Raw genomic sequence first — 143,767 nt, forward strand, 5'->3', positions numbered from 1 at the left:
AGGATCATGCCCTGGGCCAAAGGCAGGTGCCAAACCGCTGCGCCACCCAGAGATCCCTAGGTGTTCCTTTTTTAAAGATTTTATTTATTTATTCACGAGAGACGCACTGAGAGAGGCAGAGACATAGGCAGAGGGAGAAGCAGGCTCCCTGTGGGGAACCTCATGTGAGAGTCCATCCCCCACCCCACCCCCTACCTGGGATCAGGCCCTGAGCCAAGGCAGATGCTCAACCCCACTGAGCCACCCAGGCGTTCCCCAAATGTATATATAAACACGGAATGAATCTCAAAAATAAAGTGGAAAAAAAAGTATATCCAATTTTTTAAATTAAATAATATATATCTCACATAAGTGAGTAACTAGAACACGGTACTTGTTTATATTACTTGTATGTGGGCCGGAATGATCTGAAAGAGTGAGAAAGATTGATGACTCAGGAAGGGGCAGACAGAGCCAAAAGAATGAGCTCCTTGAGAAGGTGAGAGGAGACGGGGTGCAGAGTGGAGGGATGGGGCTTCATAATGGATTGTTCTTAAGATATTGTTGGTGATTAGCTAACCTTGAGGCTTGGGATGAGCAAGGGGAGGCAGTAGAAAGGAACTTTCTTCTCTGGGTTAGTTTTTATCCTCTTAAAGAAAATAGATAAGCAGTAAACAAACTGTAAGAGAAAATATAGAAAATAAAAGCCAGCCTGTTACAAGGTTCAGAGTATTGACAGTGAAGCTGCTCCTCCTGCGTTAAAAAAATAACTTTATTTTTTATTTTTTGAAATTTTATTATTCATTCATGAGAGACAGAGAGGCAGAGACATTGAGGGAGAAGCAGGCTTCCTGCTAGGAGCCTGATGTGGGACTTGATCCCAGGACCCCAGGATGAGGACCTGAGCCAAACGCAGAGGTTCAACCACTGAACCACTCAGGTGCCCCCCAAAAATAACTTTAAATTTATCCACAGGCCCCAACTAAAGGCACCATCTGATTTATTCAACTCTTTATGTAATATTAAATATTTGAGCTAAATTAAAATTCTCATCTTGTGGGCAGCCTGGGTGGCTCAGCGGTTTAGCGCCACCATCCGCCCAGGGCCTGATCCTGGGGTCCTGGGATCGAGTCCCACGTTGGGCTCCCTGCATGGAGCCTGCTTCTCCCTCTGCCTGGGTCTCTGCCTCTCTCTCTCTCTCTCTCTCTCTCTGTCTCTCATGAATAAATAAATAAAATCTTTAAAAGAAAATAATCATCTTGTGATCTGAAGTAGTGTAGCCCTGTTGACTGAAATGGAAATTAGGTCCACTAGGTGGTCTAAATTTGCAAAAACTGCTATCCCCCAAAATGCACTGCAGCAGGAGCTCCTGCCCAGGGGAGAAAAGAATGGGATGTTTCTTTTCTTTCTTTAAAAGTAGGCTCCACACCCAGCATGGGGCTTGAACTCATGACCCAGAGATCAAGAGTCATAGGCCCTACCAACTAAATCATCCAGGCACCCAAGAAAGGGGTTTCTGTGAAAAAAATTACAAATCACAGACATGTGTAACCCCCTCCACCACCACCCCCGCTCCCCCCCCCCATACTACTTGTTAATCTCACAGCAGTTTTTAGTATTAATTAGCATTTTAAGTTAAAAACTAATTTGGCTTGGGGCACCTGGGTGGCTCAGTCCCTGAAGCCTCTGCCTTCAGCTCAGGTCACATCCCAGATTCCTAGGATCCAGCCCGCAGGGGGCTCCTTGCTCAGGGAGGCACCTGCTTCTCCCTCTCCCTGGGGCTCCCCCTGCTTGTGTACCAGCTCTCTCTGTCAAATAAATAAATAAATCTTAGACCAAAAAAAAAAAAAAAACAAAACAAAAAACCTCAATTCATCTAATGAAATGTTATTGATCGATCAATTGATTGATTGAAAGTTTTCTTTTTTTCTTTTTCTTTTTTCTTTTTTGGGTTTCTTTTTTTTTTTTAAAGGCCAGTGACCACGTTGCGTCTGTGTAGCCTATTATCACTGTATCCTTTTATCTCCTCCTGTGATCTTGCATCATCATACAGTACATTTTGTCAGTCTGTAATACTGATAAACCCCTATTAGCGGCAGGTTTAACAACGTATCCGTAACCTCCTACAAATGACTTAAACTAGTAAATACAACTGCGTATCACCCAATATGTCAACAGGATAGACTAAGCTGACAGTCGTACGAAGTTGTATCACGTCAACATCTGAAACAATTTCCAACTGCTCTTTCTTATTGTTCCAAATGCAACCGAAGAGCCACTCTGTGGAGCAGGGAGGAAGACTTGGAAAACAAAGTGTGGGAAACTACACACTAGTGGTGGGAAGGTGGGGGGGGTGGGGAGGAAGGAGGAAGGAGGATGCTCTGATAACAAAGAGGAACATATCCCTATTTTTAATTTAACAGAGCATGTATCCCCATTAGTATTACAGGTTGTCCCTCGGAATTTCTGTCTTTGTAGTTCTTTTTCTTTTATTTTTTTAAAATATTCTATTTATTTATTTATGAGACACACACAGAGAGAGAGAGAGAGAGAGAGAGAGAGAGGCAGAGACCCAGGCAGAGGGAGAAGCGGGGAGCCCGACGCAGGACTCGATCCCAGGACCCGGGGTCACGACCTGGGCCCAAGGCAGGTGCTCAACCGCTGGGCCTCCAGGTGCCCCTCTGGTTCATCTTTCCAACGTGGCAAGAGGCTGTTCCCACCAGGGCCCCGCGAGGCCGTCTTTTCGGACCGTCTTGGCCCTCGAGTCCCCGGGGCAGGACCCCCACGACCCGGTGACCTTTCATTGGCTCCATGCTGGAAACGATGCTGTGAACTTACCTTACTTCTTACCAGTAAATTCTGGCGGGTGCGGACGCTTTTCTGGAGACGACGTCGTGACTCTCAAAGATGCTCCGAAGGCTTCGGGACCCCGTTAGCCCAAGCACGCCGCCGTAAGGTAAGCTCCCTTCGGCCACGTGGAAAGGCGCGGCGCGGGCCTCCGGGCTCCGCTCGGCCCCGGGCCGCCCCCCCTCCCCGCCCCCGCCCCCGCCCCCGCCCCCGCCCCCGCCCCGCCCACACCGCGCGGTCCTCCGGGGCGCGGCCTCCAGCAGGGGTCGCTGCGCCGCCGGCACCGCGCCCGTGCGCCCCGCGCGGCCCGCTCTCCCCGCGCCGGCGCTGACGGAAGGGGCGGGGCCTGGGGCGGGGCCTCGGCGGGCGGGGGCGGGGCGTCGGTCCGCGCGGCCCCGGGAGGGACTCGAGAGAGGGCGGCGGCCGTCCGTGGTCCGCGGCGCGCACGCGTGAAGCCGGGGCGCGCCGAGCGCCTCCGCCCTGCGTGCGCTGCTGCCCGGGCTCCGCGGGAGCGGCCCGCGTCCTGCCCCGAGCGCGGCCGGCCTCGGGACGCCCGGCGGACCCGGCGGCTGGGGGGCCGCCCGGCCGCCACGGCTGGCCCCGAACGCGGCCCGGCGCTCGAGGACGCAGGTGCCCAGCTTCCTTTGACCTTGAAGACCCGGGAAGGTGCGCGGCCCGCGGGGGGGGGCGCGGGGGGGCCACGCGGGAGGCCTCCGCGAGGGGCCGGCCCCGCCGCCGTCGGCCCCGCCGCCGTCGGCCCCGCAGCAGCCGCCCGGGCCCTTAGCGCAGGGACAGGCTCGCGGCCGGCAGCGGCGCCCGGCGGGAGCCCCGCGGGTCAAGGGCCGCCTTCCTGCCCTCCGGAGGTCGCGGTGCTTACGTCTCTGGTCTCCCGAGGATCTCGCCGCAGACCTCCGGGCTTGAGCCGTCTTCATCTCCGCTGCCCGGCGCTCGCCGCGGTCGGGGCACTGCCCGTGATGCACGTGCTCTCGGGGCCAAGTCCAGACCTGGACGGCAGGGCCTCCGGACAGCCAGCCTCTTGCCCTGCAGGCCGGCTCCAGCTCGGGGGCATCTTTTCTGGCTTCATTCTGATGCTCCATTTCTCTTGATCTTTTTTTTTTTTTTAATATGTTATTTATTTATTCATGAGAGACACAGAGAGAGGCAGAGACCCAGGCAGAGGGAGAAGCAGGCTCCCAGCGGGGAGCCCGACGTGGGACTCGATCCCGTCCCGGGGTCACGACCTAAGCCGGAGGCAGATGCTCAACTCGACCCCGGGGTCGCGACCTGGATCCCAAGGTCACGACCTGAGCCAAAGGCAGATGCTCACCTCGACCCCAGGGTCACGACCTGGGTTCCGGGGTTATGACCTGAGCTGAAGGCAGAGGTTCAACCGCCGAGCCTCCCCGGCGTCCCCATTTCTCTTGGTCTTTACTTTCATTCCACTGCGGCTAGTTTAGCACTCACCTTGTGCCAGGCACTGTTCTGGGCAGTTGGGATTCAGCAGAGGAAAACATACAGGTGAAGAGTCCTGCCCTTTTGGAGTTTATATCCTATTAGGGGAGACAGTCCAAAAAGAAAAAACAAACAAACAGTAAACTGATAGGTGAGAGTGCTACGGCCGAAAAAAAGTAGAGCGGAGTAAGGGGAGATTGGGAGGGCAAGATGCTCATCAAATAAAATGGGATGTTGGCTCAGTGGTTGAGCGTCTCCCTTCCCCCCAGGCGGTGACCCTCGGGGGTCCCAGGATCAAGTCCCACGTCAGGCTCCCCACATGGAGCCTGACTCTCCCTCTGTGTCTCTGCCTCTCTCTCTGGGTCTCTCATGAATAAATAAATTTTTTAAAAAATAAAATTGGAATGAGCAGACAGCGTTGAGGTGACCTTTGAGTTGAGTTGAGTTGAGGAGTTGAAAATGAGTTCCCTATACAGTTATCTGGGGTAAGCGTCTTCTAGGTGCAGCTGGGACAAAGACCTTACCCATAAACGTTCCTGTTGTATGTGAGGAGCATCAGGAAAGCCAGTGTAGGGGATCCCTGGGTGGCTCAGTGGTTTGGCACCTGCCTTTGGCCCAGGGCGTGATCCTGGAGACCCGGGATTGAGTCCGGCATCAGGCTCCCAGGATGGAGCCTGCTTCTTCCTCTGCCTGTGTCTCTGCCCCTCTTTCTCTCTCTCTTATGTCTATCATTAATAAATAAATAAAATCTTTAAAAAAAAAAAAAAAGAAAAAGGAAAGCCAGTGTGACTGGACCAGAGGGAGCAGAGGTGGAGAGTGGCAAGAGATAAGGTCAGAGAGGGAATGGGGAGACCAGATCACGTAGAGCCCGTAACCTTTTCTCAGTGCTTTTGTAGGAGTGATCCGGTCAGTGTCAATTACTTTTTGAAAGAATCAACTGCTCTGTGGGAAGTAGACTCTAATGGAGCCTTTGTCGTATTACTGTCATCATCTATCATGGTGACCTAAGTCTGTGGTAGCAGTGGAAGTGGTGACAGGTGATGGGATATGGGACAGGTTTTGAAGATAGAGCCAACATAATTGCCTGTCGGTGGATGTGGCTATGAAGGAGAGTCAAGAAAGACTGGAAACTTTTGTTCTTAGCACCTACGAGGGTGGAGTTCTCATTCAACTGAGATGAGGAAGGCTGTATAGCAGGAACAGATTTAGGGTTGGGGACATGTCAGGGGACCAATAAAGCTTGAGGTACCTCTTACACATCCACATGGAGGTATCAGGCATTTGCATATTGTGTCAGGAGTCCCCAGGACCAACCCTAGGCTCATGGATTCGTTAGGAAGATTCAACAGGACTTGGCTCTAGCTCATGGCTGTGATTTATCACAGCAAAAAGATACAAAGCACAGTCAGCAAAGGGAAAAGATGCACAGGACAAAGTGTGCAGGAAACGTCGTGGTCTCCCAAGAGTCCTCTCCCAGTGGACTCCTAGGATGTGCTTCAGTCCCCAGCGACCAGTTGTACTCCCTGGCTTTTGTACGTGCCGAGAGCTGGTTGGGGATGGGGATGGGATGGGGATGGAAGGAGGCCCAGTTCCTGCCCTGAAATATCTATCAGGGAGGCTATTAGACTCTTCCTGGGGTGTTGATTGGCTTTAGTCACATAGGCACTGTCTGCCTAGCATGTACCAAAATTCAAGACTCCCAGAAGGAAAGCAGGTACTCAGCCTAAGAAATTGTACAGTTTAGGTGCAGTGAGCGACTCCTGTCCGTTCTGAGAATGGTGCGCATCCTGAAATCCAAGTTTCCAGATGCCAGCCAAAGACCCACCTTTGCAAGCAGGCCTTTCTAAGGATAATCTCAAGCCTGCTACGTTAACTCTTTTCTGCACAGATAAACATGTCTGGGATTTGGGAGAAAGGTCTGGAATGGGGCTATAGCTTGGGGATTAGTTGGCAGATGGGCAGTATTTAAAGCCACAGAAGTGATTAGCGTCTTGATACGCATTTGTCAAAGCCGATTGATAAAGTGAATGTAGACGAGAAAGAAGCAGGCCAGAAATTGAGCCCAGGGGCCCTCCAACATTAAGGTATCTGGGAGAAGAGACGGAACAGCAGGTAAAGTGGGAGGAAAACCAAGGGCAAGATGTCCTGGAAGCCAAGTGAAGAGGAGGGGAGTGATCCGTTATTTCAGATGCTGCTGAGAAGTCCAACAAGATGAGGACTAACAAGTGACCTTTTGGATTTAGAAAATGAGAGACATCAAGGAGAATAGAGACAGCACTTTCTGAGGAGTTTTGTTGTAAAGAGGAACAAGGAAAGTTGTAGCTGGTATTTAGTGGGATTAAGAGAAGATTGGTTGGTTATTCAGTGAGAGAAATCACAGCAAGCTAATGAGAATGGTCTGTTAGAAACTGAAAATCACAGTTATAACTTGCTGCTTCCCCAAAGTTCTGTCTGCGGCCACCTTTGCCATTAGAACTCTTCTCAGGCATCCCTGCTCCGGGCTTTTAGCCTGTGCTGAATCCAGCCTCCTTTGGACGTCAGCTTTCACTTGGGCCCCTGACAGCCAGTTTACTTGCCCCCATTGCCCTCGAATAGCAGTTCCTTGAGGGCGAGAACTGTAGGTTTTATACGCAGGCCTCGGCTACCTGGCTGCTTGGTGTATGCAGGCAAATGAGTGAAGGAGGGTCGGATGCAGGTTAGGCTGCCCACTTCATTTCTGGAAAATGAATCTGCAAGTATTCACGGGCTTTTATATGTGCCAAGCTGGTTGGGGGATGGGAATGAGGAAGGAGGCCCAGCTCCTGCCCGGTCACTACCCTTAGTTTGGGAGATGAGAATAGTGCAAAAGACACATAACATTGGTGCAACAGAACTTTGGAAAAGGGCAGTGGAGGGCTGGGAGGGGTTAGTGGGTCCTGTGTGAAGCCCGGAAGACAGAGAAGCTGTGCTGAAAGGACAGATACTTTTTTTTTTTTCCAGTAATAGAATCCTTTCTTCAAATGGACTATAAGGAACCCCAGTATTTGCCAGCACTGCTATTCTAGTGCAGGAGGGGGTTGAGGCCTGGTGAGCCCTCTCCTCCAACACTCCCCCCTCTGTGGTAGAACCTTGGTTCTCAGACTGCCCCGTGGCCCTGGGTGCCCACTGCTACAGATGGTCATCATCTCCAGCAAAAATTAGGTTAACGTGTTTTCTCAATTTTATGTTCATGAATTTTATCTGAACTTCAGCCTGTACCAACGTTTGCCTGCTAGAGAGTGAAGCAGATCACAAAGAGGGAGTAGCTAATAAACGGAAATAATGCAGGGCTTGACATTTTGGTTATGTTAATTCTTTCCATGTGAGTATGATTTTAAATAGTTATTTTGTGCCAGTAAAAGTTTCCTCGCGTAGGTAAATGTGATGTGTTTGTGATACATACAAAGAGCAATATGATGATATCGGGGCATTCCTCACAAAAGGTAACAGTGTGGTATAAAGGCAGGACTTGGGGAGGGAAGTGAGGGGTTCCAGAGACTGCCCTAGGATGGGACAGGACTTCCCCCTCCCAAGGTGTCTCCTCTTAGGACTTCTACGTCAGGGCAACGGTTCCTTCCACTCCTCTGCTGCTGAAACTGCCCGTTCTCTCTGGTATTGGCAGTTGGTGAAAGTTGGTTTTTGTTCAAGAGAAAAAGAGACCTAAATTTCATGGTGCAGCAGAAGGAACAGAAGACTGGCAGACAGTTCAGCACGGTGCTGAAGAGCCCTGCCTTAGCCAGGGAGCCTGGGGTTGAATCCACTTAGTATTTGTGTGACCCTGTAACTGAGAAGAGCTGGTTGGAAGGAATAAGTGAATTAACAGGCAGGACCTGACCCATAGTAAACAATGAGCGTTAAGACGACTTGTCATTGGATCCTGGCTGTTCGTATGACTTAGCAGATTGTTAAATTGCTCCAAGTCTCATTTGTGGCCCTCTGTAAAGTGAGGGCCCTGTACAAAGTCCTCCCTGGAGAGGCTGCCCCTTTCATCTCTGTAGATACTTAAGGCTCTGGGAGTGTTGTTAGTTGGGGGGGAATGTGCAGCCAGGTTCTCCCAGGCATACATATGGCCTTTGGCATTATACCTGATAGCAAAACACAATTTGCTGAAGTCCTTAGACCAGTGTTTTCAAACTTTTTTTTATTGCTATCTACATACACATTTTCCATGGTGACCCAGGGTATATGTGTATATACTTAATATATGTGTATGTGGTTTTTTTTTAAGATTTTATTTATTTATTCAAGAAAGATACAGAGAGGGAGGCAGAGACATAGGCAGAGGGAGAAGGAGGCTCCCTGCAGGGCGCCCAATGCGGCACTTGATCCCAGGACCCCAGGACCACGACCTGAGCCAAAAGCAGATGCTTAACGACTGAGCTACCTACATGCCCCTGATGTACTGTAATATTTTCTATACTTTGCAGTTTTAGTTTAGTTTTTTTTTTTTTTTAAGATGTATTTGTTTGACAGGGAAAATGTGAGAGAGCATAAGCAGAGGGAGAGGGGGAAAGCAGACTCCCCACTAAGGAGGGAGCCCAGCACAGGGACTTGATTCCAGGACCCCAGGATCATGACCTGAGCTGAAGGCAGTTGCTTAACCAACTGAGACACTCTGGTGCCTTTAGTTTTAGTTCTAAAAAAGTAAAAATTTTAATGGCATATGACCCAAAGTTTTAAAAACACCTAAAGATAGGCAAATTATCATCCTTAATGCCAGCCTTTACCTTCCGTGTTACAAGAGCATCTTATTAACCAGACTGGTCTAGGCCCAACAGTAAGTGGTGATTTCAGCCAGGGCTGTCTTGGCCCATAACTTGGACATCAGCTGGATAAATTCTAATGAGTCTAGAACTTAGGACCAACACAGAATTTCTGAGGCTGATAGTAGAGAGCTCTGACCACTTATGGTTAACCTTCCTATGTATTTTGGGAGGGTGGGAAGGTATGAAAGGCTCTGCTTATGAGAGAATTACTTAAAATTTTACACTGTGAAGAACATATGTTAAAATGTTAACAATGGTTGTTATAGAATGGATTTCGGTGGTTTGAATTTTCTTTATATCTTTTTCAAATTTTCTACCATGAAAATGTGTTTCACAAATAATCATTGAAATCTTCTTTCTCTTAGTTATGATGAGAAGAGTAGCAACTGCTACTTTATTTATTTATTTTTTAAGATTCTTTTACTCGGGATCCCTGGGTGGCTTAGCACTTTAGCGCCGCCTTCAGCCCAGGGTGTGATCGTGGAGTCCCGGGATTGAGTCCCACATCAGGCTCCCTGCATGGAGCCTGCTTCTCCCTCTGCCTGTGTCTCTGCCTCTCTCTTGGTCTCTCGTAAATAAAATCTGAAAGAAAGAAAGAAAAGAGAGAGAGAGAGAGAGAAAAAGAAGAAAGAAAGAAAGAAAGAAAGAAAGAAAGAAAGAAAGAAAGAAAGAAAGAAAGAAAGAAAGAAAGAAGAAAGAAAGAAAGAAAAAAGAAAGAAAGAAAGAAAGAAAGAAAGAGAAAGAAAGAGGAGAGAGAGAAGAAAGAAAGAAAGAAAGAAAAGAAAAGGAGGGATCCCTGGGTGGCGCAGCGGTTTGGCGCCTGCCTTTGGCCCAGGGCGCGATCCTGGAGACCCGGGATCGAATCCCACGTCAGGCTCCCGGTGCATGGAGCCTGCTTCTCCCTCTGCCTGTGTCTCTGCCTGTCTCTCTCTCTCTCTCTTTCTCTGTGTGTGACTATCATAAATTAAAAAAAAAAAAAAAAGAAAAGGAAAGGAAGAAAGAAAAAGAAAGAGAAGAGAGAAAGGGAAAGGGAAGATTCTATTTACTTAGTTGAGAGAGTGCATGCACACGTGGTGGAGAGAGAAGCAGAGGGAGCAGCAGACTCCCTACTGAGCAGGAAGCCCAGTGAGGCTGGATCCCAGGATCCTGGGATCATGACCTGAGTTGAAGGCAGATGCTTAGCCACCTGAGCCACCCAGGCACCTCAGCAATTACTACTTTAAAAAAAATTTACCTGGCAAAACATCCACCATTAGGCCACAGGGTTTTTTTGTTTTTTTTGGCGGGGTGGGCGTGGTTCTTAAGATTTTATTTAAGTTATCTCTACACCCAGTGTGGGGCTTGAACCCACAACCCCAAGGTCAAGAGTCACATGCTCCACCAACTAAGCCAGCTAGGCGCCCCTTAATTTTTGATTGTCGTGATCCATGAAATACAAAGTCTAGGAACTACTGAAATATTCTGTTTTCTTCCTTTATCCCTGCTTCTATAAAATTTAAGGTTTTTTTTTTCTATGCGCAGTTATTATTCATTCTCTATTAGAGTATGTATAAAAATTATTTCTCTTTAAGGTGCTTCAAATAGTTTCCAGTCAGTACGTTAGAGTACTCTGGATTTCATGGCATTTAAAAATTATTTCAAGTTATAGTTGTGTTAAAAAAACAACCCTTAAGTTGTGCCTGCTTTATTTCTCAGTTAAACGCAGATTGGGGTCCCAAGAGCAGTGAGATACACAGAGTTGAGCTTGTCTTGTCTGCCTTGTTCATGCCAACAAAAATAAGGCCCCAAATGTTAACAAATATAACTTGGAAGTAGCTAGCTATGTGCTTTTGAGTGGGCTTACGGGTAATTGCTATTGTCAGCTTTGTAATGAATGGAAAGTAGGAAGGAAAAATCATTGAAGCCATCATCAAAGAAATCTGTCTGAAAGTATAGCCTTGGCACCATGGAAAGTCATTCACAGACTCAAGGTATGAAGATACTGACCATATGGCAGCCGTTCTCAAATTACTAAATCGTGGTCTCTAAAGCCATCTTGATGTACTTGGGAAGGTTTGCTACCAGTCATAAGATGGTTTCTGCCACCTTTGAGGTAACATAGGAATTGACTACTCTGGCACGTCAGCACCTCAATGCCTCAGGAAACAATTACCTAGTTTGTGGGTCTCCTGGCCCCTTCTCTGCTAGCTAATGCCTCTGTTAAACAGTAGGAGGAAGATGGAAAAGGAGGTAAAATCCAGATCTGTCCAATCTGCTCATTGCTAGCTCTGATTTGCTGGGCTTTGGGGTTGAAATTAAAAGATTCTCGCTGGGTTTTGCGAAGTTGTGACTTGGTGTCCTTCCTTGTCAAAGTCAATATTGTGAGGAAGTAAAGTATGTCAACAAACAAGTCTTTCTCTCCGTGAGATCTTTTTTTTTTTTTTTTTTTTAGAACTATTGTTAGGGACGCCTGGGTGGCTCAGCAGTTAAGCGTCTGCCTTTGGCTCAGGGCCTGATCCTGGTGTCCCGGGATCGAGTCCCACGTCGGGCTTCCTGCATGGAGCCTGCTTCTCCCTCTGCCTGTGTCTCTGCCTCTCTCTGTCTCTCTGTGTCTCTCATGAATAAATAAATTAAAAATCTTAAAAAAAAAAAAGAACTATTGTTAATATTTTTCAGTAACAATCAGTATCCAAGCTAATTTGGTGGCTGGAGAAGAGGAGAACCAGTGTTTTCATACATATTAGCATCTAGTTCCACCTTTAGGGCCACCCTGTGAGGTGAGCACAGCCGGCAGACTCACCATGGCATATAGTTCACAGCCCTGCGTCCATGCAGACCAATATGGTCTTTTGTAGGGGAGAATAAGTATAGTACTGACAAAGTGTTCATGGTATGTATGGTTTATGTTGTCAGAATTCCAAGACACTTCGCTTGTGAAATAAAACTGAATTATTGTCTGTTTCAGGTTATATGCACCATGGCTATGACTAGTGTCCGATTGCCTGCCAGCGTTTTGAGAAAGCCAGATGCCTGGATTGGACTCTGGGGAGCGCTACAAGGGACACCTCCATATAAACTCTGTGCTTCCTGGAATCGATACTTATATTTTTCTAGTACCCAGTTAAACACATCAAATTGTAAAACATTTTTCCATAACGTTTTCTCACTGAGACTCCCAGGGCTTTTAATATCTCCAGAATATATTTTTCCATTTTCCATAAGACTTAAAAGTAATATAAGCTCTAAAAAATCCACTAAGAAGACTCAGCAAAAGGCCGAAGAGGAAGAGGACTCTGATGAAGAGAGTGATCGTGAGATGAGTGAGCGGGAAGAGGAGCTCGAGGATGACCCCAGTGTGGTCAAAGACTATAAAGACCTGGAAAAAGTAGTGCAGTCTTTCCGGTATGATGTTATCCTAAAGACAGGCCTAGATGTTGGAAGAAAGTAAGTATGATGTGCATTTTATTACAGAATCCTTAGTCTTTTTGTCATTTTAATGCAGTATTTCTGATCACTCAGCCCATATTATGGTGAGGAGCAGCCACAGATATGAGCGGACCTTCCAGGTCACCTGTTTTCAGTTATTTCCTTCTACAGATGAAAACTCTCCGCAGGAAGTCAGGTGATTGCCTGCACATCCCATGTGCCATATTTCCCTGATTCTAAGACACAGTCAACTCTAAGATGAACCACCAATTTAATACCAGCTTCTTGAGGAAAGTAATGACCATGTTAGAGGTAGATAGCGACAGAAAACCACGCCTGGGTTTCACAAATGCCACTGTGTAAAAAGGTACCTTTTAGAAGCAACAGAAGCAGTGTGATGTGGTGGTAAAGAATGCAGGCTCTACAGCTAGACCCCTTGTGCCCCGAGTGAGCGTGGGCAACTTCCTTGAATTTCCTAAACTTCAGTTTCCTCATCTGTAAAATGTAAAATAGCACTTTAGAAGTTGGTGCTCCTCTGTCTAAAGCATTTAGTAGATGGAACTAGAGGATATAATGCTAAGTGAAATAAGTCAGAGAAAGACAAATCAATGATTTCACTCCTATGTGGAATTTAAGAAACAAAACAAGATTATAAAGGAAGGGAGGGGAAAAAGAAGACAAAAATCAGAGAGGGAGACAAACCATAAGAGATTCTTAGTCATAGGAAACAAACTGCGGGTCCCTGGAGGGGGATGGGGAGCGGCTGGGCATTAAGGAGGACACGTGATGAGCACTGGGTGTTACGTGCAACTGGTGAATCACCAACCTCTATCTCTGAAACTAATAATACACTATGTTAATTAAATTGGATTTAAATTTCAAAAATAATAAAGCATTTTAACAGGACCTTATACATAGTAGGTACTTGATACATGTTAGCTATTATGAAGAAAATGCTATGTGTGTTCATACATAGTGCATGAAGACAAATGGAACTTTCAAGATTTCTTGAGTATTCTTGTTCTCTCTGCTAGGCTAATTATATAAGAATAGTGACCCTCATTGTTCATTCATTTAGCAGTCATTGTGTGCATACTGCATGCAAGGTAAGAATCATGGTATAGATAATATATTCAGAAAGATTTCCATGTGTAATTTATACCTTTATGACCTAATTTAATGGCATAGTTTAATTTTTTGAATCCATGAAGCTTAAGGACTCATAAAGGTAACTGAGCCTGTAAGCATCCTTGTTGGGATTTACCGAATGTTCTCTAAAATCTGGCAAACTTGTAAGGGTCGGGGGGCTCTCTCTTCCCCAGAGAAGTAGCTGCTGCTGTTATTATTAAGCAGAACCCCAGATGTTAATCACCTGGAATCAGAACAGCAAGGGAAATGCGTACTGATTTTTGTCAGCATCCTCTCCTGGTCTAGTTGCCCTAGCGATTACATTAAGATCAGCAGCTGCTGGATTGGAATTTCCCCAACCTCAGACTAGCAGAGGATTTTTTAATGGCCTCACCGTACGTGTGGTGCCTGGTTTTTCTCTCAGAGCCCAGAGCCCTTTGGTGGTCATGAATCACGGGAGCCCTCGCTTTGCCTGGGGCGCCGCAGGAGTCAGGTGGAGTACCCCAGGCCCTGACAAAGCTTACCTGCCTGATGATACCAGCAGATCTTTGCAGCGGTTCAGCATCTCTTCAGAAGCACACCGAGCATGGAGATTTTGTGGACAGGCTGGTCACTGTCAGAATAAGCATTAATGGCAGGTGTTTTTCTCAAGCTTGTGTAATTGTTCTGAATATATTTCTATTTCAAAGCATTTGACTCTTTTTTTTTTTTTTTTTTTTAAGCAAAGTGGAAGATGCATTCTACAAAGGTGAACTCAGGCTGAATGGGGAAAAATTATGGAAGAAAAGCAGAACGGTGAGCCATTATGACAGCCAGATATTTTTGTCCGTTGCTGTGCCAGTACTCAGTGCCACCCGAGTTTCCCCTCAGGCTGCTTACGTGGGGGCATCAGTGGCTCCTTGTGTGTATCTGTGTTACCCCCTCGGCAACTCCCCATGGGCCTGATCAAGCCGGTGAGAATCACCAGCCAACTTCAGTCACACAAACCACTTGCTCTTTTGCAGCTTTAATGACTTGAAGATAAAGCTTTCCCTTTTTCTTTAAAATTATAAGATAGGCCACTATCACAACTGGTAAAAATCCATCTAACTTCCAAGTCATTAGCCCCATGAAATGCTATTAATGAGACTGAAAAGAAACAGTTGGTCCATGTAGAAGTTTCTGGACTGCTGTTACCTGAGCAGATGTGTGATTCTATTTGGTTCAGCAGTCCCCGCCGCCGCCGTCCCCACCCCCGCATTTGCTATGTGCCCTGCTCTGTGTGCCGAGCAGCTATCAAAAAAGAGATTCCCCATTTTCTGACAGGCCCATAGTAAGACTGTTGTTAAGCGAAAGAAAGCAGATACAAGAAAATGTATTTCCAGTATCCAGTGTTGTTACAATAAATCATATATATATGTATCATATGTATGTATATATGCATATATACACTGTTAAAATTACATGTTTTGTCAAATAAGTTGCATATATACATGCATCTAGTATTTATCTTTGGGGCATTTTATGGGTTATATTTCCTTCATTCTTTGTGTTTTCTGAATTTTTTACAAGTATAGATCACTTTTATAATTGGAAAAATAATGATAGTAAAAGTTAACAAAGCACAATAAAAAAGCATATGACAGAGACTCTTAGAAAGTTTGGAAGACACAGACACAGGAGGCATTAGCAGACACAGTCTCTTAGCGTCTAGGGAACAAATGTTCCAGGGAAGTTAGACACACTTGTGGAGATTGCTTTTAAGCTTGTTTCATATTTCACAACAACCCTGGAGCTGGAGGGCTTGAACTACATCCTTTTGCCCTGGGACAGGGGGGGATGTGAGCCGGTGGCCACAGATCCCGGGGAGCACCGAGCCTTTTCAGAGCCCTCGATCTCTGGGATCACAGATTTTTCGGGCTAAACGGACAGGAGGGGGTGGGGAACCCGCCAGTTCCTGGCTCACGGTGGAGTCCAAGGTCCACGATCTGGGGTGGCACCTGAGCTAGCAGGTTCGGCTTGCCAGTCATTGCTCCCGGGAGCTGCAGGAAATCAGGCACTGATTTCCACACCTGCCTCTGGAGATCAGGCTCTTCTCCTCTGCCCAGAAGTGCTTTTTCCGAGTTGCAGCCCTGCCCCCTCTCCTCAGGCGAGGTGTTCCTAAGACGAACCCTGCTCTCCATGCACCATACCTCTGTGCCGGGGCCTCATTTACAAACACCACGAGTCTATTTTTCGCCCTCTGCTTTGAGATATTGTTAACTACAGTCTAATTGCTCCTGCTTCATTCTGCCTTGGGTGTTCCGTTGTCTCGGCTGCCTTCCAGATTTCTCCTGAGGGTCAGCAGAGGAAGGGGCCAGTGTTAACACTCGACTGCCTTGTTACTAGGAGGCCTGTAGCCATAGTAACTGCAGCTAAGGGGAGATTTGAAATGTAGATATTTGGAACAGCCCGTAATCCCAGCCAGTTTTGCTTTGTGTCTGCTGTGCCGTCTCCCACAGCAGAAAGGACAGGCCCTTGCAGGGAATAAAGGACGCCTCCCCTTCCGTGGCCTGCTGCACGGGCTGTGCCTCGCTGCTGGCGCTACAGGGTCAGGCAGTTTTCTGATGCCCCAGCTCTAACCCCCCTCCTGTAGCAGAGCAGAGCTTCTCTGTAAGCTGTGAACCAGGTGCTGGGTCTCTGCTGACTTAGACAAAGGGTATGTAGAGCCCGAGTGTGGGGACTGAAGCTTCCTACACTCTTCTCTCCCTGGGATTGACTGGGTAGAGGAGAAACATTCCTTTCCTGTTCTCTGCCTTAGAAGTAAGCTACCAAAGGGATCTGCTGCTCAGCTACACGCTAGCCTGCTTTTTTAAGGGACAGATATTACACAGTCCATCTGTGAAGGGGTATACAAGAAGGGTTCCCTTTTCTCTGTGTATCCTTTTATATTTTGTATCACAAGCATTTGTTACTTATTAAAAAGTGAATTTTAATGAAATAAAGTCATGCTGATGGGTGGCCCTGGTGGCTCAGCGGTTTAGTGGTTTAGTGCCGCCTTTAGCCCAGGGCGTGATCCTGGAGACCCGGCATCGAGTCCCACGTCGGGCTCCCTGCATGGAGCCTGCTTCTCCCTCTGCCTGTGTCTCTGCCTCTCTCTCTCTCTCTCTCTGTGTCTCTCATGAATAAATAAATAAAATCTTAAAAATAAAGTCATGCTGAAAAATATAAAGCAGAGTTCTCAAGCCTTGTATTTCTGTATATCTGGACATCGATTGTAAATGTCCACACACGTTGGGCCAAATGGTCATTTTTGTTGTTGTTGAACTCTTAAGAACTACAGGAGGACAGCGCCCCTAGATGATGCCTGGGTCAGCCCATGCCTCAGACCCTGGGGGAGAAGCAGTCTGCATGCCTCCTAGTGGAGTGAGCCTTTTTGCTTCTCAGCCCAGAGGGAGAAGGTTAACGTTTTTTTTGTTTTGTTTTGTTTTGTTTTGTTTTGTTTTTTAAGTTAACGGTTTATAATCAGCTGCTACGTGAGTTTCATATCTGGCTGCTCTAAGCTGCCTGGGTTGACCAGTATGGCATTGTGGCAAACGTGTGTATTCCCATGTTGTGAACGACTGAGTATTGAGCCCTTGAATGGGTGACAGAACGAGTATGAGAACGAGCTTGCCCTGGTGAGGTCGGGATGTTTTTTAACAGCATGAGTTTAGGATTGCCTCAGAGAGTATTAATTAGAAAATAAGGTAAAAATGGCACCATACTTCTTAAACAGAAACCCTCCAGTAGGCTTTTTAAATGGCCTTGTGCGCCCACTTAGGGTCTTTGGCCCACACATGGGGTTGCTGCCCGCCTCCTTGGAAGCAGTGTTGAGTGGTCTGAGATGGCCCCAGTCATTCCTGGCTTGTGTTCTAGTAGAAGCTGTGTATGGCACCTCCATCCATTTAGCTCCTTCCTGAGTCACTGGGCAGATCCCCTAGAATCCTGAGGTGTCAGGACTAGGTCTCCACCATGGGCTGTCCCTGTCAGTACTGGTCTGACTGCCCTAGGACATGTCCCACACTGCTCAGCCCAAGGCTCCTATCTGGGCAAGAATGGGTTTGACTAGCCCTTTGAACCCACTAAGTAAGTCAGCATCCAATTTGATCCTCTTTTCTGTGACATTCCACCTTTGTGAATTAAGTCCTGTCTACTTAATGATGTGGCATCTCTGGGGTTAATCAGTCCTGGAAGAGAAGTTTCTTTACCATTTCTCTAAGAGATACAGCCAAGCGTTATTCCACAGGGACTAATTTTCAACAGACTGCCCCATCCCCAATTATGTAGCTCATCTGGGATGAAATCAATGAAAAGTCATACTGGAAATGGTTGTCTCAGTGCTGGTAATCATTACTATGCACATACTCTAGATTGTGCCCTGTTTGTCTCTTGTCATTGTTACCAAAACAAATGCCTCCGTGTGTTTCCTTCAATCACCCCGTAGCGGTATTTGAGCCACACCTCACAGGAGCTGCCCATATAGCAGCCAGCTGTCTAGGTCTGATGGAAAGTCACTCAGTCATGCTACTGGGCAAGGGTGTTGGAGGCATCCTGAGTGAGGCCCTTTCACCTGGAGGCACTAGGGAGAAGGGACGCCTTCAGAGGAGTCACTGCCTTTTCTCACTTGCTCCTCTGGGTAATGATGGTCCCCTGATAAAAAAAATAAAAGTAAAAGTGTTTGCAGGCCATCTGGTGTGCTCAGTCAGTGAAGCATGCGACTCTTGATCTCAGGGCCATGAGTTTGAGTCCCACGTTGGGTGTAGAGATTACTAAAAAAATAAACTTAGGGCAGCCTGGGTGGCTCAGTGGTTTAGCACCGCCTTCAGCCCAGGGCCTGAACCCGGAGACCCGGGATCGAGCCCCACGTCAGGCTCCCTGCGTGGAGCCTGCTTCTCCCTCTGCCTGTGTTTCTGCCCCCCCCTCATGAATAAATAAATAAAATCTTTTTTTTTTTTATTTTTATTTATTTATGATAGAGAAAGAGAGGCAGAGACACAGGCAGACTCCATGCACCGGGAGCCCGACGTGGGATTCGATCCCGGGTCTCCAGGATCGCGCCCTGGGCCAAAGGCAGGCGCTAAACCGCTGTGCCACCCAGAGATCCCAATAAATAAAATCTTAAAAAAAAAAATAGACTTAAGTATATTTGCATTGGCCTGCATTTCCCAAGATGCAATAAAGGCTGACTTTTCTTTTAATTTTCAGGTGAAAGTGGGAGATACATTGGATCTTCTAATTGGAGAGGATAAAGAAGCTGAAACAGAGACAGTCATGAGAGTTCTCCTGAAAAAAGTGTTGGAGGAGAAAACGGAAAGTGAAAAGTACAGAGTGGTCCTACGCCGGTGGAAAAAGTTAAAGTTGCCTAAAAAGAGTATGTCTAAATAAATGGATTGTTTTTTACAGATAAGGCTGCTTTCTAGTGATGGGAGAAAGGGCCGGCTTCAAGAGGACATTTTTATGAAAATAAAGTTCTCTTACCTTCTCTGGAATCTGCTGAGCTGTTTTAGGGAAATTGGGATCCATAGCTTGGAGACACTGCCCATGGCCTGGATTCTTCTCCAGGGCTTGATTTGTGCTCATTTTGACCTCGTTTTGGCCTCGTGAGCGTGAATGAGATGTGTGCTGAATGAACTAGCCCCAGAGAGGGTTTTAATGACTAGCCTGCTGTTTCCCACATTAACTACCTCGGGAGTCTGTGTAAAATAAACTGGCCTTGTGTTTGTGCTTTCATTTCAGTTTTATCCCTGTTGATCAGCTTCCCTGGGTTCGGGCTTCTTAAGGCAAAACCAAGCAAAGTCAGGGTCACCCACTGGAAGACTCCTTTCTCCACCAGCCCTTCTGAATTACCAGCACGTGAGCTTTAGTTCCCTTCAGTTTGTCTTCGAAGTATGGATAAGTAAAGTTGTTCCAACTCATTCCAAGTGGGTTAGTTAGGGCCCATTTAAAATTAATTGCTGAAAGCATTGTTAAAAGAAGGAAGGAGGGATCCCTGGGTGGCGCAGCGGTTTGGTGCCTGCCTTTGGCCCAGGGCCCGATCCTGGAGACCCGGGATCGAATCCCACGTCGGGCTCCTGGTGCATGGAGCCTGCTTCTCCCTCTGCCTGTGTCTCTGCCTCTCTCTCTCTCTGTGTGACTATCATAAATAAATAAATAATTTAAAAAAATTAAAAAAAAAAAAGAAGGAAGGAATATATGACACAGGCCTTCCATAGCCCACAAAACCTGAAATATTTACTATCTGACCTTTTACGGAAAAGAATGCGATGACCGCTCCCCCTTGCCCCAGTTTAGGGTAATAAGCTAAGAGTTTAATTTTCAGGTGAAAGATTTTAGTAGTCGGTTGCAGGGGAAACAGATTTTATCAGTGAAGAGAACAAAGAGAGACCAATTCTAATTCTCAAAGTGTTTGTTATTAAAAAAAAAAAAATGAGGGGGACAAAGCCTAAAAAAATACAGTATTAGGGGATCCCTGGGTGGCTCAGCAGTTTAGCATCTGCCTTCAGCCCAGGGCGTGATCCTGGAGACCTGGGATCGAGTCCCATGTCAGGCTCCCTGCATGGAGCCTGCTTCTCCCTGTGCCTGTGTCTCTGCCTCCCTCTCTCTCTCTCTCTCTCTCATAAATAAATAAAATCTTTTTTTTTTTTTTAAGTAAAGGGCACATCATCTAAGAAAAGGGCTTCTGCAGAAATAAATTGGTTTGTAGGAACAGTCTCTAGCACGAGAAGGGTCAGCTCAAATAGAGACCTGTTAGATAGATGGTGTCATGGAAGAAAGACCAGCAGTATCCGGGTCCTTTTATTTGCCTTCTGGGAATTCTTGCGAATTCAGGTTAACTGACAGTGAAGGGAAACTTGTGTGGCCCAGAGCACCGGGATGTCTGGACCCGTGAGTCTGGAAGTCTTTAACACCTTGGATTTCAGAAGACTCCAGAATATCGATTTTTATTTGAAAGCTTAAGTAAGCGCTCAGGAAGAAATACTACATACAGTGCAGAGCAACAGAGGGAATTTTTCTGTTTTACCGCTTGTTAATTGGGCTTTACCAGTAAAAACAATATGTTTTGTTTTAACGTGAGTCAGTTATGAATTATAATTTAGGAGATTCACGTCCTTCCTTTTTCTCATTTCCTTTGCCTCTCTGTCCCTGTCTCCCACTCTCTCCTACCCTCCCTCCCTCTGTCCCTCTTTTCTCTTGACTTCTCTTCGGAAATTTCCAGAAAACCGCGAAGTCCTGTGTGGTGAGGGGCAGCAGGACCTCGTGAGGGGTCAGGGCTCCTGGTTTTCAGGCTCCGTGTTGCCATTAGGAAGTTGGGTTACCTTGGTGACGGTTTGACCTCAATCTCTCGGAGCTTCAACTTCCTCGTTGGTCAAATGGGGACAAGGGTCCTAATTGCCTTACCTTGTCAAGCATTCAGAGGAAGGACAAAATCAAAATGCGTTGTGTGAGGTAAGAGGAGTCCTTGCTAGCTACGAAGCAGGAAAAGCCACTTGAAAGGCTTCTCGAAAGTCTCTGGGTAATCTGTACCTCCGCCCGCTGCTTGCAGTGTTTGGTGGCTCACTCCAAGGCCTCTCTAAGAAATCAAACTAAGGAAAAACACATCTAATGGAGAATGTTGGTTTGGTGACAGCCCGTGCAAAAACACGTCTCCTAGTTGTCTACAGTGCAAGGGACTCGGTACACATTTATGAAATAGAAACAAAAGCAATTCCTGAAGATTCATGGAACTCTCCCAAATCACTCATTACCTGACCCGAATGACAGTGTCTTTGTAATGTCACCGTGGCGAGGCCTCCTCGGTGGAAATCAAAATTTGAGAAGATTATGATGAAAAGATTTAAGACATACATATTTCTAATGCAGTGGTCCTCAACCAGGGGTGACTTCATGCCCCCTCTCCCCAACCCCGGGGGACATTTGGCCATGTCCAGAGACATTTTGGTCGTCACAAGGGACAGGGAGACGGGCATGGAATGGGAAGGGACCAGTGGTGCCTCTGAACCCCCGCACTGGCCAGGACGCCCCCACCACAGAGCTCTCTGACCCCGGATGTCAGGAGGGACGAAGCTGAGACATCCTGCTCTAAGGCAATGACGAGGTGTTGTTTTTTGTTTTTTGTTTTTTTTCAAGTTCTATTTTGGTAGAGGCTGATCTGGTCCTTCTACCAGTGATGATGGTTAATTCTTTGAAAGAACTAGCTCCCCTCAAGGAAATCCGATGCTAATTGCCTTTCTCTGCCAAACAGCACTTACTGCCTTCCCTGGAAAAATATATAGAAAAATATATAGAAAAAAAAATATATAACGGTTGCCAGGCAACCGTTCCATTACCTTCTTTTTAACGTTCTGTAGAGAAAAGTAGACATCTGGGGGATATATCTTAAGTCAGAGTTTATTTGGTCAGCAAGACTGGGAGATGGAAACCTAACTAGCACTTTCTAAGAAGCTGGAAAGAAATCTAAGATTTCCGGCACATCTAAGATTCCTGCTGGGGTGCTGGCTACAGTCTGTGAGCCTTCTGAAGGGTGCAGGGGATGTCAGGCAAGTAGAAGGACACTCTCCTGTCATCCTGCCTTATCTTGGTCACCCATATTTTGGCTTTCAAAAAGCTACTGTCACGTTTCAGCCAGCTCACCGACAGTCCCCGGGGAGCCCACTCCGGAGAGCAGAAAGCACATCCCCCAGGCTGCTTTCAGCGAGTCGCACAGGGAGCCCGAAATCCCCCACGGTAGGATTTTTCACCTTGGAAGTCGCAATCGCCACAACTCAGCATTTTATTTTCCCCTTGGAGAGTCATTTGTTAAACATTTACCAGCACACCAGGGGGCGGGGCCGGTAGGGATACACACCCGTTAGGTTTTCCACTGGGAAATGCCCGGGCACAGTAACCCACCCGCCACGTTATTTTTTCTCCTCTTCTGTTCTGTGGTTCTGTGTCCTCCTCCCATACTTGGGCCAGCCGTGCCAACGCATCTCACGTGTGTCTTTCTGTCTGCATGCGTTCTTAAAAAATGTGTTCCATGCACATTTTTTTTTTTAAGATTTTATTTGGAAAAAAAAAAATTTATTTATTTGGGCGCCCTAGTGTTCAGTGGTTTAGCACTGCCTTCAGCCCAGGGCCTGATCCTGGAGACCTGGGATTGAGTCCCACATCGGGCTCCCTGCATGGAGCCTGCTCCTGTCTCTGCCTCTCTCTCAATCTCTGTCTCTCGTGAATAAATAAATAAAATCAAAAAAAAAAAAAAGATTGTATTTATTTTTTTTTAAGATTTACTTATTTATTTACTTATTCATGAGAGACACAGGCAGAGGGAGAAGCAGGCCCCATGCAGGGAGCCCAATGTGGGATTCGATCCCGGGACTCCAGGATCACGCCCCGGGAGGAAGGCAGCGCTAAACCGCTGAGCCACCCGGGCTGCCCTGTGCACATGTTTTATTTTTTATTTATTTTATTTATTTTATTTTATTTTATTTTATTTTAATTTTATTTTATTTGTGTGTGTGTGTGTGTGTGTGTGTGTGTGTGTGTGTGTGCACATGTTTTAAATGTCATGCCTTGGGCAGCCCCGGTGATCCTGGAGACCCAGGATCGCGTCCCATGTCGGGCTCCCTGCCTGGGGCCTGCTTCTCCCTCTGCCCCTCTCTGTGTCTCTCATTAATAAAAAAATAAAATCTTTTTAAAAAATTAAAAAAAAATACATGTCATGCCTGGCGTGACTATAGAGCTCATTTTGCATCTTGATTTTTTCACTCAGTGGTTAAGACCCACGGACGGCACATCTAAGCGGTGGCTTCTCGCTGCTGCGGAAGGCCTGCGCGTCCCCCACGCCGGGCCTGCCCGCGCCCCGGGCGACCTGCTCCCTTCGCCCGGATGCCCGTGCTGCTCTGGCTCTGGGACAGCGGCAACACACGGAAGGGCCTGGGGACGGAGCCTCGTCCAGCCCCAGCAGCAGCCAGCTCGCTTGCTTTGGCCAGTCGAACAGGTGCGGGGATCCGGCTCCAAGCCTCTTGGCCTGCTGCTTCGGCCTTTGGTAGCTGCTGCTACGGGACCATCTAGCGCCCGGAATTTCCCTGAAGGTCCTGAAACGGGATGCAGCTTTCTGAGACTGCCCCTGTCCTGTTCCTCCCAAAGGCCGGCTTGTTTGTAAAGGGCTCTTCTTTTGTTGTCCATCATTGGCCAACAGACCAGGCACATCAAAAGCAGGCTGGTGAAAGTGGGATTTCGCAAGGTCTTAGGGACAGGGATCCCTCACGGTGCACTGGACTCTGCGATAGAGATGTCAATTGTACCCAACGGGCCTTCTATCTTGGGACTTTATGTTTTGGGGGAGAGAGAGAGAGAGAGAGAGAGGTGGGGCGAGCCTTAAGCACACTCCACCGCCAGCAGGGAGCCTGGCACGGGGCTTGATCTCATGCCCCTGGGATCATGACCTGAGCCAAAGCCAAGAGTGGAATGCTTAACTGACTGAACCACCCCAGCGTCCCTCCTGGGACTTGATTCTTTTTTTTTTTTTTTTAAGATTTTATTTATTTATTCATGATAGGCAGAGAGAGAGAGAGAGAGAGAGAGAGGCAGTCTCCATGCAGGGAGCCGGATGTGGGACTCGATCCCGGGTCTCCAGGATCACACCCTGGGCTGCAGGCAGCACTAAACCACTGAGCCACCCAGGGACCCATGGGACTTTATTCTTGAAGCTGGTGAGGCCCTCCCCAAAGGCAGATAGGTGAAGCCCCAGAAAGTGCAGTCGGGGTGGATGAGCAAGTGTCCAAGGCAGGCAAGTGCTGTTTAGCAGCCTGGACCGCTGTACCCCTTCCTAGAGCCCCGCTCCCAGGGTTACTGTTAGATGCCTCCCTCCCCACACAACACATACCGTTTTGTTTAGGGTTGTAGGGAAGACCCTTGCCCTCTAGATTCCTCAAGGAGAGGCCACGATGACAGCAGCGGTGCCACCTTCAAGCCGCATGGCCAATGTCAGCCTGAAGAGAAGAGGCCGGTCACCGGGGGCCCTGCCCACCAGAGGCCCAAGCCCCCCGTGCCCGGGCCGTGCCCGTGCTGAGCCTTCTGCTCTGAACCAAGGAGACGTGGGCTCCACACCGCGTGTCAGGAGCAGCAGGAGGGGGCACCGGGGACCCACGCTGCGGGGCTCTGCGGACAGCACGCCCAGCCTCTCCCGGTCTGCTTCGGTCTGGAATTCGGCTTCCAGGGAGGGACAGTGGTGTTGAGGGGTTGGCCACCAGAACCTTCTGTCCAAGCCCTCTTCACTACCGACGGATGAGCTTGGGCTTGCTGAGTCAGGGAACGGGGCCCAGGAGCTACCCGGGCTGGCACAGGCATTTTTGCGGAGCCAATGAGCTTCCTTTGGAGGCAGAGAGCCGCTTACCGTAGCCTGTTCTGGATCCTGCATCGAAAGGTCTCCCAGGCCATTGGCTCCCGCGGGCAGGTCCAGAAGCTCGGGCCGGCCAGTCAGCAAAACCCCAAGCTTTCTAGGCAGAAAGACGGAGGAATTCACCGCAGCCAGCCACCCACGAGGCAGCCCTGAAACCAGGAGCACGGACTCTGCGGTCAGCCTGGCCCCTGCCAGCTGGGACCTGGAGCAAGGCACTCCACCCCTAGGAGCACCCCCAGATGTAAAGTGAGGGGTACAAACCGGGTTTCTGTGATAATTAACGCACGTCCAGTCCCTAGCACATTCCTAAGGCATCTCCCGGCTCAGAAAATGGGGATCTTACAAAGACCTGAGCTCCCTGTAATTTAAGGGCCCACTGTCACTTCTGACTACACGGCTGTCACACTCTAGGAGCTTCTGGGTGAGCTGTGGCATTATATGCCCTCAGCCTCTGGCAAGGACGCAGTTCACCCTCTGGACTACAAACTTGATTTAGAAGAACGAATGACTTCCTACTCCTTAAATAAAACCAATGTGGGACGCCTGGGTGGCTCAGCGGTTGAGCACCTGCCTTTGGCCCAGGGTGTGATCCTGGGGTCCAGGGATCGGTCCCGCATCTGGCTTCTGGCATGGAGCCTGCTTCTCCCTCTGCCTCCCTCTATGTGTCTCTCATGAATAAGTAAATAAAAATGTTAAATATATATATATATATATATATATATATATATATATATATATAAATAAATTGATTACTTAAAAATAAAATACAATCAATGAACAGGCTTCCCCCTGCAGAAACGCTCAGGCAAAGCCACCACGTTTGGCCGGTGCTCCTCAGCCATGATGCATTAGCGTTTGTAAACCTGCTTCTTCCCACTGACCTGAAAAGCTAAGATCTAGTTTGTTGCTAGTTAAGAAGCAGTTTTATTTGACCACAACGGGAATCCATTTATTTCAGCCCAGATCTATTTCGAATAATCAGAAAAGCGCTAAGCCTTCAGTTTTGTGATTTACTCAGCCTATTTTGTGAAGTCACGAGTGTGGCCGTGGACCAGCAGGACCAGCAGCACCTGGCAACTTACTAGAAATGCCAATTCTTGGGCCCCATCCAGGCCTCCTGAAGCCGACTCTGGGGATAGGGCCACTGGTCTGACTTAACAGGGGCTCCGGTGGTCCTGACCCTAGCGGATGCTGATGGAGTCTTACCCAGGTCCCCTTCACCAGAGCATCCACTCCCTAGCTGCTGAGGGCCAGCTAACCGCTCACAGCAGCCCTTCTGGGGCTCAGCCCTTGGCCATCCGGCCAGGAGAGCTGCCCTTTTCCCTGGGGAAGACCTCTGACGAGGCCTGGGCCTCACCTGGGCCTGGGCCTCACCTGGGCCTAATTCTGCCAAACAACCCATATTTTAGAACTTTCCAGTATGGGGAATGGAGCTAAACTGCAGTGGAGACCCTCACCCTAGCTCCTGGCCTTCCTGGCCCTGCTGCACCCCCTGCCCCCCTTCTCCTGTGAGCAAGCCTACAACCTCTCTGTCTCAGGCTCTGCCCCTAGGGAATCTGATCCATGGCAGTTGCTTTCACAAACTCTTCCCACATTTGCTATTACCAGAACATGGCTACCACAACCGCCAGGGAGCTCACACACGGCAATTCTAAAACCAGCACACCCATACCTAACTAAGGTCCGACAAGTTGGAGCTTAGAGGGTGTGGGTACTAAGGGACACCACTGACTTGCGCGTGGCTGTGGCTCTGACTCTGTGAGTCACGGCTCAGGGGACGTTCAGCTCTTGGGATGGCGTGGGGTGTAGAACCAGGCAGGTCTAACCCTGACACGGCAATTTGCCAGCTGTGCGGACTTGAGCGGGAGACTACCTGTGGGCGTCCTTACCCCAAAACAAGGAATAAAGGTTCCAAGCCACGGAGGTTAGAGGAGAACCTGATAGATGGTCTATTCACCACTCAAGGCCGAACCGTACTTTTCTTAATAGGGACAATTATGGGACTTACCTCACAGGGTTTCGGGGACGATTACAAGGTAGAGCTCTCAGCAGTGTGGCCGGCGCCCGGTCGCTACTCCAAGAACGTGGGGTGCCATTCCGGCCACTGGGCGGGGAGTGTTCATCCCTTTCCCACCATTGGTGGTGATGGGGGGTTACACTGACTTAGCAGCTCCCTCTGGAGTCCAGGGCACCTCCCCATTCCAGCGATCATTCTAACTAATTTAGTGTGTGGTACTTGTCTCCAAGAACTAGATTTTAGAAGTAAGCTCACGTATGTTGAAATTCTCGGTGACGTACCCACAGCCAGAATTAAAGAACTGAGTCTTCCCTCCAGTCTTGCTCAAACTTGTTCCTCCAGCCCCTGACCAGCCCCCACCTGCTGACGAGGCTTACACACTGAGGTGTCAGGATTCACAACTAAGCAAAGGGTCACTGGGGAAAGTGTTCCAGTCACAAGCCGCAAGTTTATGTCTTTGGGACCGTTGGCCAAAAACAATGTTTCTCTGCCAGCTGGAGATATTTTTACTACGAGTGTCAAGTAATTTATAATTAGCCAAAGGGAAGAAGAAAAAACATGCATCCTTTTGTTATCGGCTAATAATATGTTAGCTTTGAGGAACTAAATCCCATTTGATCCCAAGTGAGGAGGGAAAAAAAAAATGAGTGAAATGAAGCTCTGCTCGCTTGGCAGAGGGCTGGCCTGGCACCTAACCAGGAAAGGTATGAAAAGGTCAAATGCACCTCCCACTCCGTGGCCAGGAAGTGGTTTGTGTAGAAAAGGGCTAGGATTTATTTGGCGACTTCTCAGTCATTCAGCTGTGGCCAACTGAAATCCTGTGAGCGGTGCCCCGACACCCAGGGTGTGGAAGCCTGAGAGGCCGAGACGCACCCCCCCCCCCGACCCCCCACATTCACATCCTCCCCTGGGAGGCGCTGAGGCGGCCACAGGGAAAGACACGTAGACCAGCGCAGGTTCCGAGAGCCCTGGGCCCTAAGAAAACAAGAGGTTACGAAGACCGTCTTTTTTTCTATTTTTATAACATTTTATATAACTCATAAAACAGTGCTTGTATAAAAATTCACACAAAGTTGCTAGAGAGCATACAATTTCCAAAAATGTCCTGGGTTTGTTTTGTTTTGTTTTTTTGTTACATTCAGTTTCCTAAGGATGCACTCAAATCAATGGTAAGATGCAGACATTATGCGGTATTTCATTATCTTTGGTAAAACTATGCTCATTATTTTGTCTCCTCACAGTATTAACTCTGATATCCACTTTGTGCAGGGTCTGCTTTCACTGGGATGTCAGAAGAACATTAAGGCTGGATCTACACGAGGCAAGTATTTCCAAATGGCATTAACAGCCCCTCGCCCCCCCCCCACTTCCTACTGCTAGCCACACGGCCGGGCAGGGGGAGAGATCGCAAGGACCTCCAAACGGGGGTCTCAGGACCCCACTGCAATCAGACAAGAAGCAAACATTTGGGGGGGGAGGTGGAAACTGAGGCCATCTCTGGAGGAACCCCAGGGGCCACGCTGCGGCGAGGTCAGGCCAGTGACTTACCATTTAAACGGCGGCGAAGCCTTTCACCGCTAAGTAGATCCCATTGGTTGGTTGATGATTGCTGCCGACGGTTACCCCCTCCACCCAAACTTAAAAAAAAAAGGAAGATCTGGGGCCAACGCTGAAGGGGGAGGGGCACACTAACGCCCATGACACTAGACACAACTTTATTCCCTGTCAAACATTTGTTGTCATGTAGACACAGCCAAAGTGAACTGAAGCAGGATTAGAACACTCAGTACATTCATGACTACCTTCATACATTCTTTTAAGACTTACTAACGGAGAAAACGAGGGTCACTACCACCTATTGTGACTTGCTATTTTACTTAACATCAGAATGTGTCTGTGCTAATTCTTTAGTCCTCTGGATACAAAGGGGAAAAAAAAATAATCCAAAAACAAGCAAGTAAAACCCAGAGTTTAGATGGGGAGGAGGATGGGGTTTACCGACACATTTTATGGAAAATAGTAAATTTTGAAAACAAAAGTTAAGTATCTTGTACTTCTATTGCTTCACATAAAAAACTGCCCTGGAGCCCACCTGTATGGCTGGAGAACTGAGGACACCATACAGACGGACGCAGGAGCTGCAGGTGTTTCCTGATGAGACGGTCCAGAGGGACAGGAAACAACTCCCAGAGTGTGTCCACCTCTCTTCACTGAAAGGGACTCTAAGATTTGGGCCCGGGGTGGTGGGGGTGGGGGGTAGGTGTGGGGGAGTAGGTGGGGTGAGAGGTGGGTTGGGGAGGGGGAGGCAAGGGGCAGAGGTGGGGGGAAGCCCTACACAGGGAAGGTATTAAGGAAACCACCAAAATGCAGTTTCCAAAAACTGAACATGCTCTAGGTTGTGAAGAAACACATTTCATTCCTAGAACTTGTTGATTTCTCTGACGTGGGGAGATAGGACTTTTTATTATTAATAAATGATTGTGCTTCTGAAGTTGTAGGGTCATAGTCCACCCTCTAGAAAGCGGGGCAATTTTCACATGGCTTGGAATCCTCTCGGACACATCCTAGAGACCAGGACAAATTCCACGGCACTCTCCAACCACGACAGGGCTGGCGGGCGAGAGTGCCACTGCCGTCTTTGGGTAGGGCGTGTGCACGCACGCGCAAGTGTGTGTTGGAGAGACTAAGGCATAGAGAAAGGCCCAAGTGGGGGGAGGGGGGGAGTTTCCTGGCTGCTCTAGTCCCTTCTTTCCAGGCACAAAGAGGCTGAGCTCCTTATTCATGTAGGTCCCCTTCGTCCCACTTAAGTTTTTTAGTAAGAAGAAATGTGCGTGCACATGTGGGTGGGGGTGGGTGTGTGTGTGAGAGAGAGTCATTAAGTCCCTGTGCATTTCTAAAATTTCAATAATTTAGGTCTGCAGTTTCAACAGATATAATCTGTAAATGACATTTAAAAGCAAATTTACTAAAGTCAGATTGGCAACTTTACATTGCTCAAAATCCTGTCATTAAAAAAAGAAAGAAAGAAAGAAAGAAAAAGGCCCTCTGGGTGCAGGCAAAATTCACAGATTGTTTCTATTATTTCTGCATTTTAAGGTAGCAAAACATTAAGCCACTAGGTTATTAAATCTGCAACATTCCACAAGGATTTCAGGATGACCCTGTGTGGTTCAGTTCATATTCTAAGTTTCTGGTATGAAGTGTTCAGTTTGAGTTACACGGTTTCCTTTCCCTCTTAGGGAGCTGGACCCCAAGGTCAGGTAGGTAAAAAATACTGTTTCTCAGGACTTGACCTGCTGGGGAATTTGCTGACGGGATGTCCTGGAGAGTACGCCACTGGCCTGGAGCAGTCTGACCTTCCCCAGCAATGAGGAAAGAAGAGAGGTCTGACTCCGAGGCCACGGGACCGGCCAGATGTAGGGCAGCAGAGCTTTGGGGGGGGGGGGGTGTTGTGAGGGGACAGCTGAGTGGACCCTGGGAAGGGACAGGGGAGCCCCATTTGAATGACCTGTGACCTTCCAATGCCAGGTATCCCCAAGAGGGCCCAAGGCCTGGGCTTGCCCTGAGGAACAAGGATGTGCTATTGACGGGAGGGGCCGACACTGAGGCGTGGTGAAGCCACCAGACAGCTCCCAGAACCCGGGTGTTGCACAAATACACACACGGAAAGTAAACAGCTCTGGAGAGCCCAGAGGGGCCCCTCCTTCAATCAAACAAGAAGCCAAATATTCACACACACACTATTTTTCAAGGAAATGTGTCCGCCCCGCCAAACAGCATCCTTGTGTAGAGAGGGAAGGGGGCAGTGGAAGGACACAGCTCAGAATGACATCGTGTACGTGTTTCCACGTCTATCTACATTCATGTCATCATCATCATCATCATCATCCAGTGTTCTCGTCTACAGAGAGTGAGCACAACATTCTACCGACATGGCAACTAGGAATAGGCCAGGTCGCGTGAGTGGGCCCCTTCCTCAGCACCGCAGCGGAAGGGAGAATGCAACCATGGTGGGAAAGGACGTCACACTATTCCATCCCCTCTACTGCCATCCAAGGGGCATCTGGACTCTTCCAAAGTCGGATGTAAAAGACAAGGTCAGTAAAATCGGTCTCTATGCCACCCGGAGCTATTATTAGCCATCATGCAGGAACATGGCATTTCTAAAAATTTCATAAATCTGAAACCATCTTTAAAAAAAAAAAAGAATCCCAGCAACTGAAGTCATCTTACAGTACTTCATCTCCAATATTTAAGAGATAATTTTTCTAAGTAAAGCGCCCCCCAAAGAGCCCACTGATTTCTTTTCTCCCCTTAAAAAGGGTTTCTTTTTAATTAAAAAAAAAAATTTTTTTTAATAAAAATGGAAGATGTAAAATGTGGGAAGAAGAACGGGAGAGAGGAGAGCTGCTGAATATGCATTTGAAATCGCAGGGGGCGGGGGGACGCCGCCAAGGGGAGAACCCTACTCCTGAGGCCCCTCTACTCTCTGGGCTCAGCGCCCTCCCCGGCTGCGGCTGCCCCGCGGGGACACAGGACAGGAGTCGGGAGGGGGAGAGACCAAGCGCAGGGCCTCGCTCGCTTGTGGCTGGGTGGTGTTCACGTGTGCAAATGGACTAAGCCGCTCCCCACGGACATAAGGTGCGCATCTGTGGACACCGTCCTCGTGCTCTAAAAGAACCGCCAGGTCCCCGAGGGTGGGGATGGGCCCCCCCCCCACCGGTCACTTCTCCACTTTCTTGGCTTTCTTGAGGATGTCGCATTTCTTCCTGTTGGGGCGGCGGCACCGCTCGTCGATGCTCGGGATGCACTCGTAGTGCCACACCTCCTCCATCTTCTCCACCGGGTACACGGCCTCCACGTAGTGGCGGATGAGCCGCAGGCGCGTGGGGTCCAGCTGCTTCTTGTTGCAGGCGCCCGAGTGGTTGTACTGCAGCCGCAGGTTCTCGGCAGTGAAGAGTTCGGGGAAGAGCCTGACCAGGAGCCGTGCGGCGAAGTTGCCCACGGAGAGGCTCTGCTGCACGATCTCGCGCACCTCCTTGTCCGACAGCAGGTACGGCGAAGGCACCGGGAAGTCGGGCGAGGGAACCACCAGCTCGTCCAGGGGGATCTTGCAGAAGTCCTTGCTGCTTCTCTCGGGGGGCAGCGGGGGCCCCTCGAACTCCTCTCGGAACCTCTCGGGGTTGACTGCATAGCTCGCCAGGTCCCTGCACTCGGGGCCCGGCACGTGCACCTTGCGCTGCTGCTGGTAGGAGCGCCGCTGCTCCGTGTCCCGGCGCCGGCAGCGCTCGTCCAGCTTGCCCACGAACTCCAGTGTCCAGACGCGGTCGTTCTTGGCGCGCGGGTACAGCAGCTGCACGTAGTGGCGGATGAGCTTGATGCGGGACGGGTCCAGCTGCTTCTTGCCCAGGGAGCCGCTGCAGTTGTACTGCTTGCGCAGGTTCTCATGCGTGAAGAGCTCGGGGAAGAGGTGCACCAGCAGGCGCGAAGCGAAGTTGCCGATGGACAGGCTGCTCTCGTAGATGCTGCGCAGCTGCTCCTTGCTGAGCAGGCGCTCGGCACCCGGCACCTCGAAGTCGGGCTGCGGGATCTCCAGTTTGTCGAAGTCGATGGGCACCAGCCAGATCTTCTTGGACCGCCGGCCGGGCCGCTCACCCTCGAAGCTGTCCTCCACCTTGACCACGGAGATGTCGTCGGGCAGGCTGGAGGAGTCGTAGCAGTCGTCGCGGGCCACCTCGCCCTCGCTGCCGCCGTCCAGCGCCAGGCCCTCGAGTTCATCGTTGAGGCGCTGGGCGCACTGCTGCAGCCAGGCGTCCTCCTCCTGCATGTCGGGGAAGTAGATCTCCGTGTAGTTGCGGATGATCTGCAGCCGCTGCGGGTCCAGCTCCTGCTTGCCGCCGTCCCCGTAGCAGCTGAACTGCTCGCCCAGCTTGCGGTGGTCGAAGAGCTCGGGGAAGAGCCGGTGCAGAAGGAACACGGCGAACTCGCCGGGCGACGAGGCTTCGTCCAGGAACTCGGTGAGGTCCTGCGTGTCCACCACATGGTCCGAGGCGATGGTGCTGCTCCGCTCCAGGGACAGGGCCTCCTCCTGGTCCTTGCTGTCCAGGAAATGGCCCGCGTCCACCTGCTCGGCCTCGAAGAAGCCGGCGACCTGGCCGCCGGGCTGGCTGTCCTCCATTTCCCGCTGGGCCCAGAAGCGGCTGAAGAAGTCGTTGAGCTGCGGCAGGCACTCGGCCTGCCACACGGCCGTGTCCTTCACCGACGGGTAGTAGACCTCCACGTAGTTGCGGATGAGCTGCAGGTGCAGCGACTCCAGCTTGCGCTTGGCCGCGAAGCCGCACGCACTGCAGCCGCGGGAGAAGTCCACGTCGCTGAAGAGCTCCGGGAAGAGCTGCACCAGCAGGCGGCAGGCCAGGTCGCCGCCCGACAGGCTCTGGTCCACGATCTGCTTGAGCTCCGCCGCCGTGAGCTGGTACTCGGGGGGCGGCTGGAACTTGGCCACCATCTCGCTGGGGCTCACCTGCTTCTTGATGCGGCTCACTTCCAGCGACAGCAGGTCCACCTTGCTGTGCAGCTGGGACATGTTGGAAGAGAGCGTGTTGAGCATATAGAACATCTTCTGGATCAGAAAGTAGATGTTGGGGTCCCCATCGCTGGCCGCCGCCACCCCGCCGCCGCCGCCCCCACAGTCCCGCTTCTGGGGCTCGTTCAGGAGCCGCAGCGGGGACGGGCTGTTGCTGGCGTTCGCCTTTTCGAAGAGCTCGTAGGTGCTGAGCCCATCCCCAGCCGGGGGGTTCTTCTTCTCCATGATCTTGTGCGAGATGCCGTACAGAGGCTTCTTGTAGGACGGGGCGGTCGCGTCGTTGCAGGGCTCCTCGTCGCCGGGCCACCCCATGCCCAGGGCCTTGCCCCTGCCCGCCGGCTCCCCGTTGCCCTGGCAGGGCGAGCTGTTCTCCCGGTTGCGCATGCCCGCGAGGAGCGCCTGCAAAACAAATGGGGTGTTAGGCCGCATGTCAGGCCGCCCTGAGGTCCTACCCGGCCAGGGCCCAGGCCCAGAGCGGGGGGCCCCCGCCTGCAAGCGTGCAGCCTCGGCCCCAGCTCCCTCTGCAGCGCCAGTGCTGCATAGCCCATAGCGACACTGCCCCCCCAGTTCGCCCCTGGGGTTCCTGGGGACCCGAAGGCTTCAGCTTCCTGTGGCTTCTCCAACCTGGGCTCCGCGGCTGGCTCTCAGGTGGGGACCGTGAGCCCTGCCTGCAGCAGCTCCGGAAAGGACAGCTCCAGAGGTGCCCAGCGGGGAGCACAGGCCAACCCCTGCGCTGCCCGCAGGGACACCTGCGATTGGAACACGGCTGGCCGGGATCGTCCCAGAGCCCGCGCAGCTGTGGAGCGCATGAGGCAACCGGGTCCCCGGGCTTCTAGGTGGCTGTCTGCAGCTGGTCCGGCAGCCACTCTCCAGGGGAGCCCCAGCGTCTTAGGGCAGCCACTGTAGGTAATGAATTAGTGCCTCTCCTGTGCCTCTCCAGGGGTCCTGGCCAGGTACTAGCCAGCCTTGCTCAGCAAAGGATGGTGAGAAAACTAAACTCCACAAAACTGAGTTCGGGGACTACTTCCTCAGCTCACCCCAGCACCGCAGGCGCACTCTGCAAGTCCAGTCCTGCTGGACTCCCAGGGCACCCCCAAAATCCCCTTTAAAGACCTCAAAGCTTGAGTCCAAGCTCCAGCACCAGCTAGCAAATCACCTTGGCCCTTTGAGAACCCAGAGTTCTCATTGCTTTCACCAGTAGTTTCCCCTGTTGCCAGCCCCCCCCACCGAACATTTTAAGAGGCTTATTTACGTATATATGGAAAAGTGCTGTTCCACACACGCCCAAAGGCAACTCAATGGAGAAAAGATAATCTTTTCAACAAATGATGCTGAAAAATTAGATATTTATATGCAAAAACAAACAAAAACTTCCATCATAAGCATACCATATAAAGAAATTAACCCAAAATGTATTGTGGACAGGGGCATCTGGGTGGTTAAGCCTCTGCCTTTGGCTCAGGTCATGATCCTGGGGTCCTAGAATCGAGCCCTGAATCAGGCTCCCTGACCAGCGGGGAAGTCTGCTTCTCTCTCTCCCTCTGTACTCCCACCTCACACGTGCTCTCTGTCCTTCTCTCTCAAATAAGCAAAATCTTTATTAAAAAAATTTTTTTTTAAGATTTTGTTTATTTATTCATGACCGACAGGGAGAGAGAGAGAGGCAGAGACACAGGCAGAGGGAAAAGCAGGTTCCACACAAGAAGCCCGATGTGGGATTTGATCCTGGGACTCTGCAATCACGCCCTGAGCCAAAGGCAGACACTCAACTGCTGAGCCACCCAGGCGTCCCTAAAAAAATTTTTTTAAACCAGAATACAGGGCAGCCCCGGTGGCGCAGCGGTTTGGCACCGCCTGCAGCCCAGGGGATGATCCTGGAGACCCGGGATCGAGTCCCACGTCGGGCTCCCTGCATGGAGCCTGCTTCTCCCTCTGCCTGTGTCTCTGCCTCTCTCTCTCTCTCTGTGTGTGTGTGTGTGTGTGTGTTGCCCATGAATAAATAAATAAAATCTTAAAAAAAAGCCTTAAATAAATAAATAAATAAATAAATAAATAAATAAATAAATAAACCAGAATACATAAAGAACTCTCACACTCAATATTGACATACAACCCAATTAATGACTTCAATAAACACTTCAAAGGACATATATAAGTAGCAAATAAACATATAAAGATTATTAAGATATTAATAAGTTGCATGCAAATTAAAACCCACTGGGAGATCCCTTATCATCCCTACCAGAATGGAGACAAACAAAAAGACAACACCCAGTGTCGGAGATGTGAAGGAACTAAAAGTCTCATACACTGCTGGTGGGGACATAAAATTGTATGACCACTTTGGAAAACAGCTGGTAGTTTCTTAAAAAGTTAAATATACACGGACCACATAATCTGGTATTCCATTCCTAGATATTCATTTACCAAGCAAACAGAAAACACATGATCATACAAAGACCTGTACACAAATGCTCCCGGTAGCCCTATCTGTAAACACCCAAAAGCTGGAAACCCAGAATTTTATCAATACACAGATAAACAAACAGTGTTACATTCATGTAATGGAATACTACTCAGCAGTAGAACTGATACAGTACTCACGAGGACTCTAAAAATAATTACGCTAAAGGAAGCCAAACAAAAGAGGCCATACTGCAGGATTCCGTTCATGTAAAATTTTAGAAAATAAAAACCTACCAATACTGTGGGAAAGCAGATTATGGTTTCCTGAGGGTGGAGGAAGGACGTAAAGGAGCCTATGGAAACTTAATTGTAGTTCGTGATTCATGTTTATTATCTTGATCATGGTGATGGGCTCACACGTCAGAACTTATCAAATGCTACACTTTAAACATCGTGCCATTCACTGCATTTCAGTCCTAACTTAATAAGACAGCTTAGTAAAGCTGCTTTTGACAGATGTTAAACTTGACCCAAAAACTTATTGGAAGGTGTTTCTGAGGCTTTAAGAAGAGCTAACTGGCGAGCAGCGGTGGGTGCAGGGGAATGACCACACAGGCCTGAAGCACAAAGTGTTTGCTTTCACGGACAGGTGTGTGTGCCGGGCAACTGCAAAATTGATAAAGAACAAAGTGCATCCTTTGGATGTTTCCACACCCAGGGAAAAATGTGGTTGGAAAAAAGGTGGCCAAGGCGAGTGCTTCTGAAACCCTAATATACCTATGAATCTCAACTGGAATCTTGCTACAATGCAGATTCTGGTCCCTAGGCCTGCGTTTATTTCTTCTTCTTTTTTTAATTTTATTAATTTTTTTAGTAATCTGAACAACCAACACTCGGGGCTCGAAGTCCCGACCCTGAGATCAACAGTTGCATGCTCTTCTGATTGAGCAGGCAGGCGTCCCTGGGCCTGCCTTTCTAAAGAGCTCTCTGGCACTGTGGGTCCTCTCTGAGTAGCCAAGGCCTGGAAGACAGTGTCTGCTCTCACTCTGTCTCATCCAGGCAGATTCAATGTCATGTCTAAGTCTTCGGGGAACTAATGCCAGCACAAAACAGTACATGACGTGTTTTTCTCTTGTGGCCTAAAAAGGGTAGGGAGAAGAGACAGTCCCAAGAGGCTAGATTTATAATGGCAGGTGAGCAAGACAGTGGTGCCAAGGTCCATCTTGGAAGGCCTGCCTTTCTAAAGAGCTCCCCTCCATACGCAGGTCTAGATGAAAACAGAGACCGAGGCCACATAAACATGTAGGACTTTGATCTCTCTCAACCACCCACATGTTCTATTTCACTTTGTATTTTAAATTAATGAACTACTTCCTGGTCCCTCTTTTTTTTTTCCCCAGTCTTTTAGATAATGGAATAATCTGACTCACAGAGACAGGCTGATTTTTCTCCTGCCTCTCTGTTGATAACAACCATGCAAAAAAGAAAAGCTACTTTACTCTGTAAGAACCTGAAGATAGAGGAATTTTAATTATGCCATGGAGCTGGCCAATACTTTCCTTAGGGTTTGTTTGTATAAGCAAATGAGGGTTCAGAGGCACCTGGCCCTCCTACATCCCTCCTCCTTCTCAAGGACAGAGGACCAGGGGCCTGCTGGGGGCAGGGGGGCGGCGCGAGAATACCCGTGAAAGGCCTGCCCTGCGGCTGAGCCTCTCCCTCCTGGGGTCTCCTCACCCCACTGCCTGCAACCTCATCGCACTGTGTGACTGCTGACGTGATGGGAGCAGGCCATTCCCGAGCCCTTCCCCACCCAGCACCTCGCGAAGTGCCTGGGACACAGAATTGCTCGGGAACGTTTGTCAGCCACATGCACGGATGGCTAAAGCAGGCCAAGGTGTTCTATCATTCTCACATCTAAGAAAAGGGAGCTGTTCGGATAGGCCACGAGCCTTATGAAGAACACGTCTGTAGAGAAGCATAAAAGTGTGGGTGAGATCTCAGCTCTGGAGGTCCTCCGTGACCTGGGCCAAATCAAATGATTTTTTTGTGCCTCGGCTTCTAGACACTCAGGCGTAAAGGACAGGAGGTCTCCCGGGGTAGTTATGAAGACGCAATGAGATCAAGTACGGAAAGCCCTGTCTGAATCAGAGTAAGTGCTTAATAAATATTCACTGTTAAAATATAATTATTACTAAGCAATGCTACTCCTGAGCCAGAGCAGAGATAACACACAGGGCCTTTGATTAAACTAGTTGTAAAGAAAAAATAAATAAATAAAAATAAACTAGTTGTAAAGATTACCCTCAGTCAGTACACAAAAGGACTTGCCTACCAGTACAAGGCATCAGGGTAAATCACTCATAGAAGGCACTTCTCGGGGATCTGTTTGCCCCAAAGGCTGGGGGGTGGGGACGAGTACTGGACACTGAATGAAGGTGGGGTTTTAAGCTCTTTACATATCTTTTGTCCTGCCTTTCTGGCAGAAGACAGAGGATTATGAGGGGAGGAAGACACACACACACACACCAGAAATCTGGAGAAAGGGAGGGATGGAGATAAAAATCTTCACCCCAAACATAGTATGTCTGGAACGATGGATGGATCGTGACCCATTTGTTGGTTCATAACCAGGAGAAGAAAGAAAGAAGGAAAAAGGCAGGGAGGAGGAAAAAAAAAAAGAACAGAATTGAAAATACCAGGGTGCACGGCATATAGTAAGAAAACGAGGGAAAGTTCTATTTCGTTTCTGTCTGTGTATTTACGTACAAACCCACGTATGTGAGCTGTATTCCTCTATCAGAATCTGTGACTGTGGGGTCACAAAAGCAGGGCCCTGATAGTTCAAAGTGCCTTGCTTGCTAATTCCCATAGGCCGTAAATTAAATGTGAGCAACTTAATCACCATTAAGTTCAATTACACCAAAGTAATTTTGAAAGTCCTGTGGCTCGTGAGATTACCATGAGGTTTTACCAATATAGAGGAATTTGAGTTTCTAACGGCAATCGCTAAAAAAAAAAATCATAAATACATTATGAGTCGTTTTAGAAAAAGGGTCTTTGCTTTACAAGTGATCCCACTAATACATTTAAAATGAGATTCTGGGGACACCCGGGTGGCTCAGCGGTTGAGCACCTGCCTTCAGCTCAGGGCGTGATTCCAGGATCTGGGATCGAGTCCCACATCAGGCTCCTTGCGGGAAGCCTGCTTCTCCCTCTGCCTGTGTCTCTGCCTCTCTCTGTGTGTCTCTCATGAATAAATAAATAAAATCTTTAAAAATAAGTGAATAAATAAAATAAGATTCTGTGCAGAGGTCACCAGAAACATCCAATGCAGCAAAAGTGCCACATTCTAGACAGAGGTCTGCCCCAATTAATATCCAGTAAGGAGAATAAGTACAGGGAAAATGTTCTGGGTGAATGGTCGAAATGCCAATAACAAAGAGAAGTCACCGCTCTCCCCCACGTTCCTACAGCAGGCAGAAGGCCAAAGTGTATCAGAACTGGAAATCCCCTCTAAAACTCTCACTGTTCAGGATCATTAATAAAAATATTTCAGTTTCTACTAAGTATGTTAGAAACACTGCCATCAACTAGAAACATTGTTGGCTAACTTGCTTGAATAAAATATTAAGTTAGAGTCCCAGTAGAGGGCAACATTCCTCACTCCCAGAGACCTTAGATACACAATTCCACACAAAACACAACGGAAGCACCAAAGAGAAGGTTCTTAGATATCCCGACGCTGGTGTCCTGTCAACTCAGTGTTCCAATTAATTCCGCAAACGCTGCCAAGGCGACAACGGGCTGGCTGCATTTGCTGCTGATGATAAAATCTCTGCTCAGCTGTCTAGGAGTATCAAGAAATCTTTAAATCTGTGCTACTTGGCACTGGGTATCTGGCTGACACCATTCCCAATTCTCCGAGGCTCATCTTCCAGCCATATGGGAACTCTGCAGCAGAGCTCAGGCTCTGCGGTGCCAGCATCTCTCCTGGGTTGGGCCAGGGCATTTCATTCTACTGCTAGCACCCACCCTCAGGCTCAAGAGGGGATGATGCCCAAATTCCCTCTGCTGGGGAATATGGACAAAAAGAGAGCTTGTTGGGCTCCAAGTGAGGGTAAAGAGGCCACTTAGGGGAGATTCCATGCGTCCCTGCCCAGCTACATCCCAGGGACTGGGTCACCAGGGAGATGCTCCAAGCATTAAACATCTTGCCTCGTGACTCCAAATCCAAGCAGTCACCGAATTCAGCTCGACAAATGAGGAGTGGCTAAATGGTGCCCAGAGAGTTGGCAAACTGGAACACCAAGAAAGCAGCACGTCTTCCAGAGAGTACGTCTTCCAGAGAGTACGCAGTAGAGGATTCATGTGGCATCAAGGGCCAACCAAGTGAATGGGCTCCGGAGGGGTGGGGGGGGGTGGCATACCTCTGCTCCCCGCCCCAGCTCCCACATGAATGAATAATCAAGGCAGAGGTGGTGCTTACCTTTTTCACTTTCAAGAGAATTTTTCTCTTCACCATTACCATCATCAAACGACCAGACACAGTTAGCAATAAGGCCTGGAAAGCTCTCTACCTGCCAGAGCCAGGAAACAAATAGTACGAAGTGCCCAACATCTGGCAGGCACTATGCAAGGCTCCGGGGACACGGAGGACAAGCCAGACAGTCCCTGACCTCATGGCATTTACCCTGTGGGTCATCCTTATACTGTTAACAGATGAAGAAATTGCCCTGGTGCCTGAAGAAATACAAATCTGGGAGATAAAGCAATTACACTGGAGAAGAGACAGGCCAGGAGTGGAGCAAACGGTCAGGCCAGACACCTTCAGGGACTTCTCCCCACATTTTACAAACACCGCGCAGCCCTGGGGGCCACCAGCATGGGGTGGAACTGCCCAGTCTGAAACCAAGCAGGCTCGCGAGCACTAACTTTTCTGAGCCCGAGAAAATGGGAATGGCACAGCACCTCTCTGCTGCGGTTGTTACAGAAATTATTTTGAATCTCCAGCTGGTAGCAGAGCCACTGACGCTTAGGAGGTATTCAGTATGTTTGCACTGAATGAGTGAGATGACATTTCCATTCTCCAGTTGGAAAAACAAAACACAGTGACACTCTAGAATTAAAAACAAACAATGAAATGAAAAACCCCAGGAGAACAAAGCTAACTCCTGCCTGGCGTGCAGCTCTTGACGATTGCCCCCACTTCCGTGAACAAAAAGATGATTACCAATAAAAATGTTGGCTACTCACCTCCCACATCTGCTCTATTTGGCCATGAAGCCTTTTCCAGTGGAGGTGCCAAGTAAGTCTTTATACAGCCTTTTGTTTAGTTTTTTGAGGGAGGTTTTAGGTTTCTTCGAAGTATTGTGCTAAACGTCACTCTGAACAAGTCGTCAGCACTGACAGGAATCTGAATGTGATGTACCTTTGGCATCAAGGTGCACTCAAATCCTACCCTCCTCCCTTCATCCTCTTCCCTTTTCCTCGGGCTCGGGGGAGAAGATGGAAGGTGGTCTATGTCCTGACGTGGCTGGGGTTCGGAATCAAGGGCGCCAAGCCTGGGGCGTCCTAAGGGGTGTCAGATGGTCTCCCTTGGCAATTCCATGCCATTTTGGTTCTGGTAAGTGTGGAGGGAGGCAGGTGAATGCTGACACAAGGGGGAGGGGGAGGCTGGAGATGGGGACTGCGAGGCAGTTCTGAAGGCTGAGCTGGGGCAGGCCCTGTGCTGGGCTCCCTCACACACAAGAAACCAATGTGAGGTAACTATGGACTCTTCGTACAGGCTGGACCAGAGGAGGTGGGGCTCGCCTCCCCAGGCGCAGGGAGTGAGTGATCCCAATCACTCCTGATACTTCGCACCAGGAACAAGGCTGCCCCACTGGATCCTGGCACTTTAATTTCTATGCCTGACTTGTCGCATCTGTCTGTAGAGCTATTACTTCTCTCATCACTGGTTTGTCTTTTGGATTAAACAAGAAATGGTGCCATTTGTCAAGAAGGCACTCGGTCACTGGTCATAAACTTCTCTTCCACTTTTTTGGGTTATCGCTTGTTTCAGCCTCCTGGATCCTCTTGTTTCACTCCGGTAAAAAAGCCACATACATTGCCCCCAACCACCACCTGCATCCTGCCACCTTATATGTAAGAAGGATCAGAGAAGGTTCGGGGGAGAAGGATCAAGGGCTACTCACTGTGAATTAGAACTAGTGCCATTTTGAAAAATCAACATATACTAGAATTTCATAAAACTGATGGGATTGTTCTAAAATCCCAAGGGTTCTGAGGCTATTGATTTACTGACACATCAACTCACACAGACTTTTAAAAGGAAATACTGCCTTGAATTCGCATGACACCTTTCTACAAGGACCTCAAGAATTTCAAAAGGTTTGTACTTACATATATTCTTTTTGCAGAACAGGAAGGAGTGCGTGGATATCCACTTTACCTTACATATAGTAAGGAGAATAAACAAAACTAGTGAAACCCTCAAAATAAAATCCAGACTTAACATGTCTTTTCCAATCCAGAATCTAACAGGTTAGAACTGCCTGCTATATCCAATCTAATGAAAAGTAAACATAAATGCCCAACTAGAATATGTAAATTGGACGAGTGATACTAGAAATATTCAAATACAGTTTGGTTCCCTTTTCTCCAAACGTGTCAGAGTTCCAGGATGATGCCTGAAGTCCCAGCTGAAGCTTGCTGCCTCACCAAACTGAGAGGCCTCTGAAACTTTCCCATCGTTTATGTGATGCTCAGGGAAATCCCTCCACCGTGAACCTCAATTGGGTTCCAGCCCAATGCTTCACATACTGAAGGAGTCAACTAAAATACATATCAGAAGAAGCTTCTCCTTCCCTCTCTGCCCCCAAGAATGTGAGGACACTCCGTCCTCTGTGATGCCATTCCAACAAAACCATACTGAAGGAGAGGATAAAAAGGGGCTCCGTTGTGCAAGGAGACAATGGGAACACCTCAGACGGTCCACAGAGGCCACACTCCAGCCTCTACACGGTCAGAATCCCTTCCTGGGGTGCTTGTTTCTTACTGTGGTGGACTTTTATAAAAATGACAAGAGCTGGGCAGCCTGGGTGGCTCAGCGGTTTAGCACCGCCTTCAGTCCAGGGTGTGATCCTGGAGACCCAGGATCGAGTCCCACATCAGGCTCCCTGTATGGAGCCCGCTTCTCCCTCTGTGTCTCTGCCTCTCTCTCTCTCTGTCTCTTGTCTCTCATGAATAAATAAATAAAATCTTTAAATAAATTAATAAATAAATCAATCATGCTGTAATATAAAACATAAGAAAAAATGGTTACCTGTTTCTCTTTTTTCTTTTAAAGGTTTTATTTGAGAGAGATGAGTGAGATTAAGAGAGAACACGAGCTGCGGGGGGGGGCGGGGGGGGGGCGGGGAGCTGAGCAGGAGCCCAACATAGGGCTCGATCCCAGGACCCTGAGATCATGACCTGAGCCGAAGGCAGACATCTAACCCACTGAACCACCCAGGTGCCCTGGTTACATGTTTTTCAAACAAGCTATTCTACTAACCATCTTAGAGCTCTCATTCTACCAGTATGCATCTCACTCCGCCGTCAGGAGTCTGAGATTTCATCTGCAATCAACATTCACTGCACTGAAACCTGCTGTCCACACATAAAACTGTCCCCAGAGTCACAAGTCACACAGCAAGCGGCCAGAGTCAAGGGTGGGATATCTACAATTAATTTACTTAAAATGCTCATATAGTTATAAAAAATTTCAACTTTTTTTTCCCTAGGTGGGCATTACTGATTTTTTAAAATGTACTGTTGGAATATGAGTCATGGTTGTTTTGTTTTGTTTTTATTTTATTTATTTATTTTATTTATTTATTCGTAAGAAATACAGAGAGAGAGGCAGAGACACAAGCAGAGGGAGAAGCAGGCTCCATGCAGGAAGCCCGATGTGGGACTCGATCCCGGGACTGCAGGATCACGACCTGACCCCAAAGCAGATACTCAACCACTGAGCCACCCAGGCGTCCCTGAGTCATAGTCATAGTTGTAAGTCAAAACAACCAAAATGTCTTATCAACTGACGAATGGATGAACAAAATGTGGCATATTTATGATGGAGTATTATTTGGCCATAAAAAAGAAATGAAGAATTCATCCAGATGATCCTTGAAAATGTTATGCTGAACCTTGAAAATGTTATGCTAAGTGAAAGACATAAAAGGCCACATATTCTATGATTCCACTTGTATGGAACGTCCAGAATAGACAAATCCAGAGGGATAACGTAGACTAGTACTCGCCAGGCACTGAAGGAGAGGAATGGGGAGCGACTGCTACTGGGTACAGGGGTTCTCTGCAAGGTGATGAAAATATTCTAAAACATTATTATAGTAATAGTTGTAAAACTCTGTGAATATACACAAAAAAACCCACTGAATTACACAACTTAAATTAGTGAATTGCATCGTATGTGAGTTATATCTCAATAATTCAATAATTGAGGGGGTGGCACCCAGGTGGTGCAGTCAGTTGGGGGTCCAACTCCTGGTTTTGGCTCAGGCTATGATCCTAGGGTTATGAGACTGAGCCAGACATCAGGCTCTGGAGTCTGGGAATCCCTCTTCCTCTGCGCCTCTCCATCCCTGCTCACTCACTCTCTCAAATAAATAAATAAAATAGATCTTTTAAGGGGGAAGAAAAAAAAAAAGCTGGGGAAAAAAACCTCAAATAAATAAAGGTATCACTCAATGATCCATAATATAGAATGTTGGCTGATGCTCATTATAATATAAACATGCATATTTAAATCCTGGTGAGAATCTTAATCTCATTTTGCTTATTATAGGAAATGATAGTTTTACTTATTGAAGACTCACTCACTAAATCTCTAAAGTCCATGTACTTCCAATTATTTGGATTTGCCCTAGCATCTAATAGATTTTTGTTTTTAAGATTTTATTTATTTTTTCATGAGAGACACAGAAAGAGAAGCAGAGACCCAGGCAGAGGGAAAAACAGGCTCCTTGCAGGGAGCCTGATGTGGGACTTGATCCCGGGACTCTAAGATCACACCCTGACCCAAAGGCAGATGCTCCAACTGCTGAGCCACCCAGGTGTCCCTAATAGTTTTAATTCTTTAAAACAAACCAGTAACAACCCAAAGAGTCCCAAGGCTGATGCTCCATGGTGTTCTGGCTAATGATAATGAGATTGAAAATGTGGGCTCTCTTGGACAGTCAGACAGCAGTTGAATTCCTCTCTGGGTCTTTCAAAGAGCCTGTGAATCTATGTTGGAGAGCTTGGGAAAAATGTCCTTCTAAGAGTTTAAGGTGTAGACTGCTGGTCCATGGGGAGGTGCAGAGGTGAAGCATCCTAGGCCAGAACCCCGATACCCCAAGGCTGCCTCTCTCTCCTTGGTCTTAACTGTTCTGTGTATGTGTCTTGTCGCCCTGGACTGCTGGTTGCTAGAGGGGGCCACCATGTCCAGTTCTGTTGTCTTTTTCTCTCTTAGAATTTAGCCAAGTTCAGGGTGGTGCAGTTGGTTAAGTGTCCAACTTCCGGTTTCAGCTCAGGCTCATGAGATCGGGACCTGCATGAGGCTCCATGCTCAGCTTAGGATTCTCTCTCCCCTTTCCTCTATCCTTCCTGCTCGTGCATGCAAGCGCACATGCTCTCTCTCTCAAATAAATAAATCGTTTTCTTTTTTAAAAAAGAAATTTAGTCAAGTTCAATGTAACCAGCAGGTGACGAGAAAAATAAAGTGAATTCATACATAAAATTATAGGCTAGGGAGTAACAGGTATGTTACAAAAGAATTCTGCTGGGCAGCCCGGGTGGCTCAGCGGTTTAGCACCGCCTTCAGTCCAGGGCATGATCCTGGAGACCTGGGATCGAGTCCCACATGGGGCTGCAGCCTGCTTCTCCCTCTGCCTGTGTCTCTGCCTCTCTCTCTCTCTGTTTCTCATGAATAAATAAATAAAATCTTTAAAGAAAAAAAAAGAATCTGTTTACAAAAAGATTCACTGAACAAGTTCTCCTAATATAAAAGATGGGCTTGATTCAGGAAAAGACCTCCCAACCCTCAACTTTTCCAGGAATCTGTGTACAGTGTGTACTACGTAAAATGCAGTAGGCTTTTCTTAACACTCCTTCCTAGCAAGTGGAGCAAAGCAAAACAAAGAAATCAAAAGAAGATTACACTTTGCAGACTCCCCTAGCCCCATAATGAATCCAGACATATATAAGAATTCTAGCTAGAAAAGACACCTTCTAGAAATTTAAGCCAAGGATGGGACAGCTGAAATGAAAGCTTTCTCGTGCCCAAGGGTTTAGCAGTCGCCTAGATGCCCACAAGTAGAGAGAGAGAGACAGAGAGAGAGAGACGAGAGAGAGAGAGAGAGAGAGAGAGCATCTGAGGGTCAGAGCCCAAGCAAACGGCGGAAGGGGCTGGGCCCTCACCTCGGGAATCAGCCGCCGCCTCTTCACGCTGGGGACAGAGTCAGGCTGGCCATCGCCACCCGGCTGCTTTCGCTTGCTGGAATCCTGGAGGGCAGTGAAGACGCTGTCCAGAGGGTGCTTCTCGGAAGACCTGGAACTCACTGAGCAGTCCAGGGCAGCATCTTCGGCCTCTGTCTCCACTTTCACAGTGTTATTTTTTAGAACTGTGGCAGAGAAGAAATAGGGCTCAGTGGGAAAGACCACTGGGCCGCTCGGAGATTAGCAGGGTTCCCGGACTGCGCCCTGTGACACTATCACTCAGAAAATAGAGTCTAGTCACATTACAACTGCACTTTCCAACCTAGCGATGTTTATCTTACCGTGTTAGTGCTAGACAGTAAAACGACCTTGCAAGAACTTTTTGGTTTTAAGGTCTTTTTTGGGGGAAAGACAGGAGATGGAGAGAAAGAAACAAATACCATCTTTTAAATGATACTTTAAAAAAAGTAACTCTGGAAAGATACATAAGACATTTACAGCAGGTAAGTACGGGCAGAGGGGGATGGGAAGCAAGCGTGAGAGGAGGCTTTCTATTGATTTTTCACTCCGTAACTTTTTGTATTTTTGAACCATATCATGTATGACCTAATAAAAAATATTAAATTAAAATCACTTTTTAAAAAGAAGCTTTTTTTTTTTTACCTTCTTCTACATCTTCACTGAATTCAGTTGAGTTCATCTTCTATTCCACTAAATGAAAAGACAAAGACAAAGTCTTGATTTATTGCTTGATTTATTTCTTAATTTTCCATACCCATAAGAAATTCCCTTCCCCTCCCAACCCTGGCTCTGGGTAATGGAAGGTTAAGCTGATACTGTTCCCTCACATCATGGAAAACTGCATCCTCTCAGTGTTTGCCTGCAGTCGCTCAGAAGCAGCCAGGCCTCCCGAACACCCTCTGGGGGGACTTCTCCGAAACTTCACGCAGAATGCGTCTTAAAGCATCAACAGACTCACTCCCAGACCGAGGGGGGAATGTTATTTGAGAAAATCAAGTCTTACAAAAGACCCAAGTTCGGGTGATCTCCTGTGGGTCCCTGCTTTCTAAATTCCAGCCACAGAATGAAAAGGCTGGCTGAGGATGTAGGCCGAGGCTCCTCTGGACACAAGCGGGTCATGAGACTCCAGGTGTTCCAGAAAGACCCACGCCGCCCCTGATGGCAGCCAACAGTCACATGGCTACTGAGGACTGGAAGTGTGGCCAGCCCAAATGCAGATGTGCTGTAAGTATAAAAGTACACTCTGGATTTCAAAGATGTAGCAGAACAAAAAAAAAAAAAAAAAGGAAAATATCTGATCATTTTTTATGCTGATTATATGTTGAAACGATGTCAGATTTATTGGGCTAAATAAAACTTTATTATTAAAATTAATTTCACCTTTTCTTGTAATGTAGCTACTGGTGATTTTAAAATTACATAAGTGGCTTACATTCTATTTTTATTGGATGGTACTGGTCTAGCCCTTCCTTCCAAAGCAACAAGAAGAGTCAGTGTGGGTTTTTAAAACTCTCGAGCTCCACATAATCTGGTCCAAACCCTTCTTCTTACCGATGAGGGAATGAGACAGGAACGGGGCAGGGGCGCCACAAGAGAGCGAGGGGCACTGTAGAGGTTCCAGGGTCCAGTGCAGAGGCAGCCCTGACTCCCACTCCCACTGCCCCAGCCAGAATGGAATGGACACCATGATCACAAGTGGCATTAAGTCTCTGAGATTCCCCAAATTACGTAACAGCATCCATAAATAGTATAAGGAGTAAATGAGGTAGTGACGTTGGAAAACACGGACAGCCTGCACTATCGCCACTGAGTTGCGGTCCCACGACTGATTAAGCTGCCTACAGATACTAAGTTCCCATTTTGCGTAAGCATCAGAGGAGGGCAGGACTAAGAAGTATCTTTTAAGAAATTTCTAGAAGGAAGAAGGATGCTATCTACAAAGTCCAGTAAACTATTTACCAAATACCCAAAAAATGGTGTGTGGTCCCTTGTTCTAGATGGATGAATGAGGGGGTGGGGTGCAAGAGACAGTGACCGAGTCTAGGTGATCTATGCACGCAATAACAACTTCAAAATTCACTAACAGCAACACACATATAGTGCTTATGATGCGACGTGCTATCCTCAGAATGTCACAATGACTTTATGACAGGCATCGCTACAGGACTGATTTTCAGAGACACAAGTAAGAAAATGTAAGATTTATTTGAAAGTGCGATTACACTGAAAATAATTCCTATTTACCAAATTATCTGCTATCTGAAAAACGTAACACACAAGATGATGTTGAGAGAAAACAGTAAGTCTAAGATTCAAGGGCCTGAGAGCTATTTTACCAACAGTGAATCTCAGCAAATACAATTTCCATTAAATTCAAGGAAAAAAACTTGACATCTTCCCCCAGGGCAGGGATGGGGTGGGGTATCTATGGGGGGGGGCACAGGCAGGTAGGCAAAGTGTAGTCTGCAGACAGGAAGGTGGCCAATGCCAGGGAGAAGTTCAAGTGTCCGGAGCCGCAGCCCAGACAGGAGGCTTCCCAAGGGAATGCACTTAGGGCCTCGCCTGCCTGCCAACCGCCCTTGGAAACCCTGCCACACGGCCCAGAACCCACTCCCTGAAATCAAGAGCAGAGGTGAGACGCAGCAGAGCAGATGGGCAGGACCGAGTGCGGCTTCTCAGACAGGGTTCGGCGTACAAAACAAATTACTCCCTGGGGAGACGTGGTGGGAAAGGGAGGAGAAGGCGGACGGCTTATTTGGGGGAAAGAAAGGGTCAAGGTGAAAGAAACCACAAAGACTCGGCTAAGCAGACAGCATTAAAAGGACAAGCAAATCCTGGAGGAAAACAAGTGTCGATGAAAAAACCACAGCACGAGAACCAGAGTGCTGAGCAAGGCCAGCGTGGCCATCTAGTCTACCCCACTGCGTCTTCCCAGCGAGCAGCATGGAGCTGGGGCTGGGGCTGCGGGGGTGGCAGGAAGGGTATTCTCCAACCCACACCACGGAACACAGCACCTGCCTTCTGGCCGTCCCGTGTCAGAAACTGGTGAAGGAAGAGCACACATCTGAGCCACCCGTGGGTGGGCAGAAAGCCAGAAGGGGAGCTGGCAAGGCTCCCAGTGGCCGGCTTCCTGGGCAATCAAGACACCCAGAGGGCAACTGCTTTGGGGCCGGAGTCACCTTAGACCAGTGACCGATGCTAGGTTAGCCCAGAGGTAACCCAGACCACACGGCACGGGGACCCCTTCCCACCCAGCCAGCAAAAGTAGCCCAGCTCCTCGGCAAGCTGGGGAACCTCCCACTGGCTAAGCCTGAAGAACTCACAATGCATCGTGCGGCGGGGACAGGAGCGAGGGTCCTCGGTGACACCAGCTGCTCACAAACCATAAGCCAGACACGTCGGCCACTTCACGGACGCTGCCCTCTCACCCAGAGCTATTTTAATCCCAATTTTACCAATAGAGAAACCAAGGGCATACCCCTTAAATACAGACAATGCTTATGTGTCAACTATACCCCAATGAAAACAGAAAAAGTTATTTTTAAATTATCATTTTGGGGGCCCCTGGGTGGCTCAGTGGTTGAGCATCTGCCTTGGGCTCAGGTCGTGACCTCAGGGTCCTGGGATTGGGTCCCGCGTGGGACCCACGGGGAGCCTGCTTCTTCCTCTGCCTGTGTCTCTGCCTCTCTCATGAATAAGGAAAATCTTAATAAAAAATAAACAAAATATCATTTTGATTATGAAAATATACTATTCGAATATCGAAGGGGCAGAGGGGACACAAGGCAGGTGACTTGTCCAGTGTCACCAAGCTGCTAAGTGGCAGGAGGAGGGTTCAAAAAGAGTCTACGTGCATCTCCACTCAGCCACCTGCAGTGGAAATCACGAATCCTCCTCCTTCTGTTAAGGGTCTTCTGATGAGGGATCCCTGGGGGGCTCGGCGGTTTGGCGCCTGCCTAGGGCCTGATCCTGGAGACACCGGATCGAGTCCCATGTCGGGCTCCCTGCAGGGAGCCTGCTTCTCTCCCTCTCTCTGCCTATGTCTCTGCCTCTCTGTGTGTCTCTCATTAATAAATAAATAAAATCTTTTTTTCTTTTTTTAAAGGCTCTTCTGATGGGCACTGGCGCCCGTTTCCAACCGTGGATCCCTCTGCCCAGCAGCAGTGGAACACCCGGACCTGCCTTCGCTCGCAGGCGGCTACCTGGAAAACCAGCCCGTCCCATGCAGCGCACAGGCTGTACCCCACCGTACAGAAGGGGTGCTCCGGGAGGGGGGTGTGGGCACTTCCCGGCATCCCGGAGCAGGCACAGTGGCCGTGTTGGCGTCCTGCTGGGTGGATTGGAGAGGGCCGCACACCGCTACCTCCGCACGTGGCCACCTGCCCAGACGATGGTGACAAGGCTGCTCAGGCCGCGTGGACGCCGGGCCTGCCGCAGGAGTTCCGTTTCTCCCGTAAGCAGGTACGCAGGAGTCGCCAGCCAGCACGGCCGCTGGGACTGTGATCCGCCCGGCCTGCGGGGCGCTGTCGCCGGCACACCCTCTCCTTTCCAGGATGCTCTTATTTCTCTCGCCACGTCTCACAAACTGCAGCCTTAACGACGCATCTGCACGTCCTGGAGAATCAGCTTTCACCCCCAGCGGGTGGCTGTCCCCTGCCGCAAAAACCCCTGGCCAAACCCAAAGGGACAAGTGTCAGTGGGCCCCGTGCAGCCAGCTGCCACCTGTGGCTAAAATACCACAGGTTCTAAGACATCCATGACCTCTTGGGGGGGAAACTCTCAAACGGAGCCAGTCTCCAGGGGTTAATTTAATTATTGAAAATGTTCATTTCTTTCTCTCTTTTTTAAACCAAGCAGCCTAGGAAGCCTCAGGCTAAGTGACTGTCATGGGTACAGAAAGGTTTCAATGTTGGACATCTTGGAAGAGTGTGTGTGATTTTATTAAAATGCCTAAGAGCCTCTGCTCTCCTGCCCGGAGCCAGACGGGCAGTGTTCGACTTTGGGGGGCGGGGGTGGGGGGCATGACCCCGGCAGAGAAGCCTCCCGTTCACAAGAAGCACAAAAAGGGAGGGTAATTCCCCAAACGTTGAGAAATAACAACACACAAAAAAATAATAAATAAATAAATAACAAGACGCTTTAGCCACTGGAATATCAAATTACAAAGGCAAAGTTGCTCAGATTGGCCACATGGATGCACTACACGGGCAGGGCCTCTGCAGCTCCTGGGGGGGTGGGGACGGGGACAAGGGGGTCTGCGAGGACAGGCGGGGGTCTGGGGGGCAACGAGCGGGAACCAGTGCCCCTGGGACAGAACGATTCCAGGAGATGCCACAGAGAAATGCAAACGGGGAGAAGGTTCACAAATTACAGGTCATCGATGCCCATTTGGGGAGCTCACCTTAAGAAGGGAAGACACTTGAAGTCCTTTTTTTTCCCCCTCCCTCCCTTTGGACTGGAGAACCGAAGGCACCAGAAACAAAATCCCGAAGTACAAAAGGACATGCGGCTTAAAAGCCCACTGTCCCCGGGTCCCCGGGAGCCTCTGGGCAAGCGCGGCAGGTGCTGGGGTGCTGGGGTGCTCGGGGCCGCGGTCCTGCCGCAGGGGGGCCGGTCGGTGCCCGCACCTGGGCCGCAGCCGCAGCCTTGACGCCACGGACATTGGACATTTTGAAAATCAGCTTGGTCTTTTTTTTTTTTTTTCTTTTCGGAGAGCCAGTTTACGAGTATATTCAAGACCCTTGGAAGGGTTCCGTGAGATGAGAACTGTTTTTATACCCACTGCGCTCTCGCTGCCCCTTTCCTCTCCCGCGGAGGAGAGCTTTCCAGAGGCTACAGGACATGGTATTTTGCAAAAGACTGACCTCCGAGGCCGACAGGCAAATTCAGCTGACTTCTATCAGGTCCGATATTAAAGAGAGTTGCCAAGCATGTAAACAGCACAGGGGCGCCTGGCTCGCTCAGTCATCCGAGCCTGTGACTCTTGATCTCGGGGTTGTGAGTTCAAGTCCCACATCAGGTGTAGAGATGACTTTAAAAATAAATTTTTTTTTAAGATTTTATCTTTATGAGAGACACACAGAGAGAGAGAGAGAGAGAGAGAGAGAGGCAGAGACACAGGCAGAGGGAGAAGCAGGCGTGGAGCCGGATGTGGGACTCAATGCCCGGTCTCCAGGATCACACCCCTGGGCTGAAGGCAGGTGCTAAACCGCTGAGCCACCTGGGCTGCCCAAAATAAAATCTTAAAAAAAAAAAAAAAAAAAAATCTCAATACCAATCCTTTCACTAAGTTTTTTTTTGGAGGGGAAGAATAGTTACCTTTCATTAAAATATTAATGTTACTTTTCATAAATTAATATAGTTATCTTTCATAAAATATTAATCCATTAAAATAACATTTTATTATTAACACTACCTTTTAATATTATGGCTGTTTTTAAATGATTTTTTTAAAGATTTTATTTATTCATGAGAGAGAGAGAGAGAGAGAGGCAGAGACATAGGCAGAGGGAGAAGCAGGCTCCATGCAGGGAGCCTGATGTGGGACTTGATCCCAGAACTCCAGGATGATACCCTGGGCCAAAGGAAGGCGCTAAACTGCTGAGCCACCCAGGGGTCCCTGTTTTTAAATGATTTAACAAATATTTAAACACTTCTCCATTTTAATTTCTTTAAAAAAATTTTTTTAAAGACTTTCATTTATTCATTTATAGAGAGAGAGAGAGAGAAAGCATGCAAGCAGGGGGGAGACACAGAGAGAGAGAGAGAATCCCAAGGAGACTCAACACTAAGCACGGAGCCCGACATGGGGCTCAATGCCACGACCCCGAGATCACGACCTGAGTGAAAACCATGACTCGGATGCCCAACCGACTGAGCCACCCAGGCGCCCCTCCATTTTACTTCCAGCACAGTAAATATTGACAGATATAACCCATATAGGCCAAGGCTCTTGGGGTCTTCAGTGATTTTTTTCAGCATATAAAGAGATGCTGGAACTGGAAGGTTTAGGATCCTGTTCCTTGTTTTTCCACTTAATGTATCATGGAAACTCCTCTATCACTGCTTTTTCTAGTTCGAACTAGAAACTTCGAACTAGTTTCTAGAAACTAGAAACTGCTTCCCCCCCGGAAGCAGACTGGGCGACAAGGACCCAGAGTGAGTAGCTTCTCTGGGAGGGGATGGTGAGGGCCATGGTAGTGTGCTTCCGTGGGGAAGGAGCGCCCTGTGTACAGGCAGGGCTGAGGGCACTAGAGGGGCGGCCCCCTGTGCCCATCGGGGCCAGCTCCCGGGGTGCAGGCGCACTATGCCATTCCCTGGGACCCCTCTCCCTGCTGCCCTGCACGCTCAGAGGAGAACCCATACTTTACACTGTGTAGAAGATGCCGCGTGGAAAGAACTTTACAGTAAACTAACTTCTCTAACAATCCTATGAGGAAGGGACTCCTGTTGGTCTCATTTTACACGTTTGGAAACTGAGGCACGCTTTTAGAGACAAAAAGGACCTTGGAGACGATCTCGTTTCCCACGTCTGGGATCCCAGGCTCAGGAAGGCTGGGGACATGCTCAAGCCTCCCTGCCCGGGGCTCCGGGGAGCACACCCCGCACTGTGTGCCAGCGGGGGCACTGTCCTCTGCAGGGGACGACGGACCGCACAGCTTCTTTACAGGGACTGATCGCAAGCAATCCAAGTAGAGACAGAGGGCCTGGGTAAGGAAGACGGGACTCTGGGAACGTCTGTCAGAGGGGAGGATGGGTGAACACTGTAAGATAAAAGTAACAGGAAGGAAAGAGCACTCAGAACCCCAAGGTTCGGAGATACTACATTAGGGTTTCCATAACAACCATAACTCACTCAAATCTAGTAAACACGGGCCGCCTGCCACAGCTGTGCAGCCCACCAATGCTCACCGTTTTGCGACCTGGATACAAATAATTTCCAGCTCTGACATATACTTACCAGACTTTTCTCTTTTGCGGGGTGGGTAGAGGAGAGAAATAACATTAAAGCAAATTCTAGGGGGGGAAAGAATCTACTTTGAAAAGAACTTTGTAAGGGAGGCCTGGGTGGCTTTGCCGTTGAGCATCTGCCTTTGGCCCAGGGCGTGACCCCAGGGTCCCAGGATCGAGTCCCACCTCGGGCTCCTGTATGGAGCCTGCTTCTCCCTCTGCCTGTGTCTCTGCCTCTCTCTCTCTCTGTGTGTGTCTCATGAATAGGTGAATTAAATCTTTTTTTAAAAAAGAAAAGAAAAAACTTTGTCAATGTTTAGCTGGGCAAATCTTGATCTTTCTCATCACCTTCTGCTTATAAGGGCCTATACCCAAATCCTTCTGTCACCTGCGGAGTCTCAGGCACCTGGAAGTTCGGATGTGCAGCGACCACACTGAGGAAGGCAGAGGATCTCAGGCCAAGCGCAGGCAGGAATGAGTGTTAGCCTGAGGGTGGAAATCCTGGTGCAGAAGCCCTCCACAGCCATCAGCTGTTATTATTTACTGATAAACACAAAAGTTGCAGAGAAAGAGGGAGAGACAACAAACTGAATGTGACCTGGAATGAGATTCCCCACGGATCACCATTGTTATTTCCACTATACAAAGTTAGGAAGTCAACTTCCACACATTTTCTCAACACACGAATTCGACACCTCAATTGACAGAAGAGCTGAGCGTTAAATTATGTGTAAAGATTCAAAATCAATTGTTCATTACAGGGCCAACCCAGTCAATAATAACATACTTCAAAGTTCACTGGGGATATGTCAACTGCGTAATTAAAAACTGCCATAAAGCAGCTGGAAGGAAATTTGCCAAAATGTTAATCACCTCCAATTAGGAGATTATGGATGATTTTTTTCGTAATATTTCCTTCTATTTTCCAAATGTTCTACAGTGGGCATCCAGCTCTTTGAAAGTGAAAAAGAAGCTTTCAAAAGTGAAAAAATAAGAAGTATTACAATATGAAAACAGCACAGGGCCAGGCTATATTCTAACTTAGGCCTACAAACAACTAGATGCTAGTTATGTAAGATCAAATCATTTTAACTTTTAAACATTTAAAATGCTGATAATCTAAGAAATGAGAGAACTGACAAGTCAGGAAAAACCTTTCATAACTGTCTCTGAATTATTGCCTCTGAAGGTAGAAAATGCTCCTCTGTGTAGGGAGGAGAGATCAGGAAAAAGTCTCAGCTCATAAACCTGGGTGTGAATAAGAAGGTGAAGAGATCAGTTCTGAACCATAAGGAAATGTCATTTCCTAGCGGGTACATTATAGGCTCTGAGATTTGCCCGATACTTGAAGGGTCTTCAAAATAAGGCCAGTTTTATGGGAAGAAAAAAAAAAAAAAAAACGCAACAAGACCAGAAAACCAGAGCACGGTCTTGTGAACAGGGGTGGAAGGCCGGGCCACTGGAGGGTTTGTGGCGGGCTGGGGAAACCAGTGGACCGGCCGGAAGCTCAGCAAGTTCGCCAGGGCAGGGGCCTCCCTTTCGGGGTTTCTGTGCTCTGCATGACAACTGTTAAACGTGGCCCTTTCTTCAGCCTGTTCTCTGGTGTCCGAGAGATGTTCTGACCCGCCTCTGGGACCCTCCTCCCGACTCCTCAAAACTGGCCCCAACTGGGCAAGCAGAGGCCTGCTCTGAGGGGCCTGGCTGCAGGGACGAGCAGCGCGACGTAGCGGGGAGAGGGCAGGTCGGGAGGTCTGCAGAGCTGAGGAGCGGCTGAGCCAGAGAAGGGAAGGTGTGCGGAGGGCACTGGTTCGGGTGGGTAGTAAGGACCTGACTTGGGGAATCCCTGCACACAAGCCGCAGCAGGGAGAGCGGGGGTGACCTGGGGTGGGGACTCCTTGCCAAAGCCCCACTGCCTTTACAGGGGCACGGTCTCCTCCCTGAGTGTCCCACAGGTGTGCAAAGGACGACGCGCCCCCGTGCTGCTCGGCCGGGGCTGGGAGCGGCCAGGGGTCCTCTCCAGCACGTCCCTCCCAGAGAATCCGCGCCCGTGGGAGCGGGGAGGCGCCAGGGCTTGTGGCCGGCCAGGGCTCGCACGGGACAGCAGCGGCCCAGAAATGGGAAGTACTTGGGCTTCCTGAAACCTCGAGGTTCAGGGCGCAGCCGGCTGACCCAGGACTCCGGCCCTCTCACTCGGAAACGGCCGCCGAACGTAGCGCGGGCCACCGGGCCGAGGTGTGGTCCGGGAAGACCAGGCCCCTGCGGCCCCACCTCGCATCCGCCGCACGAGAAGGGAGGCCAACTCTCCGCATCGGAAGGGCGGCTGGAGAACGTGAGGCCCAGAAGAGCCCTGGGCTGGGAGCCGGAGACCCCGCAGCCGGTGGCTCAACAGTATCGCCTCACACAAAGGCTAAAGCCGAGGAAATACGCTCGGATCCGTTTCGAGGTATCACGCGGAAGACATACTCAGGCCTTAAAAAGTTTATGATCTAACAGAAACTCACCTCATCCCTTTCACAGCCGTCACAACTGATCTGACTTTGTGACACCCGTCATAGTGATTTTATTTATTTTTTAAGTGTATGTATTTTTTTTTAAGATTTCATTTCTTTATTCCTGAGAGACACAGAGACAGAGAGGCAGAGATAGGCAGAGGGAGAAGCAGGCTCCCTGTGGGAAGCCTGACGCGGGATTCGATCTCGGGACCCTGGGATCACACCCTGAGCCAAAGGCAGATGCTAAACTGCTGAGCCACCCAGGGATCCCCCAAGTGTATGTATTTGAGAGAGAGAGAGCGAGCGAGAGGGAGCAGAGCAAGCGAGAACATGAGCGGGGGGTGGGGGCAGAGGGAGCGGGAGAAGCAGACTCCCCGCACTGCAGGGAGCCCCAGGTGGGGGCTGGATCCCAGGATCCTGGGATCAATGACCTGAGCCAAAGGTCACTGACTGAGCCACCCAAGCGCCCCTGTCAAATGACTTTAAAAATTAAGCACAGGAAAGGAGGACAACAGCTCACATTCCGCAGTGCTGGCTCCTCGGTCTGTTTTACATATTAACCCACGGAATCCTCACAAGAGCCCTCTGATTTTGCAGGTGGAGAAGCAGGGAGAGCAGCGGAGAAGGCATTAGAGAAAGCAAAAAGAGGGAAGGGAGCAGGGTGGACTCAGGCTCCTCATTGGAGCCTTCCAGAAAGAGCCGGACCAAGTGGGGCAGGACCATCCCACACTCTGCCTCCTGCCTTCCCACTGAGCGCCGGTTTGCAGGCTGGGCTCTGATGCTGAGCCAGCCACCTGGCCAGATGGGCCCTTGGACCACCAGAGTAGGGACAAGTGCAGCTGATCCCGAAGAAAAGGGAATTCCCTACTGAACTCTAGGGTTAGAAAGATTCGGGTTAAAACCCTGGCTCCGCCTCTGTTCAGCTTATTAACACCGGGGACAAGTTGCTTACCAGGCCCTGGTTCTTTCTTCTGTAAAATGGAGCTCAACACACTACCCTACCCAGAGAATTTTTGCAGAAACTACAAAGGAGAAAATGACTGGCACATTGCATTTAGTGAATGTTATCCGATATAAACCTTTAAAAAAAAAAAAAAAGATTTTCAGAGTCATCTTAACAGTGGATATTTTTTAAAGCTGCAAAATTAATATGGCTCAAAGCTTTTAAAAGTTTAGTAACTTAAAAGTTTAGTAATTTTCCTTTTAAACGAAAGGCACAGAAAAACTAACTGGAAGGGGATGAAATCAAAACGCTCTCCCTAAGGACAGAAGGAATGTTCCCATGCCATCTGCTCTTGCGGGGCTCGGGTCTCTGCGTTTACAGGACCGGCTGGGAGTCCTGGGGCTCTCAGAACCCGGCCCTCTTGGCAGTGGCATCCTGCCCCTGGGACTTGCAGGACATGTTTGCAATTTGTTTTTATTTTTAGACACATCTGCAAATGCAGTCTGAAAAATACCAGTCCTCGCAAAAACCAGGGCAATTTTCCCCCGAGTGTTCTAAAGCTGTAATTGTTGCTGCCTTCCTTAGAGCACAACCACGTCTTCCAGCATGCCTGCCTGCGGTCCGGCCTGAGGGTGACTGCGCGTGACGCCCTCCTCGGCTAGGCCATGGCTAGGCCGTTACCGTCAGCACCTTCGTGGGGCCCAGGAGGGGCCCCTTCCTCAGACATCAACCTGTAAGAGGCGCCAGACTTACAGCTTTAACCTTGGCACCCAGAAGCCGGGGCTCAAGGAGGAAAAGAGGGCCAGCACACCCCAGCAGTCACCCATGTGACTGACTGTACAGTGGTGACTAATTTTCCTAGGAGGTACAAGCTGAGTTTCCTCTGTACTTCCCACTTTTTCGAGTGCATGGTCTTGTGACCACATGAGCTAATTAGAGGTGGGGCAGAGTCTGGTGTAAATACCCCCCCCCAAGCCCAAGCCTCCGGCCTTCCATTCACCAGCTTCCATGCTCAAACCCACGGCCCCTGGCCGGCTCCACTGGAGGAGCAGGTGACTCTCCAGCTCCGGGGTGTGAGCTTGAGCCCCACGTTGGGTGGAGACATGAGTCCTATAAATAAAAACTTAAAAATTAACCAATAAGTAATTCATTCAAATTGAGCAATCAGTGCCCTTATAGATACTGATGCAACTGCGTTTCACTGCCCACTGATACTGAAAAGGAGAGGAGCGGGGCCACTGGTAGAGAACAAAAAACTAAGAGGGTTGACTTCAAAACCCGTGTTTCGGGATCCCTGTTTCGGGATCCCTGGGTGGCGCAGCGGTTTGGCGCCTGCCTTTGGCCTGGGGCGTGATCCTGGAGACCCGGGATCGAATCCCATGTCGGGCTCCTGGTGCATGGAGCCTGCTTCTCCCTCTGCCTGTGTCTCTGCCTCTCTCTCTCTCTCTCTCTCTGTGTGTGACTATCATAAATAAATAAAAATTAAAAAAAAAAAAAAAAACCCGTGTTTCAAGCTGGATTGAAAATGAGGGGTGGGCAGGTTACCAGGTGAGCTGCTGAGAAAAACTCAGCGCTAAAACAATCATTCGGGGGCGGCTGGGGCTCAGTCAGTTAAACGTCTGCCTTCGGCCCAGGTCTTGATCCCAGGGTCCTGGGACTGAGCCCCATGTCAGGCCAGGAGTCTGCTTCTCCCTCTCCCTCTCCCTGCCACTCCCCCTGCTTGTGCGCTCTCTCTCAGTCAAATAAATAAATAAAATCTTTTTAAAAATTAGTTAAGTAAAACAAAAGTAAAAGGTCCGATCACTTAGTGACTAACACGCCAGGCATGAACCACCACTCCAAGTAAAATAGCACCTCTCCTGTTTGACATATGGAAGGCCCGATGCCAGCACGGAGCACTCTTAGCATGGCATGTGGGGGTCATGTGTGGCAGCTAGTTCCAGAAACCACATGAGCTCTGAGCTGAAATAATGTTGCAAGAAATACTGGGGAGGGGGGGGGCAAGAACAACTGTCCAATCTGAAGGGGGAAAGAAACAACAAGACCAAAGTGATGCTCACAAAGCACATAAAATACCCCATTTGGGGGGGGGGCGTGTGTTTTTACGTGACATTAAATCTTATTAAGGGGCACCTGGGTGGTTCAGTTGGTTAAGCATCTGCCTTTGGCTCAAGTCATGAACCCAGGGCCCCGGGATCGAGTCCCGCATCGCATCTGGCTCTCTGCTCAGCGAGGTGCCTACTTCTCCTTCTCCCTCTTCCTCTGTGCTTTCTCTCTCAAATCAATAAAATCTTTAAAAAACAAAAATATTGGGGCACATGGGTGGCTCAGCTGGTTGGGCATCTTCCTTCAGCTTGGGTCATGATTCCAGGGTCCTGGGATCGTCCCACATTGGGCTCTCTGCTCAGTGGGGAGTCTGCTTCTCCATCTGCCTCTCCCCCTGCTTGTGTTCTCTCCTTTTCAAATAAATAAATAAAATCATATATATATATATATATCATACAGTAAGATTTCCTCTCTGGGGGGAGGGGTGCACAGTTCTGTGAAAGATAACCACATATATACATCCCTGTAACCACCAGCAAGGGGAGGATACAAAGTCCCATCAACCAGAAGATGAATTCTACAAATAATTCCTCAAACTTCCTTTAGCCGGCAAGGAGCACAATGAATAATAAGGGGAGCAACTATAATTCACCACCTGTCATCACAATCAGGTGCCAGGAAAAAAAAAAAATGCTATACCCCAACCTCCCATACACTAAACACCAAGTTATTTTTGCTGGTTGGCTAGCAACCTTCTTGTGTTTCTCCATTATAAAATTCTGAGGTATTTAAAAGACACATCCCCAGATTTTTCATCTGGTGTCAATTCAATTCATAAAAGCTTCTTGTTTCCTTCCTCATTGCTTCAGGGGCTTTTTTTTTTTTTTTTTTTTGTCAGTTCTAAAAAGCGGCAGGTGGGACGTGCTGCAGAGATTACATTTTCACCTAATCAAATCTGTCAGGGTTGATTCTAATTTTTCTCTTCGTAATTATTACACACTCTGCAATTCCTCCGCTCACGCAAAGGATGCTTAGGAACCTGGAAGTGACCAAAAGGGGGACGGTATTAATAAACGGGGCAACGCGGTACACCCATCAACAGGTTATTGGGATGATCATCCTGTCTACTAGGTCCTAACTGGTCCCTCTTCTTTGCTGTAACTAAAGGGAAGGACATAAAACTTTTGTGTTACATTACTTCATGGAGGGAATAGGTGTCTCCAGCAAAATAAATAAATATAGATAGATAGATAAATAAAATAAAATAATAAATAAATTAATTAATTGATAATAAAAACACCCAACATTCAGTGGTGGAGTTTTTGCGTGACCGATATTAAAAGCTCTGGTTTGACCCGTGAATCTCATTTCAAGGGCCACGCGGACCCCCGGGGACCCCCTGGCCGGGATGGGCTGCTCCCGCCCAGCCCCCTCGTGGAACCCGAGAGGCTCTCCACTCCTTGGGCAAGTGTTCCCTGAGCACCTCCTGCACCACCAGGCACCGGGCTGGTGGCTGGGGATGCAACGCGGGGAGGACGCAGGAGTGTGCAGGCGCCTCTGCAGGGAGGGCGGGCGGGCCTGGCGGGGTCCTCTAGGGTGATATGAAACCGTGAGCTAGGGACGGATGATTAACCAAAACAGAACAAAAACCGAGGGGGTGGGGGTGCGGACAACAAACGAACCTCCTCCTTTCCTCTCTCAGACACCCAAGCCGGCCCGAGAGCTCACTCCCTTGCAGCCTCAGTTTCCCCGGCGCGGTGGCCCGTCACAAGTCCCCTTGGGAAGTTGAACATCAGCAGCCGCGCCCCGTGCACCTCGCCCGGCAGCCGGTGCGGGATGGGGGGGGGGCCGCCGCCCTCTCAGCCCCGTAAAACACCTCGTTAAATAAAACAACAGAGCCCACGCCGCGGCCCCCCAAGGCCCCCCCGGGGAGGCTGCAGCCCAGCTCGCGGCAAGGCGAGGGCAAAGCCTGCGTGGGAAACCGCGTCTGCAGCGAGAGGGGAACGGGGCGGCGAGCGGCGGCGGCGGGCGCCCGGGCTACAGCCCCGCGGGGCCGGGAAGGCCTCGCGCCAGGCCGGGTGCGCACACCCAGGGCGCCGGGCCCGCCTCCAGCTCCCGGGCAGCGGGAAGCGCGAACCGCGCCGTGGACGGCCCGGGCGGGGGGGGGGGGGGGCTGCGCCCCCTGGCGGCGGGGCCCGTGCCCGCCCGCTCCCGGCCGCCGCCGCCGCCGCCGCCGCCGCCGCCGGCCCAGCTCCATTTGCAGACTCGGGAGGCAGCGTCCCTGCGAACGGGGGCTCCTCCGGCCGCCGGCTCCCCGCTCGGCGGCGCCCTCCAGTCCCCGCCCCCTGCGCCCGCCCCGACACCCCCTCGCACACGCCGAGCCGCGAGCCCCGCCGCAGCCCGGCCGAGCCCAGCGCCGGCTCCCCGAGCCTTCCGGCCGCCGCGGCCGCTCCATCGCGGCGCCGGGCGGGGGTGCGGGGCCCGCGCACGGCGCGAGTGGGGCGGCGGCGGCGGCGGCGGCGGCGGCTCGGACCGTTCCACTCCGCGCCCCCCCGCCCGCGCGGCGCGCGCTGCCCGAACGCCATGGAGCCGCCGCGCTCCGCGCTCCGCGCTCCGAGCGGGCACAAAGGGGCGCGCGGCACAATGGGCGCGGCGAGCCCGTGGGGCTCCGGCGGCGCGGCCCGGCCCGGCCCGCGCGGGGGGTGGGGGGCGCCGCTCCCGGCGGGCGCGCTCCGGGCGGCCCCCTGCGCGCCCCCCGCCCTGCCCGGGCTCCGGCCGCCGCCGCGGCCCCCGCGCCCGCCCGCGCCCGCCCGCGCCCGCCCGCGCCCCCCGCCCCCGCCCCGGCCCCGGCCCCGGCCCCGGCCCCGGCACGGGCGCCGCAGCCCCGGCCCGCGCCGCACTCACCTGGGGCGCGAGTTGTGCACTTCGCCGAGCGGGCCCGCGCCGCGTCCGGGCGCCACGTGGGGGTGGGGGCGCGGGGCCGGGGCGGGGGGCCGGGGCGGCGCGGCCCGGGGAGGCGCTGGGGGCGGCGGGAGGGCGCCGTGTATTTTCCCCCTTTGTGTGTGTCCGTGCGCTGCGCTCTCGCGTGACGTGACGGGACTCCGTGTGTCATTTCCGCACAAGGACACAGGAGCCCCCGCTGCAGTGGAACCACAACCCCTCCGCCCCCACCCCGCCCGCCCCTCCCCGCCCCCTCAGCGGGAAACACGCGGGACCGGCGGCGGCGGCGGCGGGGGGGGGGCTGGGGCTGGGGCTGGGGCTGGGGCGCGCGCCCCGGGGGCCCGGGCGGCCCCGCGCGCTCGTCGGGCGCCGCTGCACGTGGGCCCGCGCGGGGCGGGGGCGGGGGCGGGGCGGGCGGGCGGGGGCCGCGGACCCACGGCGCGCCCCGGGGCAGCGCCGCCGGCAACGTGCCTGCGCGCCGCGTGGCCGCCCCCCGCGAGCCATGGCTCCCAGCGCGGTGGCTCAGCCCCGAGGAGTTGGACCTGAAAAGCCTCTTTTTCCACTTTTTTTTTTTTTTTTTTTTTTTTTTTGCCCCTCCGCGGGACGGCGACTGTGCGAGGCGTCTCCTCCCCTCGCGCCCGCGTCCCTGCCCGCTGGGTGGCAGCCCGGCCGTGGCCCTCCCCTCCCCTCCGCTCCCCTCCCCTCCCCTCCCCTCCGCTCCCCTCCCCTCCGGGCGGGGGTTCCCGCGCCGCGATGCGCACAAAGACCTGGGGGCGCCGGGACCCCGCACCCCACCCCCTCCGGGGGGCCCGGCCCGGCCCGCCTGCAGCCCGGCGGGGGCGCGGGAGGGCGACCCCGGCGCGGGGAGACGCCGGCCCTGGCCACTCCCCCGGGCAGGGGGGCCGCCCCCTGGGGGCGAGCCCGAGCCGAGCGGAGCCGAGCCGAGCCTCGCAGCCCCAAAGTTTCGGGGTGTTTGAGGCGCTCGCAGCCCCGAGCACGGAGCGGCCCGCGGGGTGTCCGCGGACACGAGCCGCCCCCCCCCCCCCGCTCGCTGGGCTGGGCCCGAGCCTCGCCTCCTGCTCCGGGCGCCGCGGGTCGCAAGTCGACCGACCCGAAACCTACCCCTCGGGCATTCTCTGAAGTCCCGGGGACTTGCAAGGGGTGTGGCGTGTGAAGGTCAGGGAAGCCCGATCCAGCAGTTGAAACCGCGTTTACGTGTTAGGCAAACAATGAGGATGTAGGTGTTTGTTGTGCGTGTGTGGTTTTTTTTTTTTTTCCTTAACTCTTTTAATTTGCCGGTCGGAGTAAAAAATATAAAAAGAAAAATGCAAATGGTCCCATCTGCTGCTCACAGCTGACTGGCTGCAAGGGAGGACCATGTGGCCCAGCCCCGCGCGGTCACCGAAGGTAGTAGAATGGATTTTAAAAGAAGGCAGACGCCGGCTCGGTGCAGCCCGGTGGCGGGGACGCCCTGAATGCCGCAGGCTTCGGGATTACCGACTCCTCCTCCCGACCACTCCCGTTGGGGATTCGGTCATTATGCAAGTTTCCTCCCTTCGGGGTTGGAATCAAAAGGCGCGCGGTTCTCTGAGACCTTGGAGGAACTCCGTGGAACCTTCTGGAGCTGCATGTGGATAGCCCCATTCGGAGAGGAGTCAGCACTAATTGCTATGCAAAGTTAGCAAGCCTCCGGGAGTAACCGAGCTCTGCATCCAGGGGGTGCTTTTATGAAAGAATCTATACGTGCTCAGTGTCATTCAAAACAGGATGATGAAAAGAATGGGGCCGAGATAGCAGCCCTTCAAATTCAAAAGACTTGAGAAGCCCTATCTACATTTAAAATAGGGCGGGGGGGGGGGAGGAAGGGAGGAGGACCGCTTGGGGGTGAATGGTTAATTTATACATTCCCAGAGGACGGAATGGAGGCGCTTCGATGTCTGCCGGGAACTTGACTTTTTTGCACTCGCACATTAAATAACACGTATGATCCACTGCCTCGCTTGACTCGCTTAACAGATACAGCAGTTTTAGTCTCACCTTCAGTGTAATGTGACAGTTATAATTAGAATTTAAAGAGTATAAATTGCATTTCATTAGTTCAGTTTTCTGGGATTTCCCAGTTGAAGAAGTTAGGAAGACGTGAGAGCAGCGTTTAAACTCACTTTGCATTTTTAAACCGCTCCGAAGCAGTGGTTTAAAGATGTAAAATGACCTCGTTACATTTTTACAAAGGGGATTAGATGAGATATGTGTTGGGAAGGGCTGTGTCTTTGGCCAGCCCTTCCCGGTAACAAGTGAGGTGTTTAAAGATAAATAATAAAACAGTAGAAATAAAATAATAGAAACCAACAGTTCTTTTGTGCATATTTGAAACCAAGGATTTTTTTTTTTCAGATGCAGTAATTGTCTTAATAAATAGCATCCAAGGCGAGCAGAGGGCTTACCTTATGGCTGGCTTTTTAAAGCATCTCTCTTAGGAAAGGACAAAGTGACCTTGAGTGTGATTGTAAATTACATACCTTAATTTGCATAACTCCGCCGCTCTACTTAACAAAGTAAACTGTTCATTCCAAATGAGTTATTACCTGAAATGGATATCATTGCCATCTAGGAAAGGAAATCGCCCACCTTCAAAGGGTTTTGTAGGTTCTTTGTCCTGTTTTGTTTCCTATGGGAAAATCGTACATGAAGGTGAAAACAGCAGCTGCACTGGAATAGTTGTATCACACTTACTTTGGAGGCTTTAAAAAATAATAGGTCTAAAAAAATTAATAGGTCTGAAAGTGCGAGCAGATGAAAGTGATGCCTTCTGAAAAAATAAGAATGAACATGGAGTAAGATGGGGAGAAGAATGAGGCATGAAAAACCATTCCTGCCCAACACGACCCTAAGAAGTCAGTAGGGGTGACGGTTCCTGGTTGGTGGGGATGTGTATAAAGACCTGAAAAGAAAAAGACCTGAATTTTAGATATCTGCCTGATTGGAAATTTCTTAATTATAAATGCATTTTTCAAGTTTTCAAATTAGAGTTGCTGCAGTTGATCTAATGAGCTCATTTCCAATTTTACCTGAGTCAAATGCAGCAGGGGGAATCGGCTACTTGGCCATATAAGGATTCACATAAAACAGTGTAACAACTCAAAAGGAAAATTATTGCACAGCATTTAATGAAGAATGGGATATATATAATGTAAATATATATATTTGAGAGTGGCAGACAGATAGGCATTAGGTTTCAGATATCTTTTAACTGCTATTCTAAAGGTTTCTATCATCGCTAAAATATATTTATAGTTGCCAAGACAATATTTAGTAGGGCTTTCTTTTTTCTTCCTCGGTAGTTAAGTCTTAAAACAACGCAACAGATTTCACTGTTACTTGTGAGACATTTCCACTTTATTTCTTGCCTGCTGGATGTATGATTTTGCCAACTCTTCCGCTTCAAACACAAGTAGCTGACAGATCCAGTTCCATGAATACTGACAACAGAAAAGTAAGAAGGATAAAAAGTGGGACCACGTATTAACTTTTATTAAATAGAATTTATGGAAAGACACACCTTGAAAAATAACTTGCAAAACTGGCTTTTCTTCGGGGGAAATTAGGCTCTGGGAGTTCAGCTTAACCCCTAGTGTGCTGGGGAAGAGGGAAAACTACCCTCCGTGGAATCCAGGGCCGGTAAAGGACCCCAATATGGGGGGAGAGGGGGGAGCTTAAGTTTTGAATGAAAAAAGCTGCAGAGAATTCGTGCTGGGCAGTTCTTCTTCTGTATTGAAGGACTATTTAATAATTCATAGCAGGTTTGAGATTTTAAGCACCCAACATAGCCATTAAGATCTGATTTTGGTTGAATTTCTGGCTTGCACAGTAGGATTCTGCAAAAAGAAATGTTAGGAAGAGCGAAAATTGCTGTAATCCCGCTCTCGATTTCAAGCCCTTGAGAAAACGAATGCCAATCTGAACTACAGCTCATTCTCAACCCAGAGCGCTGGCTGGAGGCGGTGCAGCCACCAGGGCCCGCACACCCAGAGGGGCGCCCAAGGGCCTGCAGTCAGGAGTCCCCACGACGATCACACAGCTGCGACAGGCAGGAAGCAGGGAGCCAGAGGAGGCTGCTTTCCCAGCCTATCAGAGTCCATCGAAGAAAAAGAAGAAAAAGGAGACAAAAACTATTCTAGTGCCCATTTTCAAGAAATTATTTCATGCTCTGGGTCAAGACTCCTTAAATGAAATGGTGTATATACATAGATACACACACATATTTGGTCTTATTTGACCTAAAATGTTTTCTGTACAATGAAACACCTCATAGAAATGAACCCGAAATCCAGTGAGTCTACTTCTAGGAATCCAACCTGGAGAAATACCCAACCAAAGCTACATCTACAAGGATGTTCATTGCAGGATCATTCTTGGCACAGACACACACACACACAAAAAAAGAGAGAATTTGAAAAATTGTTAAATAAATGACATGCTATGACATACTGTGTAGGCTTGTAGAAAGAAAAGCACTCTTTTTTTATGGATACAGAAGCGTAGTCTATGCCGTATTATTGAAAAAGGAAAATTGGAGATCTGTTTGAAAGAGGGCTTGGGCGGCCTCCATTTTGACCCCAAACTTTCCAGAAGGTTCTTTTTTCTAGTTTGTCTCTTAGCTCAGGGGGAAGACCCTGAGGGCAGAGCATCCCTTGCTGGGAACCAGAACTATGCCCTGAAGCCATAAGGACCGCCCAGAGCCTACAGAGAATTGACTCCAGGACAAGGATCCATTTGACTTTCACTGCCTGCCTGCAGGTGCCCGCCCACCTCTGCCCCACATTTCCCGTATATAAACCTTATATAAGGAGTTCTGGCCCCTTGAAGACAGTCTTGGAGAGGCTAGTCCACTTTCTTCCTGCTTTTGGCCTCATTGAAATAAATTATTTTCTTGTTCAGGGCCCCTGGCTGGCCCAGCGGGAAGACCATGCAACTCCTGATGCTGGGTCATGAGTTTGGACCCCATGTTGGGTGTAGAGATTGCTTTAAAAAAATTAAAAAATAATCTTTTCTTTTTACACCACCACTTGTTTCTCTGCCTTTGGGTTTTGTCAGTGGCAACTGGCTCAGCCTGGCCTGTTTGGGACCCTGGAGCCAATGCTCTCACATCCCGGTGTGCCAGGCTACATATGTATTATATATATTAAATATATATATATATATATTTCAGTGTAATTGAAAAGATCTGGAAAACATGGGGAGCCCCGGTTTCCCCTGAGGTGCAGGATGGTGGGGAGAAAAGAGGGATGTTTGCTTGTTCGCATTATACCTTTGTGTAATGTTGGATTTTGGATTTTATCATCCCCCCCACCCCCCCACCCCGCATCCATTGCTTTTACAGCCCTTTACCACCTCCCGCAGATTAAAGCCTGAGTCGTCACCATGGCCTACAGGGCAAAAGTCACCCTGGAGTAGCTAAAAGTCCTGCAGAGCTGGTGTGAGAGTCTGGATTTACTCCTGTCACCGGGGTCCCCTTTATCTACATGTTCTTATGACATAGAGAAAAAAACAAGTGAGATCTTAATAATAATGCTCCAATAAATAGGGCATTTGGCTACAGAATCCATGGCTCCCTTTCCCCAAGCTTCTGAATTGTCAATCCAGTATTTTTTTTTTTTTAAGATTTTATTTAGGGGCACCTGGGTGGCTCAGTGGTGGAGTGTCTGCCTTTGGCTCAGGGCATGATCTTGGGGTCCTGGGATTGAGTCCCGCACCGGGTTCCCTGCATGGAGCCTGCTTCTCCCTCTGCCTGTGTCTCTGCCTCTCTGTGTCTCTCATGAATAAATAAGTAAAAATTTTAAAAAAGATGTTATTTATTTATTAGAGAGAGAGAGAACGAGTTGGGGGAAGGACAAAGGGAGAGGGGGAAGCAGACTCCTCATTGAGCAGGGAGCCCAACAGGAGACCCAGGGCTGGATCCCAGGACCCTGGGATCATGACCTGAGCCGAAGGCAGATATTTAACTGAGCCACCCAGGCGCGCTCAACCCAGTATTTTAGAGAAGTAACTGTGAATATATCTAAGGATTTCCCTAGAATCATGGCACATTAAGGTCTGAGAAATAATAAATGCCAACTTCTTGATTATACCAATAAGGAAGCTGAGGCAAAAAAGGAGAGGTGGCTTGCCCAAGGCACGTTGGTTTCTGGAACCATGTTTTTGGGTTCCTCTTTCTGACTCCTACCAAAGGCCAAACAGATCAAAAAAAAAAAAAAAAAAAAATCAGAGGTCACAAAAAAGTGAAATATCCAAGGTTTGTGCTTCATGGAGTATATTTATTCAGAACAGCAACCCCTGCTTCCAGCCTCATCCTTCCATTAGCAACTTGGATCTCTTCCTTGAGGGGCCTCGCCAATCCCAGGTCCGGGCAAGAGGCCCCTGCTCTCTCCTTCCACAGTGCCTTTTCTTGCCCTGTCATAGCAGCTGACTCTGATCTCCACTCCCAAATCCATGTGTTGAAGTCCTAACCCCCAATATACCTCAGAAAGTGACTGGATTCCGAGAGAGAATCTCAGAGAGGTAGCTAATGTTAGACGAGATCACATGGGTATGCCCAGGTCCAGGGACTGGTCTTCTCAAAAGCAGAGGGAGAGTCACCAGCCATGCACATGGAGGAAAGGCCATGAGGGGACAGGAAGGGAAGGTGGCAATCTGTTAGCCAGAGAGGGGCCTCAGGAGAAACCCAACCCTGCTGGTACCCTCATCTTGGACTTCCGGCATCCAGGATTATGAGAAACAAAGGTCTGTGGTTTGGGCCTCTGGGTCTGTGATGGTTTGTTAGGTAGGGCAGCCTGAGCTAATAGGGACACCTGCGCACAGAGAGCTGTAAGTGCCTTTCTGTGAATCCTGGAGGGCAAGGAGGGCAAGACCATGGAGGGCAAGGAGGGCAAGACCATGTCCCAACACCCTGTCTCCTGGCATCTGGCTCTGTGCCTGGGCCAGTGGATTCTCAACACAAGGATCTGCTAAAGTAATGAATTGCTGTTAGAGACCATGTTCCATTCCTCATCCTTTCTTTTTTCTTTCTTTCTTTTTTTTTTTTTTTTTAAAGATTTGATTTATTTATTTGAGAGAGAGAGAACCACGAGCAGGGGCAGGGGCAGAGGGAAAGGGAAGAGCAGACTCCCTGCTGGGCAGGGAGCCGGGATGATGTGAGGCTCCATCCCACAAGTCCAGGATCCTGACCTGAGCTGAAGACAGATGCTTAACTGCGCCACTAAGTCATTCCTTTTTTTTTTTTTTTTTTTTTGCCCACCACATCCTTTTTTTAATAGACGAAGAAACAAAGGGTCAAGCATTAGGAACAGGATGAGTCCTACAGGGTCTATATGAATGGTGCCTCCTGGAAATGTTGCTGAACCTTCTATGGTGTTCTAAGGCAAGCAGCTGATTCACAGTAGGATCTCCACCGCAGGTCTGAACCCAGCCCCCAGCCCCAACCCAGAGCTCCGTGAGGCTCACGGTCATACAGTTCTTCCCATCGTTGCCTCGGTCTGCTCAGGCCGCCACAGCAAAATACCACGCACTAGCGGCCCTCGATGACACAAGTTTATTTTCACCCATTTCTGGAAGCCGGAAGCCTGCGATCGGAGTGCCAGCCTGGCTGGGCTCTGGGGACAGCTGTCTTCCCGGTTTGCAGATGGCTAGCTACCTTCCCGCTGTGTCCTCACCCGGTGGACAAGCAAAGAGCAAACTCCCTGGGTAGCTGTTCTTAGAAGCGCAGGGGTCCTCTCACGAGGGCCCCACCCTTAGGACCTCATCTCAGCCTCATCACCTCCCAAGGGCCCCATCTTCAAACAGCATTACACTGGGGGTTAGGGCTCCAGCATAGGACAGAGGGACACAGTTAGTTCATAGCAATAGGAGTGGAATAGGTATATCACCTCCTCCCAACTCTTCCTAGGTTTTTTTGTTTGTTTGTTTGTTTTAAGATTTCATCTATTTATTCAGGAGAGAGAAAGAAACAGAAACACGGGCCCAGGGAGAAGCAGGCTCCCTGCAGGACTCGATCCCAGGACCCCAAGATTACGACCTGAGCCGAAGGCAGACGCTCAACCACTGAGCCACCCAGGCACCCCAATTCTTCCCATCTTTTTTTTTTAATTTTATTTATTTATTCATGAGACAGACACATACACACACACACAGAGGCAGAGACACAGGCAGAGGGAGAAGCAGGCTCCACACAGGGAGCCTGATGCGGGACTCGATCCCGGGTCTCCAGGATCACACCCTGTGCTGAAGGCGGCGCCAAACCGCTGGGCCACCCGGGCTGCCCAATTCTTCCCATCTTTAAACAGATTAAAAAAAAAAAAACGTCCAGAGAGATTACATGGTTTGTAACTCATTTTTTCATGTAACAAATAATTATTGCAGACCTAGGCTGCGCCAGGCTCTCGGTGCAACTGGCACAACCTGCATTACATCCTTTTTTTTTTTTTAATTTTTATTTATTTATGATAGTCACATGAGAGAGAGAGAGAGGCAGAGACACAGGCAGAGGGAGAAGCAGGCTCCATGCACCGGGAGCCCGATGTGGGATTCGATCCCGGGTCTCCAGGATCGCGCCCTGAGCCAAAGGCAGGCGCCAAACCACTGCACCACCCAGGGATCCCCCTGCATTACATCCTAAGTGCTAATTCTTCTGCTGTTTTCCAATTAAGACTAGTCATCTCCCAGTTGAATGACACAAACCAAAAATAGTGCTGAGTAGCTTAGAATTTAATCTTTTCCTTTCAGAAAATTCCATTCCACTCTAAGACACGTAGGAGTGCTAGGGCACCCCCTTCCTGCTCAGGCTGGGCATTTCTACCTCCTCTGCTGGTGCTTTTTTTTTTTTTTTTTTTTTTTTTTTAAGATCTTATTTAGGGATCCCTGGGTGGCCCAGTGGTTTGGCGCCTGCCTTTGGCCCAGGGCGCGATCCTGGAGTCCCAGGATCGAGTCCCACGTCGGGCTCCCAGCGTGGAGCCTGCTTCTCCCTCCTCCTGTGTCTCTGCACCTCTCTGTCTCTCTCTATGTCTATCATAAATAAATAAATCTTAAAAAAAATTTTTTTAAAAATAATAAATAAATAAATACAGATCTTACAGAGACACAGGCAGAGAGAGAAGCAGGCTCCACACAGGGAGCCGGACGTGGGACTTGATCCCAGGGCCTCCTTGATCATACCCTGGGCCGAAGGCAGGCGCTAAACCACTGAGCCACCCAGGGATCCCCCTGCTGGTGCTTTTGAGGCTTCTATAGTCCCTGGCAGTGCCTGTTCTTCCTTCAAAGCTTCCTCTACTGTGTTTTCACCACCCTCTTCCCTGCCAGAGGTAGTAGCACCCAGGTCTATGCTCCCACCTAGGCCTCATTCGCAGACAGCCCTTATCTCAGCCTAACTGGTCGTACTTGGTTGTACTGTTATTCACGCCTTCCATGCCACGCTTGTACTGGACTCCACGCTGCTTCAGAATGTGTGTCACACCTTCCGTGGCCTTCCACAGTAGCTATCGCAGGTGGCTCTTCCCGGCTGTGACCCTTACACAGGCACTGGATATTCCGGCCGACTGGACTAGGGGTGAAGGCTCGAAATGTGAGTTCAAGGCTGCATGGGGATGATGACGCCAGGCCTTCCTGGGGGCCCCAGACCTGCTCAAGAGGAGGACTCTGAAGTGCATGATGACAAAGCCACACAACCGAATCTTCGCTTTTAAAAAGTATACAGAGGGGGCGCCTGGGTGGTTCAGTGGTTGAGGGTCTGCCTTTGGCCCAGGGTGTGATCCCAGGGGCCCAGGATCAAGTCCCGCATCGGGCTCCCTGCGTGGAGCCTGCTTCTCCCTCTGCCTGTGTCTCTGCCCCCGCCCCCCCGGGTCTCTCATGAATAAATAAATAAAATCCTAAAACAAAACAAAACCGAAAAACCCAGCAGTGCAAGTGTTCTGGTGAGTAACCCTTGGTGGCCGTGTAGGGACAAGGCAGGGCCTGGGGGGCCTCTGACAAATTCGAGGCTTCGGCCCCCAGCGAAGGCAGGCAGCTGCCTGGTGCCACTCAGGACTGCACCCAGGAGGCCAAATGCGCCAAGGATTTTAGAGAAACCCCAAACCTGGGACTTCATGTGACGTTGCCCAGATGCTTGATGTGAATGACTGAAATCCTTGGTCGAGCCAAGTGGGATCCAGCCCACAGGCCTCCAGCCCGTGGCCGTGGCTCAGGGGCATCTCCTCGGGCCGGGCCTGCCCCCAGCCACCTTCTGGAAAGCTCCCCCAGCCCCGCTCCTGCCTGCCGCCCCTGCCCCGGAGCCTTCTGCTTCCACCCCAGATATTTTGCCCATGGCTCATATCATCCCCTTGCGGGGGCTCCTGACTTGGGGAACAAAACCTTGGGGGCGATTTCAGCTTTCTGTTCCATCTCCTGCCTGCCCCGAGACGACAAACCCAGATGGGAACTTCTGCTGGGAGGCGGGGAAGAGAAAGGGGGGAGACAATAGGAGAATAAAAACAGAGATTAATCTCTCAAAAATACGGTCTTGCTCAATATTCTGATTTGAGGTTATCTATAAAGCGGTTTCAGAATTTCTGTGCCTTCTAAGGAAGCGCTAGGAAGGTCTCCTAGGAAGGAAATCCCAATTCAGCCAATTAGATTCCATTTTTTCACAGTAAAATATCAGTATCGAACAGTGTCTTATTTTATTTTTTTAACGATCAATATATAACTGACCACATTTCTTTCTTTCTTTAAGATTTATTTATTTAGGGATCCCTGGGTGGTGCAGCGGTTTAGCGCCTGCCTTTGGCTCAGGGCGCGATCCTGGAGACCTGGGGTCGAATCCCACGTCGGGCTCCCGGTGCATGGAGCCTGTTTCTCCCTCTGCCTATGTCTCTGCCTCTCCCTCTCTCTCTCATGTGACTATCATAAATAAATAAAAATTAAAAAAAAAGATTTATTTATTTATTTATTCATTCATTCATTCATTCATTCATGGGAGACACAGAGACAGAGAGGCAGAGACACAGGCAGAGGGAGAAGCAGGTCCCACACAGGGGGCCTGACGTGGGACTCGATCCCGGGTCTCCAGGATCACACCCTGGGCCAAAGGCAGATGCTCAACTGCTGGGCCACCCAGGCATCCCCAGTGTCTTCTTTATAATACTATAATTAACATTTACTAGTATAGTACCTTGTTTTCCTGATTCTGCCATTGGCAATTTCTGAACTCAATAATATATTTTTTTAAAGATTTTATTTATTTATCCATGAGTGACACACACAGAGCGAGAGGCAGAGACACAGGCAGAGGGAGAAGCAGGCTCCATGCAGGGAGCCCGACGTGGGACTCGATCCCGGGTCTCCAGGATCAGGCCCTGGGCCGAAAGCGGTGCAAAACTGCTGAGCACCCTGGGCTGCCCAATAATAACTTTTTTGAAAAAAAAAAAAAAAGTAGTATCTTGAAGGTTTAGCCATTGAATTAATGTAAACACCCGAGACTAGTTATTACTGAGCTGTCGTTGGTTTAAAGGACTAACGATATTACTGAGCCATTACTGGCTTAAAAGACTAAAGCAATACAACCCTTGTTCTCTGGGAAGATGATAAATTTGGGGGCAGAAAGTTCAGACTCAAATCACCTTTGTTTCATCATTTTCTTGGGTGGTAGGAGAGAGATGCTGGTCTCACTGTGATACTGATTTGAGTGGGCAGGAGTGGGGCAGGAATATTAGAAATACGCCAGATGAAAATCCTTCACGTAAACGAACTTATTACCCTCCTGACCTATAGAATCAGCACGGAGCAAAGAGGAATCATTGCCCTCTGGAACTCGCATGTGTGAATTTGAGGGGAAAGGGACCAGAGGAATCCGATAAGCTACATTACCTGCTTCCCTCTTCTCACAGTAGAAATCAGAGAGGCGTGAGGTTACTTTTCTTTAATAAAATTAAAAACAGGTTTGTTTTTTTTTTTGTTTTTTTTTTTAAAGAAGGAAAGTATTAGCACCAGTAGAAATGTAGAAATAAGTGGCATATGCATGGTGGCAGGGAAACTCATAACAAGTTTTGGGACAGATAGGGCACTTATGTTGTGATTCTCTAAGACTCAAACATTTGGTGTTTCCTGAATCCTCTTTCCGGAGATACTGAAGTTTTCAAACGGTATCTATCACAAAATATGTTGCATCCAAGTTGATACCCAATGGTTTAATAACATTTAAAATGTTAAGAAATTAAGACACACCAGAGGTACAGCTTCTGTGGCCATGCAAAATCTCTGTATGATGCTTGTTGCAACCCCAGCTTTGAGCAAGTAAACTTTGTACTTGTGGCAACTGCCATTTATTCGGCCTTGACATTAGGTAAGTAAATTATTTCAGTGCCAAAGGGATCTCTCGTCTAGGCTGGAGTAAGTGAATGTGTTTTCCCAATGGCTACGTTCCCAGAGAATTTTTGCAGGGACAGAATTTGGCTGATATCGATTGTGGAGAGAGGTAGGGGAGGCCATTTAGTACCTAAATTAGGGTTGCGCACCCATGCAGTTGGCAGGAGGTGAGAACTCTTTGGAAGGTGGCCCGACTGGTTTCAATGTGACAAAAGCATTCAAAATTCGACAGATGTTTATTGAACACCTACACCTGCAAAGCTTTGAGTCCTCTGGGGAATTAAAAAATGGATAAGTCAAGCCCCTGCCCTCACAGAGATTTCAGTCTACCCTACGAATCGACGGGGGGACCCTGAGAACTATAATACAGAGCGGCCCAGAGGGAGACTCCGGGGATGGATGGGTGAGGAGGAGCAGGCCCAGGAAGGTTCCCTGAAGGACAGGCTGGCCAGAGAGGCTGCAGGACAGCGGAGGGTGATTGTGACCCAGGTGGGCCCAAGAGAGAGAAGCGTGGGCAGCAGCGCAGCAGGGCACGGCAGGCCGGATTTGGGAAACTAGAAATAGCCTTTTTGAGCAAAACACAGAGAGCTGGAAGTTCGAGTCCAGGCAGAGATAACCGGGGAGGCCTGAACCACAGGTAGCGGGCAGGTGGAGGCCTGCGCTGGTGCGCGCCACCAACCTTCGGGGGCCCTACGTCCAGCTCGGTGCCGGACAGTTTCATCGATGACACACATGACCTCTGGCAGCCACAGGCCAAGAAGAGCCTGATCTCCAGCAGCTAGCTCCGCTGCTCTGGGCGGTGTCCGGCTCTGACTTGGGGCTAGTGACCCAGCCGAAGGATGCCAGGAAGAGTGCCGGGGACACAAACAGAAACAACCGGTAAGGGACCACCACCCCTTTACCGTCTTGCACCTCCATGCAGATTTTTTAAAATCAATTTTTAAAAATATTTTATTTATTTATTCATGAGAGACACACACACAGAGAGGCAGAGACACAGGCAGAGAGAGAAGCAGGCTCCATGCAGGGAGCCCGGTGAGGGACTCCATCCCAGGACCCCTGGATCATGCCCTGAACCAAGGGCAGATGCTCAACCACTCAGTCCACCCAGGCATCCCCTCCACGCAGATTCTGAGAAGCCCAGTTTGTGTTTTCAGGGGGCACATCTATAATACTGGAACAGGGCCACATGTTCCTATAAGGAAAGGCTGCCCACCCCCTGCCCCAACCTGAGAAATTTAACAAAGACATAACCAAAGTAAGTTCTGAACCTGTTGGGTAACTAAGAGATCATCGACAAAAGGCAACCATAAATTTAAATTTTCATGGCACACGTATAATAGGGTTAATATTCTCCAGATGAAAATTTCTCCCTTTGCAGGTCTGCTTTTTTTTTTTTCCCTGCTTGAATTTCAATTAGTCTCAACCTAATAAAGGCTTTTTATAGCCAACCAGAAACACTTGCGGTAATCAAAGGCTTTAAAGAACATAGTGCTACTATGCTGTAAGCATTCAGGGGATCCTTCATAAGCACAGTAAAACCCCGTGATAATGCACTCAGCAAAAGCATAATTTTAGATATAGCACAGAATTGGCAACTGGCTCCTATTCTGGGCTGAGCGAGCGCCCGTTTGAGAACAGGACAGGGATAAGAGTCAGGGGTGGGGGTTAAAGTTCTATGCGGGGGTGGGGGTGGGGTGGGGTGGGGAATATAGGGGTCTTGGAGTGGACGCCAAGGTCATGAAGGTGAAGGAAAGGCATGCAGACTTGTTTCAGAAAAAGAGATAGGTGAAGAGTGAGTCTCTGGTCCTCAGTATTCCCCAAGGTAAATCTCTGAATCTGGTCAACTACCTGGGACCTTTCTGGAATCCCTGATGCTACCCTGCGGCCTCTGGACTCAGAATTGTCCCCAACTATGTTTAAATTGGAGCCAACCACCACCACCAGGTGGCACCAAATCACAGCTTTGTCTGGATGAATTTAGCTATGGCAGCTGGACTCCCAGAATTCTTCATCAGCTAGCTCCACACTGGTCATTTTGTTGTTAACCTCACAAAACCCTGTGACCTTACTTTCACATTTTTGAATTCTTTGGCTCTCACTTATCCAATTACAGTAGGGTTTTACTGAGTTAATTCATGATAACCAATAATCAGGGCAGGTACTCTCTACAGATCAAAGGAGACGACGTTAGACATTGTGCTGGTGTTTTACATACATTAGCTAATTTAATCCCCTCAGCAACCTATGACATTTGAGTAATATGAAACCACCACACCTATGGGCCAAAAGTTGTCAACTCTGGACATCTTCACATAGTTTAATCTGATAGTTATTATTAAAGTATTCCTTGAGTGCTGAGTTCTATATATACCTCATAGCTTGAACTTATTAACTGCATTATTTTTTTTATTTTTATTTTTTATTTATTTTTAATTTTTTTTAAATTTTATTTATTTATGATAGTCACACAGAAAGAGAGAGGCAGAGACATAGGCAGAGGGAGAAGCAGGCTCCATGCACCGGGAGCCGGACGTGGGATTCGATCCCGGGTCTCCAGGATCACGCCCTGGGCTAAAGTCAGGCGCTAAACCGCTGCGCCACCCAGGGATCCCAACTGCATTATTATTTTTTTTTTAAAGATTTTATTTATTTATGAGAAACACACACGCACACACAGAGGCAGAGACACAGGTAGAGAGAGAAGCAGGCTCCACACAGGGAGCCCGATGCAGGACTCGATCCAAGGTCTTCAGGATCACACCCTGGGCTGGAGGCAGTGCTAAACCACTGAGCCACCCAGGCTGCCCTATTAACTGCATTATTAAAGAATTTCAATAAGTTTATATTCCTGATCTATCAATTTCTGAAATGTGTGGCTAAAATCTTTTAACTATAAGATTTATCCATTTTTCCCAGAATGTTTAAAAAGTTGTTTCTTTGTATATTTTGAGGGTGTATTGTTAGGTGCATACATGTTTTTGATGTTCATAGTTTCTTGCTTTATTCCTTTAATCAGCATATAACATCCTTCTTTGTCTCTTTTTTTTTCCCTAATATTCTAAATTGGCAGCTATTAATATTTTTTTCTCTTTTTTCTTTTGGTTCATATTTTTTTCCATCTCTTATTTCAAACTTTTTGTGTCTTTTAAATTTCTCTTTAGACAATTTATTATTGGATTTTACTTTTTAACCTAATCTGAGTGTTTCTGTTTTTAAGATTTATTTATCTATTTGAGAGAGGGAGAAAGAGAGTGTGCAAACACAAGCAGGGGTGGGGGCAGAGAGGAAGGAGAGAGAATCCCTAAGCAGACTCTCTGCTGAGTGTGGAGCCTGACACAGGGCTGGATCCCAGGACACTGAGGTCACAACCTGCGCTGAAATCAAGAGTTGGACACCTAATCGACTGAACCACCCAGGTGCCCCCCTAGGTCTCTTTTTTAATTAGTCAATTTCATTAAAAAAAATTAATTCTAGTGTAGTTAACGTACAGTGTTTGGTCAATTTAATTAATGTATATTTTTTATAATTCATTGCAATATAAGTACTTATTTCTGCCATTTTATTTTTAAAAGATTTTATTTATTTATTTATTCTTGAGAGACAGAGAGAGAGAGAGAGAGGCAGAGACAGAGGCAGAGGGAGAAGCAGGCCCCATGCAGGAAGCCCAATGCAGGACTTGATCCCAGGTCTCCAGGATCATGCCCTGGGCTGAAGGCAGATGTCCATCTGCTGGGCCACCCAGGCTCCCCTATTTCTGCCATTTTATTCTACATTTTTCATTTACTACACATCTTATACTTGTTCCCCTCCCTTTTTTTTTATTTAAAGATCTTTATTTATTTATTCATGAGAGACAGAGAGAGGCAGAGACATAAGCAGAGGGAGAAGCCAGGCTCCATGCCGGGAACCTGATGTGGGACTCAGTCCTGGACCTCCAGGATCATGCCCTGGGTGAAGGCAGATGCTCAACCACTGAGCCATCCAGGCATCCCTATTTCTCCCTTTCTGTATTTTTTTTAGAGCCGGAGGGAGAGACAGAGGGAAAGGAAAGGAGAGAGAGAGAGAGAGAGAGAGAGAGAGAGAGAGAGAATCTTAGGTAGGCTCCGTGCCCAGCACAGAGTCTGATGTGGGGCTCAGTCTCACAGCCCTGAGATCATGTCCTGAGCCAAAATCAAGAGTCAGACACTGAACTGCCTGAGCCACCCAACTGTCTCCTCTTTCTGTATTTTTTAAAAATCAAGGTATAAATACCTTAATATTATTGGTGTCAACATAATGATTAGATTTTTTTTTTTTTAAGATTTTTTTTGGGGATGCCCGGGTGGCTCAGTGGTTGAGCATCTGACTTCGGCTCAAGGCGTGATCCTAAAGTCCTGGGATCGAGCCCTAAAGTCATCGGGCTCCTTGTGAGGAGCCTATTTCTCCCTCTGCCTATGTCTCTATCTCTCTTTGTGTCTCTCATGAATAAATGAATAAAATCTTTAAAAGAAAAAAAAAAGATTTTAAGTAATTTGTACATCCAACATGGGGCTTGAACTCACACCCCTGAGATCAAGAGTCACATGCTCTTCCGATTGAGCCAGCCAGGCGTCCTGTGATTAGATATTTATGTGTACAGTTGATCCTTGGAGAATGCTGGGGGTAGGGGCACTACCCATCACAGTTGAAAATCCATGTATAACTTTTGACTCCCCCAAAACTTAACTATTAATAGCCTCCTGCTGACTAGGAGCCTTACTGGTAACATAAACACCTGATTAGCACATACTTTATATGTTACATGTATTATATACTGTATTCTTACAATAAAGTAAGCTAGAGAAAAGAAAATCGTAACAAAAACACTAGTACTGTATTTATGGGAAGAGATCTGCATATAAGTGGACGCACACAGTTCAAATCCGTGTTGTTCAGGGGACAACTGTATTGCAAGCTGATCGCCACTGTAAGTTTAATTAACATCCGTTACGACACATAGCTACAAAGTTTTTTCTTTCTTGTGATGAGAACTTTTAAGATTTATTCTTCTAGCAATTTCCTGATATGCAATACGATATTATTCACCAGTTTCCATCTTGTGCATTACACCCCCATATTTATTTTTATAACTGGAGGTCTGTACATTTGGACCCTCTTCACCCATCCTGCACCTCCCTTCCCACCCCTCACTCCCCCCCCAGTCCCCCCCACCTCCATCCCACCCCCGGCAACCAGCAGTCTATTTTCTGTATCTAAGAGTTCCAGGTTTTGTTTTTTAACATTCCACATATAAGGGAGGTCATGCAGTATTTGTTTCTCTCCACAGATTTTTATTTTTCTGGCTTAAGTGTTGAGCATTTCAATCTGCCTGGAATCTGTTACTTCAAAGCTCATGTTCTCTTTGTTGCACCACAGCACGAATTAGAATATCAATGGAAACTTAGAAACTTCTCATCTACTCCATTGGATCTAAAACTGGAATATATGTGAGAATTACTTGGAAACTTTTGAGAAATTGTTATTCCTGGACCTCACCTTCAGAGATTCTGGCTCCGGCTGTGTGGGTAAAGCCCTGATGCTAACACAAGCCCCTGGTTTCGATGCAGGTGGTTCACATACTACATTGTGGGAATATTGTTACCATCAGCCCCATAACTTTCCAAATGATAAGCTTTATGCTTGTCTTTGAACTTTAAATATTGCTTTTTAAAGATATACTCCTGTGGGGGGGGAAAGGGGAATAAAGATACACACCCGGGCAGGTTCTAATCATCTTTATCTAGATCTCTTTCACCTTATATTGTCTTATATGCCTAATAAAGTCTCTAGACCTACTTATTTAAAAACAATTTTATTTAAATCCTAGTATAGTTAATACACAGTTTAATATTAGTTTCAGGTATGGGACGCCTGGGTGGCTCAGCGATTGAGTGTCTGCCTTTGGCTGGAGGGGGGGGGGTGTGTGATCCCGGAGTCCCTGGATGAGTCCCATGTCGTGCTCCCTGCATGGAGCCTGCTTCTCCCTCTGCCTGTGTCTCTGTCTCTCTTTCTCTGTCTCTCATGAATAAATAAACAAAATCTTAAAAAAGAATTAGTTTCAGGTGTAAAATATAGGGATTCAATGCTTCCATACAACACCCTGTGCTCCTCACAAGTGCACTCCGCAGTCCTCATCACCTATTTAACCCACACCCCCACTCACCTCCCTTCTGGTAACCATGTTTGTTCTCTATGCTAAGAGCATGTTTCTTGAGGTACCCAAGTGGCTCAGTTGGTTAAGCACCTGCCTTTGGCTCAAGTCGTGGTCCTGGGGTCGAGCCCCATGTCAGGCTCCCCACTCAGTGTAGAATCTGCTTCTCTCTCCCCCTTCCTCTGTCCCCCACCCCAAGCTCATGCTCTCTTGAATAAATAAAATATTTTTTTGAAAATTTTATTTTATTCATCCATGAGAGAGAGAAGCAGGCTTCGTGCAGGGAGCCCGATGTGGGACTCAATCCTGGGTCTCCAGGGTCACGCCCTGGGCCAAAGGTGGTGCTAAACCACTGGGCCACCAGGGCTGCCCAAATAAATAAAATCTTAAAAAAGAAATCTGTTTCTTGATTTGTCTTGCTCTTCTTGCTCTTTGCTCATTTGTTTCTTAAAATCCATGAGTGAAATCGTATGGTATTTGTCTTTGATTCATTTTGCTTAGCATAATACTCTCTGGCTGCATCCATATTGTTGCAAATCGCAAGATTTCATTCTTTTTCATGGCTGAATAATATTCCATTGTAAAATATACATTTTTTTAAAGATTTATTTATTTATTTATGATAGAGAGAGAGAGAGAGAGAGAGAGAGAGAGAGAGAGAGGCAGAGACACAGGCAGAGGGAGAAGCAGGATCCATGCCTGGAGCCTGATGCGGGACTTGATCCCAGGACTCCAGGATCACGCCCTGGGCCAAAGGCAGGCGCCAAACCGCTAATCGACCCAGGGATCCCCAATATACATCTTCTTTATCCATTCAGCAATCAATGGATACTTGGGCAGTTGCCATAATATGGCTGTTGTAGATAATGCTACTATAAACATAACGGTGCATGTACCCCTTTGAATTAGTATTTTTGTATTCTCTGGGTAAATACTCAGTAGGGCAATTGGATTGTAGGGTCATTCTATTTTTAATTTTTCGTGACAACTCCAGACTATTTTTCAGAGTGGCTGCACCAGTTTGCCTTTCCACTAATAGTGTAAGAGGTTTCTGTTTTCTCCACATCATCACCAACACCTGTTGTTCCTTGTGCTGTTGATTTTAGCCACTCTGACAGCTGTGAGGTGGTATCTCATTGTAGTTTTGATTTGCATTTCCCTGATGATAAGTGATGTTTAACATCTTTTCTTGTGTCTGTTGGCCATCTGTATTTCTTTGTCTAGACTTACTTTCATAATCTGTATTCTTCTAATTAGAATTTGCAATCCACTGCTCCTTTACTATCTCTCTACTTGACTTGCTGTGTCATCATTATAAAAACATACATATTTCCTTTATTGACCACTGACTGTCAACCTCTGTAATGGATGCAGTCATAGGGCATTTGGGCAATCAGCCATTTTACTAATAAGCACGACTGTCTTCGTTTTTTTAAGAAAGCAAGAAGAAACTTGGGGGAATTTGCCTGATATCCCATCCAATGGAGAAGATAGTACTTGAACCCAGATCTGGTATTCGAAGGCCCATTGCCTTCGAAGAGTATCTGATCCCAAGAAGCCCACATTATAGTGAGGAAGAAACAAATAACCTCACTCTGGTCATTTTTGTAGCAAAGACAGTTTTCTGCACCCAGTAACACTTAATGATCAGGGGGAAAAAAAGCATAAATTAATCCTGGTCTCTTCTCTCTCTCTCTTTTTTTTTTTTTTTGGTCTCTTCTCTCTTATGAATGATTTCCAAGTCAGGGGAATCACAATCTGGTAAAACAAAAAAGAAGCAAAGAGGACTGTTTGGGAAAACACAATTTTGGAGACAAAGCAGAAAGAGCCTATGTCACACACAGTGAGCTTCTTCGTCTGAACAGCTACTGTTGCAGGTCATCGAAGTGACAGGTCCCATTATGTGAAAATGTCCATCACAAGCTAGGAGTACTTTCATTTTGCACTCTTTAATTTTCATTTTTCTGATTAATTCAATACAAATTTTAAGCATACAAAAATGTAAAATGTACTATTGGTACCATTTTCTACTTCCTGTACTCAGTTTTATAATGCCAATGTTAAACATAATAGAGCAAGCAACTATATGTAATTGTAGAAATTATTGCTAGGAATTTGTATATGAAATACACACCTTTTACTGCCTCTAGTTGGCATTGTTAACTAGGTTATAAATAGTACAGTTGACACACTGCAAACAGAAAGCGCTTTTTGATGGGCACATACTATGAATGGAAGAAGTGTTCAAACACAATGTTTAAGTTGGAAAGCTTTCATTAGAACTAGCCAAGGGGGAAAATGGTTTATTTCCTAATCATAGCCTTGTTTAAGAATCCAATCATATAGAAAGATTTATGGTAAAGCTTTCTAAAAACAGATATTTATGCTACTACTTAGGTAAACAAGTGATACATCCAGTCTATAAACATATTTTAATAGTGTTGATGGGCACTTTTAAGAAAATTGAGCTGTTCCCTTTGGATTAAATAATTTCTTACTGTGTATATATGGAGAGGCAGAGGAAGTAATAGGACTAAGAAAAAGACCGGAGAGCCATTTATATCTATACCACTCGAAGATAAAGCTCATACTAGGGCATTTTGCTGAAATCATCTACTAGAATTTGAAATTTTAAAAACTATTTGAAAAGCTCTAACCATTGAGACAGAGTAAAAAGATGCCATTCATTTTGACTGACCATAAAAATTAAATTAATAGGATGGTATTTTTGCTGATGTTTTATTTTGCTTAAGGGCAGAAAATTCAACACTCACTATGAGGGCTGTTTCAATCATTACAAGGTGTAGGTACAAAGACTAGTGATGCCTTTAGCAAATGACAAATCTAACATTTGCAGACATATTTTTATGGACTGTAATAATTCTGTTTTCTAAAGTTTTATTTTGTTTTGTTGTGGCGGTAAAGCAACTATGACACAAAATTTTGATGTGGAACAGTATACTCATCCAGATGACAGGAAAGGTGAGGGGGCCAGGGACAAAATTTTCTTCCTACACATTTGTTTTTAGGCATCTATATTTGCCTTAGTGCCTTGATACCATGGTGATAGCTTAGCAACAGTTGGATACAAATTAAAGTAATCTGTCATGCCAGCTTCTGGTCATAAAAAGTTGGTAGGTAAAAAAAAAAAAAAAAAAAGTTGGTAGAGTACTGGGAAGAAAAATATAGATGCTTAGGTGTTAATAGTTTAGTCAAAAAGAGATTTGCTCTCTCTACTGCCTGCTCTTATCTATCTTTCCATTATATATATAAAGAGATGAGAACCAAAAAAAAAAAAAATCCAAACAAACCCCAGTGTTATAACTGGTAAGACAAAATTTAAATCTTTATTTTTTATAGAAGGGTCACAGCCCCTCTCTCTTTAAGTTTTTATTTATTCATTTGACAGAGAGAGCGCACACATGCACGCAAGAGAGCACAAGCAAAGGGAGCAGCAGAGAAAGAGGGAGAAGCAGATTCCCCCACTGGGATCATGACCTGAGCTGGAGGCAGAGGCTCAACCACTGAGCCACCCAGGCGTCCAGGTTCTGGTATTTTAATAGCGGCTGCCTGGTGTGCTGTGTTAGGGATCCTGAGGTTCTGTAGGTAAAACGGCTGTGAATACTTATCCGGGTGGGAGGGAGACTAGGGGTAAAAGACTTGCTAAGTGGAATGTAGGATGTGCAAGGAAAGGAGGGTGAGCCCAAAGCACCCAATAGAAATTACATTTATTTTAAGTCTTACATTTTATGTATTTAAAGTAAGCTCTGTGACCAACTTGGGGTTTGAACTCACGACCCTGAGATCAAGAGTTGTATGTTTACCAACTGAGCTGGTTGGTGCCTCTTAAGTCTTACTTTTTTTTTTTTTTAAGATTTTATTTATTTATTCATGAGAGAGAGAGAGAGAGAGAGAGAGAGAGAGAGAGAAAGAGGCAGAGACACAGGCAGAGGGAGAAGCAGGCTCCATGCTGGGAGCCCAATGCGGGACTTGATCCCGGGACTCCAGGATCATGTGCTAAGCCGAAGGCAGACGCTTAACCACTGAGCCACCCAGGCATCCCAAGTCTTACATTTTATATTAAAATAAACGCAAAGCTTACATTTAATTCCATTATATATATATATATACACATATATATGTATATATATAAAATTAATTCTATAATATATATATATTATAGAGGGGTCACAGACCCTAAGTTTTTATTTATTCATTTGACAGAGTGCACACATGCATGCATATATAAATATATATATATATATTTTTTTTGCATGCCATGAAAGTTTAAAAAATCATTTGTAATAAATTACCTAACTTTAACTTTGAGGGGGAAAAATATGTTCTTCGTTAATGTGCATGTACATTCTGTGGCTTCCCACAGCACCTGGCTGTCTGCTGAGCATCCTCGGGAGTCTCTGCACCCTATTTAGTAAAGCCCATCTAGAAGACTGAGAGAAATAAAAATGTTTAAATTTGTGCATGATAATGTAAGATTCAGAGAAGGTAAGTAACTTGCCTATCAACGGCAGAGCTGGGATCTGAAGACTCTAAAGGCCAATTTCTTTTTTTTTTTCTTTTTTAAGATTTTATTTATTTATTCATGAGAGACACACACACAGAGGGGTTGAGACTCAGGCAGAGAGAGAAGCAGGCTCCTAGCAGGGAGCCCGATACGGGACTTGATCACTGGACTCCAGGATCACGCCCTGGGCCGAAGGCAGGCGTCAACCACGGAGCCACCCAGGCGTCCCTAAAGGCCAATTTCTTAACAAAGATTCTATCCTCCAAGACAAGTACCAGGATTCCCTGAGTCGAAGGCAGACCCTTACCTGACCGAGTCACTCAAGGTGCCCCAACACTTCCCCATTTAAAACTTAATATAAAGCTCCAGTAATCAAGACAGTGTGGTACTGCCTTAAGGAAAGACACAGAGATCAAGGAACAGAACTGAGAGTCCAGAAATAAACCCTTGTACTTATGGTCAACTGATTTTTTCTACGAAGTTGCCAAGGCAATTTAAATGGGGAAAGAATAGTCTTTTCAACAAAAGGTTTCTCTAGAACTGGATATCCACATACAAAAAATATTTAATTGAACTCAGTGGTTTTCAATGGGGGTGATTTTGGCCCCACAAGGGGAGAGTACATTTGGCAATGTCCAGAGACAATTTTGGTTGTCCCAACTGAGGGCAGGGGTGCTATTGACATTTACTGGGCAGAAGCTAGACATGCTGCCCAATATCCAACAAGGCACAGGGCAGACCTCCACGATAAATGATCCAGCCCAGTGTGTCAATGGTGCCGAGGATCAGAAACCCTGATTTTCCGCACACCATACACAAAAATTAATTGAAAATTAATTATAGACCTAAACTTAAGAGCTAAAACTATACAACTTTTAGAAAAGAATACTGGAAACAATCTTTGTGACTGTGAATTAAGCAATGATTCCTTAGATATGACACCAAAAACATGATCTATAAAAAAAGGTTGATAAATTGGACTTACCACAATCAAAGACGTTTGTGCTTCAAAAGTTACCATTATGAAAATGAAGTTAAGGCATAGACTGGGAGTAAATATCTGCAGACTGTATATTTGATAAAGAACTTGTACCCAGAATATATCAAGAATGCTTATAACTAGGGCACCTGGGTGGCTCAGTCGGTTGAGTGTCCAACTCTTCATTTTGGCTCAGCTCATGATCTCAGTGTTGTGGGATCAAGCTCCACATTGGGCTCTGTGCTCAGTGGGAAGTCTGTTTGAAAATCCTCTCCCTTTACCTCCCTCCCTGCTTGTGTACTCTCTTTCTCTCTCTCTAAAATAAATAAATCTTAAAAAAATAAAAAATAGCTTATAACTCAATAACAGGACAATAACCCAATTAAGAAATGGGCAAAATGTTTGAACAGACATTTCACCAAAGAAGAAACATAATGGCTAATATGCTCATGGGACGATGCTTAACATTATTAGTCATTAGGGAAATGCAAATAAAAATCGCAATGAGATACTATCTCATTTCTACTAGGATAGCTATAATAAATATTAGACAAGAAAGGATTGGTAAAGATGTGAAGAAATCGGAATCTACAGGTGTTGCTGGTAGAGATATAAAATCATACAACTACTTGGGAAATAGTTTGGCAATCTTTTTTTTTTTTTTAACAGACACTTTGACTTTTTTTTTTTTTTTTTTTATTCATGAGAGGCACACACAGAGAGAGAGAGAGGCAGAGATACAGGCAGAGGGAGAAGCAAGCTCCATGCACGGAGCCCAACATGGGACTCGATCCTAGTCTCTAGGATCACGACCTGGGCTGAAGGCAGGCGCCAAACCGCTGAGCCACCCGGGGCTGCCCTAGTTTGGCAATTTCTAAAATGTTAAACGTAAATTTACCATAAGTTTTACTTTTGGGAATCTACTTAAGAGAAATGAAAACATGTCCACACAAAGACTTGTTTTTGAATATTCATAGCAGCATAATTCATAATAGGTAAAAAGTAGTAACAACCCAAATGCCAATCAACCAGTAAATAGATAAACAAATGTGGCATATCCCTATAATGCAACACTATTTAGCAATAAAAAGGAATGATGATTAATGTTACAACATGAATAAATCTCAAAAACATTATGCTGATAGAAATGAGATGTAAAAAAATATAATTCCACTTATACAAAATGTCCAGAGAAGGCAAATCTACAGACAGAGAGTAGATTAGCGGCTGTTCAGGGGTTGACTGCAAATGGGCACAAGGGATCTTTAACACTGAATTGTGGTGATGCTTTCACAACTTTGGAAATTTACTAAAGATCTTTCAATTGTATAATTAAAGTAGGTGAATTTTATGGTATGTAAATTATACTTCAATTAAGCTGCTTTAAAAAAAGAATGCAATTAAAGCAGTTCCAATCTTCAGAAAAAGCAGGAAAAAGGATAAAAGAAAAGAAGCATAAAACAGGCAGCAGTTAGAAAGTTCACAATAAATTGATCATATTCTAGGTACAGAAGTTTAGGTTACTATGCAGTTCATGATATATTTATGGTGGCGGAAATCATCAATATGCCTATAAAGTGAGAAATCATGCAAACAGTAAAATTACAATGATTACTTTAAGGGAGGGAAGGTTGCAAGGGTAGCTTAATTCTTTGAGAATGATGTTTTCTAGGCTAAAAAAAAAAAAAAAAAAAAAAGACCCAAGTGAAACAAGATAATAACAAAACACAGTAAGCTCATACTGTTACAACATGAATGATCCAAGTCAGATTATTTTGTTTCCCTTTGAACAAACCCTAGGAGTTTCCTTCTCCCAAGTCTTCTGTAGGGTAAGGAAATTTTCTCCTTCTTCCCTTCTAGAGTCTTTGGCTGGCCTAAATATTAAATTGGCATAAGACAGATTAACAGGAGAAAAGCAAATTTAATTACAGATGTACAGGAGTCCTTAAAAATATGAAACTCAAATAAGTGACCAAAGCAAGCAGGCTTTATACCGTTTAGACAAAAACCCCCACTAAATTTGGGAAGAATTGACAAGACAAAGAGGTTTGGGCTTTGGGGTAGTTAGTGAAGAAGTAACAAGATTTGTTTATATAGCCTTCTCAGCCCTAAATCCTATCTCTTGTGATAAGGATGTCTCTCTTCCTCCTGGTACAGGAAGGGTACCTTTCACATGGGAGATTTATTTCCTGTTTTCAGGAGGACAAAGAAGGGTCAGTGGGTCCTTCTACACTGGCTGTTTCTCAAATATCTTTTTTTTTTTTTTTTTTTTTTTTTTAAGTAATCTCTATACTCAATACTCAACATGGGGCTTGAACTCAGAACCCTGAGATCAAGAGTTGCATGCTCTTCCGACTGAGCCAGCCAGGTGCTCCTCAAGTATCTTTAATTCAAAACAACCAATATGCCAAAGGGGCACAGTTTTGAGCGGCCTATTTTATTCCCCTTCACTTTGAAGAAGCAAAGGTGGCTTCTCATCTCCTGCAAAATCCTTTCTCTGTGGTCTTTGCCGAGAGCAGAAGGTATGACTATTAACTGAGGCTCTTTCCTTCCCTAGGAGGTTGCAAACTTCAGTGGGAAGGAAGAGTCATCATTTTGCCAGTAATGGGAACTACCATTACTGAAACTGAAAAAAATTGTTCAAGTTGCAGAATTTTATTTTTTTTCTATTTTTAAAAAGACTTGTTTATTAGAGAAAGAGAAAGAGAGAGCACAAGCAGGAGGAGTGGTGGATGGAGGGACAGGGAGAAGCAGCTTCCCTGCTGAGTAAAGAGCCCATTGTGGGGCTCGATCCCAGGACCCTGGGATCATGACCTGAGCCAAAGGCAGATACTTGGCCAACTGAGCCACCCAGGCACCTCTCAAGTTGTAGAATTTTAAAGGAATTTGTTACACAGTTTTTTGTTTTGTTTTTGTTCCACAGTTTTAACCTGCTACTATGGAGAAGCCACAGGGGCATTATTTTTCCAAGTTCAAAGACTTTCTTAGTAGCAGGTTAGAATGTTTTCTTTTGGAGTATTTACCACATACCTTGAGAAACCAAATAGAAATCCAGCTGCCTTGTTTAGAATTTAAGCTATCTATTAATAATGGTTATGAAAACTGCAGCATCATGGAAAAATATTTATATGTTATGTGAAAACAGCAGGACCCAAAGTTGAATTTATACTATGATTAGAACGATGCAAAAAAAAAAAAAAAGATATGCATGGTAAAAAAGGCTGAAAGAAATATAAATGAAATGGTGAGATGATTATGGTAGCATGATGAGATTGTGAATGATTAATTTTTTTCTATTTTCCAAAAATTTAAAAAAGTGGTTATTTGATAGTTTCTTTTTTTATTTTATTTTATTTATTTATGATAGTCACAGAGAGAGAGAGAGAGGCAGAGACACAGGCAGAGGGAGAAGCAGGCTCCATGCACCGGGAGCCCGACGTGGGATTCAATCCCGGGTCTCCAGGATCGCGCCCTGGCCAAAGGCAGGCGCCAAACCGCTGCGCCACCCAGGGATCCCTAAAAAAGTGGTTATTGATGTGAATGTGTTCAAGCCCCACGCCGTGTGTAGAACTTACTTAAAAAAAATTTTTTTTTTAATGTGTTCAAGAAGTGAAATTTAAGTTACCCCAACAGTCAAGGCAGAGCTGAGCCCACTTGTTTGCTCATAGAATGCACAGCGATAGGTACACGATAGATCAGTCCCGGAAATGAGCAGATCAAGTTGAGAAAAAGCTGATGTAGCTTTTCCAGGAAGATGCTTGGTGTCTAAAAAAAAAGGACAAAAGCCTGAGAAACTTTTTCTTTCTTTTTTTTTTTTTTTTTTTTTTTTTTTAAAGATTTTATTTATTTATGCATGAGAGACACACAGAGAGAGAGAGAGAGGCAGAGACACAGGCAGAGGGAGAAGCAGGCTCCATGCAGGGAGCCCGATGTGGGACTCGATCCCCGGTCTCCAGGATCAGGCCCTGGGCCAAAGGCAGGCACCAAACCGCTAAGCCACCGGGCTGCCCGAAACTTTTTCTTTCTACAGAAAAGAAAGAAATATGAACATTCTTCCACCAGGGGAGCTGAAAACTTAGTACTTCAGAGCCCAAGGGCAGGTGGGGTGAGCTAGGGAAAGACCAGGATCCCACCAGCAGTTCTGGCCCTTCTGGGGACTCTCCCCAAATGAGACTTGTTTTTCAGTCCTTTAGAAGTATGCTATCTCCTTAATGGAGAGGCAAAACCCATTCTGAAAGAATAAAACAGTTCACACTTGAGATCAGGACTGAAGGTAGGGAAGAAAAGGAGGCAAATGGTTATTTTGTTAGATTGATTTATGCTTTTTAAAGAAAGTGCAAATAGCTTTATAATTACTAAACCGTGATTAACAATAATGGAAACTATTAATTATAATGGGATGACAATTATGTCCTCCCAGTAAAATGAATGGAAGAACCAGTCCAATTCATTTCTGCCCTTTTGTGCTTTAACAAAGGTGTGGCAGGTCTTCTCTACCTAGAGAGGCAGTCAGTACAGATTATAAAGATAAATCCTGCAGCTTCTATTGGTCAGAAAGGTGATCTTAACTATAGGATTTCAAAGTGGGAAGACAAAATGAAGTGGCTGGAAAGGATCTTCCTGAAGCTAAGAACTCTACGAAGGAGATTGACAATGGTTTTCTATAAAGCAAGGTTCTCTTTATCAATGATGAACTTGCTGATTAGCTAGTCTTTTTTTTTTTTTTTTTTTTTATTTTTTTTATTTATGATAGTCACAGAGAGAGAGAGAGGCAGAGACACAGGCAGAGGGAGAAGCAGGCTCCATGCACCGGGAGCCTGACGTGGGATTCGATCCAGGGTCTCCAGGATCGCGCCCTGGGCCAAAGTTAGCTAGTCTTAAAAAAGAAAAAAAAGGAGAAATATCCTTTAGCTGCGATTTTGTTGATTACACATAATTTCCCCAAACTTGCTTGCCCAAAGAGGGCCATGGTCACAGCACATGGTCAGGCTTTGAAAAAAGATCATCACGGATTATTCCAACTACTTTCTGGTCACTGGAGTGCAATGTGTTGTGGATACGGGACCTAAAGACAGTCTCTTCTGAGAGCATTTTGTACTAATGTATATGTCTTTTACCCCAACTTGTTGATGTCACCCACATCCTGGGTCAGAGCGATAATACTGTCATGGGTAAAATAAAGTCTCAAACATTGGAGAATGAGACCTGGACTAGGCAAACAATGACACTGATCATTTATTTTTAGGTGTGCCTAGATAACCACACTGTGTGAGCCAGAAAACATGATGAGGATTTAGTGTTATCAAGCAAAACTTACAAAAAAGTTTAATGATAGTTATAAACTGTATCTTCTTTCAAAGTAATTGTGAATGGCAAACAGCTCGCTATCTCATGGATACCTTATTGATACTGTTTTTTTTTTTTTTCTTTTTATGCCAGGAAACAGGTTTTCTAAGTTGGGGAATTTAAGAAAAGAAAATTTAGTGGAGGACCCTGGTGGCTCAGCAGTTAAGCATGTGTGTCCAGCTCAGGTCCTCATCCAGGAGTTCTGAGATCGAGTCCCACATCAGGCTTCCTCCGTGGAGCCTGCTTCTTCCTCCACCTATGTTTCTGCCTCTCTCTCTTTGTCTCTCATGAATAAATAAGTAAAATCTTAAAAAAAAAAAAGAAAAGAAAACTTAGTGGGGGCACTGCTTTTAAGTTTCTGGGGAAACAGAATGGAAATATTTTTTAGTTTATTTTTTAAAGATTTTATTTTATTTTAAAGATTTTATTTATTTATTTATTTATTATTATCATTCATTTACTCATGAGAGACACAGAGGCAGAGACATAGGCTGAGGGAGAAGCAGGCTCCCCGCGGGGAGTCTGATGGGGAACTCAATCCCAGGATCACAACCTGAGCCAAAAGTAGATGTTCAACTACTGAGCCACCCAGGTGCCCCTAGAATGGAAATGTTTAGAAAAGAATGGCTCCAAGGGTACAACTAAGAGATGTGTCAGGTGTGAAGGAGGACAGTGGGAGCAGAGGGGGAGGGCCTGCAGAGAGGTGGGTAGGGGCTGAGGGGGAGTGACTACCACTGCTCCTGAAGGAGGCAGGCTGTGTGGGGAGTCTGCATGCAGGGATGGAGCTCTTGAACTTCACAGAAAGGCCACCATCCGTTGGAAGGCCATCTCAGGGTTGTGTGGCCAGAGACCCGATAGATCTGTTCCACGAGCATTCCTGGAGTGTCCAAGGCACTGGCGCTGGTCTAGGTCAGGGGGACCTGGTAATGAATGGGTTTCCAAGGGTTAAAGAGTCAGTAGACTGAGAGAAGAGGTGTTGGTGAAGCTGAGAAGAAAAAAAAGTGGAGGTAGAAAAGATAGACAACTTGAAGGGAGGAATTCCATTGTAGGGACTGGGAGGATGGAACACATACAGCCAGCAGAGCAGATGCAGAAGATTTGGGCATGGGGGCACAAAGGAGACAGGAGGCTACGGGCTCCGGATCTTTGAAAGGAGGAAAGAGAAGCAGAGGAAGAGAGAGGGGGAGCTACCTGGAGAGATTCTGTGGTGGGGAGATGGGGAGTGAGGGCAGGTCAGGTGGTCGGAGATGGTCTCCTGGGCCTGCTTCTGCATCTCTAAAGGCCAGGGCTGAGCCCGGGTGGCTCAGCGGTTTAGCACCGTCTTCAGCCCAGGGCCTGATCCTGGGGTCCCGGAATTGAGTCCCACGTCGGGCTCCCTGCCATGGAGCCTGCTTCTCCTGCTGCCTGTGTCTCTGCTTCTCTCTCTCTCTCTCTCTGTGTCTCTCATGAATAAATAAATAAAATCTTAAAAAAAAATAAAAATAATAAAGGCCAGGGCTTACCTCCCAGAGCATGGCTGTGGGCCTGGAACAAGACAGCATGCACTTGGCATGCAATATTGCAGCCTTTACACACTTAACGAAGACAAGACTGACAGGGAGGAGAGTGTAGGTGGTTTCAGGAGCCTGAAGTGATGAGGTCTGGAGGGGCCAACTTGCAAGCTGGGGTCATCAGGCGGAAGGGAGCAGCGATGGCTAGTGAATGCTTTCCTCTGGCAAGAAACTGGGGGGTGGGAGAGGGGGTGGAGGGAGCATTCTGAGACCAGGGTCTTACCTAGTCAGCAGTGATGTCCCTGGCTACAGCCAGGTGGTAGGCCACGAGGTGTGATGAGGCATGCCTCGGTGCCCCAAATTTCTCCCTAAATTATCTGAAATTATAAGGACATAAGAGTTAACAAACAAATATCAGGGGCATGAAGAAAGGCTCTCACTATTTAAAACTGGAGAGTGGGGCAGCCCGGGTGGCTCAGCGGTTTAGTGCCGCCTTCAGCCCAGGGTGTGATCCTGGAGACCCGGGATCAGGTCCCATGTCGGGCTCCCTGCATGGAGCCTGCTTCTCCCTCTGCCTGTCTGTGCCTCTCTCTCTGTCTCTCTGTCTCTCTCCCTCCCCTCTGTGTCCCTCATGAATAAATAAATAAAATCTTAAAATATAAAATAAAATAAAATAAAATAAATAAAACTGGAGAGTGAACTGGCCAACTTGTTAGGTCTAACTAAAGCCTGCCAGCAGGCTGGCAAGTGGGAGCTCTGCTGAGCAGGGAAGCCGGAAAGCCGGAGGCAGGGTCGTCACTCAACACTGAGGGTGAGACACCTGAGCCAGGCTAGGAAAGGTCCCCGAGAAAGCAGAAAAGCAGGTGCTGACACAGAGGAGTCCAGGATTACAGGCCGCACAAAAGAGAGCTAGGAACACCTAGGCCTAGACTGGAGACTTTGTGATCCAGAGTCAGAAATGGCAGAGTTTTAGAAAAGAAGACAAAGCTGGAAGGGACTTCAGACATTCTCTCATTTATTTAACAGATGAGGAGATGGAGGCTCAGAGGGGAGTGACCTGCTCCAGGTCACACAGCAAACCAGCTGCTAAACCAGAATTCGAAGCAGCCTAGGACCCTGCCTTATAGTACTCCTCCATCTGCTTCATAAAACCTACAGCCTGGGGTGAGTTCCTGCACAGCTAGAGAACACAAGGCACGACTCCTCCTTTGCGGAAGTTAATGATTAAAACCCAGTCTGATCTCAAGCATCTAACCAAAGTTACTAATTAAGCCAATGTCTGTGAGAAAAGACCATTTCAAACAGAAAAGTGTTCTCTTAAGCTAAATCTACAGGCCTTCAAATTGTCGTGGTATAAACTGTACAATCATAATATTTAAAGTATATTAAAAATATTTCATAATACAATACCTTAAACCTCTGAAGCTCACGTTTTCTCTTCATTGAATGCCACATGCTGGGTCCTGATAAAATGGTTTCGTAACTTTGGGGGGAAGGAATTTAACTAAAATAACTTCACTTAGTGTTTGAGTGAAGGGGGTAATAAAATCTGTTTGCTGTGTTCACTGTCTCCAGATAGGGCTGTAATTACACCACATAAGGAAGAAAGGTAGCTGAGTCTCAATCTAGATCATTTATGTAAACTCAGCCTTCTTGTCAACGGTGTTCTCATATTGCATGCATGCAAACCACAAAAATCATCTCCTATGAACCACAGAGAGACAGTGTCTGATTGCAGGCCTGTGAGATTGCTTATATTCTTTCTGTAATTGGATGTCTGTGGTTCAAGATCAAAATTTGACATTCTGAATTAAAAAAAAAAAAATCACCAGTTTATTCCCCAGAACAACAGTTTTGCACGTGACACTCGTAAAAGTTAAAGGTATTCTCTACACCAAAGTATGACAAATTAATGCATTGGACTTGAAAAGAAGCATCTTGTTTGGCTTAAAAAAAAAAAAAAGTTTGGTTCTTTGAAATGTGTTTGAAAAACATTCGTCTTCTAGAAAGAAAAACAAGCTATTCCTACTACAACCAAGTTAACATTTGATAACATTTTAATCTCCTACTTCAAATATTTGGCATTATTTTTTCAGCAATTTTTCCTAAAAAAAAAAATCTTACAAAAAACGATGAAGCGCAAAGTATATTCATACTGTACCTATAAATACAGACATAATTGCAAAACAAAGCACAATTTTTTCCCGTAATCATCAAAAGTACCCTCCATTATGACAAATTGGTCACTAGTTTTTGATTTGACAGTCCTCCCCGGCTGGCACTGATGTGTTCCTCTTGACACCTGCAGCTTCCAGCATGCTCTGTCCTCTCTAGAAGGAAAACCACAGGCCACCGCCCTGGCGCCATCCCTGGCTCGGTCCAATCAATAAGGACTTATTTCCTGTCCATTTGCTGAGGTCACAGGAGCGAATCTCATTAATTATTTCTGCTACTGCAGCCTCAAGTGTGCTTCTGGCGTGACAAGTGAAAACTGCTTGACCTTTTTTTTCTTCTAATTTTGTTTGTAGCAGTTCCAAAAAGGAGGCAGTATTCTTTTAGCGATGTGATAAGAGGAAGGAAAAAAAATGTATTAGGTTTTTAAAGTCATTAACACATTCCGATATTTCAGTATGAAAGCTCGCTCTCTTTCTCTCTCTCTCTCTCTCTCTCTCTCTCAATCACCTCGTTCCCCAGTTTTTGCAGCTAACGAACAATAGTGTCTTTTTAATTTGGTGTCACGAAAATCTGGTCACAGCAAACACAATGTTTTCTAAAGCAGATCTGGCCTCCGAGGGAGGAAAGCTCTCCAGGGCCTCCAGTGCCTTGTTTCCATGGTAACGACACAGGTCAATAGCTGAAGTCACACCTTTGCCAGCTTTGATTGTTTCTCGCAACTGTTAAGAAACAAATGCACAATAAAAGTCAGTTTTTAAGGTCCCACAATTAAATTGGGGAGGGGAGGTGGAAGACAAAGAAGGGGGGAGACAGTGGAGATTCGTTGTTCCTGCTACGCCCTTCTGAGGTAAAGAGGACACCATTCCCCAGTGATTTTGAGGCACGAACATTCCCTAAGGCTGCTAGGTGTCTGCGCTCCAGAGCAGCACACAATAGGCTCCAATCAGCCTAATTACACCTCCTCCCGACTCCCACCCCTCGATATCTTGAAATGTGCCCTGCTGGGGGATGGCGGTAATGAAGGCAGAGGGCATTTACATCTCTGCCATTTTGAATTCAGCAGCCTAATGGTCTTCCGTGAGGAGGGCTTCATTAACATCCTACTTAGTAACTTTTTTTTTTTTTTTTAATGCTGTATCCTGACACCGTAGGGCCCTATGAAAATTCAAGAAAGACACCTAGTTTAGATCTGCACGCTCCATTTTTAAAACTAAGAGGTTCTGTTTGGGAAGAATGAACTGAAACCCACCTTTGTAAAGAATAAAGTAAACTCTTGCCAACTGGAGTTTATTTCTCATCCCTCTTGTTGACCCCCGGTTAGGACCCACCAAAGAGTTACACGTTGGAGGGGAAAAAGATTTATAACGATTTGGTCAGTCCACCTCCCCTTCCCCCAGATCCATCTTCTCTTTCTCAGTGAACACCTCTGCCTAACTCCCTAAATCAGAAACCCGGGGGTTCCTCCTTCATGCCTCATTTCCAGTCACTCACCATGGCTGTACCAAGTGCGCTCATCCTGGACTGAACTTTCTGGCCCCCAGAGGCTGGGTGGGGTGGAAGGATGAGTTTTAGTCCGTGAGCTGCTTATGATGCAAGTCACTTCTGGGCTGCAGCCAGAATTAAACCATCCAGTGAGTCCCTCCAGAGCTTTCTCCCCTGGCCTACAGACCGGCCATATCTTCCTGAGTGACCACACTGAGTGCCCCAGTCCCTCTCCAACCTGCATGGGAGATGAGGTACACACACCTTTGTTGTCTGAGGCCACGGAGATTGTGACGTGGTCTCTATCCATGTTGACTGCAAGTCCTTGCTGCTCTATCTCTTTTAGAGCTCTCAAATTCATCCTCTGCTCTTCATTGTCACTGCCACTACATTAGTTCAGGCTCTCATCATCCCTTGCCTGGGTTGTTTTCTGCAGCCACCTCCTAAAGAGTCTTCCCACCACCAGTTCTTTGCCCTGGACTCCATCTGTCATGCTGCCAAGGAGAACTTTAGAAAATGCAAATGTGATCTTGCTTAAAACCCTTCACTAACTTCCAATAGCCTTCAAGAAAAAAAAAAAAAAGAGTCCAAGCTCTTTCACGAGGTAGGCCTGGAAGTCCTTTCCTGATCTAGCTGGTAAGAACCCAGCCTGTTTTTACCCTTGTTCCCCCTTTCATCATTATTTAGGGAAACTGCTTGCAGCAATCATCTCCCCTGAGGTGGTTCCCATATTCCCCACTTCCTTCAAACTTCCCAAATTTCACTTGAGCAGAATACCCTTGGCTGGGATGAGAGCCCCTCTTCCTTGGGGCTCCTCGAGTCCCCTGTGCGTATCTGGAGTATAGCATTATTCTACAGTGTCGTACTTCGACTCGCCATTCCTGTATCTATCTCTTCATTAGACTTTTAGTACTGCATCCTGCATGTAACTTAAAGGAATAAAAGAAACAACCTGCTTTATTCCTCTAATTATACAGATGAGAAAACAGAGGACCAGAGTAGTTCAACAGCTCACTCAAGATCACAGGTGGAGGGTGGCACAGTAGTGGTCAGAAGCCAGGGTTTCTAACACCCAGTCCAGCAGTACTTAATTCCTGTACTCTCCCAGAATCTCGCCGCCCCACTGGTATTGCCACACTGCGTATGAACGTCAGGACTATTTCAGCCTAGGATTCCCTGGACTCGTGCCAATCACTGAATGCATGAAGGCACCAAAATAGTGCTGCATATCAGAGGCAGCCAGATTCAAACTCCCATTCTAGCTTTATAATCTTAGAGGAACCATTTAACTGCTTAGGATAATATCAGTCCCTTGTAGGACTGTTGGCGGAGGGGTGGGGGCGGGTGGGGGAGCTACGCAAGACAGCACAGAGTACCTGACAGTGTCTAAAACACTACAAATATTCAGAATGACTTAATTCTTCTTCCTCCTCAGGCCCTTAGAAAGCTGATCCATTCAGAAGATGAAGTCTATTTTAGCTTGATGCATAACAAGCTCAAAGGTAGTTGGAATTGGAGAAAGAAAGAAAGAAAGAAAGAAAGAAAGAAAGAAAGAGGGGGAGGGAGGGAGGAAGAATATGCTATTTGCATTCTTTTTTTTTTTTAAAGACTTTACTTATTTCAGACAGAGAGCGAGAGAGAGCACAAGCTGGGGGAGCAGCAGGCAGAGGGAGAGGGAGAAGTAGATTACCCACTGAGCAGGGATCTCAATGTAGGGCTCGATCCCAGGGCCTTGGGATCATGACCTGAGCTGAAGGCAGATGCCTAACTGACTGAGTCACCCAGGTGTCCCTGTTGTCATTATCTTTAATTACCCCACATCTAAGTTAGACAAGCCAACATTCTGTATTTTAGACTTTTAGGTTGGGACCTATAGGCATGTGTATAATAAATGCATGATGGATTTCAATTTGCAAATATTAACTGAACATCTATTATGTGAAAGGAGTACGATGATCCTTCTCTGCTTCATGGATCAGGAACTAATTAAGGGTATACTGTAAAAAGCAGCAAAACCAAGGGACAAATGTACGGCTAGGGACAGTAAAAGAAATGAGAGATCAACTTTAATTAGAAGAGATTCAAGAAGATCTTATAAAGTAGGTGAGATCTGAGGCATGTCATGAGAATGCTGATAAGTGGTCATGGGGTTGAGGGTAGCAAGGGAATTATATTGAAAGAGAACAGCCTGAGCAAAGGCACAGAGGAGACCAGAATACAGTGTCCAAGGAATAAAGAGATTGGTGTGACAAACCTTAAAGGAGTAGGTATTAGGGGATCCAAGAGGGCTCTGAAAACTACGCTAAGAAATTTGAATTAAGGGGTGCCTGGGTGGCTCAGTAGTTGAGTGTCTGCCTTTGGCTCAGGATGTGGTCCCAGGGTCCTGGGATTGAGTTGTGCATTGGGCTCCCCATAGGGAGCCTGCTTCTCCCTCTGCTTGTATCTCTGCCCCTCTCTCTATGTCTCTCATGAATAAATGAATTAAATCTTAAAAAAAAAAGAAATTCGAATAAAAAAATGTTTGATTATCAAATATTTTAAAAGTACAGAAAAATTCAAAGACTAGTACAGGCAAACTATGGTCCCAGGGCCAACTTGCATGCACCCCCTGTTTTTATAAATCAAGTTTTGTTGGAAGTATCCGTGCCCATTCTGTTCAATATTGTCTATGGCTGCTTTTGTGTTCTAGTGGCAGAGCTGCAGAGGTGAGTAGCTGCCACAGAGGCTGTACTGGGCTGTGGAGTTTAAATTACACTTTAGTTTTTACAGAAAGTCTGCTGACTCCTCGACTAGCACAACGAGTGACCACATAATCTTCTACCAAAAGTCAACAATTGTCAATGTTTTGCTTTTTTGTTTTATCTACCTGCATGTACCTGTTTTCTCAACCATTTGAAAATAAGCTGTGGGCAGTGGTATGATGGTAAATTACCTTTCTAGGGGAGGAAAAAGACTTTGTTAGTAGCACTTGCAGATTTTTGTGGTACAAAAACTCCCCATCATGGATGATTTCAAGCTACCAAGGGTTGTGGAATCACAAAATTCTGAAATATTTAACAATAGGCTCTGAGCTGGTAGGATTTGTCTTGGACACATGTTGGGCTGCAGGATGCTTCACCCTCGTTTTGACATGCAGCTCCTAAGAATATTCTCCTACATAGCCAGAATATTATTTTCATAACTAGGGAAGTTAATCATAATTCTCTATCATTCTGTAATACCCATGTGCAAATTTCCCCAGTTGGCTCTAAAATGTCTTTTTTTTAGTCTTTTATTTTTTTCCCAAATCACGATGAATCCTGGTTCACACATCACATTCATTTGTTATGACACTTTAATATTTTCTCCCCCATGATATTGCCATTTCAAAAGGACCAGACTGTGCTGTGCAATGTTTTACATTCTGCATCTCTCTTTTTTAAAGAGTTCATTTATTAAATAGAGAGAGGCCTCACCCAAGCAGGGGAAGCAGCAGAGGGAGAAGGAGAAGTAGGCTCCCCACTGAGCAGGGCGCATGACTTGGGGCTCAACCCCAGGACCCTGGGATCATGACAAGAGTCAAAGGCAGATGTGTAACAGACTGAGCCGCCCAGGAGTCCATTTTCTCTATTTCTCTGATTGCTTCATTTAGTTTGTTACTTCATAAATTTTATTCAGTAGGCCCAACTGAATGTTTTTTTTTTAAGAATTTTATTTATTCATGAGAGACCCAGAGGGAAAGGCAGAGACATAGGCAGAGGGAGAAGCAGGCTCCCTGTAGGGAGCCTGATGTGGGACTTGATCCCAGGACCCTGGGATCCCAACCTGAGTCAAAGGCAGACACTCAACCACTGAGTCACTCAGGTGTCCCAAAGGCCCAACTGAATATTTGATGGTGACCTGTAAGATACTTAATTCTTATAATGAAGGGTAGTTCAGATCAGGGCAAAAGAGCATCTAGGAGGGTATCACTGAATATTACTCAAGCCCTTGAAAGAGGGCTCAAATCTTCTCTCCTCAGAGTTGTGCTTTGCATAGCTTCCATGAGGAAAATGGCCATTTCATGATTCATCAGTAATTTAATTCTTCATGGAAGGTACTATTCCTCACAGACACCTACATAAATTTCGACCAACAAAACCTAAACTATTGGCTCAAAAGAAATCCTTTAGATATTATTCATAGGCCATAAATAAGACTCATTTTTACTATATATTAGAATAGGCAATGGGTCTATCCTGACCAAACAATCTCATCTTTTCTAAATAAATGTGATAAAAGACATATTAAGTTGGAATTTCTAAACTTGGCTGACCATAAGATTCACCTGGGGAACTTTGCTTTTTAGATCATTCCAATGATTAGCCAGATTTGGGAGTACCTAACTTTCTGGGGTACATATTTTGAGTTACTATGGGTTGAGGGGTGCCAGGGTGGCTCAGTAAGTGTCTGCCTTCAGCTTAGGTCATGATCCCAGGGTCCTGTGGTTGAACAGGAGGGGCGGGGGTGTCTCAGCTCAGCAGGAAGTTTGCTTCTCCTTCTCCCTTAGCCTGCCACTCCCCGTTTGTGCTTTCTCTTTCGCTGCCAAATCAATCCATCCATCCATCAATCAATCTTAAAAAAAAAAAAAATCAAAATAGTTGGGTTGCATTTATACTATTTTGACCACACTTCCAACTGGCAGTCTTGGCAACGATCAAATTCAATTCAGCCACCACGTATTGGGCATGTATATGGCCTAGGTGTATAGCAGGGGTGGGAGATACAGAGACTAACACAGTTGCTGCTTCCCAGGGCCACTTGTTATGAGGGTGCCCTAGGGTTGTAAAACTGAAGGGGGTTGAAAGGAATACTGAGGGACTGGACCTACAACCTTTGTTTTATTTTTTTATTTTTATTATTTAAAGATTTTATTTATTTATTCATGAGAGACACAGAAAGAAAGAGAGAGAGAGAGGCAGAGACACAAGCAGAGGGAGAAGCAGGCTCCATGTGGGGAGCCCGACATGGGACTCGATTCCGGGTCTCCAGGATCAGGCTCTGGGCTGAAGGCGGCACTAAACTGCTGCACCACCCGGGCTGCCCTACAAATTTTGTTTTAATAGTTGCCAGAGATAACACCGCAATTAGAAAAATTCTTTCTGCTTCTACCTTCACCTACATTTTGACTGAGCAAAGCCCAAACTAATGCATAGACAGAACTTATTAGGATATGGCTAGTATGGTATGCCCTCTGGCCTTTATGGCTTGAAAAACATTTTAGCCGCAGGATAAATGACAAAAAAATACAAAAAGGTGAATTACCAGTCTGTATTTTACTTCTCTGATATAGCACTTTAGGGCACTAAAATAATAAAATCTCTAATTAAGTCAACTGAATAATTGTATAAGTGCAGCATCACCTGCAATAAATTAAGTCCAAATCCCTTGCTAGAGGATCCAATTAAAGATATTAACACAGAGATAAAAAGATGCAAAGTACTTAAAGTTAAGTGCATTATTATTTAACATTTATTAAAAGGTGTTATTAAACACCTTTTCAGTGATAAATGTTGTTTTTATGAAACCTTTTGAGAAATCATTATATGCCTGTGAAAACTATTTGGTTAAAAAATTCTCTGAAATATTAAAGATGAGCCCATGCCATGACATCTAAGCAGCTTTAGCAGAAGTGGCAGTCACTTCTCTCTAATGAAACTAAAGAAAAGACTTTAAGGGGGATCCCTGGTGGCTCAGCGGTTTGGTGCCTGCCTTCGGCCCAGAGCATTACCCTGGAGTCCCGGGATCAAGTCCCGCATCGGGCTCCCTGCATGGAGCCTGCTTCTCCCTCTGCCTGTGTTTCTGCCTCTCTCTCTCTCTCTCTCATGAATAAATAAATAAAATCTTAAAAAAAAAGAAAAGAAAAGACTTTAAGACCTAGAAGAAACCCAATCCCAATCTTATCTTCTTACCTCATTTTGTAGGAGAAGATATTGGGATGAGATCGGCTAAGTGATAAGAGCCAACAGCAAACTTGAGAAATAGCCTGGGTTTCATTTCCACACATCCAGAGCTCTTCCCCTCTACAGTGCTGAAGAGAATTGGAGATAACCCCAAGCTTTCTTTTGCCCAAACAGATAGAGTGCTATAGAGAATGGGGATGCTGAAACTCATCTGGAAAAGAGGGTAGACCTTGTTCTGTAGAAACTGTAGAACAGAAAGAGAGTATAATTTAATTGCTGAAAGAGAGTATAATTTAATTGTTGAAAACATCTGGATAAGGATAAAAGGAAACAAATGGAAGCCATGCTTTTATGGAAAGAGACCATACGGTAGAAGTGGATCATGCTTCCCTAACAGGGATTATGAAGCTGGCAGTAACGTAGAACGAGTTTTACTAAAACTCACGTTCTAACACTTGATAAATTCTTGGGGTGCCTGACTGATAATCTTAGGCATCAGAAGACAGAAGAAGCACTTTCTGCTTCAGTATGTCAACATAATTGGGTGTAAAGGTGATAGAAATCTGGTGCACACACGCGCACAAAAAGTAATGCCAACCTAGTATTAGCATCAGTGAAAGAAAGGACCAGCAGGCACAGACCATAAACTGGGAAAGCACATTTAAAAATTAATGAAAAGACTGCCATGATTCCAAGAGATCATAAATAGAAATAGTTCAAGGGTGATGAGCGCCTCTGAGAAACTAAATTTCAACAGTGGTCATGATTAATTATGAAAGAGACCAAAACAAATGGCTACAGAATAAGCTCTCTTGGGGCTCAGATTCGAAAAGGCCCAGGTGTAAAAGGAGAAGCATATCGTCTCCTCCATTGCTGAGCCCCAGCTGAGCACCTGCTCTGCACAAAGCTCCACTGTGGAGAGGGGATGCTACCCTTGATTTGAAAGAGCTGACAAAGGAGAGGTATGAAGCTGTAAAAATTGTGTGGGATTCCATCCATAAGTCTGTACTATCACCAGGATACTTGTCACATATGTTTTCAAAGTGCCAGTCCTCACAGAAAAATGTTCAGCAACAACCTTGTCAGAATCTGCTAAAGACTGATGAGGGTGCACAGGGGAAGGAGATGATGACAAAAAATAAGAGGCATCCAGATGTCAAGGCCGTATGTCAAATAAGAGCAAGTGTGTTCAAAGAGTTGCAAAAGACAATGTATCATTAAGAGAAGACAAAGGAAACAGAACAACTAAAGAATGGGTTAAAAAATTGTAAAGAGAAAAATAAATTCCATGAAGAGGGGCTTCTAAGGATGAAGCATGCATTCAAGCAGCCCGTTACAGGTTGTCAGGGAGGCCATAAGGCAGCTACCAAGCTGCCTTAGTGCTGGCTTCTGGTATTGTTTGCGTTTCAAGACCACCACCACTCCCATTCCAAATACAGTATCATCCTCTAGGACAAATTGCTGTATAGCACCCCACTGAGCCTCCTCCCTGCCGGCAGCTCTCTCACTCATTTTGTCTGATGCTCCTGTTGACACTTCCTTTCTCTCTCTTTCTCCTTGCTCTGGAGACCTAGTTTCCAGTCTAGGTCTTCACAGAGGCATCCACTCACTTCTGTCTTCTTTATGCTTATGGTGCACATAAATGTTCTTCCCAGCCGCTGAAAGATGTAAGACATCTCAAAGATGAGAGATTCAACTACCGAGTGTCTTCAAACACAGGACAAGTGAAAAGGTGAGGACAGAGGTGCATCTGGAACAAAGACCAGTGAATTTATGGACGGTGATGGCATAATTCCAAATAAAATTATCACCTAGATTGGGTCTGTGAGCTCTAGACAAAAGGCAGTGGTGATTGCAGCCCCAGGTCACAATGAGCGAATCATTACAAAATATTCTCATTTTTTCTTGTGATATGACCACTCACTGTTAGCCTCAGAAACAAGACAAAGAGATAAAGATACTCTAAAGATATCTTAAAGATACTCTAAAGATAGAGTATATTTGGGTTTTTAGAATCTTAGTCCTTTGTGGATAAGACAGAGAAATGGAGCTCTGGATTGGAGTATGATAATATGAGTTCAAATATATAAAACAACTACTCCTAGAAAATGTTTGGTAGTGGATTTATTTTGAGCAGAAAAGCGATCTCTAGGACTCAATATTTGGTTTCGTCTTTTCAGTAAATAGTGCTGAAAAAAATGGAGAGCTATATGCAAAAGAATGAAACTGGATCACTTTCTTCTACAATAAATAAAAATAAACTCAAAATGGGTTTAAGACCTAAATGTGAGGGATCCCTGGGTGGCGCAGCGGTTTGGTGCCTGCCTTTGGCCCAGGGCGCGATCCTGGAGACCCGGGATCGAATCCCACATCGGGCTACCGGTGCATGGAGCCTGCTTCTCCCTCTGCCTGTGTCTCTGCCTCCCTCTCTCTCTCTCTCTCTCTCTGTGACTATCATAAATAAATAAAAAATTAAAAAAAAAGACCTAAATGTGAGACATAAAATTGTAAAACTCCTAGAAGAACGCATAGGCAGTAATTTCTTTCACAGTGGCCTTAGTAACATTTTTCTAGATATGTCTCCTCAAACAAGGGAAACAAAAGCAAAACTAAACTACTGGGGTTATGCCAAAATAAAAAGCTTTTGCACAGTGAAGAAAGCCATCAACAAAAACAAAAAGGCAGCCTACTGAATGGGAGAAGGTATTAGTAAATAATACATCCAATAAGGAGTTAATATCAAAATATATAAAGAACTTATACAACTCAACACCAAATAATCTGATTAAAATTGGGCAGAGGACCTGAATAGACATTTTCTAAACAAGGCATCCAGATGGCCAACAGACATGAAAAGATGTTGAACATCACTCATCATCGGGGGATGCAAATCAAAACCACAATGAGACATCACCTTACACCACTAAGAATGGCTACTATCAAAAAGACAGGAAATAACAAGTGTTGGCGAGGATATAGAGAAAAAGGAACCCTCACACACTGTTGGTGGAAATGTTAATTGGTGCACAGTGGTTACTGTGGAAAACAGCAGGAGTGTTCCTCAAAAAATTAGTAATAGAAATACCATATGATCCAATAATTCTACTACTGGGTATCTTTTGAAAACACTAATTTGAAGATATATGCACCCCTGTATTTATTGTAGCATTATTTACAATGGCCAAGGTACAAAAGCAACCCAAGTGTCTACTGATAGAAGCATGGATAAAGAAGATGTGGTACATATATGCACACACACACATACATACATTCACACACAAATATTCCTCAGCCATAAAAACGAATGAGATCTTGCCATTTGGGACAACACAGATGGACCTAGAGGACATTATGCTAAAGTGAAGTAAGTCAGCAGAGAAAGACAAACACCATGTGATTTCACTTAATCTAAAAAAAATGAAACAAATAAGCAAACAGACATCAGGAACAGACCCATAAATTCAGAGAACAAACTGATGGTTGCCTTAGGGGAAGAAGACTGGGGGATGGGCAAAATGGGTGAAGGGGAGTGGGAGATACAGGTTTCCAGTTATGGAATGTTTAATAGAGTAGGTCCAGGATATAAAAGGTACAACATAGGGAATATTGTCAATGGTATCATAATGGTGTTGTATGCTGAGAGATGGTGCCTACACTTGTGGTGAGCGTATCACAACATAGAGATTTGTCAAATCACTATGCTGTACACCTAAAATAATGTAACATTGTGCGTCTAAACTTCAATAAAAAAAGAAAAACAAAACAAACACCCCAACCTGATTTCTTTCCTTTATCACAGTTCTATGGATTACCTGAATGAAGATGGAGAAGAAATACATACTAAATTTTAATTTTCTGATGTCATAGAGCCAAGAGAGAAAGCTAACACATGGATAGCATCAAAATTTTAGTGGTTTTGGGATGCTTGGGTGGCTCAGTGGTTGAGCATCTGCCTTTGGCTCAGGTCATGATCCTGGGGTCCCGGGATTGCTTCCCGCATTGGGTCCCTATAGGGAGCTTCTCCCTCTGCCTATGTCTCTGCCTCTCTCTCTGTGTCTCTCATGAATAAATAAATAAAATCCTTAAAAAAAATCTTAATGGTTTTGACATGTTGAAGAAAGACTGATACTAGTGAGATGAAATATAACAAAGGATAATTGTATAGTTGTGCATTTAGGTTTCAAAAATTAATTGTAAAAGTGTAAGCCTAAATTTGGCAGTGATTCATAAATAAGTGTTGAGAATCTTTGATAACCACATTCTTTACATAAGCCAAGACTGTGATACAGATTAAAAAAGAAAAAAAAAAAGCCCAAACACAAACTCTGACAGCATCAACAGCTGTCCATGTCCAAAACAGAGGCCAGAAAATGGGTCACTGTACTGTTTGATGGTCAGTTTATGTTTAGAAAACTATGTTCAGTCCTGGGTGCCATGGTCATGTGTCAAGAGGGGCATTCAGAATAGACTGGATTTAGTATTAGGATGAAGAAGTATTTGGAAACATGTCATCTAAGAATGTTTAACCTGGAGGAAAGAAGTAAAGGAGGAGATGAAAGCCATCTTCAAATATCTAAAGCGATTAAATGGAAGACAGAGCAGTTCTGTTCCTTTTTCTTTTTCTTTTTTTTTTAAGATTTAATTTATTTCTTTGATAGAGAGAGCACACAAGCAGGGGGAGTGGCAAGCAGAGGGAGAGGGAGAAGCAGAATCCTCACTGAGCAGGGAGCCCGATGAGGGGCTCCATCCCAGGACCCTGGGATCATGACCTGAGCCAAGGGCAGATCCTTAACTGACTGAGCCACCCAGGTGCCCCGGAGCAGTCCTGTTTTATCTGCTTCAGGAGACAGAACAAAGAGCAAAAGGTGAAAGTTCTGGGAAGCAGATTTCAATTACAAATAAGAGAGAGAGTTTTCAAATAACTAGAGTTGTCTAACAACAGAATAATTATTTTTGGCAAGCTCTGAACCCCCTATTTTTGGAAGTCCTCAGCCACTGGATGACCACATCAGAGAAAGTATGAATAAAATTCTTAGCAGATGTGGGAGGTGGAACAGGGCAGCCTCCAAAGTCCCATTCAACTCCAAGATTCTAGCTGTTAGTGCTTCAATTGAAAGGTCTTCCTCTAACATGATAACCATATTATGATAAACAAACAAATTGCAAGCAACATAAAAGCATTCCTTTTTACTTAGAACAAGGAATTATTTCCAAGAGTTTACAGAAAGTAAGTCTACTGGGGTGCCCGGGTAGTTGAGTTGGTGAAGCATCTGCCTTCGGCTCAGGTCATGATCTCAGGGTCCTGGGATCGAGCCCCATGTAGGGCTCCTGGCTCAGCAGAGGGCCTGCTTCACCCTCTCCTTCTACCTCACCCTCTGCCTGCTTGTGTGCTCTCTCTGTGTCAAACAAATAAATAAAATCTTAAAAAAAAAAAAAAAGAAAGAAAGAAAATCTACTGATTTATTTTTATTTTTTAAAAAAAGATTTATTTATTTATTCAGGAGAGACACAGAGTGAGAGGCAGAGACACAGGCAGAGGGAGAAGCAGGCTACCTACAGGGAGCCATGTGGGACTCAATCCCAGGAACCTGGGATCATACCTGAGCCCAAGCCAGACACTCAACCACTGAGCCACCCAGGTGTCTGGAAAAGCTGATTTAACTAAGTATCTTATTTCACCAGAAGGAAAGGAGATGGAAATAGAATTTTTAGTTACTTTCTCAATTACATGAATTCTTGTGCAAAAGCACAAGAACCAGTGTGCGTCCCAATGTGAAAATGGCCATAATAACAATATTAGCAATAACAACAGACAATCTTATAATACTTATGTGTGCCCAGATACATATATCTTCAATCCTTATAACAGCCCTATGAGGTAGGTGCTAACATTATTCTTATTTTACAAAGAAACTTAGACTAGAAAAGTACCTCAAGGTAACGTAGGAGATAAATGCTGGAGTCAAGAATCAAATAGTTCTTGCTCAGGGCGCCTGGGTGGCTCAGCGGTTGAGTGCCTGCCTTCCGCCCAGGGCGTGATCCTGGAGTTCTGGGATCGGGTCCCACATCAGGCTCCCTGCAGGAGCCTGCTTCTCCCTCTGCCTGTGTCTCTGCCTCTGTGACTCTCATGAATAAATAAATAAGATCTTTAAAAAAACAAATAGTTCTTGCTCTTTTTTTTAAATTTTTTTTATTTTAAATTATTTATTTATGATAGTCACACACAGAGAGAAAGAGAGGCAGAGACACAGGCAGAGGGAGAAGCAGGCTCCATGCACCGGGAACCCGACGTGGGATTCGATCCCGGGTCTCCAGGATCGTGCCCTAGGCCAAAGGCAGGCGCCAAACCGCTGCACCACCCAGGGATCCCTAGTTCTTGCTCTTAACCAGCATGGTATAATGCCATTTACTTCACTCTTACATGAATTGGGAAGCATTTCAATTTCATTTGTGAAGAGAACACCTATCTATGTCAATAATGTCCTTTCGAAGCCTGTGCACAAGGGCAAATTTTTTCACTATACATAACAGACTTTTAAAAATACATTAAGTCAAATAACTTTGGATAAAACCATATTTACAGAGATGACAAAATTTTGAAGCCGTCATTATATTAATCCTGCACTTCTATTACAATATATACATTTTTAAAAAACCATAACTAAAAATGCCATATGGCTGCAGAACAAATGTCAATTAGAATTGGAAGTGGAAAATTTCCACATTTCTGCTAAGAAAAAGGCCATAAATACTTTAATTGATTAAGTATATTCTTCAGGTCATACTTTCTTTCTTTTTTTTTTTTTTTTTAAAAAAAACAGGCCCTGAATAAGGCTCAGATAATCATCACATCCACTACTGAGCCACAAAAAGAAACTAACATATTTTTTCTTAAATCCTTAATAATGAAAACTTATATTTTAATTTTTTAATTAATTAATTAATTTATTCATGATAGTCACAGAGAGAGAGAGAGAGAGAGAGAGAGAGAGAGAGAGGCAGAGACACAGGCAGAGGGAGAAGCAGGCTCCATGCACCGGGAGCCCGATGCGGGATTTGATCCCGGGTCTCCAGGATCGCGCCCCGGGCCAAAGGCAGGTGCCAAACCACTGCGCCACCCAGGGATCCCATGAAAACTTATTTCTACCAAAAATCTCAACCAAAGACTCTGACTACAGTCATGGTACTTGGGGGTTTCACACAATCACAGGACATCATTACCTCATGTTATTCTTACTATTCTTTAAATCCAGGGTTGCCTGGGTGGCTCAGTGGCTGAGTACCTGCCTTTGGTTCAGGGTGTGATCCTGGAAACCTGGGATCGAGTCCCACATCGGGCTGCCTGCATGGGGCCTGCTTCTCCCTCTGCCTGTGTCTCTGCCTTTCTCTCTGTGTCTCATGAATAAATAAATAAAATATTCAAAAATAAAATAAAATAAAACGAATCTCAGGGGGCGCCTGGGTGGCTGAGTTGGTTAAGTGTCCACCTCTTGATTTCAGCTCAGGTTATGATCTCAGAGTTGTGAGATTAAGCCTTGCATTGGGCTCTGTGCTGGGCATGGAGCCTGCTCAGGATTCTCTCTCCCTCTTTCTCTGCCCCTCCCAGACCCCAATGCACACACACCCTCTCACAGAAAACACACACACACACACACACACACACACACACACACACACAAATAAAAGCAATCTAGGGTTCATCATGCTACATTTAAATCATTGGATGGGGTGTGGGGTGCCTGGGTGGCTTAGTCAGTTGAGCAGCCGACTTGATTTCAGCTGGGGTCATGATCTTGGGGTTGGGGAATCGATCTCCAAGTGAGGCTCTGCACTCAGTGGGGAGTCTGCTTGGGGATTCTCTCCCTCCCCCTCTGCCCCTCTCCTGGCTGTGCTCTTTCAACAAATTAAATAAACAAACAAACAAACAAATAAATAAATCTAAAAAAAAGGTCATTGGATGAAGGATTAAGAACTTTGATTTGACAAATATAATTTAGCCCATACTTTAACATTTTTCTGTTCTCTTATAAAACATTATTTTTTTCTTTTCTAAGATAACCTGGGAAATTCCTGTAATATGCATGGAGCTTTAAGATGCTTTTTAATAAGTTCTATTTATTATTTTGCAGAATTAAGATCATCCTTTATAATTGTACGAGCATGTATAACACATGACATTTGTTATACTGCTCTCCTTTTCCCTTGCTGAGTCCCAGGACTTGCAGTCCCTGGAGGTGAGAGGTAAGAGAATAGGGGAGCTGTAGGAGGGACAAATGCTACTCCTTCCACAGATGGCAGTCTTTCAAGGGCCTGGAGCAGAAACTCCCAGATGAAGCCACACAGGAACCTTTTAAAATCTAATATGGAAAAAAAAAAATCTAATATGGGATTAGGTGTTCTCCTCCTAAAACTGGTTAATCCATTTCTGCTGTTTTCTAATAATATGAAAAACAATTGTAGAGAGGCAATAAGCAAACATTAGTAGAGAAACTCTGGCCCTGGACATGTGATCCTGGGCAAGGTGACATCTCTAAACCCTCACCTGTAAAATTGCAAAGATCATATTTATACCACGTGAATTATCAAGAAGAACAAATAAGATGATGTATGGCAAATTACTTTGACATCAATAAAATGCTATTCAGGGTGCCTGGATGGCTCAGCTGATTAAGCATCTGCCTTTAGCTCAGGTCCTGATCCTGGGGTCCTGGAACTGAGCCCCATGTTAGGTACCAGCCCAGAATTGCGCTCCCTGCTCAGTGGGGAGTCTGCCTCTGTCTCTCCCTCTGCCTGCCACTCTGCCTACTTGTGCTCTCTAATAAATAAAATCTTGTGTGTGTTTTTTTTTTAAAGCTTTTATTTATTTATTCATAGATAGAGAGAGAGGCAGAGACACAGGCAGAGAGAGAAGCAGGCTCCATGCAGGGAGCCTAATGCGGGACTCGATCCCAGGACTCCAGGGCCAAAAGGCAGATGCCAAACCACTGAACCACCCAGGGATCCCAATAAATAAAATCTTAAAAAAAAATGCTATTCAAATGCAAGACCTGAGGAGGAAGAGAGCATGGAGTTTGTTATAGAATTTAGATGTAATATTTACATAATGTACCTGGCTTTAATTACAAACATTCATAGACTACTTTACATAGATTCATGAAATTGTTTTAAATATTTTAAGTCTGTATTATTAGTGAATTGGAAATATGCTTGTGCTTAAAAAATGAATCTCCAAATCACCCTGACCATTTAAAACTGGATCTATTCTTCCTAAAAGGAAAGAAACAACAACAACAACAACAACAACAACAACAACAACATGATAAAGACAGGTTTGGTCTCATGTTTCTTTCTTTTTTTTTTTTTTAATTTTTTTTATTTATTTATGATAGTCACAGAGAGAGAGAGAGAGGCAGAGACATAGGCAGAGGGAGAAGCAGGCTCCATGCACCGGGAGCCCGATGTGGGATTCGATCCCGGGTCTCCAGGATCGCGCCCTGGGCCAAAGGCAGGCGCTAAACCGCTGCGCCACCCAGGGATCCCTCATGTTTCTTTTTTGTTTTTGTTTTTGTTTTTTTTGGTCTCATGTTTCTTGCCTTCTCCACACATTTCTATTAGGCTCAGTCTTGATGGTGTATGGCCTGGCTGATAGTGAGATTTCAGTCTGGCCATACCACCCTGAGCACACCCCAGTTGCACCCAATCTTGGAAGCCAAGAAGGGTCAAGCCGAGAGAGTACTTTGGTGGGACAGTAAGATTTGTTTCTGAACTGACACCAAGGCCCAGCCTCTTACCGAAGTAAATTTAGGAGTCCACGCTGTGGGCTACTATCCACAAATAGCTTCATAACCAAATAACTCATTTCATACAAATTATCATGTTTGAATATACATATATATATTCCTATTATATATATAGATAACCTGAATATGTACATATGTATAGTTTAGTACACACACATATATACATACATATATATGTATGTATATATGTATTATAGAGGTATTTTCATGTAGTTTTTTTTTAATTTTTATTTATTTATGATAGTCACACAGGGAGAGAGAGAGAGAGGCAGAGACACAAGCAGGCTCCATGCACCGGGAGCCTGACGTGGGATTCGATCCTGGGTCTCCAGGATTGTGCCCTGGGCCAAAGGCAGGCGCCAAACCGCTGCGCCACCCAGGGATCCCTATTTTCATGTAGTTAAAAACATTTTACTAGCACACTAAAAGTTGACCTAAATTGTTGATTCCTTGGCAGAGAATTCAGGCAAAGTCTGTCCTTAAGACAGACAGGTAAACTTAAAGCTCAGGATAGGAGCAGATATACTTGATTTCAAAATGTAATTAAGTGGACCAAAATGTACACTTTATTTATTTTTAAAAGATTTATTTATTTTATTTGAGAGTGAGTGCATGAGCAGGGGTGGAAGAGGATGGTAGAAGGGGAGGGAGAGAAGAGAGAGAATCTCAAGAAGACTCCCCACTGAGCAAGGAGCCTGACATGGGTCTTGATCTCATGACCCTGAGCTCATGACCTGAGCCAAAATCAAGAGTTGGACCCTTAACGAACTGAACAAACCCATGGTTCCCAGATGGACCAAAATGTACGATAAATTTTTTGAAAATTTATTCGTGAGAGACACAGAAAGAGAGGCAGAGACACAGGCAGAGGAAGAAGCGGGATGGGGGACTCAAGCCCAGGACCCCGGGATCACAACCTGGCCAAAGGCAGATGCTCAACTGCTGAGCCACCCAGGCATCTCCCAAAATGTTCAATTTAATTCTTAGTTTATAAATTTTCATTGGCATTTAATAGGCTGGGCATTTGAGGTTCGTAATATGGAATTATATTAAATTGAGGGTTAAACTGCATTAAAAAGTAATCACGTCTTCTGAGGAAAATTTAACTATTTATAAATAATCTCAGATTTACTGATATTCTGATTCAAAAATAATTTTTAGTTTTAGTATTGTATTCCAAAGAGGAACTTAATTCTACATATTTAGGTTCAGAAAGCAAAACACACCATAGGTTGTAGACTGCAGCAATGAGCCAGTCTTTGCCTGTAGCTTTTTGAGGAATTAATCAATAGTAAACTCTGTAATCTCATGACGAATACTATGCTGGTTATTTAATTAAAAAGAATATTGTGGGATGAGAGAAATCCAAGAGTCCTGGGGATTATTTGAGGAATACATAAACTATATGAGTTCATATCTTACTTACACATTACTTAAATCCTCCTCATGCCTCAATTTTTCATCTGCTTTAATATTTGGATGCTGATACCTGGGGATCACTTGCTTCAAAACTACTATCACTACCACTGCTATCCACATGACCCTAGATTCCTAACATCCTAACATGTATCCTGATACAACATGAATTTAAAAACACATTTATGACTTCCATCACTAGAGTGCAGGTCCAACAACAGAAAAATTCTATCTACTGAGGGTTATGACAACGACATATCTGCCAGGCAGGTTACATCAGACCAGGGGCAAATGCAGGAATCAGAAGAAGTTACTCTGTGTGCCACATAAATATAATCATACCTGCTTGATTAACATCTCTTTCAGCTGTAGATCTCTATGTTACGTTGTTATGGAAAGTGCATTTGTTAACATAGATCCTTGCCTCCTTCAAGAATGGTAATGAGAACTCATTTTAAATGGTTATATCCATAAAGCTTCCTTAGAAGAGTGAAGAATACTTGCCAGTTAAAAAAAAAAAATCCCAATAATTACTGCACTGGTTCAGCAAACAAAAATCCTAAGACAGTCACTTACCAGGCAATCACTATTTCTGAGACCAGAACTATGTTGGATTATAGAGTGATGCATACCATTTCCTGGATGTTTGTAAAACCAGAGCCTGCATATGAATTCTCTCTTACTTTATTGGTAGTGTGTCTTTTTTGGAGGAGGAGGGCATTTGACTATTTTAATGGGTAACTCTGGAAATCAGATTCTCTCCGTTCCCCAGAGTATGCTGTTTTCTTTTTCTTCCTTCCTTTCTTTCTTTTGATTGTTGGAAGCAGTAGTAGTCTATTTGCTTTGTGATTTTTTTACAAATTATTTTGCAAAATGATTCCTTGTTGTATTTGATCCTTGAAGTCTCTCTTCCTTTACCTCATATTCAGCCATGTAGTACATCTAAAGCACCATAAGAAGCAGTATGGTGGTAAGGAATACATACCGTGGAGTCCGCCAACCTGGATAGAGTAACGAGTCTGTGAGACAGTAACTGTGTGAACGCTGTTAGGTTATTTGATCTCTTCTCCATAAAATGAAGGGATTCAAAGAATGTGATAGAACCATCTGATTAGAGTGCTTTGTGGGTCTTGAGAAGATTGCACAATGAGCAACATGTCTACTAGGGTAGGGCATCTTAAAGAGATCATAACATGTAGAAGAAAGGCCCACAACCTTTTTTAAAGAGGTGCACAAAAATCTTTTTAGGAATGAATCAAAGAAAAAGGTTCGTGTAATTCTCTTAGATCTAGAACAGGGACACCTCTACAGGGGGCACCATTGCACTATGCAGGAATCCATCCTCAGAACTGCAACTCTGGCTTTGCTATGATCTTTGAGTAGGTAAGATCTTTCATCAAGCCAGAAAGCCAAAGACTTGGGGGAAAGGGACAGAATCCACTCACCCAAAATCTCTAGGAGCATCTTCCACATCACTAACCAATGCTGCAGTTCTTAGAATCTCTACTGCCATCACAGTAACTCTGTTTGAAAGTTGGGGTGGCATAGGCACCTGGCTATTTCAGGAAAGGTAGTTAAGCACATCCAGAATCAGTACCGTGCCTGATGTGGTGTGTGGGGAAGCTGAGTAGTGGTTTCAAACACTGCTTAGGAAACATGGGGGAAGGGCTTCAGATGTGCCACCTAAACAGATTATGGCTTTCTGATAGACCACTCATGTTGAAATCACAAAAGCTGTCAATTCTAAATAAAACCAGGCTGTCGGATTAGTGTCTGAGTTTGCAAATATCAATCTAGGTAAGGACAAAGACTTCTAACTTACTAAAACCACATTCAGGGTCTACACAGTGGTGTCTCTCTTTTCTTTCTCTTAAAAAAACATAATTTTGGAAAGCCCATACCTCACCCCTGTTTTTATGACAAGGGAAGAGAATGGTATTTCTTTCAGATCTACTTAAAACAGCTTTAGTGGACTAAACAGGCTCCTCTAGGGGACAGAAGGCTCTATCCTCTACATAAAGGCATATAGGCACTTCCTGTGCACAGGTGGCTCCTGATACCACAAACTGGGAGCAATAATTGAATCCAGCTATCCCACAGTGCAGAGCACTCACCCACAGAACCAGCCTGGAGGGCATTTTTAGTTAGCTTTCTAGACTAAGATTCAAAAGGTTACCCCAACTGACTCTTTGTTTCAACCCAGGGAGTACAAAACAGTGAGGATGTAACCATCTGATTAGAAATATACTTGGGAGGAAAGAAGAACAAAGGCAGAGCCAAAAATGCCTTATGAATTAGAAGAACAGAATCTGGGCGGAACATTTGGTTTATCTCAGGTTATTCACTCATTCATTCATTCATTCAACAGTAGTTCAACAAATATTTATTTGGTACCTAGCATGTGCCAGGCACTGTGTTAGGCCCTCAGACTACAGTGGTGAGCAAAACCAGACACGACTCCAGGCTTACAACAAAGAACTAGTCTTCACTAACAATCTAAGTCTGCCTTAGCTTCCTAATGAATGTTAGATATTAGGTAGAGGTGTATTTTTTTTTTTAGATGTCAGTAATTTTAAGGATGAGATCGTCCCACTAAAAATTATTATTGTGAACTACTTTGGCAACTTACATATAAAATTAGAAACCCAAGATCAACAAGCTCGAACTACATGATTTGAAGAAAAATTAGATTTACAACTGCATAGAGAATTGAAGTCGAATATTATCAATAGTATTTGGGCTAACAACTGAGAGAATGGCATATTTTATGATGTCATAAAGAGGCTTATTATTGATAGCACTTAATAATATTATTGGTGATCCACAGGGGGGACAGAGATTATGATCATCAAATCTGTTGATGCTATTGAGGTGTGTGGGATTGCTAACACCTCAGAGAACAAGAATCTAATTTTAAAATAATATTAAGAAATTAGAGGAATAGATCATCAAAGCAAGATGACAGTCACTGAGCACAAATGCAAAATAAAATACCCAGAGACTTAAGGAGGAAAAAACTAACTTGATGATTGGGGATGAATGAATGCCCAAAGGGTAACTGTTTTGCAAAAAGACTTGAGGGCTCATAGTAAGATACAACTCTGGTTCAAGATACTAACTACTGTATGTGGAGCCCAATGCAGGCAGGGCTTGAACTCATGACATGACCCTGAGATCAAGACCTGATTTGAGGGGCGCCTGGGTGGCTCAGATGGTTGAACGTCTGCCTTAGGCTTGGGTCATATCTTGGGGTCCTGGGATTGGGCCCCGTGTATAGCTCCCTGCTCAGCGGGGAGCCTGTTTCTCCCTCTCTCTTTGTTACTCCACCTGCTTGTGTTCTCTCTCTCTCAAATAAATAAAATCTTAAAACAACAACAACAACAACAACAACAACAACAAAAAACCCCCAAAACCTGAGCTGAGATCAAGAGTGGGGCGCTTAACTGACTGAACCACCCAGGTACTCCCAGAATTTATTTTTGTTTGCTTGTTTTTAAAGATTTTTATTTATTTATTCATGAGAGAGAGAGAGAGAGAGAGAGAGAGAGAGAGAGCCTGCGACACAGGCAGAGGGAGGAGGCTCCATGCATCCCAGGACTCCAGGATCACACCCTGAACCGAAGGCAGACGCTCAAATGCTGAGCCACCCAGGTGTCCCAATAATTGTATGTTAAAGGAGATATGGAATCAAAGAGAGTTGCAAAAACTGACTTTAGTAAATTAATTATTTTTTAAAATAGATTAAATCTATCCATGATTGCTGCAAGGAAAAAACACTTGTCTGAAATATGATTGCCAAAAGAAAAATAGCTGGTTTTATTTGACTTTTAAGGAAACAAGGAGTAGGGGATTTAAAACTTTCAGATGGCAGTCCAGGCTATACCTTCCAAGCACCTATCCCTGAGCTGTGGTTAGGTCCTCAGGTTAATGCCTGCAATGCCTGCTCAGTGTGCTGGATTTCCATTCTCAACTATCCTCCAGCACTTCAACAACCTGAGGCCTAACATAATTTGCAGTGTACAAAAATTACACTTTCCAACCGTGCATTACATTTCTTTTCTTTTTTTAAGATCTTATTTATTGGGCAGCCCTGGTGGCGCAGCGGTTTAGCGCCGCCTGCAGCCCAGGGCGTGATCCTGGAGACCCTGGATGGAGTCCCACGTCAGGCTCTCTGCATGGAGCCTGCTTCTCCCTCTGCCTGTGTCTCTGCCTCTCATTCTCTGTGTTTCTATGAATAAATAAATAAAATCTTAAAAAAAAAAAAGATTTTATTTATTTGACAGAGAGAGAGAGAGAGCACAAGTAGGGGGAACAGCAGAAAGAGGCAGAGAGAGAAGCAGGATCCCACTGAGCAGGGAACCCAACAGGGGGCTTGATCCCAGGACCTCAGGATCATGACCCGAGCGGAAGGCATGCTTAACCAACTAAGCCACCCAGGCGCCCCCAATCGTGCATTTCCGCCTATTGCCAGAGAAGCATGCAATTTTGGGGGAGTCTAAAATTAAATTCTGGTTATGTCACTAAACACATGATTTCAGGCAAGTTATTTTTCAATTCTTAGTAGCTCAGGACATAAGTAAAAAAATTCTTTAAAAATTTGAGTCTACATTTCAAAACTAGAAACCTTTAAAAAATACAATGTATTTATTTTAAAACATGCTGAAATGTTACCACCTTAATGCCCATGTTCATATTTTTAAATGCCTTCTTCCAGTCTTTATCAAAATTTTACATAGTTGCACCCATATCATAAAGGTAATTGGATTTTCTTCATTAAATTCTATTACAAACACCTCATTGAATTGGACCACAAATCCTTTATGGGAATAGATGGGGGAAGGGAATGACAATGTTCTTACATAGTCTCTGTCCTCATCATGAAAACAGAAAGCCTAAATGTAAAGACAACCTCAGGAGGTTAGAGGAAACGAGAGATTTGGTGCATCCAGTGATGCCATAAGGAATACTTTACCAAAGGAGCTAATGTGAAGTCCCAGGGTAGGAGAAGTAGCATCTGCCCAAGAAAGGGGTACGCAGAAGAGAAAACACTGTAACATCTGGTCTCTAAACGTGCCAGTGTGAAAAATTCTCAGAGCCAGTTAGCTAGGGTTATGAGAAAGAACAAGCAGGCAAAAACTGTCTGCCAGAGAGAGAGAGAGAGAGAGAGAGAGAGAGGGAGGGAGGGAGGGACTGGCTTTGTCAGTAAAGAAAGGACAATAATATTTACAGAAAATTTTCTATACTCAAGCTTCATAAAGTCAAATTTTGGACTCTGGAAGCAGCAAAAACGGTTAAAGCAATCTCTGTATAAGAAAAGAGAGAGAGAGAGAGAAAAAAAAGACTAAAAGGGCAAAGCCTGGAAAGGAGAAGCGTGACATGAGAGGAAAGACTCTTTTTTCTTCTTGAAGGGAAGTGATGATATGTGATCACGCAAATGCAAATGTCCGCGGACAGCACTGTTTGCTGGTGGGAAGAGAATTTTAATGTGTACCCTATGCAAATGCGTTTTAGAATAAAACAGAATGTGCGAGGCCTTCTGAGGATGGGGGAGGAAGAGAGGAGCAGCAGTTCTAGACACTGTGCTTTGGGGGGTGGGGCACAGCCAGAGCCTGGGGCCACTCCGCAGCCCTGAGCACGTTCCAGCAGAGAGGGCACGTCAAAAACCACTCCTTTAAAAAAAAAAAAAAAAAACTCTCTTATGTTCAACCGAGAACTGGATGCCTAATGAATTAACACCTGTTAAGATCTCTCTTTCCCCAGTGCTTAACCTTGAGCAAATCCGCGCTTAGGGTGAACCTCAGGACGAAGACATTAAATATGCAACTCTCTTTTCTGTACTGGGTCATGGAAAAAATTATATGACCTGCACAGGAAAGACTAGGGAGGGCTATAAAGAAAGCTCCTGTAAAACCACTTAGGAGTCTTTGCGTCAAAAATTAGCATGGATGTCAAAGGAGCCCCTGAGGGCCCCAGGTGAGTTACTTGTGAAAGAAGGAGGAGGTCATTACAGGGCTTGACAGGGTCTGTTTTGACCAAGTGCTACTTATTCCTACATATCTGTGTATCTGAAGCAAGTATTAAAAAGAAATTGGGAAAAGGTCTGCATCTCTATGCTGAAGATATTTAAGCAAGCCATTTTGAAAGTGTTAAAAAAATTAAAATTGTAGAGAGCCGAACCATAGGTGCCATGTTTTGCCTGAAGTGGTAAAAATACCATCTGCCTCCGTCTTTTAGCAGCAGGCTTGTTTCGAGGAGCAGTAGGCTCAACTGCAGGCATACGCTCAGCTCCAGCTGGGGAAAATACACAGACGTTTGTAGATGTTTTTCTAAGCAAGAGTAGTCAACATATTCGTTTTCTTTCAGACATGTATATGTTAGCATAGCAAACCAAGCATGAATGTGGTCTGAGAAGCTTCTCAACCAGTCCCAGCAAGTACCCACGAATTCCTACACTTCGATAGGTGATGCTCTTCCCTCTGGCACTGCACTGAAGCAGCAGGCTTGACCCTGGGGCCAGGAGCCTGGGGAACATGGGCTATAGGCCCAGAGACATGTGCCCAGGGCTGCAGACCCATCACTGTCATTGAGATCCCCATGGCATAGGAGATAAACAGCACCAGCTTTCCGGGTCACAATTCACTTCTGGTAATTATATTCCATCTCCTAAAACTTCTGCAGTTTTAACTTGGCTAAGATGCTCCTTGTTTTTCTATTTTAGGAGCTACTGGGTAGAATGGCCTTACAGTTGGTTACACAGCTCCCATCCTTGCCCAGACTCCAGCCAGGTGCATGAGTTTCAGCAATAGGTAGAGTGGCTCCCATGACTGTGTCGGCCACCTGACAGGGGTGGGAGAGACTAATGAATTAATAGTCGTCGAGTGCTTTGATATCTTAAGATGAAAGGCGCTCTAGCGGTGTAAAGCATTCATATCCAGACTCTATCGCAACAGGAACTCAATTAAAAGATAATTCAATTTCTCATCTGAGTGTTTGAGCACAGGCCACTGTTTTGCTGAATGTGATGGTCTTAAGATCCAGCTGAGACTGATTTTGAAATGACCAGCTCTTCCTTCCACCCCTTCCTCACCACTCTGAGGCTGATGGAATTTGGGAGGCGGCATGTGAGGCCACAGAGCACACAGCCAAAATAATTTGCGATGGTCCTCAGAATCTGATTTTTCAGGTACAATCTGGCTTTTGGGTAAATACCACTTGGAAACAACAAAATTTCCAGCGATAAATAAATTTCACGATGGTCTCCAGAAATGGCTGCCGAGTTTTTCAAATGTAGTTTTACAGATAAACCCACAAGGACAGTCCTAAGCTGCTAAGCGTGGTGCCTGCATCAGTCAGCAGAGCAACATGTTCATGCAAAACGGAGATGAACAGACCGTGGGTCATGATACTCGTTACTGCTACAGGCCCACAGCACTGCTTAAGAGACAGTATATAAACTGCACCCTGCAGATCTCTCCTGTACCTGGCAGAGACTGATATAATCTTTTTTTCCCATGTTACTCGGGTTTAGGTCTGTGTAAGGATGATAAGTCTATGGCCCTTAAATGTCAAGTGATGGCCCTTAAATGTCAGAATCGTACCACATATTCCAGAATGGTGGGGTTCCGTTTCCAGGCAGGGGAAATATTGTCACTAGGCACTTGGGAAGGCAAACTTAGGGCTACTGAACATTAAGACGGATTGTGTTATATAGTCTATAGACTATAGTTATATAGTCTCTCTCTCTCTATATATATATACACACACATATATTTTTAAGGATTTACTTATCTACCCATGAGACACATAGACACACACAGACACACAGACACACACACACACACACACACAGGCAGAGACATAGGCAGAAAGAGAAGCAGGCTCCATATAGGGAGCCCGATGTGGGACTCGATCCCAGGCCTCCCAGGTCACACCCTGAGCTGAAGGCAGGCGCTCAACCACCGAGCCACCCAGGTGTCCGTAGTCAATATGTTCTTAAAATGGTTCACTGTGGGATCCCTGGGTGGCACAGCGGTTTGGCGCCTGCCTTTGGCCCAGGGCGCGATCCTGGAGACCCGGGATCGAATCCCACATCAGGCTCCCGGTGCATGGAGCCTGCTTCTCCCTCTGCCTGTGTCTCTGCCTCTCTCTCTCTGTGACTATCATTATAAAAAAAAAAAAATGGTTCACTGTAGTCTATAATCATCCATTCTAGACCTCCCAGAACCTCCCACACTTCTAGAATAGTACTAATGCAACTCACGTGCAGTTGCCAAACCCTCCTACATCAAAGCCCATGCTGGATACTGATGATGCCACCATGAATGAGGCTCTGCCTTCAGAGCTCTTACGGTACAGTGGAAGAGAAAAAAAACAGAAGTGACTAAATGAAAATGATAATTTTATTATTTTATTTTAAAGATTTTATTTATTTATTCATGAGAGACACACACACACACACAGAGGCAGAGACACAGGCAGAGGGAGAAGCAGGCTCCCTGTGGGGAGCCCGATGTGGGACTTGATCCCAGGTCCCTGGGATCATGACCTGAGCCAAAGGCAGAAGCTCAACCACTGAGCCACCTAGGTGTCCCGAAAATGATAATTTTAGATTACTATAAATGTCAAGAAGAAAAAAAAAAACACAACAAAGGAAAAGTGGCTACTTCAGAGAGGTGTGAGTCAAGGAAAGCTTACATTGGTCTTGCTTACAGTGGCACGCACATGTGCACAGAGCCTTGCACATATGTGCATACATATGTGATACATAGTGGCTGGGTGGATAAAGTGGATGAAGGACTGAATCTAAACCTCAGGAATACACCATAAGAATGCCCTCCACCCCCCAAGAAGAATGTCTTCTCTCGAATGTGGAATGAACCCGAAGAACTGATTAGCACTGTTCTAAATTGCTCACTTTATAGGAAGGAAACTGAAGGAAGACCAGGAGGTTAAGTGATACTAGATTCTGCAATGAGTTGGCGGCAGAGCCACGGCTTCGTCCTGGGGTGTTCTATCTGTGCATCACATTTTTTCCTTTCTTTTAACCTCTTCAACTGTCATGTGTCTCTGCAATAAAAGACCCTGAAGGAGTTCTCTGAGTCATAAATAAGCATCAATGATGGGTCAGTAGTCGCTCTAATGCCAAATCGTGTTGTTTTCCCTTACTTTTTTGTTAGCTTTCCTTTACTATCACATGGTGAAATCCCAGCCTTTATCTCCAAGCTACTATATTACAACCTCCCCAAACAATCTTCTTAACCCTGTTGATACTTGCAGCGTGTCAAAAGCATCTTACCTCTCTGATTTGAGATTAAAAACCCTATACCAGATTTTCTCCTGAAACTAACTTCATGTGTCTTCTATTTCCTTACTCATTTCTTACTCTATTTTCTACACTCATCCACTCCCTTCCTCTCTCCCTCATTCACTCACTCACCATTTACCATGTGCCAAGTGCTGTGCTAGCACCAAGTATACAAAGACAAGACATTGCCCCTGCCCTCGAAGAGCTCACAGTGTATAGTCTGTCTCATCAGTGGGGCATTATAATATTACAGAGTAAGTACAATGACTGTGAGAGCTGCACACTGTATTAAAGAATGAAGGAGGGATGCCTGGGTGGCTCATTGGTTGAGCATCTGCCTTTGGCTCAGGTCCTGATCCCAGGATCCAGGATTGAGTCCCACATGGGGCTTCCTATGAGGAGCCTGCTTCTCTCTCTACCTATGTCTCTGCCCCTTTCTCTCTCTGTCTCTCATGAATAAATAAATCTTAAAAAAAAAAAAAAAAAAGAAAAAAAAGAATGAAGGCAAGCCCTTCCTCCAGGCTGGAGAACCAGGCAAGACTACCTGTAGGAGATGATCTTAACAGAAGCCTTCCAGAAAGAACATGGTAGCTGAAAAAGGGGGAGGGGCATTTCAAGCAAAGTGTGAAGGCATGGAAAACAGAAACAGTATGTTTTGTGTGATCTGGTGCTGCTGAAACACAGGGTAGGAAGAGATGGCACTGGAGAGTCCCTCTAGGCGGTGAAATCATCCAACAAGGTTTGAGTCAGCCTTACAGACGACATGAACCAATGAAGAGTTTTAAGCTGGAGGTTAAACTATCAGGTTTATGATTCAGGTAGACATACCTGAATGTTGGCAATGGACTTGGGGTGACAAGAGAGAGTCAGGGAGACCAGTCAGTAGGCTTTGCAGTGGTCAGGTGAAGAAACTCAATGTAAGTAATGGAAGAGAGAAGTCAAGAGAAGGGGTTGAATGGAAGGAAATGTAGGATACAAAAATGGTGTGACTTGGCAAAGAATCATTCTAGAGGTGAGGGAGTAGGAGGAGTCAAGGGTGACTTCTAAGTTTCCCACATGGTTAACTGGTGGGATGACACTGCCAACATCAGAAGACAGAATAAGTTAAAAGGACCAGAGATACAACATGAGTGGACACTGACATAAACCATGGGCTTTGGGTAATGATATGTCGATGTAATTTCACTGTAACAAACACATTACTCTCCTGCAGATTTTTAAAAAAATATTTTATTTATTTATTCATGAGAGACAGAGAGAGAGAGAGAGAGAGAGAGAGAGAGAGAGGCAGAGACACAGGCAGAGGGAGAAGCAGGCTCCACGCAGGGAGCCCAGTGAGGGACTTGATCCCACGACTCCAGGATCATGCCCTGGGCCAAAGGCAGGCACTAAACTGCTGAGCCACTCAGGGATCCCCATCTCCTGCAGATTGTTGATAGTAGGGAAGGCTGTGTGAATGTAGGGTCAGGGGGGATATGTAACTCTTTTGACACTTTTTGCCCAATTTTGCTGTGAACCTGAAACTTCTCTAAAAAGTAAGGTCTATTTAGGGGTTCCTGACTGGCTCAGTTAGATAAGCATGTGATTTTTGATCTTGGGGTCATGTGTTCGAACCCCACATTGGGTGTAGAGATTACTTAAATAAAACTTAAGGGCAGCCCCGGTGGCCCAGGATTTAGCACTGCCTTCAGCCCAGGGTGTGATCCTGGAGACTTGGGATCGAGTCCCATGTTGGGCTCTCTGCATGGAGCCTGCTTCTCTCTCTGCCTGTGTCTCTGCCTCTCTCTCTCTCTGGGTCTCTCATGAATAAATAAATAAAATCTTTAAAAAAAAACCCTTAAAACTATTTAAGGAAAAAAAAAAAAAAAGGACCAGAGATGTCAGGCAAGATGGGGAGTTCAATTCAAGATGCATTGAGCTTCCTTGTCTGTGGGAGACCCAAGGGGATATGTCCGCAGCCTGAGTTTGGGTACATAAGGCTCAAGCAGACATATGGAAGTCCTCAGTTAAGAGGTGCTCTTATGTAGCTTTTCTTAAAGGTAGCAGAAGTTTGTGAGACAGAAAAGGAGGAACTGCACCTCAGTCAAGGAAATGAGAGGAAAGGCACGGAGCCATGGGTATGCAGCTCACAACTGTCAGGAGAGCACAAGGTTCCGGATCAGCCCCGAGGCACCACTGTGGGTTTCAGCTGTCCCAGTGTGAGCAGAGCCCATACAGCTTGTATTTCTTCCTCCCTGTCTCTGGAGTGCAGGTGTGCTCCTACACTGGATATTCCTGATTGTTGCATAAACCAGATGGTTAGCATGTTCCTTTAGCCAAGCAGCTGTATGCATCCCGCACACCTGCTAAAATGTTCCATTTGTCCCTGAGGGGAAAACAGAATGTGACCCGACCGTGTTTGGAGGCTTGCATTGGTGCACTGAAATCTGAACTCCCACAGCAGTTTTTAAACGTGGCTGTGTGTCGGAACGATCTGTGGAGCCTTTTTTTCAAATACTTCCACCCTGCCCCTGCCCTGCTCTCCCCACCAGGGGATTTTGATCTCGGTGAAAGAGGGTGTGAAGCTGCACCCAGGCATGTGTGCTTTCAAAAGCTCCAGAAAGGATGCGAAAACTACTATGTTTAGGAGTCTAAGTCTGCTCTGTGTGGTGCTTCTCACATATTATCCAGTGGTGCTAAAAGCCAAAGATGCCAAAGGCTTCTTTCTAGCAATAGTGAGTGATCTTACCCAGTTTATTCATCTTCATAGCACTTACCACCACAGGACATTATATGATGTGTCCATTTAGTTGTTATTAGTTATCTACCTCCCACCCTGGATTGTAAACGTCCCAAAAGGAAATGCTTCCTTTTGGCTTCCTAAAGGCTTAATGTTGTAGTCTCAACACCTAACAGTGTCTGGAATGAAGTAAGCACTCGGTAAGTACCCTTACCTGCTCCTGCCTGCTACTTAACAGGGAATGCCCCTCAACTTTAATGGGATGATTATCTTTTGACCTTTCACACAGAAACATAAACCACACACCAAACAAATGTCTAAAACTGTATAGTATGTATAAAATCTACTTACCTTAGCATAGTCTAATCTTCCCTTCTCTTGAGCCTAAAATAGAAAGGGAGGGAATTTAATTTGTTAGTTCTTTAAAAATTATCTAGTGCTTCTATAACTTTTACTTCTCCATGAATAAAGGTCAACACTCTCTCCCTTGGTCCCCTACCATGTATCTCTCTATTCGTCTTCATATACAACTATATACATAGAACACTTAAACACATTGAGATGTTGAAAGAATAGTATAGTGAGCACAGGTATATACACCCTCTAGAGAGGACAGTGGCCGACATCATGACTCTTCACTCCACCATGTGTCACCACACGTCTAGTAAGCATAGGATGTCTCATACATAACCACATGACTGCTATCAAATGTTAAAAACTAACAATAATTCCATATTATCTAACATATAATCCATATTCAAATTTCCTCTATTGTCCCAAGAATATCTTTTATAGCTTCCCCCACCCCAACCAGAATTAATCATGATTTACACGTTACATATGATTTCGATTATCTCTGGTTAGTCTTTTAAATCTAGATCCTCCCCATTTCTCAAGAAGTGAAATTAAAGGGCAGCCCAGGTGGCTCATCACCGCCTTCAGCCCAGGGCCTGATCCTGGAGACCTGGGATCGAGTCCCACATTGGGCTCCCTGCATGGATCCTGCTTCTGTCTCTGCCTGTGTCTCTACCTCTCTCTCTCTCTCTCTCTCTCTGTCTCTCATGAATAAATAAAATCTTTAAAAAAAGTGAAAATAAAAACCATGGACTTTTTTCATGAAAAATCACTTTTTTTTAGATTTTATTTTTAAGTAATCTTTATTTTTTTTAATATTTTGTTTATTTATTCACGAGAGACACAGAAAGAGAGGCAGAGACACAGGCAGAGGGAGAAGCAGGCTCCATGCACCGGGAACCCGACGTGGGATTCGATCCCGGGTCTCCAGGATCACGCCCTGGGCCAAAGGCAGGCGCCAAACCGCTGCGCCTCCCAGGGATCCCGATCCTTGGTCTCCAGATCATACCCTTGGCTGAAGGCGGTGCTAAACCGCTGAGTCACCAGGGCTGCCCCTTAAGTAATCTTTACACCCAATGTGAGGCTAGAACCCACAATCCCAAGATCAAGAGTTGCACATTCCACTGGCTGAGTCACTCAGGCACCCCGAAAATCATGGACTTTTTGGGTTTGTCATATTATTTCTCCAGTACGTTATTTAACTTTGTCCTTGTTTTGCTTGCAAACTGAAAGTTGGGTCTGAAAAGCTTGCTGAAACATTTCTGTCATGAGTATTTTATAGAGAATATTATGTACTTTATATTGTAGCAATTCAGGAGGCACAAAATGTCAGGCTGTCCCACTCTTAGTAATGCTATAAATTTGATCACTTGGTTAAGGTGGTGACTATCAGATGGTCCCCTGTAATGACATGTTTCTTCCTGTATAATCTGTAAGTAATCTGTGGGGCCAGTTTCTCCCCCACTTCCTTTGGCATAATTTTTATTATGTTGTTTTATATTGAAAGACTCCCATCTCCACCCCCACCCCCACTACCATGATTGATAGAGAAGAAAGGTGCAATTGAAAAAAACATACTAGGGGTTTCTGGGTGGCTCAGTAAGTTAATCATCTGACTCTTGACTTTGGCTCAGGTCATGATCTTAGAGCTGTGGGACTGAACCCTGCGTGGGGCTCTATGCTCAGCCGGGAGTTGGCTTGGGATTCTTTCTCTCCCTCTCCTTCTGTCCCTCCCCTTCATGCTTTCTAAAATAAAATGAATCTTTTAAAAAAAGACATATCCTATATGGGGTCAGGCTTTATTTTAAAAATATTTTTAGTTTTTAAAATTAACACATATACTCAAATATATATTAAAGTCCTACAGTGATAGACAACCAATGTATTAATCTTTGTTGGTATGTTAGCTCATTTTGTAGACTTCAGAATATAACTCCTGCTATGTCTCTGCACACATTCAATTTGCAAATAGGTTAGGTCTTGAGACCATTTTGTTCCTGAGTAAAAAATGACACTTTATAGCTAATGAAGGTGGGCAGATTACTTCAGTGAGAGAAAAGAAGATTTTTTTTTTTAAGATTTTATTTATTTATGAGAGACAGAGAGAGAGAGAGAGGCAGAGACAGAAACAGACTCCATGCAGGGAGCCTGACATGGGACTCAACCCCGTGTCTCCAGGATCACACCCTGGGCTGAAGGTGGCACTAAACCACTTAGCCACCAGGGCTGCCCAGAAGATTTTTATATAACATTGGTCCTGACTCTTCCTGCTTCTTGATGATCCTTAAAAAAAAAAAAAAAAAAACAAACAAAACAAAAAAAAAACGTATACAAAGATGCCTGCATTTTGTTTTTCTTGTTTTCATAGTAAGCAACTTTGAAGAAGACACTGGTCATGTATAGCCATTGGCAACATCACTAACCACTCTTTTTTTTTTTTTTTTAAAGATTTTGTTTTTTGTTTTTTTTTAAAGATTTTATTTATTTATTCATGATAGTCAGAGAGAGAGAGAGAGAGAGAGAGAGAGAGAGGCAGAGACACAGGCAGAGGGAGAAGCAGGCTCCATATAGGGAGCCTGACATGGGATTCGATCCCGGGTCTCCAGGATTGCGCCCTGGGCCAAAGGCAGACGCCAAACCGCTGCGCCACCCAGGGATCCCCATCACTAACCACTTTAGCTTAAAATTGTGACTTGAATGTTTTCTATGAAACAAAAAGTTTCTGCAACCAATGCATTATATCAAAGAATTTGGGGTTTTCAATCTGCTCTTCAAATTTTTTGGGGAATCTAGATTTTCAGTGAACCAAGAAAATTTTGATCTTAGTCCTGAGATGCATTATACCATAAGTAATATGAGTTAGTTCTTGCAGAAATTTAAAAACTAAGTTTCTTCTCTCTTTTTTAAAAAAGATTATTTTTTATTTATTTGAGAGAGAGAAAGAGATAACCAGAGAGAGCACAAGCAGGGAGAGGGTGAAGCAGGCTGCTCCTGCTGAGCATGGAGCCCAATGCAGGGCTTGATCCCAGGACCCTGTTGGGATCATGACTTGAGCTGAAGGCAGATGCTTAACCAACTGAGCCACCCAGGCGCTCCATTAGGCTTATTCTTCTCTCTGCTCAGATATTTTATATTTCTTTGTATGTGTGTCTGTGGACATCTCCCCATATAGTTTTGTCTACACTGAAAATGCCTCTTTATCGTAATAATCTGCAGTTTGTAGGGACGCCTTGAGCACATCTGTACAGTGCACTCATGAGCTAGCTACTAAACTCTGTTAGTGGACAAATATGAACTGGCCTTGATCCAAGGAATAATCCATGGCTTGTGACCAAAATATCAGCAATAGCATTTCACAATTTGCTTAGTCTAGGTTCTCAAACTCCCAGCTGTCTCTTGAATTCATTTTAGGCTAAGAGATATCTGACATTGAGGCTGATCCTGTGGTCACAAGCATTCCACCTTTTCAATTGTTTATCCTTTTCCTTGCCTCTTGCTGATTAGTATGGATTGCTCAAACACAGCACTTTTCAAATGATGCACAAACTGGGAGCTCTAGAGAACTGTTCCTACTGTCAACCAACACATGCCTGCAACAAATTTGCCATTTCCTTACTACTTTCAATTTTGTTACTGTTCTTTATTTTAAAAATATTTTATTCATTTATTCACGAGAGACACAGAGAGAAGCAGACATAGGGAGAAGCAGGCTCCCTCTGGGGAGCCTGATGTGGAACTGGGTCCCAGGACCCCGGGATCACACCCTGAGCCAAAGGCAGCCGCTCAACCACTTACTCACCCAGGTGTCCCAATTTTGTTCCTATTCTAACCAGCTCATCATTCTGCATCTTTTGACATTCTTAACCTTCAGTGTTTAACACAAAAGGTATGTAAAAGTGTTGAAAGAGGTATTTGTTGAAAGTTTGGAAGTTGGGATCCCTGGGTGGCGCAGCGGTTTGGCGCCTGCCTTTGGCCCAGGGCGCGATCCTGGAGACCTGGGATCGAATCCCACTTCGGGCTCCCGGTGCATGGAGCCTGCTTCTCCCTCTGCCTGTGTCTCTGCCTCTCTCTCTCTCTCTCTCTCTCTGTGTGTGACTATCATAAATAAATAAAAATTAAAAAAAATTAAAAAAAAAAGAAAGTTTGGAAGTTGAAGAGCTTCTGTATCTTGAGATTGCAAGGTAAGGAGAGAGGGAGAAATGATCTAATTTACAATGACTTAGGGTAGACTTTTCCCTTTGGAGGTATTGAGCCACTTTCCAGTTTGTCTCATAAAAAAAAAAATCAACAGTCGTTTCTTCAGGTAGGAAGAGTGAATGTACTGCTGCTCATAGATAAGATCATTAGAGTGGTCCTATCAGACCTTTTTGTAAAACAATTTTCCCCCTATTTTGGTTATAAATTATCTATCTTAGAGAATTCTATTATTTTGAGCTATTTTCAAACTCCCTCTTTTATTTTGTATTGCTAGCTTGGTTACCACCCTTTCACCCAGTAGAGATATACTTTGCTGGGGACGATGGCAAAGAAACACTATGTACATAATCCACATCCATTCAATATCAGCTCTTACATGTTTTGAAAAGCTGAGAGATTAGAAGCCTACATAAAATGACGGCACTATTACCACAGCCCTTACAACCTGAACAGATTATAGCTGTTGATACACAGCCCACCTGAATGTCCTTTTTATTTTATCACAACAAACATCCTTGGTTCTGTGGAACCATTTCATCCTTGACTGCTTTAGCTTGTACATAAAAGTCTCAGTTATTTTGTAAAACAAATAATATAAATACTTAAATCTTTATAGGTATATAATATAAATGTATTTCCAGCTGCTATGTGTGTTAATATCTACAGAGGTCATATACATGCCTTAAGAAAGTACACATTCTGATACAAAATATTTTTTACAAAAGGCTTTAGAGCTTATAAAAATATAGCACATTAAAAAATACAGTACATTAGAAACCGATGGAAATGATGATTTAATCCCCTCTATTTCTCATTAAACATTACCTATTCTATTTCTTTTTGTAAAACAGTTAATTTGGGAGGACCCATAATTACTCTTTTATCAGATGACTCGTTGTTCACTAGATATCTACTGTGTACTGTGCATTAGGTACCTCAAATGTACTGGAGACAGAGCCATGAATAGAACAGATAAAAATCTCTGTCCTCATGGAGCTTGTACTCTAGGGATTGCACAGTCTTGTTTATTTACATAGGCTTCACTTACAAATTCCCTCTAGGCCTTAAGCTCTATGACAGTACAACAATTTTCTCTCCTGCTCACAAGTGTATTCCTTGTCCAAATATGGAGCACATGGTCAATAATAGCCGGTGAATGAATGCATAGATGGATAAATGCTTGTTTTTTATATGTGTTGGTTATGTACTGTCTATTCAGGAAACCAGGATTTAGTTAATTTGGAACCATTAGCTGATGTTCGACAAATCATTTTTTTTAAAAGATTTTATTTATTCATGAGAGACACACAGAGAGAGGCAGAGACACAGGCAGAGGGAGAAGCAGGCTCCCCACTGGGAGCCTGATGTGGGACTCGATTCCAGGACCCCGGGATCACGACCCAAGCCAAAGGCAGATGCTCAACCACTGAGTCAGTCACCCAGGTGCCCCCTTGACAAATAATTTTTACCTGTATTGAACAATACCATATTTTCACTTTACTGCCCAACTTCTGTTTATAAGTAGGCTAGGGAGGGAAATCTATGGGATACATATTGGAAGAATTCATGAAAATCGAACAACAAAAGGATAGAACAGAGAAGAGTGATCTAGTAGCCTTCCCATAGTTGCAGCAGGTTAGTGTAGTAATTAAGTGCCTCAACCTTGAAAGTAGTGTGTTAAAGTGAAGAGAGCCCGGAACAGAAACCTCAGGACATTTTAAGAGCCACACCCAAGGCTTAGGATGCTAAGTGTGCCTTGTGTATGGAGGAAAGTGAGTGACCTAATAATATCTTGATGGTGACCACTCCAGAAAAACCTCGTGGGAAGATGTGATATGCTGGGTATCAATCAGAAAATATGGTTTCTAGCCCGTAATACATTAATACCTCCAATAACTTTAAAACTTTTATGTGCATCTTCATTTTCTTATCTGTAAAATAAGACTACCGGACTAGACCTTATGCTCCCAAATGCTGGACTAGCTATCAGAATCATCTGGATAGTTTGTTAAAAATGCAGAGCCTCAGTACCCTAGCCCCGAGTTTGTGACTCATTTGAAGATCACTGGTCTGGACCACGTCTAAAGTCTTTTTCCATTTATGCTTCTGTGGGCGCTAGTGTTTGCTTCAAAGGCTAAACAACTATATAAACTCCTTAAGTCTCAAGGAGAATGGAGTGCTATAACTTTCCCCTCTTTTTCTGACATCTGCCACTTATCATGTATATTTCTAGCCGAGCAAGATATTATTAAAATAACTTTCTCACTGGGGCCCAAAATAGGCTGATATAAAATAAATCCAGACTGTATTTCAACAGCCAGCAGTCCTGAACCTCTTCCTGCCACACTGTTCATCTCCAGAAGCCACTGTAAAATCTACCACACACGGCAATTCCCTGAGGGCTTCATTACTAGGGTCTTTAAAAGGGATTCACTCATCTTTTTGCCTCCTGTAGGTATGCTTCTTGTCAATCCAGGTCATGAGAAAAGAAAGTAATTTTTCCCAGTCTTTAGCAGTTCACAGAGAATGTGTGGTTTGAACCTTGTTTTATCTTAAAAAAAAAAAAAAAAGTGAAAATAGACAAGACAGTGGACAGTGTGCCAGTGCTCATGACACTAGAGGCCTCCTTAGACAGCTATAGTGAGCACTGTAAAACAATATTCTGTACAAAAGCAAAAAAAAAAAAAAAAAAAAAAAAAAGCCAGCATTCTGAGTGAGAGGATGCACAGAGGGATTAATTCCAAAGGTTTATATACCAGTGTCTGCAGACCAAAGGCAGATAGATTCCCTGTTGGTAAGTAAGGGATGTACAATGTGGTCTTTTACTTTAAGAAACAAATGCTTTCTTATAAGTCAGGTAACAAGGAAGGATTAGATGACATAAATGAACTATTTCCAATTTTCAACTATGTTATCTGGACTTGAAAGTCAGATATGGAGAAACCTTTTTCTAAAAATAGAAAACTAATATTCCACAGCAGGGAGTCCAGAAATTGTTAACACTGATCATCTCTACTTATCATGTTATTCTTCCCAAATGCTAGCAGCTATATTTGGGGATAATAGTCATTTTTAAAAATTCTCTCTTTAAAATTCCAAGGAAAATTACCTTTCTCCTAAAACTTTTTAGTAGAAAGAACACTACGACCACCCATTTGCCCTCCACCTACATTAATCAGTTGCTAATATTTTGGCATCTTTGCTTTTTTTTGGATGATGATTTGTTGACTACCTGAGAATAAGTTGTAGACATCATGTCTCATCCCCTCATACTTCAGCATTTATCTCCTAAGAACTAGGATGTTCTTCTATATAACCACAAACCCATTATCACATCCGGGTTTAACACTCCCTATGATGTTTAAGAAATCCATACTCAAATGTTTCCAGTTCAATCAATAGTGTCATTCAGAGCTGTTTTTATCCCAATCCAAGATCAAATTAGAAACCATACATTCTCTCTGGGTGTCATGGCTTTTAAATCTCTTCTAATCTACAAGAGTCCCTACACAACTCCTTTTCTGTCTTTCATACCGGCATTTTTTAAGAGTACAGGTCAATTGCCCTGGAGAATGTCCCTTATCCTGGATTTGTCAGATTGTTTCCCCATGATCCCATGATTAGATTACAATTAAAACTTTTTTTTGGTGGTGGTGGGGCAATAAATAAATGCTGCTCTTTACTTCTCCATTACATCAGGAGTCATACAATATCAGTTTGTTTCATTATTGGTGAAACTAAGTTTATTCACTGCTTCCCTTTGTATTTAATAAGTAATCTGTGGGGTGCTTTGAGGCCATGTGAATATTTGGTTCCCTTCTAACCCCCTTCATCCAATTGTCTTAATCTATCATCCATTAATAATCCTTGTTTGAATAAAAGATTACCTTGGTGGCTGCAAAAATGACAACAGTTTAAAGGTCTTTTGCAGGAATATCACTGGCTCCTCTAGAGAAGACAGGTCTTACTGGAAATAAATTCTCTGTGCATTTGTATTGGTATGAAGAGGTGGAGTTTAGTTTATACATGAGAAGGTTTACTGGGGAAGGAAGAGGAGAACCTCCCTTCTCATCCTAGAATGATTTGGGTAGAGTGTATGAGGATTTAAAAAGCTTACAAATCAGAAATCTATTAGATCTGTTAGTTCCAAAGTGGATGCACTCGAATTTTGGTTTGGTAGGAGAAGCAGGACTTGTATCAATCCAGCTTTCCAGTTACGAAGTGGAAAAGGTATCAGAATAGACAGGAACAGGGCAGGCCTCTTCTTTGTGATCCTGATCATTCTTGCCTATTAATAAAACAACACAGAAGGCATCAGCAAGGAAGCCAACACCATTCAGAATTGGACTTCTTGGGAACCTGATGCTACCATCTCTTTCAGCTAGGAAGGCTAATCTTTGGAGGGAAATGTGAATGTTCAAGGATTAGCTTTTTTGTATTCTCTCCCTTTGGTTAACTGGGAAAAAAGGAAGCAACAGACAGGTGCACAGAAGGGTATGGTGTTCAATTAAAAGAAAGAGGAGGGTAGGGGCACCTGCGCAGCTCAATCTATTAAATGTCTGACTTCTGATTTCAGCTCAGGTCATGATCTCATGTTTGTGGGATTGAGCCCCGTGTTGGGCTCCATGCTCAGTGTGGAGTCTGCTTGAGATTCTCTCTCCCTCTGCCCCTCACTCCACTTGTACAGCTCTCTCTCAAAATAAATAAACGACATCTTTAAAAAATAAAAAGAGAAGGGGCTTTATTATCTATATAATAAATTTTTCCCTTTTCAGAAGGCTTGGTCATCCCCCTGCAAACCTTTTTCCTTGCTTTCTTCAAATCTGGAAGAGACGTGAAATTTAAAATGCACACACAGACAAAATCTACTCAGATTGCCAAAAAGCCATGAAAAAGGAAATCGGGCTAAAAATGGAACTAAGCTGTTTCCTCCAGTCGCCAGGTTCCAAGGTGATGGCCACCAGCCTTGATGGTACTCCTCAAAATCACCATGCCAAAAACCAAATTTATACCAATTTTCTCTCTTAACTTTCCTGTTTCTATTAACGGCATGATTCTTCCTGTAATTCAAGTTCAAAATCCAGGGTTTGGCCTCTGACTGCCCCTCCCCAAGTAGACACCCGCCAGCTTCTCTCTATCATACCAATTTTCAGGCCCTATACATTTTCTCTTTGAAACACGTCTCCCCCGACCCGAAGATTTTAAGTAATGTCTACACCCATGGTAGGGCTTGAACTCAAAACCACAAGATCAAGAGTCACATGTTCCACCAACTGGGCCAGCCAAGCACCCCTCTCTGAAATTAGTTTTACACCTAACCTCCTTACCTTCCCAATCTTGTTGCCAACACTCTGATCAGTACTTTTCTCCTGCACTTATCAACAGGTTCCCCAAAACTTAACTGACCTACTTCTGTCTAGTATTTCCTTGTTCCTTTTGTCCTATTGGATGTAGCCAGACATATTTCCCTGAAACACATTTTCAGAACATGGCATTACCTGGTTCAAAAACTTTTCTGTGTCTATTCCATGACCTGAATCAAGTTCATTTTCTGTAAGCAAATATCCACAGTCTTTTTTTTTCAAATTGAAGTAAAATTCATACACAACATAAAATTCATCATTTTAATTATTTTAAAGAGTATAATTCAGGGGCATTGTACATTCAGAATGTTGTGCAACCCTCACCATTATCTAGTTCCAGAATATTTTTGTCATATTGTAGCATGTATCAATATTTCATTCTTTTTTACTGCTGGATAATATTCCTTTGTATGGACATTGGGTTGTTTCTACTTCTTGGCTATTGTAAACATTGCTTATCTGAACATTCATGTATATGTTTTTGTTTGAGACAAACTCTTTAAAGATAGGTTTTATGTACTATTTCAGAGCAATTCTTTGCCTGTCTCTATCTGGTCCCTATACTGCCCTATAGTTTTCACATTTGACTCAAATGATAATACTTTTATTTCTTTGAATACAGTACACTTAAAAAAAATACAGTACACTTGCCCATCTGCATTCCTTTTTTTTTTAAGATTTTATTTATTTATTCATGAGACACACACACACACACACACAGAGAGAGAGAGAGAGAGAGAGAGAGAGAGAGAGGCAGAGACACAGGCAGAGGGAGAAGCAGGCTCCATGCAGGGAGCCCGACGTGGGACTCGATCCCGGGTCTCCAGGATCAGGCCCTGGGCTGAAGGCGGCGCTAAACCGCTGAACCACCAGGGCTGCCCTACATTCCTTTTTTAGGACTTCTGGTGCCTAGGAAGCCTCTCCTTCCCATCTTTGCTGTCACAATCTTCTTCTTTGAGGACTCTCTCAGATATCACTAATTTCACAAATCATTTCTTGACTTTCCTTTGTGCTCCCTAAATGACATCATTATAGTTAGTATTCCTTGTATTTGTGTGTTTCTCTTGTCCCCCTCTTTAAGAGGCCAGAGACAGGGGCAGCCTGGGTGGCCCAGCGATTTAGCGCCGCCTTCAGCCCAGGGCGTGATCCTGGAGACCCCAGATCAAGTCCCACGTCGGGCTCCCTGCAGAGCCTGCTTCTCCCTGTGCTGTGTCTCTGCCTCTCTCTCTGTGTGTGTCTCTCATGAATAAATAAATAAAATCTTTAAAAAAAAAAAAAAAAAGAGGCCAGAGACAACCAACAGGAAATTAACTGCTATGTCTCCTATAGTCAAGCAACCTTAAGAAATATTTTAACTCAGGAGATATCTAGAGCCATTTCAGTCTTTGTAGTCTCATATACAGTCCCTTCAAATGCCCACACTGTCCACCATCTGTGGTGGAGGATGTCAATATTTTTCCTTTTAAAACAACTCAAAATAACTTAAATAATTAGAAGAATATCAAGTGGCATTAATGAAGACTCTGAATGTACATTTTCTCTTTTAAGAATATATATGTTATGTTTCTGTACACCAGCCTTGACGAGCAATCTCTGCTTTATGTTTTGAATAAGAAGTACAGTAGAATACTTAGGGATGAGTGAGTTAAAGCTTAGCATTGGTAAAATGTAGTTCACTTAAGGTAGTTTATGGCTGGTTATGACAGTGTCAGGATGTCACAAGCCTAAGTGACATTTCAGTACTTTCAGAAATAGCCAGGAAAATATAATCATAATTCCTATCTCTTCAGTGACTTATAATGGCAGCAGAAAACTAGAAGGATCATTAAAGATAAAGCTTGCTGACCTGCAATAGCCTCTGGACTCCCTAAGAGAGTCAGAGCTCTGTGGTTCTCTGAAGGATTCTACTTTCTTTTATTAGGAATCAAAATGGTAACTGAGTAATGACTTCACCTCCCTAGGGTGAATCACCCATTCACTCAGTATTTTTACCTGATCATTATTTTTCAGCAGCTACAAATTTAAATTTAAAATTAAGGTAGAATTTAGTATGGAAACGTTGTTCAACAAATATTTTTCAGCTGTTTCAGGGCTGGCCTGGTGCTCTTAACTGCTTCTTACAAAAGGGTATGGTGTGTGTGTGTGTGTGTGTGTGTGTGTGTGTGTGTGTGTTTGTGTGTGTACGTTCACTGCCTGCTTTCAGGTGTGATGGAAGACAGCTATCTAAGCTATCTAATCTTAAGACTTCGGAAGTTGAAGAGGAGGTAGCAGTGCCCTGATATGAAAAATTCCAGAAGTTTCTTCTTCCTGGCTTCACAAGGATGTTGAATGCGTACTAAGGGTATGTGAGATGTTGAATGAGTATGTGATCTCCTCTTCCCTTCCCTGTCTAGTCATTAATTCTCACTCTCCTGAAGCACGAGATCAAAAGGGTAGATGGGACACAAACCTGTCTGCGTAAAGTAGGGAAGTGATTTTACATGTGATAATAAGAAATCATAGGTGACTTCCATCATTGGGAGCAAGACTTTTCCATTTCTCAGTGTCAAAACTAGTATTAAGCTTCTAATAGAGAGTAATATTTTTCTTATAATGCATCTCTTGCCTAAGAGACCTTTGTCTTAGATTTATTTGAGAGCTGAGAGGGACCTCAGAAATGATCTGGTTCAACAGCATCATATTACAGAAAATAATAACAAGGACATGAAAGTATGTGATTAAGGTCATACAGATGCTAGCTGAGTCCAAACCAGAATCCAGGTCTTCCAAAAACCTGGTCCTTTGTGGGCTGTTTCTGCTATTGACTTTTTCTATTCCAACTTGACTTTTTCTGTTTAACAAAACAGAGCTGCCATCAAACAGCCTAACTCTGTGAAAACCATACCACATATACTTTTTTTTTTTGAAAATATTAATTGGATGACTATTCCAAGTAAGTCACTACGCCAAGTGCTATAGATAATTCAAAGGTGAATTCACTGTTATCCTTAAGGATCTTTTTTTTTTTTTAATATTTTATTTATTTATTCATGAGAGACACAGAGAGTGAGAGAGGCAGAGACACAGGCAGAGGGAGAAACAGGCTCCACGCAGGGAGCCCGACGTGGGACTCGATCCTGGGTCTCCAGGATCAGGCTCTGGGCTGCAGGCAGCACTAAACCACTGCGCCACTGGGGCTGCCCCTATCCTTAAGGATCTTGAAATAAAATTCAACACCTGGGCAGGAAAGGATCACAAACATGCAGTGGAAGGAAGAGTCACTATGCTAATCGCATCCCCTAACTCTGACTAGGGGGGAATCTATGGAATAACATTATCTTCATCTAGGGGTTTATATAAACATGAACAATATAATTTCAAAGACTAAAATAAACTCAGGTGAAGAGTCTTTAACCTGAGGAATGTTTCCCCTTTCATGACAAAAACCAACTTCCTATTTCTTGTTTCAGATGAATGAATCTCCTCTTCACCAGTGATCCTGTTCATGACGTAGACATGGAGCTATAAGGAGGGCCTCAAGCCACTGGAGCAAACCACAGCAGCCTGGCGGGGCTGTGGGATGGGCAATAAACTGCCAGTCTTTTCCTGAAGGATGAAGATCTAGATAGTATCACAAGGAACCTAGGTTGGTGGACAGGACATCATCTGCTCACAGACATCATCTCGGCAGGGTGCACTGACCTCTGGAGAAGATCTATTTGATTCATTTGAGTTACTGTCTATGGCACTGGTTATTTGGAAAGGACATCCCTTTGAAAAGTTAAAATCAAGTTGCAGGTAGTGATTTGGGAATATTTCACCAGCTGTTTAGGAAATCCTAGGTTCTCATGTTGTCTACATTTATGACTTTGTATACTTGCAAAGAAACTAAAAATTAATATGTCTCTTTTCTGTGAAGCTTCTTTAAAATTCACATCTTCAATACTCTTATATATACATGAATATATGTAAATAGCCAAAGGAATATATGTAAATACCAACTCTCCTTGGTAGTTTCCATTCTACATATTTAGCTGGATCTTTTCAACCAAAATGTAAATCTGCAATGTATTCTAATGTAACCCAATTAGAGTACTAACACCATCTGTATATATATTTTTGGTTCAGCTGTCAAAAAACACACAAATACACCCCAGTAATACAGTATTCAATAGCTGTATGATATTTCATTGTACTATACTTCATTTAACCTTTTGTCTATTTTTAAAATGAATCAATTTTTACTTTTTTCCTTTTACAATTAGTATTTTAGTGCATATTTTAATAGATAAGTATTCACATCCGATCTTTTTTGGAGGATAGATTATTAGAAGTGGAATTACTGTTGCAAACTATGAAACTATGTACAATTTTAAACTATATATTTTAAATTTTTTTTATTTTTATTTATTTATGATAGTCACACACAGAGAGAGAGGCAGAGACACAGGCAGAGGGAGAAGCAGACTCCCTGCACAGAACCTGTGGCAGGACTCGATTTCAGGACCCCAGGATCACAGCCTGAGCCAAAGGCAGATGCCCAACCACTGAGCCACCCAGGTGCCCCTAAACTATACATTTTTAAGTAAAAACAAACACATGTATTTAAAAAGTCAACTACAAGACTTCTAACAAAACAGCCTACCACTCTCCAGACCTTATCTGTTCTGTGTCCCTCGGTTTAGCTATTTCTTCTGCTATTTAACAGTGCTTTTCCTTGATTTTAAATTTTAGACATTATCTACTGATCCTACCATGAAAGGAATAATTACATTTCTTACATGATGAAACATACTCTTTTTCCCTACCCTCCTCCCACTGATGACACTCTTTGGTTTAATATTCAATATTCTGTATTTATATTTTTATGCTGTATAAATATTATTCTCAAAGCCACGTAGAGTATTATGCTGTATTTCCTTTCTTATACATTTATAATTTTTACACAACAGCTAATAACTGCTTATCTTCATCCATATGTTTCATGTGGCTGCTTTAAAACTTGGCCCCAAATTCCTTGACATTCTTCCCATTGCTAGGTGAATCTACAAACTGTTCTTTATTGCTGGTGGCCTTGTGACTGATAAGAAACGATGGAAATGACTGTGCGCGCTTTCTGAGACTGGTCATAAAAGAAGATGCAGTTGGGATGCCTGGGTGGCTCAGTGGTTGAGTGTCTGCCTTTGGCTCAGGGTGTGATCCTGGTGTCCTGGGATCGAGTCCCACATCAGGCTCCCTGCATGGAGCCCACTTCTCCCTCTGCCTATGTCTCTACCTCTCTCTTTCTGTCTCTCTCATGAAAAAATAAATAAAATCTTTAAAAATAAATAAATAAAAGAAGATGCAGTATCCACCTTGTTTGCTGGAACACTTATGTTTGGAATTTTGAGCTGACAAGTAAGAAATGCGACTATTCTGAGGCTGCCATGCTGCAAGGAAGGCAAGCTAAATGGAGGACCCATATGTGAGTACTCTGGTTGGTCAGCAACATGGTCTCGACATTCCAGGTGCCAGTATGAGTTGAATCTCCAAATGATTCCAGTGCCCAGTACTGCTGAGTCACCTCCAGCCTCTGGGTCATTCCAGCTGAGGCCCCAGTTGTCATGCAGTAGTCACCTTTGTGTGCTGTCCAAACTCCTGACTCACAAAATTCACGAACATAATTACACAGTTATCTTAAACAGCTAAGTTTTGGGGTAATTTCTTATGCAGCAACAGTAACTGGAACACTTAGTTTTCTATGTCTCTGTTGTCAATTTGTCTTTAATTCTCAACATGGTTGAGGCACCTGGGTGGCTCAGTGGGTTAAGTGTCTGCCTTCAGATCAGGTCATGACCTCGAGGTCTTGTGATGGAGTCCAGTGTTGGGCTCTCTGCTCAGTCTGGAGTCTGCTTCTCCCTCTTAATTGCCCCCACACCCAATTCATATGTGTGCATGCACATGCTCTCGCTCGCTGTCTCGCAAATAAATAAAATCTTAAAAAAATATCCTCAATATGGCTAAGCATGTTAGTTCCATTGTTTTCCTTAGAAAAATTCCTCCTGGAGACCTCTGTCCTCTTCTTCCAATCTGGACTAGATGCACAGCCATTAGCCCAGCACTTGCTTGGATGAGAGACAGTGTAGCATGTCACTTGCTACTTAAGGATGTGGGCCCCTTTGCAAAACTGCCTGGATTTGAATCGTGGCTCCACTACTTGCTAGCTGTGTGACTGTGTGCAAGTTCATTTCTCCATACCTCAGGCTCATTAGTAGAGTGCTTGGCACACAGTAAGTGCTCTTACTATTGGCATTATTATTATTCTTCCTTTCATGTCATACTGGGAATTCCCACTGCCCCGAGCCTATGTCTAATCCTAGTTCCTAGATTCCATGTCCTTCTCTTTCTTGGTTACTTCTTTGTCTTAATAAAATACATCACCCAAAATATATCTCTTGAGAAAAGATGCTTGGGAGGTAAAGTTTTTCGAGACCTTGTGTATCTGTTTTGAATTGTCTTTCTTTAACATCGCACTTGATAATGTGACAGTCATAAAAGTCTAAGTTGGAAACAATTTTCTCTTTGAATGTTGAAGCTATTAGTCCATTGTCTTGAAGCTTTCATTGTCACTACTGAGAGGCTCAGTATGTCGGGTTCTGATTCTCCATCCTTCGTATGTCGGGTTTTCTTTTTCTTCCTGGAGGTATTAGGTTCTCTTTTCATCCCCATTGTTTCAAAATGTGATAATAATGTGACTTGGCATGAGCCTTTTAAAATTAATTATTGAGGGCACTGTTTCAATTTGGAAACTTAGGTCCTTCAAGTCTTAGGATTTTTCTTTTCTTAGCAATTTGTTGTTGCTGTTAATCTTCCTACCTCCATTTTCGGTTTTCTCTCTCTGGGACTCCTAATAAGTATTGGATCTGTTGAACTGAATTCTCTTATTTTCTCTTCTATTGACTTTTTGTTCAACTTTCTGGGCGATTTTCTCATTCATATCTTCTGTTCTTCTGATTTTAAAAAAATCTGCTTTCAGATTTTTCTGTTTTATGATTCTGATGTCTTACTCTTGGACTGTCCATATTTTATGTATCATCTGTTCTTCCTTCATGACTTTAATGTCTTTTCTCACTGAGTAGATTGATGATAGTGCTTTGGAATGTCTTTCTTTGTTGCACGGTCTGTTTCCTCTAAATTCCCTTTCCATCAGTTTGCTTTTGACCCCTTCTTTCATGGCAGAGGCTTTCCTCAAATGCCCAGTGGTCCTCTCTTACCTACTCTATTTCAGTGGGATATACTGTGCACTTGGATACCCTAAGGC

General features: G+C 45.5%; 3 protein-coding genes across 6 annotated transcripts in view; 1 reads left to right on the plus strand and 2 right to left on the minus strand.

Moving 5' to 3' along the window:
* Positions 1-3,226: 3,226 nt before the first annotated feature.
* On the plus strand, positions 3,227-19,084 carry MTRES1 (mitochondrial transcription rescue factor 1). The gene is made up of 4 exons (XM_055330906.1): positions 3,227-3,456; positions 12,007-12,485; positions 14,318-14,390; positions 18,801-19,084. Exons 2-4 carry the CDS (start codon positions 12,019-12,021, stop codon positions 18,978-18,980), a joined length of 720 nt encoding a protein of 239 aa, XP_055186881.1. The 5' UTR covers positions 3,227-3,456; positions 12,007-12,018; the 3' UTR covers positions 18,981-19,084.
* An 8,914-nt stretch (positions 19,085-27,998) lies between these two features.
* Positions 27,999-62,935, minus strand: BEND3 (BEN domain containing 3). Its single transcript, XM_055330858.1, has 4 exons — positions 62,820-62,935; positions 47,127-47,174; positions 46,446-46,648; positions 27,999-33,977 (listed from the first exon to the last, which is right to left on the minus strand). Exons 2-4 carry the CDS (start codon positions 47,161-47,163, stop codon positions 31,719-31,721), a joined length of 2,499 nt encoding a protein of 832 aa, XP_055186833.1. The 5' UTR covers positions 47,164-47,174; positions 62,820-62,935; the 3' UTR covers positions 27,999-31,718.
* Positions 62,936-95,796: 32,861 nt separating this feature from the next.
* The window catches only part of PDSS2 (decaprenyl diphosphate synthase subunit 2), a 253,994-nt gene continuing 206,023 nt past the window's right edge, over positions 95,797-143,767 (minus strand). The window contains exons 7-10 of one of the 4 annotated variants that reach the window (XR_008665127.1): positions 126,926-126,958; positions 120,729-120,842; positions 96,440-96,651; positions 95,797-96,309 (exon numbers count right to left, since the gene is read on the minus strand). Coding sequence is in view for 3 of the 4 variants with exons in the window: in XM_055330699.1 (XP_055186674.1) it covers positions 96,605-96,651; positions 97,424-97,652; positions 126,926-126,958 (309 nt within the window). In the remaining variant the exon portion in view is untranslated. Of the gene's footprint in view, positions 96,652-97,423; positions 97,653-120,728; positions 120,843-126,925; positions 126,959-143,767 lie in introns of all 4 variants that reach the window. The other 3 variants (XM_055330700.1, XM_055330699.1, XM_055330701.1) reach the window with 3 other exon arrangements.

The sequence above is a fragment of the Nyctereutes procyonoides genome, unplaced genomic scaffold (assembly GCF_905146905.1).
Source record: "Nyctereutes procyonoides isolate TBG_1078 unplaced genomic scaffold, NYPRO_anot_genome, whole genome shotgun sequence".
Classification (NCBI taxonomy): domain Eukaryota; kingdom Metazoa; phylum Chordata; class Mammalia; order Carnivora; family Canidae; genus Nyctereutes; species Nyctereutes procyonoides.

Bases quoted from the DNA above. Each gene is read 5' to 3' on its own strand.
- MTRES1 (XM_055330906.1), top strand. From the start codon at position 12,019: ATGGCTATGACTAGTGTCCGATTGCCTGCCAGCGTTTTGAGAAAGCCA. The intron at 12,486-14,317 runs GTAAGTATGATG...TTTTTTTTTAAG, and splicing joins GGCCTAGATGTTGGAAGAAA to CAAAGTGGAAGATGCATTCT. The intron at 14,391-18,800 runs GTGAGCCATTAT...TTTAATTTTCAG, and splicing joins TATGGAAGAAAAGCAGAACG to GTGAAAGTGGGAGATACATT.
- BEND3 (XM_055330858.1), bottom strand. From the start codon at position 47,163: ATGAACTCAACTGAATTCAGTGAAGATGTAGAAGAAG. The intron at 46,649-47,126 runs GTAAAAAAAAAA...TCTCTGCCACAG, and splicing joins CAGTGAAGATGTAGAAGAAG to TTCTAAAAAATAACACTGTG. The intron at 33,978-46,445 runs GTGAGGGCCCAG...TTTGTTTTGCAG, and splicing joins GGCGGCGGCTGATTCCCGAG to GCGCTCCTCGCGGGCATGCG.